At 56.2% G+C, this 136473-nt stretch overlaps 8 protein-coding genes across 17 annotated transcripts; 5 read left to right on the top strand and 3 right to left on the bottom strand.

The window, feature by feature from the left end:
* Nucleotides 1–2999: 2999 nt before the first annotated feature.
* STMN4 (stathmin 4) lies at nucleotides 3000–9264 on the top strand. 4 transcript variants are annotated; one of them, XM_005443526.3, is made up of 6 exons: nucleotides 3000–3119; nucleotides 6233–6290; nucleotides 6734–6829; nucleotides 7529–7734; nucleotides 7918–8109; nucleotides 9060–9264. In XM_005443526.3, exons 2-6 carry the CDS (start codon nucleotides 6278–6280, stop codon nucleotides 9117–9119), a joined length of 567 nt encoding a protein of 188 aa, XP_005443583.1. In that variant the 5' UTR covers nucleotides 3000–3119; nucleotides 6233–6277; the 3' UTR covers nucleotides 9120–9264. The 4 variants fall into 4 exon arrangements, with proteins under 4 accessions (XP_005443583.1, XP_027667412.1, XP_005443582.1 ...); XM_027811611.2 differs by having other exon boundaries at nucleotides 8612–9264; XM_005443525.3 differs by having other exon boundaries at nucleotides 7526–7734.
* A 7754-nt stretch (nucleotides 9265–17018) lies between these two features.
* Nucleotides 17019–33635, bottom strand: LOC102047369 (angiopoietin-related protein 7-like). Its single transcript, XM_027811609.2, has 7 exons — nucleotides 33526–33635; nucleotides 32021–32878; nucleotides 25039–25261; nucleotides 21466–21603; nucleotides 19824–20040; nucleotides 18431–18626; nucleotides 17019–17976 (listed from the first exon to the last, which is right to left on the bottom strand). The coding sequence occupies exons 2-7, from the start codon at nucleotides 32453–32455 to the stop codon at nucleotides 17830–17832; spliced, it is 1356 nt and encodes a 451-aa protein (XP_027667410.2). The 5' UTR covers nucleotides 32456–32878; nucleotides 33526–33635; the 3' UTR covers nucleotides 17019–17829.
* A 13284-nt stretch (nucleotides 33636–46919) lies between these two features.
* Nucleotides 46920–48283, top strand: POMC (proopiomelanocortin). The gene is made up of 2 exons (XM_005443524.4): nucleotides 46920–47048; nucleotides 47651–48283. Exons 1-2 carry the CDS (start codon nucleotides 46920–46922, stop codon nucleotides 48281–48283), a joined length of 762 nt encoding a protein of 253 aa, XP_005443581.1.
* A 1784-nt stretch (nucleotides 48284–50067) lies between these two features.
* Nucleotides 50068–90944, bottom strand: EFR3B (EFR3 homolog B). Of its 5 annotated transcripts, none has more exons than XM_055714712.1 (23): nucleotides 90832–90944; nucleotides 79058–79134; nucleotides 77876–78003; nucleotides 73968–74118; nucleotides 68480–68601; nucleotides 66289–66438; nucleotides 64931–65065; nucleotides 64503–64581; nucleotides 63052–63187; nucleotides 62365–62526; nucleotides 61665–61776; nucleotides 58884–58935; nucleotides 58482–58654; nucleotides 57748–57823; nucleotides 56774–56935; nucleotides 56316–56447; nucleotides 56131–56198; nucleotides 54980–55107; nucleotides 54478–54569; nucleotides 53884–53932; nucleotides 53462–53568; nucleotides 53226–53275; nucleotides 50068–52902 (listed from the first exon to the last, which is right to left on the bottom strand). In XM_055714712.1, the coding sequence occupies exons 1-23, from the start codon at nucleotides 90836–90838 to the stop codon at nucleotides 52797–52799; spliced, it is 2454 nt and encodes an 817-aa protein (XP_055570687.1). In that variant the 5' UTR covers nucleotides 90839–90944; the 3' UTR covers nucleotides 50068–52796. The 5 variants fall into 5 exon arrangements, with proteins under 5 accessions (XP_055570687.1, XP_027667399.1, XP_027667400.1 ...); XM_027811598.2 differs by lacking the exon at nucleotides 90832–90944 and adding an exon at nucleotides 89558–89701; XM_027811599.2 differs by lacking the exon at nucleotides 90832–90944 and adding an exon at nucleotides 89575–89680.
* Nucleotides 90945–99071: 8127 nt separating this feature from the next.
* Nucleotides 99072–108803, top strand: DNAJC27 (DnaJ heat shock protein family (Hsp40) member C27). 3 transcript variants are annotated; one of them, XM_055714640.1, is made up of 9 exons: nucleotides 99072–99282; nucleotides 100772–100828; nucleotides 101062–101144; nucleotides 101676–101745; nucleotides 103489–103653; nucleotides 104112–104234; nucleotides 104794–104954; nucleotides 106310–106438; nucleotides 106544–108803. In XM_055714640.1, the coding sequence occupies exons 1-9, from the start codon at nucleotides 99196–99198 to the stop codon at nucleotides 106599–106601; spliced, it is 933 nt and encodes a 310-aa protein (XP_055570615.1). In that variant the 5' UTR covers nucleotides 99072–99195; the 3' UTR covers nucleotides 106602–108803. The 3 variants fall into 3 exon arrangements, with proteins under 3 accessions (XP_055570615.1, XP_055570614.1, XP_055570616.1); XM_055714639.1 differs by having other exon boundaries at nucleotides 100715–100828; XM_055714641.1 differs by lacking the exon at nucleotides 100772–100828.
* A 2387-nt stretch (nucleotides 108804–111190) lies between these two features.
* On the top strand, nucleotides 111191–125883 carry ADCY3 (adenylate cyclase 3). Its single transcript, XM_055713025.1, has 20 exons — nucleotides 111191–111995; nucleotides 116085–116234; nucleotides 119145–119275; nucleotides 119649–119760; nucleotides 120130–120257; nucleotides 120499–120657; nucleotides 120741–120903; nucleotides 120981–121139; nucleotides 121271–121413; nucleotides 121501–121662; nucleotides 121741–121828; nucleotides 121930–122046; nucleotides 122291–122550; nucleotides 122636–122717; nucleotides 123156–123314; nucleotides 123585–123731; nucleotides 123862–123975; nucleotides 124047–124173; nucleotides 124380–124504; nucleotides 124807–125883. Exons 1-20 carry the CDS (start codon nucleotides 111321–111323, stop codon nucleotides 124987–124989), a joined length of 3384 nt encoding a protein of 1127 aa, XP_055569000.1. The 5' UTR covers nucleotides 111191–111320; the 3' UTR covers nucleotides 124990–125883.
* A 1252-nt stretch (nucleotides 125884–127135) lies between these two features.
* Nucleotides 127136–134604, bottom strand: CENPO (centromere protein O). The gene is made up of 7 exons (XM_055713026.1): nucleotides 134514–134604; nucleotides 133944–134174; nucleotides 132273–132442; nucleotides 131795–131906; nucleotides 130733–130992; nucleotides 129604–129775; nucleotides 127136–127981 (listed from the first exon to the last, which is right to left on the bottom strand). Exons 2-7 carry the CDS (start codon nucleotides 133972–133974, stop codon nucleotides 127881–127883), a joined length of 846 nt encoding a protein of 281 aa, XP_055569001.1. The 5' UTR covers nucleotides 133975–134174; nucleotides 134514–134604; the 3' UTR covers nucleotides 127136–127880.
* On the top strand, nucleotides 134600–135928 carry PTRHD1 (peptidyl-tRNA hydrolase domain containing 1; the record flags this gene model as incomplete). The annotated part of the gene is made up of 2 exons (XM_055714913.1): nucleotides 134600–134911; nucleotides 135574–135928. Coding segments are annotated over 2 exons (483 nt in total), but the record flags the coding sequence as incomplete, so codon positions are not given.
* Between the last annotated feature and the right edge of the window lie 545 nt (nucleotides 135929–136473).

Here is a 136473-nt window from a genome sequence, read left to right as displayed (position 1 = left end):
CTGGGATCCCGGTCCCCATCCATCCCAGTGAGGGGAGGGGTGGGCACCACTGGTTCACTCGTGGACGTGGGGTGCGAGCGGGGCTCCCCGCTACCTGGGAGAGGAATGGGGGGAGGGGGCAACCAACCGGGGGAGGGCTGGGCTCGCTGCAATGAAGCCCCCACCCCCATCAGTACTGATACAACAGCCCCCCACCCCCGCAACATTCCCCCAGTTCTAGGGCCGGGCGATCTTTCGGGGAAGCAAGCGGCTCTCCCATTGGCTGGCAGCCCGGCGATGATGTAATTCCTGCCCAATCCGAGGGAGGACAGCACCTTTTCCCCGCCCCCCGCCCTGGGTACCAGCCGGCGCTGGGAGCGGCGCATGCCGGCGGCGTGGGGGGCAAGCGGGGACCCCCCCCCAAGGGAGGTTTCCCGGGGTGTGCCCAACCCTCGGGCAGCCTGGGGGGTGCAGGGTCGTAGGGATGGACCCTGCACCTAGATGCTCAGCGCTGGGGCAGGCGGGTTGGGGCTGAGCCTGTGCGCCCCGGCGGGGAGGGGCTGGATCTGCTGACTGGTCTGCTGGCTCTTCCCAGGGCCACGAATCCTCGGGGAGGGATCAGACCTCTGGGTCTCCCCGCTGAAGGATCTGCGGATACGGGACCTTTTGGGGTGAGGTGGGAGATGTCCTGGGAGGGGAATCGAGAGGATGCAGAGCTCACCTCCAGTCCTGCAACCCTCCTGAGCGTGGCTGGAGGATGGGAAAGGGCTCAGGGAAAACACCACGGATGCTCTCCCCATCCCTAGCATCTCCCCAGGATGCCTGCTCTTGGCAGATCAGCATCCTGGGATACATGGACCTTCCCGTGCGGTCATCCTCGTGAGAAAGAGCACAGGCTGCAGATGGGTCCCATGTGCTGTGTGGCCACAGCAAAATGTTTTTTGCCCTGTCTCTCCTATCCCCTCACCCCGTGCCCAGGAAGGGTTTGGATGCTGGCAGTAGGATGCCAAGCAAGTTTCCCTAAGCCAGCAGGCTGTAGCCACAGAAGGAAGCCAATCCTTTGCACGGCGCTTCTCCTGTGGCCTTCTGTGGCTGCTGGGGTTCTTTCTTCCCCAGAATCAGCCTGGTTCCACAGCCAACCTCTCCTCCAGCCCCCTCCTGTCATCCCCTATGCTGGAGATGCTCCCATGCCAGGCTGACCCAGGGGAGGGTTTGTTGAGGACAGTGTATGGGAAAAGGATGGTTCATGGCAGCCCACTGTTCCCATCACCCTGGGCAGACCCAGATCTCCTTGGCCTCCTTTTTCAGTGCCTCATGTAGTTGAGAGCAGCCTATGGTGCTGGAGAAAAACAGTTCCCAGTGTGGAAACAGCTGGAAAGCTTTGCAGGGCAGAGGGTGACAGCCCTTAGTGGTGGCCACCAAGTGTCCCCAGAGCCACAGCCTTAGAGAGGGGCTCCAGGAGCTGAAACCAAGCTCTGTCCCCGCAAAATGCTGATTCTGTGGAGCTGGGGGACAAGAAGGCACCTCCGATGTGACCCCTCCCAGGGCCCCCTGCATCTCCCCTGGCTCCAGCAACCGCAGCCAGCTGCGCAGCTGGACTGTGGCCACCAATATGGGGTGGCAGGGAGGGCTTTGTGCCCCAAGCCTGGACCACAGGGAGCTCAAAAGGGCATTTGAGCAGAGCCCCCTGCACCGCCCCACCACACAGCCCGGTGCCAGCCACAGCAGGGACTGTCCCACAGCCATGTGAGTCCCCAACAAGGGCTGTTTGTCCCCCACTTGGCCACTGCATCTTGACTCTTTCCTCCCCTTGGCCCCTCTGGCTCAGGGCTGCGCTCCATCCCTTCTGCAGCTCCTCACACATCCATCCTGTGGGCACCCTGCCCATGGCACCCACACCTGTGCGGGCGCCCGAGCCCCATCAAGGCAGCCAGGCTCCGGCACAGAGCTCACGCATCACCTGGGCATGGCAGGAACCGTTGGGAGAGCAGCAGCAGTATGCTGCTGAGTTTCAGCGGGATGTGTTAGACACTGAATGGCTGAGCTGCGGTGTCACACGTGGGATGTCACCCCTGTTTCCAGCTGGGTCACCCTGTCCTTCCCCATGTCCTGAGGGCATGAGCTTTGCAAAGCCACCTTACACGTGTTTTCCAAGGGGAACCACCCCCCTACACACAGCTGCCCTGATGCTCATTGCATAACAGAGGAGACCGGTGCCTAAATATACCCACACGGTTCCCCGGAGGTTCTGGGCTTGCGATCCCTGTCAGACGCAGCCGTCGCAGGTAAATAGGCCAGGGTGAAGCAGATCTGGGGGAAGGAGACTTGGTTTGTAGGAAGGGCACAGCTCTGCAGAAGTGTCCCAGCTCTGCTGGTGCTCCCTGGCCACCTCCACTCGCCCCAGCAGCCACAAAAATAGTTTTGGGATCTGGGACTCGGCCTCTCTCAGCACCCGTTGCCCAGGCTGTAGGAGGAGCGCAAGGGACCCTCACGTGCCTTTGGGGCTGGGAACGGGTCACGACGGGCTTGTGCCACATCCCGGTGCCAAGGACCCCCCATTGCTTCCCCGCTTGGAGAGGGCACCCCATGGCCCATGCTGGCAGGGGGCAGGGGCAGTGGGGCAGTTTGACCCCACTGGAGATGCCACCAAGTCCCCCTCAAATCCCCCGAGTCCCCTTTTGTGTCACTGTCACCCTCCAGCTTTGCCGGGCTCTAGCAGCCAGCCAAAGCCTCCGCTCCTCCAACCCAGCACCCCCACCACCCTCTAAAAACCCTTTTTCAGCCCAAATCGAGCTCCTTGTCCCCCCCCCAATTCACCTCCTCCCTCCCTTTGCTTTCATCATTTTTCCCCCTTTAACGTTGATTTTCTTTTAACACCCCCACACACCTTTCTTTTTTTTTTTTTTTTTTTTTTTCCCCAGGCCCAGCCCGAAAATAGCTGCTGGGCGTGACGTCACCGGGCTGGTCCCCGGTTCGTACCGGCCCCGGCCAATCAGCGGCGGCGCTGGGGCTGGGCCAATCGCGGGCCGCGGAGGTGATGTCATGGGGCGCTGGGCCCCCGGGGATGCTCCGCGCAGACCCCGCGCCCGCGTTAAATGAGCGCGGAGAGCGCGCGGCGGCAGCGCAGGAGCCGGCGGAGGGTGAGTGTCGTGGGCGGCGAGGGGGGGCGTGATGTGGGAGGGGGTGTTTTTTGGAGAAAGTTTTTGGGGAGGGGTTGAGGATTTTCCCAGGAGGGTCGCCCTGCGGCGACGCAGCTCTTTGTCCCCCTGTTCTCCTCTCTCCCCGGCCGCCCCCGCTCCTTTCGGCGCGGTGGCCCCCGACCCCGACCCGAGCAGGCACGGATCCCCCGCGACGGGGCGTTTTCCATGCGCCTGGGCAGCAGGAATTAGCCAGGGGGGTTGCTCCCCTCCCGCCTGGGAGAGCCTCCCCACGCCTCCTTCTACCTCCCTCGCTCCGCACCGCGGGGGGCCTCATCCTGCCCTGCCACGCGGGGCCGTGGGGCAGCCCACGCCCAGGGTGCGGGGGTGCAGGGATGGGGCTCAGCATCCTCCATCTCGCCTCGCCCCAGCATCCCCAGGCGGGCCCGCACCCTCAGCATTCTCCAGAGCCCGAGAGGGGTGCGTTGCCTCGCCCGAAGCCCCCCCTTCTAAATGTGGGCGCAGGGACGCGGAGCCCCCCCGGAGGGCAGGACGAGGCTGAATTATTGATGGTGGCAGGATGCTGGTGGAGGTGACCTGCTCTCAGCAGGAGCTGAAATATTTATTCCAGGGATGGGGGAAAAGAGAGGGGGGGGGAAGGAAGGCGGCTGCCATCCTGCCTTCCCCCCCGGAGAGGGGGGGAAGAATCCATTGCATCCCTTGCTTCGCAAGCTTCAAGGGAGGGTGTGGGGAGCCCCCTCCATTCCTCCATCTCCTCCCTCTATTGCTGGGTGCTTCTTCCAAGGAAGGGGATGGGAGATGCGGAGATCCACCCTAGGGTCTCCCTCATCTCACCGGATCTACAGTGGAGATCAGGGTGTGAAAGCCGGTTGCAGCCCTTTGGGCTTGGATCGGGCCCCTCCCTGCCACGTGTGCCTCGCTGGGAGTGGGATCATTCCCACAGCCTCCCCACACTGGGGGTTTGAGCGAGGTTTCAGCCTGGGTGTGACAGCAGCAACAGTCCATCCCACACACACACACTCCACTTGCTTTGGGCTGAATGTGCGGGCTGGGGGGCACCGGGGCTGGGAAGCAGAGAGAGAAAGGAGCTCAGCAGGGAGGGGTTTCCCTCTTGGAGGAGCCTCCAAACACCTTGAACAGCATCTTCATGCAGCAAGGAGGTATGGGGCTGGCAACCCACCTCCCCCCCATCCTTGGGGATGGACTCCATCCTCCTCCCTGTTTTGGGTCTGATGGGTGAGCTCTGCATTTTATGCTCCAGCCAGGGCATGAACACCATGCAGGGTCTGGGAGAAGGCTTTCTGTAACATGAAATGTATCCAGGTCCCCCCACAAGCCTAGGGAAAATGAGGATTTGGGGTGGTCATGCTAGGAGCAGGGAGGCACAAGGAAAGCAAATGCTTTTGGCTGCCTGCTTGCATGCAGGCAGCTTCCAGCCAAGCTGTCAGAGCTCCAGGCACAGCCTCATGTTGGCACATGAGCCATCAGAGCATCCCCACCCTGCCTTGGCACTGTGCTTGGCGTGAGCCACCTAGGGCAAAACCCTTCAGCCAGCCGAGGAGGAAAGCCCCTAGTGGGGATACACACCTAGGTAACCCCCACCCCCCCCCCAGCCCTGGCTCTGGGCGTCACCTAAAAGAGGGGAGCATCTCCAGGGAAGGTGTCTCCAGCAGGGTGTCCCCACATTTTGACCTTGTTCCACACCCTGGGCAAGCCCTGGCAGCTATGGGCAGGTTTTTTGCATGATCCCTTGTGTCAGATCCCAGCAGGATGGGGGATGAGGGGCTGGGATTTTTCAGGAGCCCCTGGGTCAAGCTGGGTTGGAGTGTGTTGTGGCTGTGGGAGCTGGCAGTGCCCTGACAGTCCCGAGATGCCCACAGTGAGCATTGCCCCTTTCCTGGGGGGCTGCCAGGATTTAAAAGTCCCTATTTTAAAGAAGGGTTGGGTTTTTTTTTCCTTCTGAGAAACAAAAGCCATAAATAATTCCAAAAACCAAAATCAGCCGTGGCTTTGGCACAGCTGGGAAAGGTATTTCCACTGGGAAGCCCCTCTGATGCCATCAACACCCCATTTGTGTCCCCCAGAAGCCCTGCGAAAGGGGGATAGCCCCAGCTTATGTGAGTATTAATGAGTCTCTGGGTGTTGCCACCCAGTGCCTGATCCTGTGCTCGCTCTGGGGCTCTGCACCCTGGGGATGAGTGGGGGGTCCCAGGGATGCCCCCACAACTGACCCACAGCTATGGAGACTCCAGAGAGGATTGCAGGGGGATGCGGGACAGGGTCCCAGTGTGTCAGCCCTCTGTGTGGGGTCTGGCAAGGCGTGAGCTGAGGACTGGGGCTCTGTAGACACAAGTGCGGGTGCCCACAGGGGTGGGCTTGTGTCACAGCAGAGGCTGTGCAAAGGGGTCACACGTCTGGGGGGGAGTGTGTGTGCATGCCACTCCTGGCACATGTGTGCACACATGTGGCTTGCACAGATGTTGGGCAGTCTGGAGTGGTGGGGGAAGGGCTGTGTGTGCCAGGCCCACCCCATCAGCTGCTGCCACTGTTCCAGCGTGTGCCCATCGCACCTCACCAGCGTGTGCTGATCACACCAGTGTGTGCCCATCACATCGCATCATACCAGTGTTACACCCATCCCAACAGCACGTACCCATCATATCACAACACGTGTCTACCCCTCTCACCTCCTAGGGTGTCCTCATCACACCAGTCTATACTCGTCTCAACAGCATGTACCCATCACATAACACCACACCTGTGTGCCCCTCACACCAGTGTGCCCATCACACCACACCAGTCTGTGCCCACCCCATCACTGTGCCCAACAGCATGTACGCACCACATCACACATCTGTGCCCATCGCACCAGTGTGTCCCTCTCACTGCACCAGTGTGTCCCTCATGCCACACCAGTGTATGCCCATCACACCACTGTGTGCCCACCTCATGCCCCCAGCATGTGTCTACCACAGCATCCCCTGCATGCGTGTGAGGCCATGTGTGGGCAGCTGTCTCACAGGGGCCAGGCAGGGCCAGGCGATGTCCCCAGCCCTGGGACACCCAGCTCTGATCCTGGTTCTTTCCTCCCCCAGGCCCCAGGAACACTCTTGCTGTAGACGCCCAGGAACCTCTACGCCATGACTCTGGCTGGTATGGCACCGTCGTGGGGCCACGTGTGGGAACAGGGGACAGCACGGCTTGCCTGGCTTCACGTACCCAGCCCCAGCATCTACCCCATGCTGCAGCACCCCTAGTTTGAGCGGCACCCCCTCCAAGCCACCACAGGGATGGCTGTGCCCCAAGCATGCTCCCGGCATCCCAGTGGTGACAGCCAAGGGCTCATGAGTATTAACACAGCAGGACTGACATCACCTGTGTGGCCACCAGTAAAGCACCCCACCTCTGCGTGCCTCAGTTTCCCCTTTGCATGTCTTGCTCCCCCCACCCAGATCACCCTGCTTGCAATATCTGTGCAAACTTTGGTGCCAGCCACTGTCGCCATCCCAGCCCTTCCCTGGCACATGGCAGCCACTGCCGCGGAGCCTGGCAAGACCCCCCCCATCTCTGACCCCGATCCCACTGCCTCTTCCCAGCTTACAAAGAGAAGATGAAGGAGCTGCCTCTCGTCTCCCTTTTTTGCTCCTGTTTCCTCTCGGATCCCCTGAACAAGCCAGCGTACACGTATGAAGGTAGGAGCCTGCTGCCCACCCATGGTGGAGGGGTGCATGAATGGGGGGGGGCTGTGGGAGGCTTCAGACCCCCACCTTGGCATGACCGCGGTCACCCTCAAACTAAGAGAGGTGGCTCCACAGTTTGCTGGAAGCAGGGAGCCAGGTTGGGGTCAGGGGGTTTGGGCAGCCCCATAGCCCAGCCCCCCTCCGCCAGGACTCCACAAAGCACCAGGCGTGGGCTCGGTATTTTTAGGCAGACGGTGCCGGGTGAGTCAGGCTGGTTCATGTCAGTGGGTCCAGAGGCAGCAGCCATGATGGAGGGGGATGCCCAGCCTTGGGGGGCTCCTCCTGGCTAGGTGCAAGGGGATCCGCAGTTGGAAAGGGGTTTCATGGTCCCATTCCCAGTCCCCAAAGCAGGGCTGAACTCTTCCCTGTTTGCTTACCTCTCCCTTGGAGGGATGCCCAGCCCCTCAGCTCACCCAGATATTCCCAGCTCAGCCCCCTGGATGGGTGTCTTGGAGTCCCTACCCCAACCCACGATATTTGGGTTGAACCGCAGGGGTGCATTCACAGCACAGGGATTTGGGTGACATACATGGAGGTCAGGGAAGGTGGTGGCCCGTTGGGGAGGCTGCAAGTGTGGGACCCCAGGATGGTTTGCCTGAAGGGGTGGGATGCCCCCGTGCCAGTGGTCAGCCTGTGGCCCTCTCCCAGCAGACACGGTAGACCTCACTTGGTGCGTCATCTCTGACATGGAAGTCATCGAGCTCAACAAGCGTACCTCGGGGCAGTCCTTTGAGGTCATCCTGAAGCCCCCATCGTTTGATGGCATCCCCGAGTTCAACGCCTCCCTGCCCCGGCGGCGTGACCCATCTCTGGAGGAGATCCAGAAGAAGCTGGAGGCAGCAGAGGAGAGGAGGAAGGTAGGTCTGGTGGCTCATGCACGGCAGTGCAGCATGGGGACACGCAACCTCGCACTTGGGGTGCTCACCCAGCAGGGTACTTTCACTTTTGGGGATGTCGCTGAGTTTGGAGAGGGTGGTTTTGGCCAGCGGGGGAAAGGACCCATGGTCCTCACGGCTATCATGTCCGCTTTGCCTGGGCAGTACCAAGAGGCTGAGCTGCTGAAGCATCTGGCAGAGAAGCGGGAGCACGAGCGGGAGGTCATCCAGAAGGCCATCGAGGAGAACAACAACTTCATCAAAATGGCCAAAGAGAAGCTGGCGCAGAAGATGGAGTCCAACAAGGAGAACCGTGAGGCCCATTTAGCGGCCATGCTGGAGCGCTTGCAGGAGAAGGTGAGAGCCCGGTGAGGAGGGAGGGGGGACATGCTGGGGCACCGGTCCAGGAGGGTGTCACAGGACATGTGGGTACCTTGCGTGGCTTTTGGGGTGACGTTACCCCCTGGGGACACCACCAAAGTGGGGGGCCCCTTCTTCCTTCCCACTATGCAGCAATATCCAAACGCAACATCCCACCCGGGGTGGGGATTCCTGCTCAGGGACCCACCGAGCCTGGCATGTCTGTAGGCTCACAAGTGGCCGGCGGGTGGAGAGCTGGGACCCATCTCTTGTTCAGAGACATGCAAAGCCTTTGCTTTCCCCATGTCCCACTGTGATGACCTTGACCCACCACTTGTAATCTTTCCACCTCCTGGGTGGCAGATCTTCCCCATGTCCCTTCCCCAGAGGCTGTGGAGCCATCAGCTCCCCGGCAGAGCTGGAGGGGTCCATGCTGCCGTGCCAGGAGATGCTTCCACCTTGCCAGCCTGTGCAGACCTCTTCTCTCTCCCCGAAGCAGGTCTGTTCCCAACCTCAGCATGGAAGGTCCCACCCTCACCACCTCCAGCTCCCTCCAAAACATGCCTTCTGCAAGGAGCTCGCCCAGTGCCCTTCTCCAAACGCCTCAGCTAGCCTTGGGTCAGAGGCAGAGAGCACAAGATAATGAAGGACAATCCGAGCTAACCCCATCTCCTTGGGGCTCCCGGTCCATCCCGTCTGGTTGACGTCTACCTCCTAGCTAGAGGGCAAGGACAATCTGTCCCTGAGAGCCTCCACAATCCTTAAAACACCCCAGGGGAGGAGAGGATGCTGTTGACCCACCGGTGGTGTCCCTCGGGGGATGAACCTCGCAAACGCCCTCGTGCCTTCGAACCCCTCTGAAGCCGCTGGCCTGCCCGTGGGGACCCCGAAGTCCATCCAGCTAACGCGTGTCCCCCCCCTCCTTCCCTCCTACCCCCCTCCCACAGGACAAACACGCAGAAGAAGTGAGGAAAAACAAGGAGCTCAAGGAAGAAGCCTCCAGGTAAAGAGGCGATGGTTGGACTGACAGCTCCGGGGAGGTGGCAGAGGCTGCCGCAGCGCAAGGTCGGATGATGGAAGGGTGGACGTTCCTCTGCTTTCTTTGTTCGTGAATGTAAAGAGTTGACCAGTGAAGCCATCCTATTCATTTTGGGGAGGGTGGGGAGGGAGGAGAAAGGAGGGAGGGTGGGCGGGAGGGTGCCAGCTTCAGGATGCCCACCTCCTTGGTGGGTCTCGCATGCCACCCGTCAACCAGGTCTGGAGGAGACAGCCGAGGGCTGGCAAAGTGGAGAAGGCGACCCCCCGGGGAAAAGCTGGGGGGGACAGAGTGGGTGGGGAGGGAAGTGAGGGGAAATGTGCATTGTGTGTGACTTTAATTTGGTGCTGGGCAGGCAGGGCGGGCAGGCGGGCATCCCTCTGACTTCTTTCTTCTCCTCCATCCCACCCCACCGATGGGCAGCGGCACCTCTTGGTGTCCCTCCCTCCCTTTTTCCCACCTGGACTCAGGGCTTCTTGCCCAGAGCGGGTGTTATTTCCCCATAGACCTTACAGAACCATTTTGGGGAAGGGGGAGAAGAGATCCCCCCGTTGGAGGTGGTCAGAGAGAGGCTCACTTGCTCCAAATGCTTAATCCGGCTGTAGGAGATGCTGATGATCTTTTTCAAGAGTGAAATCGAAAAGCCCCGTGACTTCCCAAAGATCTTTTTTGGTGTGGTTTTCTTTTTTCTTTTTTCTTTTTTTTTGTTAGAATCTCCTGAGAATTATCTTTGTGGGAACTCTTGGATGAAATCGGCTTTTCTGCCATAGAGCAGCCGAAAAGCCATCGGCTTTTAGAGGTGGCAGCTCAAATGGTTATTTGAAAAGGGAGAATCACCCCCATGGAGAGCAAAAGCAGGAGAGGAAAATGGGGCAGGGCTGTGGAAACTGTGATGGAAGGGACAGGGAAAAACAAGAGGGAAAGAAGAGCTGGGGAAACTGAGGCTGGAGAGCCAGAGGTGGGATGGAGATGCCTCTCTGGAGAGCAGGAGAAGACAATGGCCATAGGGAGCCCCTGGGGATGGTGATGGTACCTCCTGTTGACACCAGGGCAGGGGAAGACCAGTTTGGGACCCCACCAACAGCTGGTGACCAGCCCAGGAGGTGCTTTGTGGGAGCTGCTGTGCTATCTCCTGGGTGAACTGTGCCTCCAGGGAGGGCAAGCGAAATGCAGAGCTTGCAGTGAGATCCTTCAGGGTGGGAGAAGGAGAGTCTGCTTTCTGCCAGGGGGTGGGGTGGTACGTCCCCTCCTCTCCCAGTTGCCAGCAGACAGTGGTCCCAGTGCCGTGATGCCTTGGCACCTCACCAGCCTCCAACCCTGATGCTAACAGAGGGCTTGGTCTCCGCTGTGGCCAGATAGGGCTTTCCAAGCTCTGATTCAGATCTGGAGGCAACCATGTCTCTTTACCTGTGCCACGAGATGCTCACCCGCACCCCAGAGCCCTGGGGGGGACCAGCCCAGGGAGGGGAACACGGGAGAGGGCAGCAGGCAAAGGAGACGGAGTGGGCTGTTCTAGCTGTGGCATGAGCTGTCCTTTTTTTGTATACAATGGTTGTAAATAAACTGCCTTGGCATTTCTTTGGTTTTCTCATTACCTCTGCAGTGTCTTGTGTGTGGTTTGTTGGTTGTTTGGGGTTTTTTTTAGAGGGGAGGCATCCCAGTGCCACTTACACTGGGATGGGGAAAGGGACTGGGGGTAAACGAGGGTTGAAGGCAGCTTGTGCATCAGGGAACGGGTCTGTTTCACCCCCATGCCTCAAACACCCCCAGCCTGGTGGGATTGCATCAGATTTGCACTCCTTTGGCCCTCCAGCACTACTGGCCCCTTGCACCCAGCCAGGCACCCTGGGCTCACCCTGTGCACCCCTGGGGGCATGCAGCAGTGATGCTTTCCCACCCCAAACCTGGAGCAGGGAGCTGGAGCCAAATTTCAGCCATGTGCTGGGAGACGAGGAGCTGGCGAGGAAGCATGGGGGTAGCTGGACATGTGTTGAGGTCTGCGCTGAGGGCAGATGACCCATCAGTCTATCCATGGAGCAGGCAACAGCAAAACGTCAGGTCCTCAGGGCCAGGAGAAGAGCCAGGGGATTTCTTCTCCAGCCCTAAGGAGCAAGTGGCACCAGTTCCTCTCCTGTCTTTGCTCAGTCTGAAAGAGAGGTGATGGCAACAAAATTTAGGACCAGTATCCCAGACAGGCCATGTGTCCATTCCTCCTGGGCCAAAGAGGTCCTCTTTGACCTGATCCTCTCCGATCTGAGATAAGGAGGCCCCCTCTGACCCTGGGAAGCTTTGGAAGATGGGTGTCCAACCAAGAAGTTGGTGGTTCCACAGGTGTGGGATTTGGTGTCAACATTAAGACAAATCCCAGGAGGGGATTCAGACCTCCCTGTGAACACAGCAGCCATGCTTAGGGGTTCCCATCGTGCCCAGGTGTAACAGTGAAGGGGCCATATCAAAAGGGACCATGCAAAACAGGACATGAAATCAGTGTTGAGGTAGTAGAGTCCACCATGGTCATACAAACTGGTGGGACATGAAGTGGCAACCCCCAAATCCAGGTGAGAAAGGACCTGGGGAGAGCAGAAGAGCTTGTTACACCCAAGAAGGGACGAGAAGCCACAGGCTCAAGAAGAAGGTAACATCATACATCTAGTACAGATGATGGCAACAGGAGTCTTGAGCCTGACCATCAACAGACACGTAGGAGCTGGGTAAACCTGCAGCAAATAAAAGACTGGTTCTGTCAGGTATATTGTGTTTGAATAAACAGAATAATGAAATATGTTGTTCTGCCCTAGGGCTCTGTGCTGTAGCCCCACAACAGCACGTGCATCGACATGGGTGTGAAGGGATGCAGGAACCATGACACTATAGAAAGGGGCACCCAATTTGGGCAAAGGATGAACAAAATGCTTTCCTCCAAACAGCTTTAAAACCCACCCAGAAGCTTTGAGGGGGGTAGCAGAGAAATGGGGAGCAGATCCAGGAGAGCACAGCTCTCCCTGGGAACTAGCCAGCCTGGTGGTGAGGGGGAAAATGGGGCACCAGGGGAAGAAGACAATGATGGGGGCAGAGCTGGTGGCACCAACATTATCAGGAGAAGACTGTTTGGAGGAGGCCTTCCAAAGAGGCTCAGGCAAAACATGATGCTGCTAGTGTCAAGGATGCACATCCTAAAAATTCTTGACTCCAGGCACCTGGAGCAGAAATGATGCAAGAAAATACAGCGAGAAACACAAAACTCTGCTGCAGGCAGGAGCTGCACAGGTAACGGGAACCATCCACATGGGAGCAGGAGCCTCACTGTCTGCGGGAGAAGGTCTGGGGCTCGGCCCCCTCGGCACCTCAGGAAGGGACAGCCAGCACAGATGTAGGTGAGCCCAACAAGAATGTAAATAAGGAGCCTTCTGGCAAGGACCCGCTAACTGCTAAAAGAAAACAAACTGCTGAAGCGATATGACTCAAGGATACCAGAGTAAAATGATCATGGTAGTGGGAGATCCCAACCTCCTACTCATGGTGGATCCCCCGCGTTCCGGGAGCATGCGTAGTGAATTTAAAATGAACCGTACCTTTAAAGTGAAGCGAGAAAGCAACTAACAAATAATTAGTTAGTAGGTGTAGACTTCGGGTGGAACTAACTAACTTCACTGTAAAAATACATGTTATGAGTAAAATTAGGTGTGCAAGTTAGGAGGAGCGACCTCCCTCGCACCCGGCACCACAGCAAACATACCTGCTTTGTAACTCCCCTCCAGTTGTAGAGTTTGATGCCGCATGTCAGAAACCCATCCCACCCATAACCACCTGCATCTCAGATCATCCTGCTCCGTGGCCTGGATCCCCATGAACACGGTCAATGCTCCAGCAAGGTTTCACGGACTCATTTTTCTCCCCTTGCTGATGAGGGGGAGAGATAATGATGGCTTAGGCTGGATCTTCTTCCTGCATCCAGCTTTTCGCCCATCACAGAGGTCCACCTCAGACAATCCCCTCACTAAACTGATCAAGTTTTAATCTCTTTTCCAGTGTTTTCAGCACTGTGATTTAGAATAGCTAATGTTTAACTTCCCTCTTCTTCTCCCTCTCTGGCTCTTTTTCTCCATCCCTGCCATGTTTGAAGATCCAGCCCTTTGGCCATGGACCCCTCCCCAAGGATTTTTTGATGACCATCAACCCAGTAGCCCTTTCCTGCATTTTTTCAGTCTCAGTTCAGATATCTTTCCCAGCCATGGGACTGGAGACCTGTGGAGCACGGGCTGGTGGCCCTCACAAACCTTCTTATCCCCAGTAGAGACATTAGGTCCCCGTTATCATGCAGATGGGAATCCTTGCATCGACCTAACATGTCAGGTGGAACCTGTCCTCAGTCCTTCCTCTGTCTTGGGTAACTGTGAGCCAAAACAATGCCAGGTCATGTAGCTGTTCTCCAAGCAAGCCCCTGCTCTGCAGCAGGATTGTTGCATGTCCACATGCGCAGGGCTCTGCAGGGCTGTCTGGTCAGTGCAGCAAGGCACGGGACCTGCAGGGTGTCTGCCTCACAGCTGCGCTCAGTGAGGCTCTGTCAGCACAATTTCCTGCCCCGTATCACTTTAGACAGCGCTATAATGGCATCAGCCAAATTAATGAGGCAGGGGTTAATTTGAGTGTGAAGGGGAGGGGTGGAAGAAGGAGCCAGGCTCATGGTTGGTCGGTTGGTCGGGAGCGCTGTCCTGGGGGGCAGTCAAACACGCTTTCCTCCCCCAGAGCAGGGCTGAGTGTATGGGCTCATTTGATGGGATATATTTAGATTCTTGTTTAGCCACACGGCTGGGTCTTGCCTGAAGCCTGGCACCCAGCAGATGCCTGGACCAGGACCGTCACCTTTGTCCAGGGGAAGTCATCAGGGCTGTCAGACCCTACAAGGGGACAGGCAGGAGATGTATCTCCATGTCCTGCCTGCTACAAGCTACAGGGCATGAGCACCCAGTAATTCAAGCTTGGCCTTTCCTTCCCACCGCAGAGCTGCTTTTGCAGGTGCTGGCCCCACTTCTCCTCCCTGGCAGGAACTCAGAATCCTCTGGCTGGATTTGGGGCTTGTAGTGATGAGACTCAGGCTGCTCTTAGCCTTGCTGGGGTACCAAATACCTTCATCTCACCATGCAGAGCCGTTTGAGATGCTCCCAGAGTTTCCCACCTGGTTCCAAAGGGCCCTGTGGATCCCATGTCACCTCTGCCTCTGATAGCCCATGAGTCTCAAATGTCAGAAGACACCTACATCTGGATGAGGGGTTGGAGCTCAGAGCCTTGCACTTGGGCATCCTGTACCAAACAGTGGAGAGAAGGTGATGGAGAACAGGTCCTTGCCTACATGGTGGAGTCCTGAAGCACCATCTTGCGGGCACAGCCAGGACATACAAGGGGAAAACACAAAGCAAAGGTTTGGTGCCTTCAAGAAACCTCCCAAGGAGACATTTCATGGCACTTGCCAGATTCTCAGGGTTGAGATCTGGACAGACCTTCCACGTGTGATCCCACCTCTCCTATTTGAAAAGCCAGATGCAATCCCAGCCCTAAATCTCAGCCCAAGCAAGATCTGTGCTGTGAGCTGCACCTCCCAAACATCAGAGCTTGCCTAGGTGTCCTTCAGAGCAGACGTGACGGGTGCCACTCAGTTGCTGACCTGCACATGAGGAAACAAGTGCCCATTGCTGCAAAATGACATGTAACAGATCAAAGCACCTACAGAAAGAGCATCCTGGAAGTGCCTCCAGGACGCCAAGTAAAGACATTAATCTTCTTGCCACCAACCCACTGCCGGGCTCTGGGAGCTTTTCCTGATTTCTCCATCATCACTGCTGCGCAGGGACTGTTCTACCATTTGGTGTTCTTCCTCCAGCCCATAGCCTCATGTTGGTTTCTCAGAAATCATAAATTTGGGCAAAGGACCAGCCATTCATTCATGGGAAGCTGGTACTGGTGAGCAAGGGGTGCAACTGGAGCATCGGGCATCATAACTAGCTGGGGCCTCTGCAGGGCATCAGGGGAGTTATTAAAACCATTCAAGGGCAAGTATCATACAATCACAGAATCATTTAGGTTGGAAAAGACTCTAAAATCATCAAGGCCAACCATTAACCCAGCACTAGCAAGCCAACCACTAACCCATGGCCCTAAGTGCCAATACTACACATTTTTTAAATCCCTCCAGGGATGGTGACTCCCCCGCCTCCCTGGGCAGCCTGTCCCAGTGCTGGACACCCTTTCGGTGAAGAAATTTTTCATAATATGCAGTCTAAAAGGATGCTGTATGAACTCCAGACCAGTATGAAAATCACTTTATTCTGCTTGCTCCTCCAGCATGCAGACTATGTGTGCATGAGAAGCTTTTTGGACAAGGTGGAGGAGTCATGGCTGAAGTAGGACAATTTGTCTTAGAGACTGTACAAACCCTGTAACTGTAAGGAAGCTTTGGGGCGCAGAGTCTTGCAAAGCCACATGTACACAGGCAGTATCAGTAATGCCATGGAAGGCCAAGATCGCTTCAGTCGTGACATCAGATATAACAAATTTGAGTATGGATATAGCAAAACTCTGACCAGTAAGCAGGGGGGACGGGGGGAAGTCATTAAGGGCAGACTAGGGTGAGAAAAAGAGGAGCAAAGGTAGAAATAGAAAACCAAAAGAGGAATAAGTTGTGAAGCCAGGTGAGGAACACAGGAGGATGAGATCTTTCAGTGGTTGGAGGATGGATGCCTACAGATGGTGGTAACACTGACCTGGGTACCCAACAGCATGAGATGTCCTTGGACAACTCACTGGACTCTCCATCAGGTCTATGTCCAAAAGACTTAGTGCAAGAGGATAAACAGAGAGACACTTGTGCCCTGGTATGAAGAATCATGTGAAGGGAAGGATGCTAAAACTGTAATTCAGCAGCAGTAGTGTGGCTACATAAGGTTTAAGAATGATACCTTTATCATTGTGTTTAATAATATGCAAAATATGAACGTAGATTAATAATGATAATGTGATCATTGATTAATTAGGTTGTTGCTTATTCAGGTGATTTATCAGTCTCTTAGTAGGGTATTCCTTAACATCATGGCCTTTGGAATACCTGTAATCTAGAAAGGGAAGGCATTATATGAGATGCACATGCCGTGAGGCAAGAAAGCTCTCCTCCCACTGCTGGTAGTGCCCAGATGTTCATGGCAGGTGGTGGTAAACCAGCAGCATAGAGCAGCCCATGGCAGCTCCCAAACACCATCAGATATGTCCCGGGAACACCCCTCAAGGAAAACTACCAAGGCAAACCTAGCAGAGGGAAAGGCAAATAATATTGGATTCTTATCTTGGGGATATTCGTTTGTAGGATGCTTGGCAGGTAACTTCTCCACTCGATTTGCCCATGAAAAATGATGTTCTAGGGAAAATACAGCCCGGAATAGCATAAAAGCTACAGAAACCACCAGAGAGCCAGCAGAGCATTAAGCAGGAGACAAATAGTTGGGAGGAACCGTGCTTTGCCTCCAAGACATCAGCCTTTCCCCTTCACTGAACCTTCTTTGAACTCATCTGTGCACATGAAACAGGAAAAAGGTAATTAATTAAATATCCACCATCAAACACAGGAAGGGCTGAGACCAAGTCCCAGCCTCCATCTCTCGATCCTGCAAGGAGGCAAAGTTGGGAAAAAGGAGGGTGTCTCACTGCAACTATGAATGGAAAATTCAAAGACAGCAACCATGAATTTTCTTAATCCAGGGTAAGGCAGTAAAAAAAGGGCTTAAAATCATGTCTGATCATTCCTGAAGCCCACTTTTAGGGTGGATAGAAAAATCATCCAAAGTTCTTTGCCAGAGAAAGGATGGAAAGGTGAAAACTGAACGGAAAATGGAAAACCTTCCACATTTTTTATTTTAAAATCTTTTCAGTTGGAGCATTATTATCTCGGCTAGCTAATGTCCACGTGTGTAGCATAATCCCTGCCAGAGGAGGCAAGGGCCACTGCAGACCTTCCTCCTTGTTTGCCCATGACACCATCCCTGGGCGATGCACGCTGGCTCTCCTAGCTTTCCTGGGGGCCATCGCAGCACCTTGGAGCCTCCCTAGCACATCCCTGCGGTGGTGGACCTTCAGTACCAAATACACACATGGTGATGTGAACGGAGAACCTCTGCCAAGACCAGGAGATGCTCATCTTATGGCACAAAAAGTCCATCACATCCCATGCGGAAAACTCATACAGGGTTGCTGGTTCTTTGCTTCCCTCTAAAATACTGTTGGGTGGGTAGCCAGAGCACCCAGCACCTCCATTCAACGGAAAGTCCAGCCTCAGTGTGTGGCTGACTCCCATCACCCAGTCAACTGGATTTAGTCTCAAGCCTTGGGAATGCCCAAGCCTGCCAAGGACTGCTGCTACCTGGTGAAACGGCAAGCCACATGCCTGTCTTTGCAAAGCCCTTCTCAGCAATCACATTTTCAAATCTCCACATTTTCAGGAGAGCTTTCACCACCCAAACACTTGTTGAAGGTCTTGACACCTCTTCTGTTGGTTCCATTCTTTCAAAAGCAAACAGGCAGCAACAGGCATGGTGGCTCAGGACCTCCAGCAGCAGTTTTTGCTCACAGCGAACTATTTCCAGCCCTCTGTTCCCAACATTCAATGTAAAGTGAAATGAAGAACATCTCAGGCTCCTTCATGGGGAGAGGTGGGGCCGAAAAGTGCGTGGTCGAATCATCATGACCACTTTCCTCAGGGAGTAGTAGTCTGTGTCCTTCCATGAGTACCACACAATACCATCTGGCCCCAGGACCTTGCGGTTTTTAATGGAGTATCGGCCACCCTGTGATGCAGAGAAAGGATGGTCAGGCATGGGAAATGCATGGAAGGGTCATCTAGATGGGAGCACTGGGGTACTGACTGCTCTGAACCACTGGAGCGTAACACAAAGAGCTTAATGACAATGTGATGAAAAGAGCATGTCAAGCCACACATTTTTCAAATGGTCCCAATGGAGTTGGCATCCATCTGTCTCACACCACACCACCCACACCACGGGTTTCCTCCATGAGGTCTCAAACCCCAGGTTGCAGACATGTCTCAATACTTGTGTCTTGGCCCATGGCACTGAGAAGGCTGGGCTACCTTGGTGCCCAGCACTCATTTTGTTCCCTCCCTGGAGAGCAGAGGCTGCTTAAACCAGGAAGGACTACTGTGATGTGATGTGAGAACCAACAGCCTCCTCCCAGCCCTACACCTCATGTGCTAACATCTGTATCCTCATCCCTCCACCTTACCTTGTAGTAAACACCGTTGAGGTTGGAGAAAAAACACTGGTGGTACCACCAGCCTCCATGAGAAATCTCAGCGCAGATGTTCCCCGAGTCAGGTGTGCTGAAGCTCCTCTTGTTGTGGTACCAGGCAAAGGAATCCTCCACTGTCCCACTGAACCCATCCACGTGCAGGCGGTAATAGTTTGCCTCGTCCTCAATGCTGCAAGCAACAGAAATGGAATTATTTAATGGGGAGTGTTTGAGCCTCCTTTCCAAGCTGGATACTGCATTCCCAGTGTGGACACCCAGCAATCATTGATCTGCTCTGGCCAGCCTCCCTGCTATGATTCACCACCTCTAAAAGCCAAAGATGTATTTTTCCCTTCTGTGGGATGTACATGGTTTTGTCATGACTCAGGGTGCTTGTCACAGGGCTGGACTGGGCAGACCGTGACTCTAAAACCACAGTAAAGAACTGCAGCAGCTGCGGCAAGACAGTCCCCCTAATTATACAGCACTGCCTCCTCTCCACGTAACAAGCATCCTGCTCTTGACCTGAGCAAATTAGTAATCTGCCCCTGGGTTAGCAAAAGCTAAAGGTCACTGCCATTGCACACAACATCTGATGAGAGAAGTTGGGATGACTATTCAGAGCACACATTTGCTGGTGGAGGATGCTCTGTGGCACATTCAGGCAATGGGTGTTTTTTTTCCCCAGCAGTTTCAGCAGTTTTGGGATCTACTCAAAGCCTTCAAACTTCAAGAGTCCATAAAGTGTAGTGCTCCCTTGGACATCCTCCCATGGCAGATTACTCCACAGTCACCCACAAGCATTTCCAGTAGCAACAGGGAAGGTGTTCATCTGGGACAGTCTAGACAGACCTGGTCACCTCTGATTAAGAAAGGATGTGGCTGATATGGTATGTGTAAATAAAACACCAAGGGGCGGGCTACGGACTCTAAAGGACATGTAATATCTGGCCCAGCAAGTAAAAGCCACGTGTAGAGAGGGTGAAACTCCAAACATGACTCTAAACCAGGGAGATGCTGGAGGACCTGCCCAGCAAGACCACAGGATTCAAAACTGTTTTTTTGACATAGAGATCAATTTTGGCAGAAGAAATGCCCCTAAACAGCAGGGGACTGTCCATTGTGTCCTACAGCTCCCTTCCCCTGAGGCTGTGGATGCTGGCTATGGCTAGATGACACTGCACATTTACTAGCCCACACCCAGACTTCAGCTCAGAAAAAAAATTGGTGGACAAATCCAGGTGGGGAAGAAAGGATAGGCAGCCTGGGCCCAATCTGAAAAGCTCTGTAGACATTCTGACCTCAGTGGGGTTCCCATGCCTGAAAGTCTCCAGATATTGAATCAGTTACATCTACGAGAACCAGGGAAGGCCATCCCACTTTCTACCTGAAGACCTGGTAGAAGGCATGCTTGTGCTTGTTGTTCCAGTCCTCCAGGTCGATGCGCAGAGAGTAGTCCCCTTGGTTTGTCATCTTGTGGATGTTCTCATTGCCCAGCCAGAACTCACCATTGAGGTCCCCAAAACCCTCCTTGTATTCATTCCAGGTCCGGTTGAAGTCAACTGAGCCATCCTGACGCCTCTGGATGACTGTCCATCCCCCACCTGCCAGGAGAGAGATAACGTAAAAGGGGAGTCTCCACAGAGCATTGAGGGGGTCCCAGACAGACCCCTTAGTGGTGTCACCTCTGAGGGTCCACCTGCAGCTCAGCAAGGTGTCTCCTTGTCATGTCTCCTCCCATCAAGTGGCAAAATACAGTGTTGGTTACTGCACGGAGATAAAAAGTGATGCCCATCATAGCTCACGGAAAAGGGCTCCCACCTGTCCCATGCTGGTTCATGACGATGTTCCGCTGTTGAGTGTCCCAGATCATAAGGTGGTTTTACATGAGAGGGAGATGGTAGTTTTCAGGAGGAAAATGTTTTGGGACTGGAACAAACTAGGGATCCTGGAGTTTCGAGGTTATTATGTACTGTTCCTGCAGCACCGTGGAGGCACACAATCTCTCCCAGTATTGTCTCACTGACTCCATCTGCTATTCCATCTGTCCAAATCCTTCTCTCCTCGCTCATTTTATTCCAATATTGTAAGCTTCGGGGAGGGGCGGGGGGGGGGTGCAGGGGGGAGACGGGAGACTGGGGCCATCTTTTTATTTGCTGTTTGTACAGCTTGCCACTCTACAGTGTCCAAGATTGTGTTGCTGGTCATGCAGATAATAGTAATGATGTAACAGAGACCACATTGAACAGCCTGTTTCTTGATGGCTATGTGCATCCCAAAGCTGCAATCGCCTGTAGATCCTCCAACAGAGGAGATCCCTACATGTGAGGAGCTGAACCCCTTCCTCCAGCATGGGACGTGTGGATATGACACATCCATTCAGGCTGGAGCAGATCCGTAGGGCAAGGAATTGACAATCCATTACCCCATTTTCTTGACAATTTGCATTATTCTTCCAAAACTCAAGTGTTGCAAACTGATTTTGTTAGTAAGTTTGTGCCTTGGGATGACAGTAGTGCATGCCATACAGATCGTTAGACAGCAAGGGTGTGGGAGGTCACCTGCTCCCTCATTTACACTCCAGAATAACTGTGGGAGAGGATCTACCTACCCCCTCCTCAATTCAGCATGGCTACAATGAGAGGTTGCCCACACATAGCCCTCAGCTACCCAGGGATGCTCCAGATACCCCCCAGTGACCAGCTGCTATGCCAGAAGGGCTTCTTTTTCCCTAAGCCCTTTGTCATATCCACTAGTGTGTTGCAGATATCTTGGATGCATGAGGACATCTCAAAGAGCACTAAACACCTGTATTTAGGCAACTGGATTCTAGCCATAATGTCTGGTTTGAACTATTCACCCAAAGCCCTTCCACAACCAGCAGAGAGGATGATTCCTCTGTCCCTAGATCTGCTCTTGCTGGCTGTAAAGCAGCCTCAGAATAAACCAGATTTAAGAAACAATTCTCAGGTTAGACCATTCCCACCCAAAACTCAGCTGGAAGATGCTGTAGGTGCCTCCCAGAGTACCTTCAGTATCCATCTCACACAGCACTTCAACAGGCATCCCGCTGACCGAGGGCATGATGCTGTAGATCCCAGAGCGCCGGAGCCCGTTGTAGTAAACGGAAGCACAGTCGATGGGGCAGTTCCTGGCGTTTTTCACCTCTGGGCAAGAAAGCAGAGAAACAGCCTTTAGTGCAGAGCATGGAGCAAGGGGCACACAACCCAACCCAGCACGGCTTTCATGCAATCATCATGCAGAGCCAGGCAAATAATCCTGGTTGCAGAGCTTCTTCTGGAGATGAGCACCTCTGCAGCACACCGACTTCACACGTGAGTGCAGTGGCTTATTAGTGATAAGGTTCGTTAGCACAGATCCGCACTTAAGGATGCTGCAGCTGAGAGATGGTCTTCAGTTCAATGGTCTTTTTCGTGGCAACACAGAAATGACATGCATTTCACCAGGCTCAAACTAGATCATATCTCACACCAAAAAGGTCTTAAACATTGATAAAGAACAGGCCGGTTCTCCAGCAATGGTCAGTGTAGGTCATAGGGGAGGGTTTTTCTTCTCCCAAACCGCTGCTGCGGGTTTAATCTTATCAGAAAATGGGATAAAAATGCTTCTGGAGAGCCTAAAGATGTTTTTAATGGGTATATGTCAGGTGGGATTTATTTTGCCTGGTGCCTGCTTCAGGCAGGCAGCCTCAGCTACTCCTTCGAGGTTTCTGCAGAGGGCAGTTCATCCTGGTTTTAGGTGGGAGCGAAGAGCCACTCTCCCTGTCTCCCTCCATCATCTACCAAAGGGGCTCCTCTGATCTGTCTGCCCTGAGCTGCACGGTGATATCTGAGGTGCCCTGGGGCATCCTGGCTGGCTTTCAGCCATCCTGTGCAGCTCCTTGCATGTATCTGCCAGGCTTATGTGGATGCCTCAGATGCTCTGGAGTATTTTGGGTGGCACTAGGTGTCAGCTGAACTGAGATCCTTGTCATACCAGTGGAAAGAGCACGCCGAATTGCTCTCGGTCAACACACTGTTTGCCTCATTATTTTAAATCTCCAGCTCATGTGAGGACATACGCATGTAGACAACCAACGTGAAGCATCCCCAGCTGCGAGCCAAGCCTCCCCAGTGGGATGAATCCCATCTTCAGAAAGGCACAAAGGTAACTCACACAGGCAGCTCCCCTTCCTTTTACACACACAGCTAGACCAGCCTGAAGCACAGCCTGGCCTGAATACCAGACTGGGACACTGGGAGAACCAGGAGCCTGAGGGAGGGAAGAAAGCATGCACGGGAGATGGCCCTTCCGTGAGGCACACAAAGGATAAGACCACGGGACTGGAAGATGAAAACTCCTTACAGATGGGAATGTCATTCCAAGGGGAAATGATGGATAAAGAGCTGGATGGTGTGGTGGCTGGGAAGTCCCCTGCAGGCTGGTGACAGACCAAGGACATCCTTTGAGGCTGATATCAACCGTCAATGCTGCTGCAGGGCAGCATGTGGGAGAAAACAGTTGTGTGCAGCAGGCAGAGGTCAGGGGGAGGCAGCCTGGACCCAGCAAGCATCTGGAACAGTGGGCAGAGCCCAATCCCACCTAAAGACAGTCAGCTAAAAGTACGGCATCAAACGTCTGCACTTGGGCTGGCACGCTCCAGGCTGGAGAAGTCACCATCCTGGTCACATCAAATTACTGAGATTGAACCCCAGCTCTGGTTTGCAGGTGGTGGTCATGGGTGTAGACATGAACTCTGACGTGCTGATTTTGCACGGAGCATTTCTTGCTCAGGGCTCAGAGGCACCTGAAGCAGGTACCGATAGAGCTGCTTATGCTACCTCCACCATGAAGTGGATGGCCAAAAGAGCTTTAAATGAGGGCACTGGCAAAGACTTAGACTAGATCGTTCAGAGGAGAAGTAACATGACTTCTCCTGTGACATGCCCTGATGTCACCAGCTTAAATCAGGTCAAGGTTAGTAGGTGAAAGCCATCAGCAGTTCAATTGTGCATTCCACCTGAGTCATACCATCTAGACTGCTCCTCGGTAGAGAAAATAGACACTGTCTCTACAAGTCCCTCAGTCAGTGTTCACCAAGGGCTGGAAGACTATTCAGAAGTATCGCTTCGTCCTTCTCCAGTGCTCCTCCTGGACATCTGCTGTGGGACACAGGACACGGGGCATGGCAACCAGACTGGCACACACACTGGTCTTCTTGGAGACCACCACCCCCTTGCCACAGACCTGGAGACTCAAACAAGTTGCAAAAGCAACTCAGTTTCCCTTCCAGCACCTTAAGGTTGAGCTTTGAAGATCTTGGCTATGCTGGGCCCCAGTCAAAATGTTTTCATGGCAGTGGCAGAACATTTATTTGGCAGAAAACGGTGGTTTAGTCAAACTGAACCTTGAATTCTTTACTTGAAAGTTCCCATGTTTTCTAAAAACCAAAGAAAAATTTCCAGGGACTAACAGGGAACACAACCAAAAACCTGGCAAAAATCTTAATGCATTTATTAAAAAAAGAGCGTGTGAGAAATAACAGAAAATGGTTGTTTTTCAAAACTGAAGAGTTGCACCAAAGTCCTAATTTCATGATGTGAATTTCTGGGGGACAAAAAAAATATCTAGTTTTTTTGGGATGGAAGAATAGTCCCTGGATCTGGAAGGCAGGCTCCCGCCGCTGACTGCAGGTGGGGTGATGGTGGGAACAATGCCAGCCTGTTTGTCAGAGCTGGTCCCTGTGAGCATTTCACACCATCCATGTAGAGAGAAAGGAGGCACTGGGGGGACAGGACCCTTCCCCTAGGCAGCTCGGAAGCCATTCTCAGAGATGCCCATTGCTCTGAGGAGCCCTCCTGGCTGCCTCAGTGTCCTGGTTTCAGCTGGGATGGAGTTAATTATCTTCTTAGGAGATAGTACAGTGCTGGGTTTTGGCTCTGATGTGAGAACACTGTTGATAACACGCTGATGGTTTTAGTTGCTGCTGGGTGATGTTTATATCAAGTCAAGGACTTTTCAGTTCCTCAGGCCTTGTTAGTGAAAAGGCTGGAGGGGCAGAAGGGATTGGGAGGGGACACGGGCAGGGCAGCTGGCCTGAAGTAGCCACGAGGTATTCCATACCTTGGGACGTCATGCCTGGTATAGATCCCTGGGGGGTTGGCTGGGACCCAGGATCGTGGCTGGGCATCGGTCAGCGGGTGGTGAGCGGTTGCACTGTGCATCACTTGTTTATGATTTCTCCTTTTCCCGTTGGATTTTATTCTCTCCCACCACCCTTTCATTATAACTGTTATTGTCATCATTGTTATTACTGCTCTTTCATTTTTGTTCTGTTTCAGTTATTGAATTGTTCTTATCTCCACCCTTGAGCTTTACATTCCTTTCTGATTCTTCTCCTCATCCCTCTGGGCTAGGGGGGAACTACCAGCCCGGGTGAAATCACAACACTTGGAAAACCAGTTTGAGTGGGATCAGACTCCTGGCAAACGCCAAAGGGATTTAAAGCAGTTTTCCCACAGCCTTTTCCTTCAGCCCCCCTCGAGAGATGATGTAAAAGTGAAGCATCCCTCCCCCCACCAATCCCAGCAGCTCCCCATCACCTGGATGGTGCATCTCCTCCTGCAGCCTCATCTCAGCAGGGCCGAGGCAGGTGGGATTGCGCCAAGCCCAGTCGGTCAGGACGGAGATATTGTTTATCTGGGCCTGCATGTCATAGAGCAGCGTGGCCTGGATGTGCTGCAGGGTGCTGGCCTCGCTGTACCGATGCTCCAGGTCCTGCACCCGTTGAACCAGGCTGTGGTTCTGGCTGGCTGCCTCCTCGTGCTGTGGGAAGGGAGAAAGGTGGGATGGGGGGGATCCCTGGGGACCGGCACGGAGCCAGGGACATGGCCCCAGGACCCCCTAGGGAAGGGCAGGCAGGGGAGAAAGAGGGCAGAGGAACACTTACTGGGTGCACCAACTGGGTGCACCAACAGAGACTGAGGATCTCAAGGATGGTGCCTGCACCCTCACGCTCATCGCCAGTCCCGTACCAGCCCCCAGCCAACACACAAGCCACAGGCAGCTTGATATTCCCAGGCTGTGTGCAGGCAGGGCATGCACAGGCAAACCTAGGGCTGCAGGAGCAGGGCAAGCACGCAGGATTCCTCTCCGAACACCTTTCAGTCTGCAACCTGTTGCAACATGGATGTAGCCACTATGTATTCAGCAATGCCACCACAGCTGGGTTTTCCTTCCAAAAGTTGTCCAATCTCCCCTTGAACCATTTCATATCTTGTAACATCATAAGGGGCTCCACAGCTTATCAGCACATTGCACGGTGAGCCACTGAGGTGCCGGAGCGTGTCCAGAGAAGGGCAGTGATGCTAGGGAAGGGGCTGGGGCACCAGTCTGATGGGGGAGGGGGGAAGGGGGTCAGCCTGGAGAGGAGGGGGCTCAGGGGGGACCTGATCGCTCCCTACAGCTGCCTGGGAGGGGGCTGCAGCCAGGGTGGTCGGTCTCTGCTCCCAGGTCACAAGCGACAGGACAAGGGGGAACGGCCTCAGGTTGCACCAGGGCAGGTTTAGGTTGGAGACTGGGAAACATTTCTTCCCCGAAAGGGTGTCCAGCACTGGGACAGGCTGCCCAGGGAGGGGGGGGGAGGCACGATCCCGGGAGGGATTTAAAAGACGTGTAGATGTGGCGCTTGGGGCCATGGGTTAGTGGTGGGGTTGGTAGTGCTGGGTTAACGGTTGGCAGTGCTGGGTTAACAGTTGGACTTGATGCTCTTAAAATGTTTTTTCCAGCCTAAACAATTCTACGATTCTGTCTCCTGCTCTTTGGGCAGCAGCTGGTGTCCTGTAAACAGCAACGACTGTATTCGTGCTATGCAAGGAGCAGGTGTGATACAGGACACTAGTCCCTTTCATGACACTTTTGCCACTTGTTTTTAGGACAGCCAGTCCCTGATCCTATATAAAATGTGCATTCAAGCTGCCTGGAGATGCCCACAGATCCTACCAGGAGCTGGGCACACTGAGCCTCACCAGCACACATCCAACATGCCCCAGATGCAGTCACCGCTCACCTCTCTTGTTCAGTGCTCCTTGTCCATTAGATGGCAGAGCAGGCCTTGAACAGCACCTCCAAAATCCCACAGCAGCCTGGGAACACCCCTCCCCTCCCCTGGGCAATGCCACAGCTCCACACCGGGCTCCTCAATCCCCCTCCGGGGTCTGGCAATCCCAGACTGCCATCTGCGCCGGAGGGACGCTGGTTCTCCACCAGCACTGCCCTTCCCTGTCCCCTGATGGGGACATCTCTTCCCCTGCCTCCTGCTCAGTGTCACTGCCTCAGGCTCACAAGCCACTCCAAGACCCTCAAAATTTATTTTCTCACCTCCTTGTCCCCGGTGTCAGGGGCAGATCTGGATTTTTAGGTGTCCGTGCAAGTGTGTGGTTTATTACACGCCCCTGGGGACACAGAGGTCTGGCACTTGACTCATCACTACCAGCAAAACTGCTGAGGCTTGGGGATTTCCTTCAGCTGGAAGGGGTTTGCATGCCCAGAGTTTGTTTTCTTCCCTTCCAGCTGCTCCCAGGACCCCACTTGCACCTTGGTCCCCATTCCTGCCAGTACACATCTCAGCTTGCTGTTTCCAGGAGCATCACCACTGCTGGGTTATTGTCCCAATAACTAATGGCAGCTCTATAATATCCTTCCCAATGCTGCTTGAGCATTGCCTGCGTGGTCCTGCTGAAAGCCCATCAAGCCTGACCATATCTCAAAATCCAGAGCAGCTAGACAGGCAGGGGCAGCAAAGTGGGAATTACGACATGTAACAACACGGTGCTTTCCTTCTCAGGACTGCAGTATCTCTGGCCCTACCATATATCAGCCGTTCCCCTGACCTGCTCTGTGAGCTGTGACTGATACAGGCTTCCTCCACCTCCCTTCACCCACACATCAGCTCTCCAAGTAAACGCCATGATGTTTTCACCCAGACAGTCCCCTCCTCCACGGCTGATACCTTTTTGTTTTCCTGCTGCTGATTAAAACCAGCACAGCCAGACCACTGTGACAGTGCCTTGACGCTGCTCCCTTCCCTGCATCCCTCTGCACTGGTGGGACTGGGTCTGTATTTTGCACCGCGGGGTCCTGCTCTGTGCATGCCCCACTTGTGCAAAGTAATAGGGCTGGAAATGCATGGGGGGGCTGGGTGAAGGGGGTCCTTCTTGCTTCCTAAATTGCACTGAAAGGAGGGAAACATGGCAGGGATGGGGTCAACCCATCTGACCTGATTTGGGTGTCCCTGTTAGCTGGAGGGGAGCTGTGACCTGGAAGGGTCTGTTGCTCTCGCCCAGCTCAGAAAGGCATGCTGAGCTCAGAGAGACGTCTCCGCGTGGACAGGCAAGCCCGTGCTGAGCTCCCGGAGAAATACTGACAGCAAACCCCAGGGATACCAACCAGCATCAGCCAGCAGCTGATTTGTAAAGACGGATTAAAGGAGCAACAACTCCTCTGTGGGAAGAATGGAGGCGGAGGAGAGCTGCCCAGGCTGACACAGCAGAGAATTCAGTAAAATCCTGAAAGACACAAGGGGATGCAGGAGAAAAGCAGCTTCCCAAGCTGGGCACAGGCATTTGGAAGTGGCCAGACCAGCACAGGGGGAAAATTCCTTACGGGAGAGTCCCAAAGCCGACAGGGAGTGGAGGTGAGCAGCTTAGCAGCTGTTGCTGTCTCTGCTTTTCTCCCTTCACACAGCATGCAGCTTCGCTTCTTGCTTCCCCCCCCACCTCTGGTGCTTGGAGGGTGACAGGACACACATTGCCATCAGCTAAATTCTCCAGGTTTTTATTTCCTTCTTCTTCTGGGCCTCCCATCTCTTTGGTTTTTTTAGACTCATGAGGAAAAAAAAAGAGCTTGAAAGACATGGCTGGAGGTCTCCAGCCCGCTCCCCTGCAGAAGAGAGGGCCGGTTTCCGAGCTGGATCTGGTTGTTCAGGACCTTTGCCAGTCGAGGCCTGAAACTCTCTGCAAATGATTTCAAAGGATCTCAGAGGATGTCCCCTTTCTGAGTGCAGCAGTATCTCAGTGGCATAAATGTTACCGGCACTGTCCCCTGGATATGAACCACTTGGAGACACCTAGGTAGGACCTGGAACCTGGCTGCTCCAGGACAGCTGGGTGCCCCCTGTGTCCCTCTGCTCTCCTCATAGGGTGAGGAGCCCAGCAGCACCCCACAGCAGGCACATCTCCTTCAGAGCTGCTCACCTGGACTCTCACTGAGGAGAAACAAGCTCTACCAACTCATCGCATCCTCCAGGAGACAACTGAGGGGTCCTAGCAGCATCTATGTCTGCATTCACTGCTCAGATCTCTATGAGATCAGCTGGATCCCATAGAGACCCTTGCATGGCAAGCATCAGAGTCAGGTAGGAGGAATCCCACCCTTTGCCGCTGCTCCAGAAGCATCCCTGTCCACCAGCTTCTCTCCAGCTGCCAGGCACGGGCTGAAGTGCCAGGGTATGATGGGAGAGCATCTGCTATCTTTCCAAGGACAATTCAGCACCAAAAAATGCCAAATAATGGGGAAAGGGAAAATAAACTAAGCAAAACAACACAGAAATTACCACGCAGGCGATAAGGGACACAGTAAGGAAGAGCAGAAGCTTCAGCCAATGCCGGTGGGTCAGGAAGGGACCTGCTGGGACATGGCCTCGAGGAGGGGCCACCTGAACCCTGCAGTTGGCTAAGAAGGGGGAAGCATTTTTATAAGAGGTATTACAGGCTTGTGGGACTGTGCAAAACTAATTATAGGATGTTCAGGGGAAAGTCTAAAGGTGGGGAAAGGAGGATGGATGGGATGGGGACTGGGAGTAGGAAAATTGAGAGGTGGGGGAGTTTGAAAGGGCTGGACATGCATAAAGCAGCTGCCAGCCAGTGCCCTTGTCCATCTGAGCTTGATCACTGCAGGTTTTTTTCCCTTCTCATGCAGCCCTTTCCTTAGCTTATTTTTTTCAATGCAATCTCACTATCTCCTATGTGTGAGTGCTGCAGGGTCTATGTGCCTGCAACTAGAGGAACATGAGCCACGGGGCTCACAGGTCTAGGTCAGGGTGTAGATGCATGTGTACGTCCATGTCCATATATATGTATATGTGTATGTGCATGTGTACAGGTAAGTGCAAGTGCTTGTATGTGGGGTCTAAACACCAGCAGCTGGAAAGACCTGGGAATGTTTGTATTTCCCTAGTAAGTTTAATTGTGTGTATAACTCGCCAGCAAACTTCAGGCTGGACCAGCTGGCAGGCAGGAGACCAGCAGGATGAGGAGGCGCAGGTTCTTAGATGCATGGATGTTAGATGGACTGAGAGCCTGTGCTCCACATCTAGTTCCCTCGCTGGAAAACCAAGCGTCCTGTTCAAGGCCATCAGCTCAGCTCCTTCTACAGCCACCACCAGGCAACCAGCATCTCCAGAGGGAGATTCCCCTTCCTCTTCTTTCTGACTCAACATGCTCAACATGACCCTGCAATGTGTGCTCAGCCCAGAAAGCCAACTCTACCCTGGGCTGCAGCCAGAGCAGCGCGGCCAGCAGGTCAGGGGAGGAGGCTCTGCCCCTCTGCTCCGCTCTGGTGAGACCCCCCTGCAGCGCTGCGTCCGGCTCTGGGGTCCCCAGCACAGGAGAGACACGGAGCTGCTGGAGCGGGGCCAGAGGAGGCCAGGGAGATGCTCAGGGGCTGGAGCAGCTCTGCTGTGGGGACAGGCTGGGAGAGCTGGGGTGGCTCAGCCTGGGGAGGAGAAGGCTGCGGGGAGACCTTAGAGCACCTGCCAGTGCCTAAAGGGGCCGGCAAGAAAGCTGGGGAGGGGCTTTGGGCAAGGGCAGGTGGCGATGGCACACGGGGGAATGGCTTTACATGAGAGAGGGGAGATGGAGATGAGAGATGAGGAAGAAATTCTTCCCTGTGAGGGCGGCGAGGCGCTGGCCCAGGCTGCCCAGAGCAGCTGTGGGTGCCCCATCCCTGGCAGGGCTCAAGGCCAGGCTGGACGGGGCTGGGGGCAGCCTGGGCTGGGGGCAGGGGTCCCTGCCCGTGGTGGGGGGTGGGACTAGATGACCTTTGAAGGTCCCTTCCCACCCAAACCGTTCTGTGATTCTATGACTCTGAAGAGACCCTGCACAAATGCCATAGAGCAAATACCTCGCCTTTAGATGGGTCCTTTCAGAGTCCGGAAATGAAAAATGGATTAAGAGCATGAAGACTGCAGGGAAATATTTAGTGTGTGACTGTCCACCTCCCTCCTGGGCTCCGAGCTGGAGAGGTCAGTGGAAGAGCTGTACCTTCAGGTAGCACAGAAGTGTGTTTTGGGGCCAGTGTAGGGAGCTGGGATCAGGGAAGGACAGATTAAATAGTCTTAAGGGACAAAATGTCACCAGGGCATCCATGTAGGTAGTTGGGAGACCAAAGACCTATTGCACCAGCATGTCCCAGTACAAGTGCAAGGAGAAAATGGGAGAGGAGCAGTAGAAAGCAGGTGAGTGGGGACAGGGGCCAACATGGGAGGAGTAACCTGGGGTGTGGGGCACCGAGTGGGTCTGCTGAGCACGAGCATCCATCCTGACTCACATGTCTCCCTCCCTTCCTCCATCCCACCAGGAACAGCTCGCTTCCTTGGAGGCACCCACAGCACAGACACCTTCCCAACAGCACGGCCACCCAGCACTTATGGCCTTGGGGCTGCCCAAACCAGGCTTTCCAAACAGGGAACCCAAAGGCAAGGATGAAAGGAAGGCAAATAGAGAATAAATCACCCCCAGAGCCCAACTGTATCAGTTCTCATCTCCACCAAGAACAAAGACAAGGGTGCTGTTCACCTGGCAGTCTCAGGGCTCTTGTATCTGACACCAGTACGTTGCTGCTGGTTCTTCTGCACATCTCATCAGCAGCCCAGTGAGACATCTTAGCTGGGACACAACTCGCATGGCCAGCAAAACCACACCATGCTCCCTCCTTTTTCCTGGCTACAACCCTGTGCAAGCACCGACACCGAGGGCCAAGCCAGGTGTTTACCAGGCAAAACCATGGGGCAGTGCCAAACATCTGAGAACTTCAGAAGTGCCAAAGATGGAAAAAATATATTGGCATGAAGCTTCAGGCTGTGGGGCTGGTGAATTGAGCCAGGGTGGAATGGACACCAGAAAGGAGGTGGCAGGAAGGGTGCTATGGGCTGGAGGTCAGGGCTTCTGCTCTGCTGTGGCCATCAGAGATGTGGTCCTTCACCAGCCACCCAAAACTCCAGTGTGGGATCCTGCTGTGGGCAATGGGATGGATCAGCAACGCCTCCTAGGCAGGATGAAAGGTGGAGGAGATAGTACAGATAAAGCACTGAAGGCTTTATGGCTAATGTTAAGAAAGATCAGCCCTGGAAGGCTCCTGAGCCGTCACAGTAGGAGCAGCTGGGGTTTAATGGATATCCTAGCCCATGGACAGAACAACACTGCATGCTTCACTGGATGTCCTCCCCCTGCAAGCTGCTGGGAGCTGGAAGGGACCATGGGGAGGGGGCACCCGTACAGAAGAGATCTGCGAAGAGCGGCCCTTTACCTGGAGCTCAAGGGCTTTGATGTGGTGCCGGTGGTTCCTCAGCTCCTCCTGTAGCTCTGAAATCAGCTCCCGCAGCTCCAGGACCTGCTGCTTGCGCTCCTCATTCTCATGGAGCCAGTAGGACACCTCATCGGTGCAACGGAACATGTCTGGGCATCGCTGCTCGTCCCCCTGTGGCAGCGTGGCCACGATCTTACAGCGGCCGTTGGGCAGCACCTGGTTGCTGTACTCCCCGCACTGGATCAGGCCCGTGCCCTCCTGGGGACCCTCGTGGTCTCTGTAGGCTGCGGGCAGGGATTTCTGCAGCGAGGGGCTGCTCAGCGTGGCCACAAGGATGAGGGAGAGCAAACCTGCCCTGGCAGAGCCAGTGCTGGGGCAGACCTCCATGGGGCCAGGGAGGATGGTCCGTGGGGATAACCCCGTGCCTCTCATCATAAAACACCACTGGGGAGGAAGGTGACAGTCCCCAGGGCTCAACACCAGGTCTTCTCCCCAGAGCTAGTGGGTGAGGCTGCAGCTATACAGGAACAGAGCATTCATAGGGATCCCAGAGCTCCTGGCACGGGGGTCACTGCAGACCAGGGACTTGCCTGTCCCCATAGAGCATCCTCCCTGGTGTCACCTGGTGGCCACCAAGCTGGAATCACCTCCGGTGGGAGCTCCTCTGTTCTCCTGGCCAGGCTCCACTGGCCTTGTGGGCTGCGTTTCCTCTCCTGCAGAGCTGCTGGTTGGCTTGGAGGCTGCTGAGTTCTGGCCAGGGGTGGTCAGCCCCCCGGGCAGAGCTTTCTGCCCATGCAGGACCGTGTGGGGGAAGGAGCTGGCTCCCCTGCATGGGGCATCCTGCTACGTCGTCACTCCCTGCAATGGGAACCAGAGCAAGGAGATGGGTGATGGAGAGGAAGGATTAAACAACGCTTCCCACCTGTAGCAGACTGACTGCCCCCCCCCACCTTCCTTGGCCCACCCCAGCTGTCCCCATGGCCTGGGGATGCAGGGCACAGATTTAGGGCTCTCTCCATGTTCCTCTGTATGGCTTTTCCTTGGCAGATGTAACTATGGAGTTATCAAGTGAACGGTGGCCATCTACGTGGGGAGCGCAGCCCACCAGCCCGCCCTTGGGCAGGGTTAGACCACCAACCCATCTCTGGGGCACTCTGGATGGACCCCGACTGTAGGTTGAGGTCCAGAGAGGCCTAAGGTCCAAGTGGGGATGGAGGGCTAAGGTCCAAGGTGGTCTGGCCACCAACCATGTGAGACAAATATGTGACTTGGTCCCTTTTATCCAGAGGAATCAGGCTCCCCTTGCAGCCAGAGCTGCTGTCTGATCCCTGTCCAACACTGGGGCTCCCAGCCATGGCATCAAACCCTGGGTGTGCTCCCAGGTTTTCTCCCGACCAAAAGCCATCCCTGTCCCACTCTGGTGAGGATGGGGAACTGGGAGGGATGCCACGGCTCCCCAGCATCACCCCGCCTCCCAGCAAGCAGCACCCTAGTTCCTGACGTACCTTCAAAAGTCCTGGCCAGGCTCTCCGGCGGTGAGAGCAGAGAGCAGCGAGCACCAACTGGCCACGGGGAGCAGAGTGTGATTTAGGGGACACTGAATGCTTATTCCCCCTGATCCTATCACTGCACTATAAATAGGGCCAAGAAAGCCACCAGTCTCAGACGACACACGGGAGGGAGGAGCACAGGTCCCAGTGTGACCTTATCAGTTTATGGGGATTAAGTTGGTGCCTTGGCAGGAAGGCATGGCTCCCCCTTACTCAGAACCCCCTGCCCCACTCTGGGGATGAGTTTTGGGGAGAGGGCAAGTTCATCCAGTGTGCAGTGACCTGTTCCATCCCAGCAGTTTCAGGAGGGGAAGCTTCTCAACCTGGCCATGGACAGGGGTTTGGGGCAGGCAACAGCTGTCGTTTGTTTTATTCACTAGCCCAGGGCTTCCTCTGTGCTTTTTCAAGTGAGTAATGCCAACGGCTTGCTTAATTACATATGCTAATCATTCAGCCACAGGAATGCAAGCTGAAACCAGAGACGTCCATATTAGACAAAACCATCAGCTGTTGGGTTTTCTTCCCTTAATGTGAAGAGTTTTCAGAGATGCTGCCAGAATGAGTCCCACAAAGGAGATACTCAAACCAGCTCAGATGGTCTCCAGAAACAGAGGAACTGCCCGGAGAAGAGGAGCTTTGTTAGCAAACATCAGCTCAGGTGGTTTGGAGAGGCATTGGACCTCATAGGTCCTCCAGAAGCTATCCCAGATGGCCACATGAGTGTCCTTTGGAGGACATGTCACCTCCACGGGCAGGACCCTCCTGCATCACTGGTGACCCCCAACAAGCCTGAAAGGAGGCTGTGGGTCCACACGTGATAAGGGAAGGATACAGCTTGCATGACACCTGAGCATCCAGCCTTGTACGGAATCATAAAAACTCTGAATGGTTTGGGAGGGGAAGGGACCTTAAAGACCATCCAGTTCCCACCCCCTGCCACGGGCAGGGACCCCTCCCCCCAGCCCAGGCTGCCCCCAGCCCCGTCCAGCCTGGCCTTGAGCCCTGCCAGGGATGGGGCACCCACAGCTGCTCTGGGCAGCCTGGGCCAGCGCCTCGCCGCCCTCACAGGGAAGAATTTCTTCCTCTTATCTAATCCCCATACCATGGTGGGGCCATGTTCTGCCCTGCCCTCCCCGGAGCCAGATCCATCCCAGCAGATCCAGTGCCTCTTCCCCTGGGAAGGATGAAATCTGAGTTTAGCTCTAGGGTTAAGCAGAAGAACTAAAAGCCCAACCAGATCACCATCCCACAGCCAGCTCCCAACTTTGCTTTCAGCTTGTAAAACTGTTGGGCAAAGGGGTTTTACTGGTTTTCTTTGTCTTTGCAGGGAGTTGGTCAGGGCAGAGCAGGGGGATGTGCTGCCCCTGATTCCTGCCAGGTCAGGACACGGTGCTGTGCCCCTGGGCTGATTCCTGCATCTTCAGCACAGCAGGCATCTCTGTGTCTGTATCCACCACCCAGGCTGTCTTGGAGAAGAGGGGACCCAGCAGCAGCTCTCCTGTGCAAGCAGAGCCTGCCCCAAGCTCATGCACACTAATGAACAGCCCAGGGAGGGAGCAGATCACCCCAGCTCCCCCCAGCCTGGAGAACCTCCTGAGAACACCTTGTTTTGCTGGGGCAGGGACCCAGATTGCTCTAAAAATCACACTTCTGCATGCACGCTGCCTCCAGCCAAGCTGTCCTCTGCTCTTGTTCAAGTGTGGTTGCACGTGGCTTCAGCAGACACTTGTGGGAGAGAAAAATGAGGCTGAAATATCCTCCCTGGAGCTTGCAGAAGCTGGGCCAGTCCAGCAGGCAGTCAGCCTGGACAGTAATGCCGGATAAAACAGCGGGGAGAGGGACCCTGAGATCAGCCTGCAAAGCTCTGCCATGGGGGACAGTGCTGTGTGAGGGGACACCAGGGGCAGAGGATGGGAAAACAGAGCTGGGGGCAAGGGTGAGACAGAAAAGGGTCATTGCAGAGACAGGAGGAGTTGCAGTCCATTTGGATGTGATGGATGTGAAGACCTTTTGGTGCTGAAACTACTCCTTGGGCTGGATCCCACCACTGCACCAGCAAACCCCACTCCACCACCACAAGAGCTGTTCCTCTGGGCAGACACAGACGTTTACCCTCCAGGCTCATCCAGACCCACGCTATGGCCAGTGGAGAGAAAAAGGGTGCGATGGTAGATAACAAAATGATAAGATGAATTGTACCCCACAGATGGCTCTTTATGGGGCAGTACATGGGAGGGGGTGTATCGGGGAAGGGGGGGAAGGGGAAAAATCTTGCTTTTGAATCCTAGCCAAGAGCTCCTCCTGCGCGATTAGCTAAAGACCAGCTTTCTCTTATTGCACACGAGTGGATAGATATTTAACATGCTTGTCCATAATGAAATCCATTATCCTCGTCTTTCGCAGAGGCTCTACAGTCCTGGTTCTCCCTTTTCATGACTGTAGGTGGTGGGGGAGAGGAGGTGGAGGAGGGATGGAGCCAGGTACAGCCAGGCCCTTTGTGTGGCCACTCAGGAGGCACTCTCCCCATAAATGTTTGGGCTCCTAAATGGATCTGACCTCCCCTCCACCAGCCCCTTTCCCTTTCATTTTCTTTTCCTCATTATTCTTGGAAAAAAAAAACCAACAAAACCACAACCCCACAACCCCTGTCCGGATCATTAGCGTCAGAGGCGGAGACAGCCGCTGAGAGCCACATGGAAGAGGCGAACATACATTTCGTTCAATGCCCCTCAAGTGGCGTTTTGCTCAAGGCTACTCCTTCACAAAGGGAGATGTGAAAAATGGTCCCCGCTGGCAGCTTGCCACCAGCTGCCCTGACAGGGCTCGATGCAAAGCTGCCTCTTCAGGGAGACAAAGTGCAGCCATTTCTTCTGCCTTCAATTGATGTCTGAGTTGTTTGGGGAGCATTTAGTGAGGAGGGGAAAGAGGAGGGGGCGGAAATTCAGTGGGAGAGCCTGGGCAATGCTAATAGACATAACAGCTCTGAAAGACCCAAGGTTGAGTGCCTGGTGTTTGGTCTGCCCATCTTTGGCATCCTTCCCTGCTGTCTGGGGGGATATCATCTGTGACCCCTCCAAGCGGTCAGGGATTAATGGAAGCCAACATCAGTTGGCCCGGGTACCCCTCAGCCAACTCTTTTCCAAGTCATAGATTCCAATCACACCCCCTTGCTAGATTTCAAGCATCCCAGTGAGTAGTTGTTGCTGAGCATCCATTTCCCCAACGTGCTGTGGAGAGCAGAACCGTGAAGCCTGTGCCACCTCCATGGTTCCCTGCCATGAGCACGTCTTCTTCTGCTTCCTTCTAAATGCAGGAGCACACATTTCCATGGGCATGCAACTTCTTGTCTTCCCATTGCCTCCCAAATCCCACTCTGTCTGCTCCCCTCCCTAGCTTCTGGAGGTAACAGGGTCCCCACCACAATTATCCAGGTGCTGCAGCCTCTCCTCGAGCCTTCAATGGCTCACATGCCCTCAGTGTGTAAACAAGTCACTGGCTCTTGCATCGTCTCTCTTTGAGGGAGAAATGTCCAAAAAATGCAATCCTTTTTTTCCATTTTCTCATTCCTGCCCAATGGAGTGAAGAGACCTCCCAGGTGTCCCTGGATAGCTCTTCATCCCTGACCTTGCCTTGGCCTCCTGGAGGAAATGACAAACTAACCCAACTCTACCCACCCCACTGATTTAGGACTGCAATGCTCCCACCACTAACACCAATAACCAGTGATTTGCTATAAATAATCAGCAGTAAGAGGCAGTTCAGAGATTCCTGAAGACCAGGGAACCCCAAAATCAGACTAAACTTCAATGCTGCTCCACTGCTCATGGTCATGCTCCACAAATATCAGCAAAAACCATACCCTGAGGTACAGGTACCATGGGTTTCCAAGCCTCACACTCTCCACCATCCCCAAGCCCTGCATGGAAACCCACCCTGGGTAAGCCTTGTCCCGGGTAAGCCCTGCCTGGGGAGGGTAAGGGGGGGCTGGGCACATCAGATGGAGATTTAGTGTCCAGCTGGAGCTGGGAAGCTGCTTGTGGTCAGTAAGGCACCGCAGGTCTCATGGCTGCTTTGGGATCCTGCAGGGATCCGGCTCTGCCTCAGGGGCTTTGCTAAGCGCCTTCACCCTTAATCCTCCCCAAGAGCACCAGCCCTGGGCAGAGGCAGCATCTTGAAGGGGCAAGTGATGCTGTTCACAGCCCTTGGGGCTGCTCCTCTTTTGGCTCCCTGCAGCCTCCCAGATCCCCCTCCCATCCTCTCTTCCCTCCTGCAATTTCAATGTGTCATTTAAAGAGGGTTGAAGTTGCAGAAAGGAGGAAAACAGGACACAGCTGAGTGTCGGTAGGGCTGGGTGCAGTTCTCCTCCCATCGCACCCCGAAACACAAGGTGAGCTCTGGGTTGCAGGAATGAAGTCCCTGCTGGGTTCCTAAACCCTGCCGAAAGCCGGCTCCCCTCCTAAGAAGCTGTAATCCCTCTTAGGGGAGCAGGCAATAATCAGGGATTTGGCTCTGGGTGTGCAAAAGTGTGTGTGCACAGCATGTGCCTGTGTCTGCGCGTGTGTAACTGGCTCAAAAAGCAGAGAAAGGCAGCGCCAAGTAGGACAGAAAATGCTGAACTGGACAGTTTTGGGCTCCTGACCCCACTGCTCCTGTTGGCCCAAGGATGGCTCTGCCTGGGGCTCACCCCCCGGGCCAGGTGCATACCTGTGCCAGGCTGGAGGGGGTGATCCACATCTGGTGCCAGTCCCGGAGGGAGGGCAGGATTTATCCTTAGCACTTTTAGCCAGCTGAAAGTCAGGCAGCCCCTCCCAGCCCATGGTCTGGGCTGGCTCTTCTGTCACCAAAGAAGGAACCACATCCTTGCAGGAGCTGTGTGTCCTTGGGTGGGTGGCGGGGACCCGACGAGCTTCTCTGGGCAGGAGGGCTGCCCCTCTGTGGGGACAGAACACTCCCTGTAGAGGTGCGTGGCTGCGCCCCTACCCTGGCCACAGATATGCAGGACAATTTCCAAACCCAAGAGCTGAAATGAGATTAATTCAGTCTAAAAGCAAGGTGCAATATTTGCTCACCGTTCTTTTTGTTACCAGCAGCTGTAATTGAGTGAGAGGTGCACCTCAGGGAGGGTTTCCCATGCAATGTGCTGCCTCGCCCCCAACAGCCACTTGCATGGCCAGCTGGAGAGGCATTGCTCTCTTCTTGCCCTCCCTGGCTGCTCTGAGCAGTTTCAAAACAGTCTACAACCAAGAGAGCTCAGCCTTTGCAGAGAAAACGGACTTATTCCTACCCAAACCGTAATTCCCTGCTTGGGGTTACAGCCCCAAAGCCCTTGTGACCATCCTGCTGCTCCTACAGCACGCTCGCTCTGGGACATCCATGTCTTTCCTGTACCGAGGATGCTCAGGGGTATCTTTGATTTCCTGCATTTCCAAGAAAAAAGTCAACTGCATTTCCCTCAAAAACTCTTAAGGAAGGAGATATAAATTGCAATGGATGGGGGTCAGGACCCTTAGTTTCTGCATTGTAGCTCTGTGCTTGCAGGAATGCTGAATGGGGGGAACGGATGGCGTTGTGAGCCCTGGTGATGCCCTGGTGATGCCGGGTGATGCCTGATCTGGCACACATGAGAAAACCAGGTGCACTGGAGAAAGGTCACAGGAGTATTTGCCTGTTCACTGCTGTCCAAGGAGGTTGGTGTTGGGGGGAAAACCCAGGGCAAATTAAACCCCTAATATGCTAGGCTCATCTGCCAGAAGATCAGCAACTGCAGCTGACAGCCTTTTCTGAGCCATCTTGGTTGTCACTAGGAAATGCCATCACCTTGATCCCTTGGAGAGATCCAGGAGGAAAGACCGGCATAACAGGAATAAAGCCTCAGCCCTTCAAACAGTTCAGGTCAGGTCAGTTGCGACAGCCGAGATGAGCCTGACTCCAACTGGTCCAACAAAGGCATGGAAAATCAAGCTGCAAACTCCTGTCTTAAATTCTAAAGGGATCAAGACAGAGCTGCAGGACAGGGCTTCCCGGAAAGGATTTGGGCAGTTGGAATGAATTTTCTGGAAAAAATCACGATGAGAGAGGCTAGGAAATTCTGGAGGTGCCAGAACATGTTGACATTTTCCAGCCTATCAATATTTGGGGAAATTCAGCCACAACAGGGGATAAATGTGCTAAAAATGTGCTCAAAGACTGAGGTACAAGCCAACACCTTTCCTAGAGAGAAAAATCTGTGGCCTGAGCTGCAAATTCCAAATGACAAGCTGGCTTTTGAAGGAAACTTTGAGGAAGGAAATTCCCTTACCTGCTTTTCCAGGCTGCCTTGCCACAACATCTTTTGGGGTCATGCACACCGCTTCCCAGGTGCAGGCAACTTTTCTCCCCCTGTTTTTGGCTCTGCTCAAAATGTTACATCTTCACCAAGACCAGACACTGCCTGGCAGCATCCCTAGACATTACATCATGGCCACCCAGACCCTTTTCACTTCAGACAGGCTCCCCAAGGCTCTGGGTCCCCATCATACCCTGCTTGGTGCAAAACTGGTGCCACACACCCTGTCCTGGTGCAAGATGTGCAGCTGGTACCCACCAGAGCATCATTTCTGAGGGACATCAGGGTCATGAAGGAGGATCAGGAGCTGCTAAGCAAGGCAAGCATCCTTTCAAGCACTTGTGCCATTGGAAATGCTGCTCCTGTAATTAAAAGTGAGGCATTTCTTCGCAGAGCAGGGAGATGGGCTGTGCATTTCCCAGCTGAGTGATGCTGTAGGTGCTGAAAGTCGATTGGCTTCAAGGGAACACTGGAAAAGATTGTGAAAAAGAAACCCATGGAGGGTTATTAAACACCACGACCCACAGATTGCTCTGGGCAGGCGCTGCTTATCAGCCTCCCCTCCTAACCAGCACAAGTTGCTGCAGTGAAGATGTGTCCTTCACCACGAATTCAAGAGCAGCAGAAACAAATATCAGGAAAAAGATAACACCAGAAAAAACCTACAAGCATAAATAGCAGTAGTCATCCCAGAAAACACCTACAAGCAAAATTACCAGAGTGACATCATCCAGATCCTCAAACGCTTTTGTCTGTTCCTAGGGAAGTGCCCAGTTTCAGTTCAAAACAGAGAGAATCAGGCACAATTAACAGGTTTTAGCACATAAATAGTGCTGTGGTAAAGGCACTGGCATCAGTAAGTTCAGACAGAGCAGCAATGAGTACCATGAGTTCACATGCCACACAGTCATTTTGTTTTTCCTTTTTTTTGGGCTGATCCTGCTTTTATTAAAGTCAGTAGGAAAATCATTTGACCCCAGCAGACAGGAAAATGACTCCCCTCTCTGCAATAAAACTCATGTGTGCCACATCCCAGCCAAAAAAAAAAAAAGGAATTTTTTTCTACCAGAGGCTACCCTGGGCTGCTCATGCTGAGGAGCTCAGCATCTTCACATGAACTTTAACCTGGTCCCACGTGCCTGCTCCGCTGAGGACAGCGGGGGGACTCCCAGTCCCTAACTTCAGAGCTGTTCTTGCTCCTACAGAGAGGCTACAACCAAGTGTCAGTATTTTCCTCCAAGAGCAAGGTGCACGGCTTGCATTTCACAGCCTGCCGCAGGCACAAGGAAGGCATGAGGGGGCTTGGAAGGTCCCCCTTCATCAAAGCCAGCTGGAAACCAGTGCTCCGGGTGTGCACAGGTGTGATCACCTCCATTTATCCACCCAAAAAGGCTCTAATCCTATGGGTGACCTGCCAGTCTCTGGCTCCAAGGCTCAGATTTACCATCAGTAAGTCTATTCTGTCTTGAAAATCTCCAAGCGGTGGAGATAGATAGTTTTATGGTGGTGATCCAACTGTCTTTTCATCTGGATGTCTCCTAGGTCCCTGCTTGCCATACCCTCCACAAGTCCTTCATGCAACTGCCTTGCGGATCCATCCTCATCCCGTTTCACCAAGCACGAGATGAAGATGGTTCGGATGGAGCAGGCTCCTCAGCACTACGCCCCACTCCACCAGGGCAGGAGCAGAAGTGGGTGTGGAGCCCAGGAAACCTGCTCAAACAGAGAACAGGTCAACTGTCTGCAAAACACCACAGGAAATCTGCCCTGAGATAAAGGGGAGAGGGACTGACTCAGCACCCAATGGAACGTGGCTGTGCTGGGGGGACGTGGGTCCTCGGACAGACCCACGCAGGCATCACAAGATTTTTGCAGGCCCTGTAGCACCTCTCAGCTCCGTGACGCTGGTGTTTGTTTACAGCCCAGCAGGATGGCTGCCCCATGTCCCGTGCCATTTGAGCACAGCCGTGACATTCGCAGCCAGCCCCAGATCTCATTCACACCCAGGTGCAACCTGCTCTCCAAATTAAAACGGAAAAGGCCAGAAATCACGCGGCTAATGAGCCCGTTCACCCATGGATGCCTCACTCCCACGTCCAGCCCTGCCAGGAAAGGGCTGCCTGTCCCGAGCGTGTGGCTCTTAAGGGAACAACGTCATGATGAACCCACCAGATCTCTTTCAAGGCACCCCTAAAGTGAGGTCGTCGGTTTGGGGTGAGGGCAGTTTGCTGGAGCAGAGCCCTGGGGGCATGCCTTGCTGGTGGCCATGCTCAGAGCCAGGCACTGGGAGATGAAAGCACGTGTGCAGTGTAATGATGGTCCTGGATGGTCTTCAGGTCTCCCCTGTTCAGGGAGAAGAAAGAAGAGGTTCCCCCTAATGGGATTTCGTCCCTGCTGGAGAGTCCTTTTCTTGTCGTCTTGGCTTCCCACCACTCCAATTGATCTGCCTGAGAGTCGGCTGCATCCATTAATCATTTACACACTGGAGTCTCTTTGGAAAAAAAATTAAAATAAAATAAGCTCTGTAACAAAATATAATTAGTACCCTACTGTTACACTGGGAAACAGCCCTGTGCTGGGAGGGGGAGCCAGTCACTCCAGCACCCCAGTTGCAGGGGTGGCATTCCTGCATCCTTCCAGAAGTGCTGGGGCACCAACGTCCCTGGAAGATGCCACGCTCCCTGGCACCGGGAGCAGGGAGGCTTAGCTCCGGCAGCGGTCATATCCAGGAGGGAGGACTGAAAGCACCAGCTGAGAGGCCAGTGAGCAGGAGGCATCGGGCACGAGCTGCTGAAGCTGCAGCAGAGGATGCTTCACCTCAGCCCCTCACCTGCAGCCGGTCAGCTCAGTGAGGTTTCCTAAATAGATTTCACATCTTCCTTATAAACATAAACGGCACAGATTGGCTTAATGAAGATGGAAGGGCCTTTAAAGTGGGAATCATAGCTCCAGTCTGGGCCATAAAGTATCTTAGAATAGCTCTCTGTCACGGAAAAATATTGCACATTGGGGAATCCGTCAGGGAGGACGGAGGCAGCTGACGCAGTTGTGGGCGCTGCAAGGAGATGGGGGTGGTTTGGGGATGGAGTTGGGGACGACAGGGGTCTGCAGAAGGTGTGAATCAAACTGAAATGCTACAGAGGCTATTCCTCAAACCGCTGGTCCTTTGCCTCTTTAGTAACCTGCTATGGAGGGTTTCATCCTGTCCCAGCATACCTGGGGGGGAATCTGTTACACCCCAACATCCTTTGTCAAGGAGCTACATAGGTCTGCAGCTGCTGAAGGGCAAACCATCCACTTTTTGTTTATTCCCAGTCCCTTCTCTGGCTTCTGGAAAGAGAGGAGGATCTCCAGAGGAAATGTCTCTGGGATGGAACATCGCCAGCCTGAAGGAGATGTCTGGATCAAGTGGCTCAACCACACTCTGAGTCCCTCCATCCCCAGTGTCCTGCTTATGGGCTGCTCTCCCAGGGCAGTTGCCTTTGGGGTGGCTTTTCCCTACAGAGGACTGTGTTGAGTTAAATAGGAGCAAATCCTTTGCCCACCCAAGGCAAGACCATGTCTGCTGGTCAGACCACAGGCAAACCTCCATGAGTGGCTTTGTTGTGCCCTGCAGTTTGTCTTCTCCTAAGCATTGCAAATCAAAAACTGTGCTTCATACCAGCTGGCAGGAGGAATGCTCACAGCCCATATCTAGCTCTTGCTTGAGTCCAGACCAAACAGAAGACATTGTTCGGTGCCCCAGGAGGATGGTTCAGCCTTGAAGGGCCACCTTGGCATTGCATCCTGGGGATGGAAAACCCTGATGCAGATGTGTTTCTCCACCTGGGTAAGCCCAGAGTTGGAAAACAAAACAAAAAAAGACATTAAAATCTTAAAATCATCCCCTGATCTTGATGCACAGCTGAGGATCAGTGCCATCACCCTGGGATGCTTGTGGAGAGCAGCCAGCAGAGGTGCTGAGCAAGGTCAGCGGCAAATCTGCCTCAAGCTTATGAGACATGGGGTGTAAAAGGCTATGCAAACCTTGATGAACCAGCTCTGAACACTATTCTGCTGCTGTTAAACCTCCCACACAGGGCCTGGCAGGGTTCCGGGATGTGCTTTTACCCCAGATCACCCCAGGGCAAAGCCACAGCCATCCGCAGAGATGGTTTGCACGTCACCACCTTCTTTTGGGTGGAAAGAGAGTTGAGCACTCCAGGCATGAGCCAGCTGACTGGGAGGGCTGGAAACCTGGCACCAGATGAGTTTCCCCATCGCTCCAACCCCCTGGGAGCCCCATCACCCCCAAGCTCCTTCCAGGCTTGTCCCAAGGTGTTACCCTGCACTGAACACATTGTAGAGGACGGAGCATCCCTCTTGCTCACCCATGCAAGGCTTGGCTAAGGTTCATGAAGAGGCCTCCTGGAAGCCACCACTGCTCTGACATACAGAGTAGCCAAGGTTAATCCTATAGGTAGTACAAGTTCTACTGGGCTTTGGGCTGCTGTGCAATATGGGAAGTGTCTGGAGCCGAAGCTGGTCCAGCTTGAGTGGAATGGAGAGGCTGGGGTTTGATGGACACAGAAAGGGAGCGGTGTGCCTGGCCAAGCCACATAACCCTCTCCACGCTCTGGAAAAGCCACCCCCAGGCTGGAAAATGCTCTCTCACTACTTTTGCACCCAAAGCCAGTGGCTGCAGGACTTGCTGGCCCATCAGGCAGCACTGCCTGCTGCCTGCACCCACCCTGCCCAGGCTGAGGAGCCGCTGCTGTCCTGAGAGGTTTGCTTTAAACCAAATCCCTTTTTATCCCATGGAAAGACAACCCCAAATCCTCAGCACCCATCGGAGCACGAAGCCCTCCCACGCCTGAGCCCAGGGAGTGATGGATGCTGCTGTCCGGCATGCCAGTAATAAACAACCCATGCCAAATCCCCCACCGCCTGTGCCTGCCGGTACCTGGTGAAGGACTTTCCATCCAACCCCCCCAGCTCCAAAGCAAATGCAATTAGCAGCATCACCCAGAAAACTTTTCTGGCTGTGTTTCACAGAGAGATGTTAATCCCTCCATCCGCCACGGGGCCGGATCCCAGTGAATGCCTGTCGCTTGCTCATCTTTTGTTCAGTACCTGGAATGGTCCCCCCTCTGCCCCCCCCCTTCCCTCCAGCAGATGCAGCGGATGCGATCATCGTGGGGGGATATAAAAAGCCACCGGGACCAGTGGCCAAGTGGCAGATGCTCTCCTGGAGTGTGCGGGAGAGGGGGACAGAGGGCGTGCGGTGGCAGCGCTCGGGCTCCCACCCCAGCCACAGGTAAGCCCCCCAAACCCAGCCCCCCAGCCCTGTGGGTCTACCCAGTGTGTGTTGGGGGTGCTTGGGGAGAAAGAAAGTTTGGGATTGATGGATGGTGGGGACCAGTCACCGCCGGGGGTGACACGCTGCGATGGATGGCTGCTGGGTAAGGATTTCCCAGCCAGGGAATACGGGCAATAAAACACACCCTTCCCTCCCTGCCCCGGCTTATGGCCCTCTCGCCTCCGTTTATTGCTGGGTTTATTTGCATTATGGCATGTTAATGTGTTACAGAGGTGCTACCCGCTGCCACCCCAGACTCTCAGTGCTGCTGTGTTGGGGAATCCCTGGTGGCAACAATTCAGGAAGGCAGAATTTAGTTTAGATTTGATCTGCCTCGCTGTTTAATTCTGCCTTCCCGAACTGCTATTTGCTGTCATAACTATCAGGGTCTTTTTCTCTCTGCCGAAGAAAGTCCCCCTCCATCCAGGCTTGAGCTGGCAGCTCTGGAAAGGGTCAGCTCTCCCCTCCATCCACACGTTTGGGCCAAAATTGAGGTTTTTGTCCATTTTCTTTCAATGTGGGATGGGTGTTTCCTCCCATAGAGCTCCCGCAGCATGGGGGAAGCTGAGACGTGTGAGTCCACACTGAGTTAAATACAGCTGCTTGGAAAGAGTTGGGGTTTGCAGAGGGAAAGCAACCCGGGCAACCCTTGGGGACCCTAGAACCAGGTCCCATGGGTGTCTGGGAACCGACACCAACCTCATCCTTGGTGGCAGAGCAGCAACAGCCACTTGAGCCCCCAGGTTTCAGCTGGATCCTGGGTTAATTTTGCAGCCCCTGGGGCACACCGCATCCCAAACACCACCAGCACTTGCCATAGCCCTTCCCAAAAGCCAAGCAACAGACTTCAACATTATTTAATTAATTTCAGATTCACATCAAATATTCATGTCTTACTCTTCTAATCCTAATTCAATATTATTTACAGTTGTGTCTCCCACCACGCAGGAGTTTTGCAGCTGCTTGAGGGGCATCGCAGAACAGGTTAGGAGGGAGCACATATTTTTTTTAGAGGACTCAGCTTGCAAAGCCGCAAGTGGTTTGTAAAGGATGAAACCTGAAGACAGCTGCCTGATGCTTTCCCCTTGCAGCATCACTCATATTTATGGGGTTCTTAGGAGACAGCAGCAATCCCCGCTGACCGTGGCTGTCACTTGCAGTAGCAGTGACAAAAGACCTGGGCTCTGGAGAGATGCTTTTTGGTTCAGAAAACAAAAGGAAGGGGGGGGGGGGGGGGGGGTGAACGTTGCCCATTTTTTGGAGTGGCTGAGCCGGGGCAGAGTCATGCGAGTGCAGGCAGGGAGGCAGCTCAGCTTTGGGGGTTTCCATCCCTTTTCCGTGCCTTTCAGCTCCTGGGGTGTAGAGAGGAGCATCCCTTTGCAGCACGCTTGAAGTGGGAGGAAAGCTTTGCAGAACGAGGGATTTGCTGCACTAATGCACCTGCGGGAAGGGGCAGGGCTGGGGAAGGCAGGAGGGGACCCCGCTCCTGCAACCCCAACAGAGACAACTTAGAAAAGGGAAAGGGTAAGACGGACACATCAAAGAAGGCATTAAAGAATCTCCTGAAGGAAAACAACCAGGGTTGATTGTTTGGGTGTTTTTTCCCCCCCATAGTTCCTGCACAGTTTCTGGGCTCGCAGCCCCTTGCATCCCTTGTGTGAGCCCCGTCTCGCGCCCCCGGCCAGGATGCTGAGCGTGCTGTGGAGCAGCCTGCCCGTGGTGCTGGGGCTGCTGCTCTGGCACCCTGCCGGCGCCAGCGGCCCATGCTGGGAGAGCAGCAAATGCCAGGACCTCACCAGTGAGGCTGGCATTGTGGTAAGCCTGGGGATGGGGATTGTCTTCCAGTTGCTTTGGTGTCTGACCAGCCCCCTCTTCCCCACCTGGGATGGGCACAGTGGGCTGGGGAAGGAGATGCTGGGATCAATGTGTGGTGATGCTTTGGATCCAAAGATCCACAGGTTTCGGTGAGCTTGTGCCTGCTGGCTTCATGCTGGCGTGCTACAACAAATTGTTGAGCTTGCAGCATCTCTCCTGCACAGGATGAGCCAGCAGTTTGGGTATCGGCTTTACCCTGCACCCAAAGGTGCTTGTAGAGGGTGGTGGTGATCAGATGGTGCAGCAGCTCACCTTGTGTGGGTGCCAAGTATGCTTGAGGGACCCCGCAGTGGGGCTGTGCCCCCCCACCACTGTTTTCAGCCACCTAGGGCTGGTTTGATGCCTGAGCATGATGCTCCAGCCTCAGCCCTCAAAGGTCCCCACCGAGGGGGTGGCACCCACATCTGGGGCCCTCCGCAGGGCACAGACATGAAACCACGTTGTGAAACATCCCACTGGGTGCAAGCAGCCCCTTGCAACACCCCCACCCAAGGTTGCCCAGCCACATGCTCACCCTTCCTGCATCTTGTGCCCCCGTGCAGGCATGCGCCGCGGTGTGCAGAGCTGACCTGTCAGCCGAGGCGCCGGTCTACCCTGGGAACGGGCACCTCCAGCCCCTCTCCGAGAGCATCCGCAAGTACGTCATGAGCCACTTTCGCTGGAACAAGTTTGGCCGGAGGAACAGCAGCAGCGGGGAGCACAAAAGGGAGGGGGCAGCTGGGGGCAACCCACCACCCGCATCGCTGCCTGCGGGCCCGCCGTCCCGCCATGAGGAAAAGCAGGGAACTGGGCTGGAGCGGGAGGAAGGCAAACGCTCCTACTCCATGGAGCACTTTCGCTGGGGAAAGCCGGTGGGTCGCAAGAGGAGACCCATCAAGGTCTACCCCAATGGGGTGGAGGAAGAATCAGCTGAGAGCTACCCGCTGGAGTTCAGGCGGGATCTGCCGCTTGGCAGCACCAGGCCACCACCCGAGGAGGAAGAGGAGGAGGAGGAGGAAGGCCAGGAGGAGGAGAAGGCGGCCGGTGGCTCCTACCGCATGTGCCATCTTCCCTGGCATGTGCCCTTGAAGGACAAGCGCTATGGGGGCTTCATGACCTCGGAGCACAGCCAGACCCCTCTAGTGACTCTCTTCAAAAATGCCATCATCAAAAGCACCTACAAGAAGGGGCAGTGATGGGGGAGAGCCTGAGGGGCCTCCTGCCCCCGCCGCTACCCCCCTCGTAGCTTTAGTGTCCTGCTGGCATGTGTTTCACTTATAGATCACTCGTTATGTCGTTCTTAATTAGTACTCCAAAGGGGTCTGCTCCTGGATTTCACTGGGTGGGAACAGGTTAGGGATGAAGACATCAACTGCTTCGCTGCACCCACCGGACGTGCACGGGGACAGGGGCTGACGCCCAGTTTGGAGCATGCCAGATGATTTTCATATTTTCACTGAGCTGTACAATACTGTAAATGATAGATTAAAAGGATTCTAAAAAAACCCCAAAACTAATAATGCATTTTTTTGCAAGCTAATGAGGTGTCGGCAATGTCTCCAGGGGTGGCTGGTGTTTGTAAGGGGGCAGAAAAAAATACTTGTGAGGTAAAATCCTACAGCTGGAGGGTAAAGAGACATAGCTGGGACAGTGCTGGGGGTTGGGGTGGGGGAAGAAAGAACAGTTTTGCACCTCCAGCTTGGGAGCTTCACGAGAGCTGGCTGTGGGGCTCCAGCAAGGCTGGGCTCACGGTGTTTTGGCAAGGGCCAACTCCTGCACACCCCAGCAGCGTGTTTTGGTCCCGGAGAGGAGCCCTACACTGACATGACACCAGATGACAGCATTTGCTGGCAGCTTGGGAAAATGCAGCATCCTCTGGGTGCTGCCCCAAGCAGCAAAGGGACCAAGCTAGGCTCCCCCAGCACCCACCACCCAGGCAAACTCGTTCATCCCCTGTTACACGATGGTGCCGAAGAGCCTGGGTACTGGTAAAAGCTTTGTTAATTATAAAGCAACACTGCTATGTCACGTCGTGGGGCGCAGGCTGGGGAGCGTGCCTCGGGTCGGTGTGCTCGGGAAGAGGACAGGTTTAAAACCAGTTTCATGTGGAAGCAAACCTGGACCAACTAACTCCTTATTGCTGTGCAGCCATGCCCATCCCACCTCCTACATCCTTCCCAGGCAGCAAAACCAGCAGCGCTAATATTGCAATGCTGGTCTCACACGCTGGCTTGGTGCTTCCCACCACCACCCGCTCCACCCAAGGATGGAAAGCTTGTGCTGAAGAGCTGCAGATGCCCTCAGTGGGATGAACCCACCATCATCCAGGCCCTCAACAGGAAAAGCTTTGGGGACTGGGATTGTCATACACAGAGTTGTGCATCCTTGTTTACTTGGTATAACATGGTGGAAATATTGGTAAAGGCACAGAGGTCTCGGATTAGTGGTTTTCCCCCCATTCCTTCACTAAGAGATGTCCTCGATCAGTTTAACCCAGTGAGAGCTGCTGGCACAGCCCACGCATGGCTGGAGCACACGTGGCACGGTGTGCACCGTATACATTCCAGCCCCTCAAATAGCTATCCTGGTGTTTTATTTTCCAGTTTGGCTTTGGTGAGTGGGTTTGGGCACATTCCCACACCCTGTGAGCAAAAGGCCAGGACCCTTCCCCATGGTCCCGCAGGACAGGAGAAAAATGGAGGAAATACTGAATTATAAAGGATGATAAAGATGAAGCCCAGTTTGGGTCAGATCCCGGGCACAGAGCTGGGGGAACAAAGCTTGTCCATGGCCAAGGCCATCCTCCTCCTCACCCCATGCCTTCCCTTCTCCAGCCCAGCAGCAACTTGGATTTTTCCTATCCCAGGGGAGCGAGATGGCGCCCAGCTGCCATCAACATGCCAAGACAGCAGAGCCCCTAAGGTGACAACATCAACATTTATTTGAAAAGGGCACTAAGACGGTGCATTTGAAAATATCAACGGCTTCTTGGCCCTTTTAACAACTCGTTCCCCCCCTCCCCCACCCTTGGCTACACACAGAAATGCCACAGTGCTCTGAAATACAGAGATGGAAACGCACACATGCACCTAAACCGACGACTTTATAGAAATATACTTTGTCATCTATACGTACACAAGTATCTAAACTAAACGTGATGTACAAACAGGTCACTTACACCACAGGGGCGGCGGAGGGTGGACATTTTACAGGTGGAGTTTGGGTCCCAAAAATGTGGAGGGGCTGTGGTGAGACATGCTGGGGGATGAAGCCAGCCGGGAGGCGATGGTCCTGGCTACGCTGCACTGTCCCATGGAGCTGAGCAAGGGAAAAGTGTTGGGACTGGAGGCTGCTCCACAGGGATAACCCACAGTCCAGCTCCCCAGAGCAGGGGCCAAGATGTGCCGTGTGGTGTCCCTGTGTGAGCAAACCTTGTGCTCATCTTCCTACCTTTGTGGTTTTGAGAAGTTTTGCAGGTGTTTTTCCCACAGACACGCTATTTGGGGATTAATAGTTTTTCCTACTGTGTTTTGTTAAAAATTTTAGTGCTTTTCATTAGAACAGCCATGGGAGCAAAATGCTCTTCCCGAAGCAGTCGGCTTCACATCCCCACTGCTGACCCCAAAACCTGCCTCAGCCAAAACTCAGGCTTCAGCAGGACCAGGCACAACCCAGGGAGCAAAAAGGGCTCGGGAACAGGGGACGGAGACACACGAGGACCCTGAGGAGCAGCAGCAGCAAGGGGAGAGCCTCAGGCACCAGGCAGGGCTAGCACAGGCAGAGGCACTCTGTGAGCGGGGCAGTGCTGTGATCCACTCAGGGACCAAAATAAACCCTTGTTTTTCCTGTTCTCTTAAGCTAGATCATTTCCTAAACCCGGATTACAGCACAACCACACAAACAAGCAGTGACCTCAGAGCAATCATGAACTGTATCTGCCACTGAGGGGAGAAAAAAAAAAAAAAAAAAAAAAAAAAAAGGGGTGGTGGTGGTAATGTGTAATTACAGCTTAAAATAACTGCCTGAAGATCTGCAGCAAGAATTGGCAGAGAACTGGGCCATGGCTGAAGCGACCCAGCCGAGCCCGTACAAATGCTGAGCGGCTGCGATCACCTGCCGTTCCCTCCACAGCGTGCAGAAGCAGCTCCCACATCTCCAGCTTTAGCCCTTTCTGCGCTCTTCACGTGGCAAAGACAGAAGCAGCACGTCTGGCCAGATGGGAAGGGGCTGCCCGAGCTCACAGGAGACCCCCAGGCTGCTCAGGGGGCGACAGCGGGGAAGCGGCAGGCAGCGCACCCAAAAGTTCACCTTGCCAACAGCGTTAGCGCAGTGGCACTTAAAGGCATTTGGGAGCAAGGCAGACCCTGTGAACATCTGAATACACCCAAGGCATCTTTCCTCTCCATCTCACCTTGACGTTGCAGTTTTGGTTTGCTAGGATGCAGAATTTCCTACGACATGTGTCTAAAGCAAAACTCACTCTAGCCTCACCTGTCTCCAGCCCAAATCCAGTCTTATCCTACTGCACAAGGAACGCAATCCATGGCCTGCCAGGTGCAGGGTCTGCAGGGTGGACCCTCTAAAACACCTCTTATCACCACTATGTCCTGCAGCACTGGGGTTTCTTTGTGATTATGATTAAGGTTTGAGTTTGTCAAAGTGATTCTGCCAAATAAAATAAACAACAATCATTTCTTTCTTTGAGACAGGAACCCCACAACTGTGAAAACCCAACCCAAAACCCATGAAACCAGTGAGTTAATACATTAATATTCCCCAGCATGGTGGTTGCTCGTGCCTTGTGTCACCGCTCCAGGTGCCCCACTGCACGCCCAGGTGTGCTGCCTGCGATCTCAGTTGTGTGAGCAGCCTGCCAGTGACCCGGGCAAGAGGCATGGCTCTTGTGGATTCTGCCAAAAAAAAAAAAAGGGGGGGGGGGGGGGGGTTCTCCCCAAAAAATCATGTTTTCAAGTGACCTGGAACCAGCCAGGCTGCTGTGTGCCCCCACACTGGGATGGGACGATCAGCACTCTCACGCTGCACTGGGCAAAGCCTCCATCCAGGGCGCTGGGGCACCACGAAGCGCCCAGGGAAACTGGCCACGCAACAAGGGGGCTACGGGAAGATGCAAGCTCACAGGCTAGGAGCTGGATGTGGGGACCCTACCCCTCTAGCAACCCGCCTCAAGCACCGGCTCAGGCAGGCTTTGGTTTTGGGGCTGTCCCAGGCTCCAGCACGCCGCACCCCAGACCCCCTCCTGCCTTTTACAGCCTCACACCCTCCAGGCTCCAGCCCTGCCCTTGCCAGGGGCTCTCCACGTGGTGGGGAGGGATTCCCCAGGGAACAGGTCTGCTTTATGCCGGGAAGATGTACATGCCCTACGTGTTGCGCCTGGAGCCAGGGCATCTCCTCTCCCCTTCCCAAAAAATAAAACCAGAGAGGGTCACAGCTAATCCCCACCTCCCCGTGCCAGCTGTGCCCTGAGCCTTCTGCACCACCAAACCGCTGCAAAACATCACTGCGGAGGCAGAGGGTCACAAAATAAAGTACGGGTTTGTGGTGCCAATGAATCTTGGGGTGGCCCCAGTTTCCTTGTCCCCACCCGTCCTGCAGGAGGCTGCTCTCCTCACAGAGTCAGCAGTCTCTCCCCAAGAGGTCCTTTGGTGCGAGCTGTGCAGCGGTGGCTCTACCCTACCAGCACAGCCACATTCAGTACACACACAGGTCCGGGAACTTCATCTCATACACTGGGATGGAGTGGTTTTGGGGCTGGCCATAGGCGGCTGTGATGGTGCCGGAGGGGCTTGGCGGTGGCCTGAAATGCAAGAGATGGAAGGAGGTGGTTTTCAGACAGGTTTGGGGAGGAAGCAAAGCCTGGTGCAGAAAACGTGCATTCCTGCAGCATTGCAGGGTTCCCCAGTGCCCCCATCTGGTGCAAACCAACCAGAGGCTGCTCTCAGCAATCCTTGCCCCCTCTCGCCATCGCAAAGGCCCCCAACCCCAGGCTGGCACCCATCCCCAGCATGAGTCTCTTTGACAGGGGACACACACGGCTCCCATCACCCCAAAGCCAGCACTGGCCTGCTAGTCAGGCCCCCCACGCTTGGCACAGTGTGCTTGGCTGTCGCCCGGACTCACCGTATGGTGATCTCGAAGATCTGGTTGAGCTTGCTCTGCAGCAGCGTCGCCTGTAACACACAAAGGTTGTATCAGTGCGGCTGTACCCAGGGACCACAGCAGGGCAAACGGGACAAACACCCCAGGCACCAGAGCAGGGGAATGACAGCCCGGTAAAATTCAGAGCTGTTCATCACCATCCGCCTCTCCCGAGGAGAGCGGCCACAGGGATCTGAAGTGCCACAGCCCCAACTCACCCGGGCACCACAGTGGGCAGCGATCTCCTCGAATGGGGCTTTCTGGAATTTCTCCACCACTTGCCGCCTCCGTTCCCGCTCCTGCTCCTCCACGGCAACACTGTCTACTGAAGCAGAGGGGAGATGGCTCTCAGCTGCTCCCCACCCGCACAGACCACCACACCCCCACCTCCCCAGCAGACAGCATGGATTTGGGCATCACTAGAAAGCCAAGGAGAGGGTCTCCAGCATCTGGCTTTGGGACCAGCCCCCCACAGGGTCGGGCAGAGCTATGAAGCTGCCCAATCACCCTGTGACCCAGGCGCCATGCTGCCATGGCGAGGTGCTGGGGACTTGTCCATCCGTGGCACGCACAGATGGATGCAGGGGTGACAGCACTCAGACACACACCTCTCCCTACCATGGCCGGCTCCCTCACTTACCTATTGCTTTCTTCAGTGTCTCATATGTGATTTCTTCTGCTGGTGCTCTCTAAAGGAAGGGGAAAAGCAGGTGAGGCTCAATGCACAGCACGGACACTATTCTGGGATCACAGCAACCCAGAACCAGTGTCCCAAGCTGTATTCTTGCACCAAAACATAGTCTGCCCTTAAAGATCAGTGATATCTTTCCTGGCAAATTGCACCTTTAAAATGTGTTTTTTCCAGCTGGACTAGCCAGGTCTTACACCTCACCGAAGGCTCCCATTGCTAAGAAACACGCACCCAGGGAAAATAAAGATTTGCCATCCAAACAGTGGCGGGAGACCCTTCCTGCCGTGTGGCCCTCCTTGCAGGCTGGGACCTGTTTGCACCTGGAGGGGAGCACTGGGGGGAGCTGGGTTTTTTTCTGACCATACTCGCTGCCAGACACACTGGGGCTGAGTTATGGGCCCCTCTGCTTGAAGCCAGAGGAGCAGTTACGCCTGCAGCCAAGCAAAGGACTAGAGAGGGTTTAAAGGCACACTGCCCAGCTACCAAAAGCATGCAGTGCTGAGGGAAGGAGGCAGCCTCTGCACCTCCGGTGTAACACCGTACCTGCTCTCGCTCAGGACTGTTCCTCGACTCCACCTCGACCTGCAGGGAAATGGTTTCGCCAATGCTCTTCCTCTTGGACAGGCGATCTTCATCTGGGAAGGAAGAGAAAGGGCAGAAGGACTAATTGCGGTCAATCTGGGGCCAGTGGGGTGAGCATGGGCAGCCCCCCAGGAACACGTGCTGGTGCCCCATCCCCAGGATAGCAGTCCACCTAAGCCCTTCACCTAAATTCATCCAAACCAGCAGAACCGAGGACTGAGCCAAGCCCAGTGGGCTTCATGGCTCCTTCCATCCACCCAGCCATGCATGTGGCAACCCCGGGAAGTTCCCAGTTAACCGCTTTATGCCTCAGTTTCCCCAAGGCTGCACCTCTGGCAGACAGCAAAAAAACTCGAACAGGCCCATGTGTAGGACAAGAACTTGACACTCCCATAAGTGTGTAGAGCACAGGACCAGTTTCCTCCCCTCCCAGCTGTCCAGAATGCCCCAGGGTGCTGCATACCTGTCAGCTGGGGGATGTAGGGTGTGCTGAGCCGGTCCGAGTTGTAGCCGCTGCCACCCAGCACCTCACTGATCTTGCTCTGCCAGAAGAAGACCTCTGGGCCCAGGCGGTCAAGGCTCTTGCTCAGTCTACGGAGACAGAGAAAAACCAACGGAAATGGCCGCACCTCCCCTGCTCGGAGAACCATGCCAAGAGGGTTTCCAGTCCCTTCAGAGCAGAGAGCTCTCATGGCTTCACTTCGCACCAGCACAGCCAGACACACCATGCTATTCCTGCACACACCAGCACAAAGCCAAAGGCCCAGAAGGGCTCTTGACCCACCACAACGTGTACAGATGTGCTCAGGGAGGACTACCCTGACTTAGGGAATGTCTCAAGAGAGCAGAGGCACCCACTGGAGGCAGTGTCTCCATAAGGGACCCCCACCACCAAATGTGACCCATGCCAAATGTGCCAAGGCTATGCCAGCAGAAATTAGAGAATCACAGAACGGCCTGGGTGGGAAGGGACCTTAAGGACCATCTCATTCCACACACCCTGCCACGGGCAGGGACCCCTCCCCCCCCAGCCCAGGTTGCCCCCAGCCCCGTCCAGCCTGGCCTTGAGCACTGCCAGGGATGGGGCACCCACAGCTGCTCTGGGCAGCCTGGGCCAGCGCCTTGCCGTCCTCACAGGGAAGAATTTCTTCTCATATCTCCATCTCCCCTCTTTCAATTTAAAACCATTGTCCCTTGTCCTGTCACTACAAGCCCTACTAAAAAGGAAGAAACCAGCCAGGCTCGGCCTGGGGATGCTCAGCACGCATCCTTGAGCTGGTGGCATGGCACAGCAGCAGGATGACATACCAGATCTGCACCTATCCTGCTGCCAGAGAAGGGGAGGGATCAGCCTGCAGAGCTGATCCTGGCCTTTGGCTGGCTGTGAGCACAAGCCGTGGCAGCCACCCCCTTCCCTGGCTGTGCAGGATCCTCCCCAGGTTCTGAACAGGCTGAAAACCACTTGATCTCCTTCCCACCGTGCCACCCCCAGATGAGAAAGGAGACAAGCACAGGCAAGTGAAGGGGTGATAAACCCATTGTTGCCCATGATCTTATGGATGCCAATCCCTCAGGAGCAAGTAGCAGGGAAGAAGGTATTTTCCAGGCTCTTACCTGGGTTTCTCCACAAAGACATCTTCAGGGAGCAGATAGGGAGCTTCCTTCTGCCGCATTTGGATGACCTACAGAAGACAAGCAAGGAGCTAAGCTCAAACCCTATGGGTGGCCAGGAGAATGCATGCCAGGATTGCCACCGACAAGGCTCCAAGCCTGTTCCCAGACACTCCCTCGCATCGCACCTCATGGATGTGCTGGCAGAAGGTGGGCACGGTGGTGAGCTGGCTGATGAGGTTCAGGTAAGCTGCACCGAGGGCAAAGAGCGCGCACCGGTTGTATGCTGTCAAGTTATCCTCGTTGATCTGGGCAATCTCCTGCAGCAGAGACACAGCCCAATGAGATAAGGATGGACAAGGCACCAGGGTGGTCCCCATCTACCTCGCGGCATCACCTGCCCTGCAAACATTGCAGCTTTTGGAGCCTGTGTTTGCAGCGTTTCAGAGGCCAGCAAGGGGACTGAGGTCTCTCCCCCGCGTGTTGGTCTCATCCCACTGTGGTGGGAGAAGCTGAAAGCAGGTGAGCCGTTTGCACCCTGCTCCCTCAGAGACCGGCAACTCTAAAGCACACCCCCTCCCAGAGGCTTCTTCCCATCACACCACCGCCTGCCCCACAGCAGCACACCCAGCTCCCCCCTGCCTACCTGCACAGCCAGCACCAGGCGGATGAGGTCCACTACAACCTCCTCATTAGCCAGCTCGATGCTGATGAGCATCAGCATGCTGTAGAGAGCCTCGTAGTGAGCCTGCACGTTGCTTTCCTCCTTGCATATCAGGTAGATGTGCCGGTAGAGCTGCTGGCCATGCTGTGGGGACATGGAAGGATGTGGTCACTTCCTGAGCATCCCCTGTGAGCCACACACAAGAAAAGCAGCAGGGCCCAGCAAAGGAGCCTCCATCCATGCAGGAGGGGGCAGAGCTCCTCCTGTCACCAAGCACACAAAGAAAGCCCCAGGCAGAGGGAGCTGTGACTCTTGACAGGGAAGGGGGCACCAGCAGGTCCAAGAGCAGAGGCCTGCAAACAGCAGTCACAGCACCGAGCCCAGGGAAACGATGCCTCCTGCAGAAGCATTATAGAAATTACGGTTCTGACCACAGTGGAAAAATAAAGCCCTGAGACACACTGCTTGAAAGCAAGGCATGGGACAGAGCAGGGCACATGCTGGCACAAGGGAAACTCAGCTCTGCGACACTTTTTGTTTCGGGGACTGCATTGCTGCTCCCTGGTGTGCACAAGGCAATAAACTGATCCCATCTTGGCCTCAAGTTAGCTCCAGAGGGCTCTGCACCACCCTGGAAGGGTTTTAAGGAGGCAATGGGGGCAGGGGAATAAAAATAAATAAAATCAGGCAACTTCAAAAGCCACTTGACAAGTAGCTTTTGGGATACCACACATCCTGGGGTACTCATTCCTTGGGGCAAATAGCAGATTTAGGAGTCTAGAAAGGTCCATGCATGAAGTGCTGATGGAGATTGAATCCCATTGGCTTTTCCCAGGGACATCCCCAGGTTTAGAGGCATTGTGGTACTCCAAGACCCAGTGTGACTTGGGGAAACAGAGGCACAAGTCCTCACACTGGTCTGCACAAGGATAACTTGACCCAGACCCCGACGCTACCTTCTTCATGAAGACAGTATCTTGGCGCGAGCATTTGTCCACTTTCACCTTCAGGACTGAGATGTCACTAATGGTGCTGCAAGGGAAGGCCAAGAAGAAGGGAAAAACTCAAAGAAGAGGAAGGGAGCCATGATTCCCACACACCTGCACAGCCGCTGGCCAGGAACAAGCCCTCTGGGAGGAACCAAGGGGCAAAGCTAAAGGTGGCTTTTAAAACCCATCCACTTCAGGTATTCAAGAGTACGAAGCCAAATCACGACAGGATTCCAAGGCAGCGGCACTCGGGAACACAACGGTAAGTCAACAAAGAAGCATGCAAGCCAAGCGGATCATCAGGACCACAGCAAAACCCATGGAGATGTTTCCATCTGGGATGACAGTCACTTCTGCAAAGGTAACGCAGCACGGACAACACAAGTGCCCAGCAGGCCTATCCGTGGCAATGCAATGCAGTCAATGAGCCCACTCGAGGCAGTTACTGCTCCCGCACATCCTCCTGGGACCACTGCCTGACCAGTTACGTTCAGCAGCATGGTCCCACATCCCTCTGGGCACAGTCTCTCAGAGAGACACTTCCCCCCAGCTGGCTCTTAGCAGACCACTGATCTGCAACATTAAATCACCCCAGAGCTGGTACCGGATTTATTAATAATCTGGTCAGTGCTCCCAGCCCTGTTGGGGAGCATTCCAGGGTCTGCAGGTCCCAGCCCTGTTGGGGAGCCCCTGGGATGTACCTGATGGTGGAGAATTTCTGCCGGTTCCCGTGGCGATCGATGAAGCTGATGAGAATCTCCAGGACGAAGAGGCGGATCTCAGCATCTTCCATGAGGGCTGCAGAAAGCAGCCTGTCCAGGAAGGCGCTGGGAAGGGCTGTGAGCATGTTACTGCACTGGAAGCCCACAGAGACCTGCAAGCATCAAAGAGAAATGGAGGCAATGTGACAGCGTCACTTGGAGGGGTTGAAACACACCAATAAGAGGGGATGCAAGCAGAGAATGCTAAGCACAGCTTGAACACTTCCTAATCCACCTCAGGGGAGAGAGGATCCATGAGCTCAGCTCTGCCATGCCAGCAGCTGGGACCTCACGGGTCTCGTGGGGGCTGGATGCTCTGCAGGGATGGGGAGACGTTCATACCTGCAGGAGGGACTTCAGGAGCATGATCTGCGTCAGCCGATTCCGGTTCTCTCTGTCACAGAGAGAGGAAGCAAATGGTAAAATCCAAGTGAAAACAAGATAACCCTCCTCCCATACCCAAACAATGGAAAAGCCTCAGAAAAGGCAGGACCAGTTAGTTTCCCAAGAGTCACCACCACAAAGGGCCATGCCGTAAAGGTCTCCAGCAAATGAGCTCCAGATTTAACAGCCAGCAAAAAGGCTGCTAAGCAACTGATGTGTGTCTGGGGTGGGTTGACCCTGGTGGGACACCAGGTGCCCACCAAAGCTGATCCATCACTCCCATCCTCTTCAGCTGAGCTGGGGGTAGAAAATGTAAAGGCAGGCTGGTGGGTTGGGATCAGGGCAGGGAGCGATCCCTCAGCGGGTACCGGCACGGGCAAAGCAGGCTCTGCTGAGGGAAATTAGTTTTATTTATTACCACTTAAATCAGAGTGGGATAATGAGAAACAAACCCAAACCTGAAGACACCTTCCCCCACCCCTCCCTCCTTCCCAGGCTCAATCTCCCCCCCACCCCGATTTCCCTCCCTCCTGCCCTGGGCGCCACAGGGAACCAGGAACAGGGGCTGGGGTCGGTCCCCCACCCGCTGTCCCTGCGGCTCCTGCCCCCCGTGGGGAGGGTCCTCACCCCCTGCCCGGCCCCAGGGGGGTCCCCGCGGGGTCCCCAGCCCTGCCCCCGCCCGGGCTCCTCTCCCCACGGGGCCACGGGCCCTGCCAGGAGCTGGCCCAGCGCCGCTGCCCGCGGGTCACAGCCCCCTGAGAGCAGCCCCTGCCCCGGGGGTCCTGCCCGGGCTGCGGGGGGGAGCTGCCCCCGGGGGCTGCACGGGCTGGGGGCACGGCCTGCCCGGCCGGGGGCTCCCCACAGGCTGGGGGAGCCTCTGCTGTGGCGCCTGGAGCCCCCCGGCCTCCCCCTGCCCTGGCCTGGGGGGCTGCAGGGCCGCGGCTCCCCCCTGTGCTCGCTCCTCTCTCCGGTCCCACCTGCAAAGGGGGTTTTTCCCCTTACCCCAGGGGCGCTCCCACCATCGCTGGTGGGTCAGCCCTTGGCTCCATCTTGGAGCCGGCCGGCATTGGCTCCAGCGGACACGGGGGAAGCTTCCAGCAGCTTCTCACAGAAGCCACCCCTGTACCCCCGGCTGCCAAAATCTGCCGACACGTCCTGCCACAGGCAGCAGAAACAAGGCAGCACCTGCATGTCCAGGCAGGCGCAAGCTGAGCTCAGGATGATGAACCATCCTCTGGATGTCCCCATTCCATGGAGGCTCCCAGTGGACACCAGGCGCTGGCTCTGAACAGGCTCCTCACTTTTAAGCAGCTGAAAATTGGCGAGACTAAGCCCAACGCAGGCTGTCCAGAGAGGTACCCCTGCTCCTTGCTCCTGTCTCACTTCCCATCATGAACCAAATTTCTACCTCAGCAACATGGAAGGGTTTTATGTGGAAAACAGGCAATCTTGAATCCTCTGCTGCCTGCGCTCAGTCTTTCATAGCCCTGCGGGAACACAGGGAGCTCCCAAGGGATTTCCAGGCTGTCCCACCACATGCGGCCTGTGCTGCCCACCCTGGCCAGGGGCTGAGCTACACTGTGAATGGCAGCACCGCGATAAGCTGAGCTGCACCTCCTCTGCAAACTCCTGGTTCACCTACACACCCAGAGCAAGCACCATCCCTCACACAGCGTCAGAGGAGATCTAAAAACTCTGCCGGAGGAAGCTCGTGAGCTGATAAAGGAGCAGTGACAAACAGCCTGGCACAGCCAGGCTGAGAAGTGACAGCCATCCCGAGGCAATGAGCCCCATTCTGCTCCTGCAGCAAGGAAAGCTGCCCTGGTGGAACAGCAGGCAGCCCCAGCGTATCTCCCAGCCTGTGAATCGGGATTGAACGCAGGTATCAGGAACTACCCCCATGTGAGTGAGGAGCAAAGCGTGTCTTCCATCAGCCAGCAAAGCCTCTCCCGTCACAGACAAGTGGGAAGAGCCTGACCGTACTTTGAAGATAAATATAGCATGAAAATCTGTTTGCTCCTTACCTACATGTTTCAGCGCTGATACCCTCGCTCCAAATAGCTCTCATGGTCTGTTCCCACACTTCTTAAGCAATTATGTTTGTTTGGGTGTTTTCCCTTCCTTCTCTTCCTCCACTGCTGGGTATAAATACCACCTCCCGCTCAGCATTAATAAAAGCTCAGAGGCAGCTCAGAGGGGCCATGTGCCAGTGGTGGGAGGCAGCAATGAGCAGCCAGTCCCACAAAGTCAAACATGAACTTCTCAAAAGCCCCCATCAGCCCTCACTCACCAGTGGCCACCTCGCTGCCCTGAGACATCTGAAATCACTCCCCTAAATATTTTTTGTAGTTCCCAGCTAGTTCTGAATGACACACCAGGATCGATCTCCTGACAGCTGGATCTCTCAACAGAGACCCAAAGAAACGCAGAGTTCAACTTCCTCTAAACACCTTTTCCTCTCGATGCTGCAGTATTTCAAGGGGCCCTTGTCAGCACAGTTACAGCAGGCAGCAAAGCATTTTAAAGAAGGATCGCGCGTTGCTCAGCTTCGCTTGGAAGCTCTCAATGCTTGGCCTTCCTGTTAAATGTCCCAGTCTATCCCCAAAGACCACCTGAGAGTGGTTTCAGGAGCTCCCCAGCTCTGTGTTCAAAGCCTTACACCCCCCTGCTCCATGGGACAGCGGCAGGGAGAGCAGGGCAGGGGCGAGAATGAGGAGGGAGGCAGGCATCCGTTCTCACCCAGCTTTGCCAGCCTCGATGGACTGCTGCGAGGAGGGCAGTGGCACCTTGTTCATGATGAAGACCATCACCTCAGACTGCTGGTAGGTGGGCAGTGTGCTGGCAAAGGACCCTGTGGGGACAAGAGCACGATGGCAGTGTGTGAGGCGCAGCCCACCACCCCCAGAAGCATCCCAGTGCTGTGGGATCTGCCTGCCTGCCCTGCTCCAAGCCTGGACCCCTATAGCCAGGCTGGGAAAGGACAAGGCCTGCCTGGATCCAGCACCTGCAGGCAGCTTTTCCTTCAGGGTGATTCAAGATCCATCCAAACGCCTCTCAGATGGAGCAGCCCCAGGCCCAGGCAGGGTGGCGCTGAGAGATGCCAAGCCCTGCCTCTACCCCTTCCTTTTCTGGGGCTGGTACTTCCCCATCCTCAGTGGCTGCAGCAGGTTGATGCCTACCTTCTTTCCGCCCTCTCCTCCCCTTCCTCAGGGTCTCCTACCCGGGGAGAAACACCCAGCTCTGCCACGGATGGCTGAGGTTGCAATGCCACCTGCTGATAACCCGCTGCCACGCTGGCGGTGCACCGCAACAGATAAATCTCATTTCCCATCACTGCTTTTAGGATGAAGATGACTTTGTTTCACCCCGGGTAACGCTGCGGATGCACAAGGCAGGAACCCACCAGCACAGCCCACACCTGCACCATAGGACACCTCACCTATAGTTTTAATGACGGCCTCCTGGAACATCCTCTCCTCGTGCTCCTTGATGATCTTGGTGCTGACACCGGCAGCGCAGTCATAGCTCCCCGTCAGCGCGTAGTCAATGCTGAGCCGCAGCTGCCTCAGCAGGGTGTTAAATACCTCCAGCACCGTGGGGCCTGGGGTGGCAGGAGGGGAGAGACAGTGGAGCACCACCAGGAGGAGAGCAGCACTTTCCCCCGTGGGGATGCAGGCCATAGTTTCCCCCAGGACAGTACAGTTTACGCATCCCATCACACCATAAACAGATTGAAAACCAGTTTGGCCCGACACACAGCGACTTTTAACACCCACCAGCTTCCCCAGTCAAGACAGGAAAGAAATGCCCTTCCACGAGCACCATCACCTCAGCACGTTCACATCAAGCCCCTGAAAATCCCTTGTCACAAAGGCAAAGGCTGGCATTGCATCCAGCCCTCTAGGTTTTGGTTGCTGCATGTGTGCACAGGTGGTGTGCTTGGGAGCACTGAAATGGCACAGAACTGATCCCCAGCATCCCTGGCTGCTCCAGACTGGATCCCTGATCGTCAGCTCACACCTGGGTGCACACCAGAGGCCAGTCCAAACCTCTGGCACCTTTTCACCATTCCCACCACAATAAAAGGGCGAAGAGATGGACAGAGAGGATAAATTTATCTGCTTACCGACAGATCCAGAGGCTGCGATTACCGCTGCCTCTGACAGGACCTCCACGATGCCCGCACGCACAGTGGCCGCACTTTTGCTATTGGCATCCAGGTGCCCCAGGAGCTGCTGGATCACAAGATGGGAGTGCTGCGGCTGTAAAGAGAGCATGAACGTCAGTCAGCGCAGGTGCTGCATGCACAAGGTGACAACCCATTTCTGTAACCTACATGGCCACCAGGGACAAATCCTGCACATGCACCCAGCTGCACCAAGTCCCTGCCCAGCTCTTTCCAAGACAGTTCTGGATGCAAAATGACAGGAGGCACCTGGAAGAAGCCTGTTTTAAATAACTGAGAAGAGCTTGGAGCAATTTGCACGGGAAAAAAAAATCTGAAGAGCTGTACAGACCTAAGGAAATCGTGACAATTGATCCTGGGGATTTCAGGGATAAAGGATCTGATTTTTGCTAGGGTTTCCCAAAGTCGTCTATACTTCAAAAGGGTCCTGCTGTGACCTTACACCTCCAATATACATTAACAGGATTTTATAAAATTTAGTAGCACTGTAAAGGGTTTTAGGCAGTTTACAGGATTAAAATGTGGGGAATTTAAAATTCATTCAAAAAGAAATGAAAGCAGGGGACAGCGATCTGCTTCTCACCCTAAGAGTTCTCCAAGCAGAGAAATGGCTTGGCTGAGTGCAACAGCAAAGCAAACTCCCATGGGGTGAAGTGGGACGGCAGGTCTGGGACAGCCTCAGCACAGTGGGAGAGGGTGGGAAGGCAGCACTCATGCCAGCAGAGCTTCATTGAGATCCACACGGAAAAAGAAAATAAATGGACCTTTACCCCTCACTTTGGGGGTTACCTAAACGACATTTCCAAGGCCCCCAGTGAGAAGGGAAGAGCCTGGCAGGGTCTGTCTCTGAGCACCCCCATGCCTCAGAACAGCGATGCTGGGCTATAGGCAATGCCTGGTTTGCCTGGGGCACGTTTCACCCCAGACAGCTCCTCTCCTTTTCTGCAGGGCTGAGAAGCCTGGGTTGATTCATACAGTGGTGATCTGGAAAGAGGCAGCTCTCCATCAGAGCCCAGCTGCTTCCTTTGGAGCGTTCCACAGCACACTGCTAGCCTGTCCGATTCAGCAGGGCTTTGCTTTCCACTGAGAGGAAGGGAATCGCTCCCAGGACTGAGATATAAGCCCCACCAGCAGCATCCTAAAATACACACAGCCGGGATAACTAACGCCCATCGGCATTTCCCCACATGCCCACGCTGCCGTACACCCGGGCTGTGCTCATCTCCAGCCCGTTTTGGGGCACACTTGGTGGCCAAGCTCACTGCGCCGGCATGCAGCAATGCAGCGGCGGCTCTGGCTCAGCCCAGCCGGGGAGGCAGAGGTGGATGCTCCCAAGCATGCACGTGTGTCCCCAACCAGTGGCACCAGTCAGAGTCCCGCCAGCTCCCCACCTGGATCGAGTACATGATGATCCGGAAGCAGCAAGTGGCAAAGATCTTTGGCTCCCAGAGCGAGTGGTTATCCAGGTGGCTGGGGAAGAGATGGAAACGGAGGGGTAAGTTACTGGCAGTCCCCCAGACCCTGCAGGGGCGAAAGCAGCACCAAGCACCACAGACAGCCAGAAGTAGCGGGGAGAAAACGCTGCAGGAGAGGACTGGGACACAAACTCCTCTCCAGGGTGACTTTTCTCAGCAACAGCTATCTTTCCCATGCCATCTTCCTCACTGCATTGAGAAATGAGAGCCTGAAACCCAATCCCCCTCTCCAGCACTGTGCCAAAGGGAGCCAGGAGCCCATGCCTTCCCCACAGCTCCCTGCATTTGCTGTTTCCCTGCCCCTCAGTTCCCCTTGTGCCAAAAATGAGGGATGCTCGACTTACATGAGGACGGGTTTGATGGCGTTCTTGATGTTGCCGTACGCCGCTCGGCCCAGCAGCTCCCGCAGACACCTCTCCGCTAGCTCTGTAGGACTCTCCTTCTCCTTCTCGGTGGCTTGCAGCGGGGAGGGGGAGCGGCTGCGAAAGCAGAGGAGGGTGATGAGCACGGTGCTGAGAATGGTGCTGAGTGTGTGGCAGCAGTGGGGGAGAAGAGGCACAGAACCCGGCCAGGGAGGGCTGAAACAAAATGGTCATGGCACCTGCCTGCAACCCGTGCTGCATAGGGCCGTGGGCTGCCCCACACGCAGCCCACAGCCACCCCACACCATCCGAATGTCACCCTGCCAGGCAGATGGGGTAGCTCCATCCCAGCAGAGCCCAGCGATAAAGCGCTGCTGGATTTGAGCCAGATCAGAGAGCAGCATGGGTGCATGGATTGCAGAGGAGGGGGGCATGCCAGGATGGCCCTGTGTGCAGCGCCAGGCTGTGCCAGGCAGCAGGGACAGCCCCTGCAACCCTGGGACCAGGAGGACAATCGCGGTGCTCAGTGCTGGAGGCACAACGTCCTCCCAGGGTGGACACAGCTTCCCAGGGCAGGAAGACCAAAGCCGTCACGGCCCAGCACTAGTCACCCTGAACAGACACACCCCAGAGGAGATCCATCCCCTTTTTCCACACTTGGACTCACTTGGCATCACACAAACACCACAAATGTTTTTATCACCTTGACGCTTCAGTTTGCAAGAAAAAGGGAAAAGGCATTTAGCCAGAAGCCAGCTTCCCAGGCTGATATATCTCTCAACCTTCAAAAGGAAAATCTCAGGAGGAATTCATGCCTGCTTCTCTGCTCTGCGCTTCCCAGCTGAACAGCTCCCCTTGGAACACCCAGCTGGTGGCCAGCACGCAGCTGGTGAGGGGTGACACCTAAAGAATGGAGGGGCAGCGAGCAAAGGCATTTTTCAATTCCTCTCGCCTGGCTTTAAAATAACTGCTTCAGGAGCATTTAAGCAGAAATCCCTCACAGAGGCCAGCCCCCCGAGCCTTTGCAAACAGCATGCCTTAACTGCAGGGAGAGCGCAGGGAGCTCTCTGCTCCGCAGGAACCCTGGTGCCCTGTGGTGGCCAGGACAGCAGTAACCTTGAGAGCACCCACCGGGTGACACGCAGAGCTCCTGCCACCTGCGTCATCCTTCAGTGAGGCACTCACAGGGTTTCTCCTCTGGCCGCAGACCACGTTTTTCACGAGCTGCGGGCACAAATCAGCCTGCAATGCCTCTGCCCTGCAAAACCTTGTCAAAAGCAGCCCCGGGGCCTCGAAGGTGCTGGTGGAGCAGGTGGGTCATGGCAGCACCGAGCACCGACCTTTCGGCCTCCTCCACGTGCTGTAAGTTGAAGAGCAGTGAGGGCACAATTTTGTCCATGTGCTGCGGGTCCCAGATGTTGGCTTGGAGCTCGTCGTTCACCGTCTTCCTCACCACTCCCTGCAGGCCTTTAATGCCAGACATCCGGATCCTGGGGGAACAAACGGAGACCAAAATGCTACGTATCTATATAGCATACATTGGTTTACATTTATACGCACAGACATACACGGGTGAAACTACGCAAAAAGTTGGAGAGAAGACAGTGATTTCCGCGCCACTGGAGGGGTTCAGGCAGGCAATGCCCCAGTTCCCCTGGCATACCCCAGGGCAATCCTCCTGCCTCACATCCCCGAGAGATGTGGCTTCCCGCAGCCTGACTGGGACAAGCGGGAAAGGCTCTGAACCAGCTAAATCCATCCTGGCAGCAGCAGCCAGCTCCCATCCACTGTCCTCCCCAGGAGGCCCCTGGGCGAGCAACAGCCACGCGTCTCCGTGGCATGTGCTAGCCAAGATGGAGAGGGGGCACCGGCAAGCCTGACCTCTCCAAAGGATTGCGTTTGGCCCTGGGAAGTCTCCGTTCTCCAGCTGTGGCATGTGTGGAGGGTTTTCCTATTTCCTCCATTCCCAGCAGCTGCAGAGCTGAGCTGCACCCATGGGGATGCTGGATGCTAGGGAAGCCCAGGTGCTTTTTGACACCTATGTCCCTTCTTGGGCCAAAGATCCTGGCTCTGCTCTAGTCAATAAAGTCATCAATGAAAATTTCCCTACACACCAGGATTCCCAGGTCTGAAACCAGCCCCTCAACACCCACTGCTAATGCCAAGAAAGATAGCACGTGCTTATCTGCAGAAATAGATGCATCAAATAACCTGCTCTGAGGTCTCCCTACCACATTTTGCAGATGTAATCAAGGCAATAATCTGACCAAGACACAATCCTTCAGGAGCTTTGAGCAGGACCAAGGGCCCAGGAAAGCAGTGTGCTCCTTTTTAATTACAGGAGCCGCAGAATTTCTCTCTTCCTGTCTCCAATGCAATTTAGCCAGTGTCACTGGTGCCCTGAAGGTCAAGTGAAAATAATTAGCCTTCTGCATTATTTCCTTATTAAGGAAAATAAAACACCCTTGAGTCCACAGTGTGAAAAGGGGACAAGAAGTGGCAAGCCTCAGGGCTTCACCCCTCTGCAAGGCAAGCGGTCACCGGTATAGCAGCTCCAGGAACAGCACCGACACAATGCACTCAGACGCTGCCTGACACCCAGGCTCTCCTCAAAACTTGTCTCTGGCAGCAGTGGCCTCCTGCCCAGAGCTTCCCAGTGAAAGCCACCGGTGCTATGCCACCAGTGCCTCCCAGGGCCATTCCAAGCGCCGGCTCTTTTTAAATACATCACCAACAGGCCTGGCGTCGGCAGCAGTAAACAACATTAATCTGTCTGCTTTAGTCGTAATTAATCCCCCTGGGGTACGTTTCCCATTACAGCAAAACAAGTCAGTCCTCAACGCTGTCTAGAGAGGTAAGTGCCTCTAAACACGGAAAGTAACGGACCACACGGCTGCAGGAGGCACATTTGGAGTGAACGTTCATTCTGCCGAGAGTTGGGGGCCTCTTCCCATCATCATCATCATCCTTCCTTTTGGGGCCAGTATAAATTCCTTACCTCCTGCTCTGAGCTCCGGCAGTGGAGCAAAGACAATAAATGCTTAAAGATGCACCGAGGCAGCCCCACGATGGGCAGACTCCAGGTTTTACCTGCTCGCATTTTGCCCAAAGAAAAGAACTCTGAAGCCCAAGGGCACGTTTGTCCCTTGTCCAGCCACCAGCTGTGGTCAGTGAACACAGCTGCCCTGCTCTCAGGACAGCAAATACCCATCAACTTCTCTCACACACATCTAACTCTGCACACAAATATCCCCCATAGCCACAGAGGCTGGATACGCACTAGACTGTGTTTTCTAGGCTCCTGCTTAATCCTTCCATATAGCCAGCTTGGAAAACAAGGGAGGGCAGAGCACTGAGCGCACTCAGCTCTGGGGAATCACAGCAAAAATCAGTCCGTGCAGCCTGCATCCAACCTGCCCTGGAAAGCAGGCGCTTCCGTAGGAGAAGCAGAGGCTAAGGGCACAGGGAAAGCCCCCCAGGATGAGTTCACAGAGCCAGCAGGGTCAAGGACACCCCTCCAGTGGCACTCACTTGGTCCGGATGTCCAGGTCGTCGTGGCTAGAGTGGCACATCTCACTGAAGCGGGAGACAAAGAAGTCGTAGCTGCGGTGGTAAGATGGGGTGTCCTCTTCTATGTTGGCAAACTTCACAAACTGGGGAGAGAAGAAAGAGGGGGTCAAGCCCAGAGGGCACGGCAAGACAAATATTCTTAAAATTCCTCTCCAAACCAGCAAACACTTGTGAGCTTCGGCAGCATAACACAGGGCTCGTTGCTACAGCAGCTGGGGGGGTGCTCGGGATGCCAAGCCAGGCTGCCCAGCTGCACCCGGGACACGGGGTCGCCGATCAGGTACATGCCACCGCATAGCCCCACTGAGCTCCAGCAGCACCCAGGCCTGCCTCTGGACACTGCAAACATCACCACAAGCCCCCGCAGTCCCTGCAAAGGGCATTTAGAAGTGCAACCCGGCTCTGAGTCGGGGATCCCTCATATGCAGCACACATTAGGAACAAGAGGTAAATTTGCCCCAGCTTCTTGCCATCCTCCCAGATGGCACAAAACCTGGCCAACATCTCCCAAGCACTGCCGCAGGGAAAACAGCCTTGGAAATGCCGGTGGAGAAACCAGCTGCAAGATGCTTATTAACCACATCCCAGATCTCACCCGCAGCCCCTGCCAGCACGAGGTCCCATCACTCCCTCCCAGCGTGGCCAGGCCAACAGGCACGGGGCTTGCCAGAAATGCCACCAATTGAGAGCTGGCTGTTTAGCTTTCAGGGAGAGAGTTAAGGAGGAAGAAAGGATAAACACATCTCCAAGCTTTCCTCTGAATTCTGAAATTTTTTCATGAATAGATGGGAACAAAGGGTCGGGCAGGAAGGGGGACCCTCAACTCACCCACTCATGCTGACAGGGGTAGCTTTAAAAAAGGAAAAATGAATAAAACCTCAATAGCACAAGAGCTGCCACAGAACCCAAAGCGTCAGCTCCTGGCTGGAGCATACAGAACATTCAGCCTGTATCCACCCAACAGCTCCTGGTGCTGCGAAGGGACAAGGTTTATCCTTGGCCTGGGACAAGCACCGTGCGATAAAAGTCCCCATGCTTTATCCTCCCACTCAGTGCAAGGGTGCAAGCAGCAGCTGCCCACCAAGATTTAGGCAGAGAAATCTGCTGGCTGCTTTTGTGCTCCTGTGCTGCACCTGCTTCATCGTGCTGGGAAAGCTGAGGCCATTTGCATGGGCATGCGATGAAGGGAGAGGATGCTCGCTCTCCAAGCTATCCCCCAAACCATCCCAGCTGTTAACTGCTAGCCAGCAACACTGGGAGAGCACCAATGCAGTGCCGATGCTGGTGCAGCCCCAACAGCGTGGCACGAAGCTCTGCAGTTGCACCGAGCAATCCCATGTCACTCAGGCAAGCTGTCCCGGGCAAAGGCATCAGGACCACGGGGCTGTTTTTCCAGCTGGAAGGACCTAGCCTATCTCCAAGGGGCCATCCATCCACCTGGTATTTCTTAGGATGCTCAGCACCCTCTCGAGATGCCATGCTGCACGGAAGCTCCCCTCTTTACCCCAACCCCACCTGCAGGCTTTTCTCACTTTGTGCTTTCTGCATTTGCTGGCACACAGCCCCGCCAGGAGAGCAGCAGGTGAACCAGCCCACCGGTGCCCCTCCACAACTGGCAGAGCCAGGCTGTCTATCGCAGCGCATCACACCAGTACCGATCAGCATGCACCCGCTGCACCGGGCTATTAATAACGTCAGCTACAAAGGCTGGCTCTGCGCAAGCAAAGGAGCTGGCTCAGCCCTGCCAGGAACTGTTTCCAGAGTGCAGGGACAGGCTCCAACTGATAAACTCCTCTTACTCACCAGAAAAAATGCAGGGCTCTTATATAAGAAACCTCTGTACCAGGCAGCTCACAAAGTGGTTTTTTGAAGCTCATGGCAACTCCACGTGCAACCAGAAGCAAGGGCAGGACGCAGAGTGAGCAGCAGCAACAGGGCTCCCGTGGCAGCTCCAAGGGAGCCGTCCCAAGCATCCCACAGCTACAAAGCATTGTGAAATAAAGCAACGAAGCGGTTTCTTGACAGCCAGGATCTGCAGGTATCAAGCCACCGCCACACAGAGGTCGACAGCTCATTCCATGCCATCAGGCAACCAAACAGGACTCCCTCACCAGTGCTCCTTACTCTGGAGCTGCTGAAGCCCCAGGGACTGCCAGCCCGCCCATCCATGCCAGCAGCACCCAACTTCAGCTCCCTGCCCCAGGGCAGCTCCCCAGCCCTCTGCCAGGCACAGTGAGCCCTGCCTGCCTCTGTCCTCAGGGGACAGACCTAAACACGTGACACCACCGTGCCCGGTGACACTGGATGCATCACGGTGCTCACATCTGCCAACAGCTAGAGGCTGCTGCCCTCCCGGCACCCATTTTCAGCCTGCAGCCTCCGGCAGGACCAGAACTTGTAAAAACCAGCCAAGAACAGAGAAAAATCAGCCTTGAAGCCTCTCCTTCCTCCAATCTGCCACTCACTCACGGACTATTGTGTTTTTTCCAAGACTTGGCTGCCCCTACAAGGGTGCTGTACCATGCAGCAATTATGGGGGATGTCCATCCCAGTCCCACTGCCAACCTGTGCCCAGTGGCAAAAAGCAGCACCAGGATACATGGAAATGACCCAGCAAGAGCTGGGTCGGCAGGAAAGGAGGCATCAAACCTTCAAGGAAAGCGACTTATTTTCACTAATGGGCACTGCAATCCAGCCCAAAAGCTGCTTGGCAGCTTCACGCGGTGTTTCCACTGGGAAAACTGTTTAAAACATTGAAATGCAACACTATTTCTGCTGTGGTTTGAAGGGGTGCAGGGCTGGGAAGCTTGGGGTTCCTGTGCTTGAAGCCGACAAGCTCCACCTGAAACACGACTGGGATGACTGGGGAGCAAGCGCAGGGGAAACACAAGGAGCGCAGCTGCCCTGGAGAAGCAAAACAACGGCTGGGAAGGGATAACGCTGCCACCTATAAATACATCAGACATAAATACATCAGAAGAGGAACATCAAGGCGGGGGAAGAGCTGTTTAAATGAAAGATCAATGCTGGTTTGAGGAGAAATAAAACAGGAATGACATCGAGCTGGAAATTAGATGGTTCCTACCCAAAGCAGGGAGGTTGCCCAGCAGCCTCCTAACAAGGATGAGAAACCAAAGTGGATTGAAGCTGCCGCTCCATATGTTCATGCCGGGGACTATAGAACGGGGTTAGAGTGATCACAGGACGCTGGATTTTTGCTGCCACCTCCAGTGCTGCAGCCGTGGAGCCCAATGGGCTGGTCCTCGGGATCAGCCCCTCCACAGCAGGACACCTTGGCTCTGCGCGAGGAGGGAGATGTGTCTCAGGCAAGATTTCACGCCGCGGAGAATGACTCACTTGGAGCAGGTTTCTATAAACAACCTCCTCCCGCCTTTGCCATCAGCTCCATTATTGTGAAGACTGCTTGAGACAGCACCCTCTAATTAAGCACGAGCCTGAGGCACATTCCTCATTAGCAGATATAGGAAGAAGTGTCTCATTATCATTACTCACTTTTCTATAAAAGCACGCAAGTTTTCTGTACTATTTCCCCTCTGAATGCTGCCACACTTGAGAAAGCCAGAAAAAAAAAAAAAAAGCCACTAAACCATCATTCCTGAACTGGACTCCTCATTAAAACACCTGCTCCCAAGGATTCCTGACTGCAGTGACAGCAGCGCTAAGGAAACACCTTATCTCTGGTCCAGGACCATCTCTCCTCTCCACAGGTGCCTGAATATGGGAGGTTTGCTCCACACAGGCAGGAAACATGAGGCAGGGCTCCATCGTCCTTGTCCCAGTGCCTCCCACTTGAGGAAGTCTGCGTTGGGGCCAGTATGCTGAAGCATCTACCATGGCATCACGAGGGCTGTCCCCTCCCCAGCTCCATGCCCCATGCCAGTGGTCCCTCCAATTCAAGTCTCTGCTCGGGCACCAAGGACCTGAGGAGTGGCCATACAGCGGCTGCAAACAGGGGGATGCTGGCTGGCTTGAGCTTTAAACCCTACCTCTAGCGCAGGTCCCTCAGGACCCTGGGACAACCCCCGTGCTTCCCAAAGAGCTCAGGGGCTGGGCAAGGGGACATTGCACGTGTTTGCAGGCAGGGCTGCGCTGCCACAGAGGGTGTTTTCTTAGCAAGAGACCCAACTGCTTGCCACTGGGCTGGATCCAGGTTGCTCCAGCACGTCTCTCAAGAGGTTTGGACACCAAGTGGCACCTCTCCGGTCTCCCACAGGCCACCCTTGTGCAGAGGGACATGGCTGCTGCCTGGAGACCCTGCTCCCATTGCAAAGGGCTTTCCCAAGCAGCCCCTGCAGCACACCCAGAGCTTACAGCAGCATCACTGCACTGATGCTGACAACAATAAGCTGTTGTTGGGAGTGGGTTTCAATCAAGGGATCAATCCTCCCACTTCTCCAAGGGCTGTGGATTAATAGGTTTGCTGATGGGCAGCTCACATCGCTTTCAGCTGGGAGCAATTAGCTGCAAGGAAGAATGGGGTGTGAAAGGTCTCCGCTCACTGCCCATGCCCCAGTGGAGGCATTTACAACCCCACATCTGGGATCGGGCCGGCTCCTGGAGGACAGAAGCGTCACTGGACGCAGTGCTACCCGGCCCAGGTGTCAGCAGAAACATTAATAAAGTCCCTCTACCCATCACAGGTGGCAAAGACCTAAAGCACAGAGCTGAGCTGCCTGTGTGTTTCCCAGGCACTGGAGAGCAGAGTCAGTCCACCCTCCTGCCCACAGGATGCTCAGCTCCATCTAAACCCCCCCTCTTAAAAAGCAGCAAGGACAGATGCTGCTTGTCTGAGCCATGCTACCAGGCACAGGCAGAGCCCTCACAAGCCTGCGTGTTAAGATAAACCTAGTGTTCCCAGTGAAAACCAGCAGAAAGGCCATGCCCAAGCAGCTGCTGCCTGCCAACCAGGATCAGCAGTTTGGATGCTGGGAGGGCGTCACCTTTGTTGATCGGTGATTCTCCTTTCCCCTTGTTTTATGTCTGTGACCGACACATCCCCAGTCCAGCTAAGCCATTTACTGCAAGCAGCAGCTCTGTTTAAGCCAGCCCTTATCTGAGCACAAATAGTTCCCAAAATCCATGGGGATCACCTCCTAAGTTGGTCTATTGTCCGAAACCGCTGACAGCCCCCATGTTCTTGGGCTCGTTTAGAAAAAGCTGAATTCAAGAGCAATGTTCACAGACCAGTCACAGACAGCAAACAGCAGGGACAGCACACAGGCAATGCAGCCAGGGTCTTGGAAACCTCACATGTGGCAGGACACAAGAGACGTGACACCATAAATTCTCCCCTGCAGCCGCTCACTGTCCTTTCCCAACAAGGTCTCCTGCCCTGGCTCTGTGCAGAGACGTGGGGGTGACAGACAGGGTGGAAAGCAGAGGGCAGGATCAGCAGGGAGCTGCCACCTCCCACTGCGCTGCTGCTCACCGAGTTAGTTCCCAGGATCTGCAGGTTGGGCTTCTCCGACTCCAGCAGCTTCGCCACCATTTTCAGGAAGCTCTCCACGAAGAGGTTGATGCTTTGGCAGTGGCAGGCCATCAGGAGCTGGTCCAGGGCCTCCATGGCAATACACACGTACCTAGGAGTGGGCAGAGGGCAAGGTCACTCCCCAACAGCAGCGTGGGCCCGCCACCATCCCCCCCCTCCCCTCTCCCAAACCAGCTGGGTGCCCACCAGCAAAATGCCAACACCCTGCCCTGGCCAACCCAAGAAGAAAAAATGTCACCATTTAAAAATATCCCCAGGGTATTTTGGGGTGTATTTGTTGCTCACAGCATTTATCTTCCTAAGCAAAGACCCAGCTGCCCCTGGACCAAGGCTGCCAGCAACACCTTGCATCTCCCCCCGCGCTGCTTGTGGGCTTCCCTTGCCCTGAACTGGTGTTTGTATTCCGTGAGGGAGCACTGGGCTTGGCACTGGGTGGGCTCAGCGTCACAGGCAACCCTTCCTGCAGACCCAGCTGGTCCTGGCCAGGGAGGAGGAACAGGATGGGAACACAGAATTAGATCGATGTGCTCCAGAAAAGCTGTGCTTAAATGCACAAAGCAACCCTGCAAAGCGTATTCGCATCACCCCAGGAGTTCCCCGGGGTGAGCTGGGTGTCCTGCGGCAGCGTGCAGGCCAGGATGCAGCATTTCCCACACCAGGATTACTTCATCCCCCATCCCTCCGCGGATGAGGCTCAGTCGCTCAGTCTCTCCGTGCTGAAGAGGGACAGGGGATGCCCAGATCCAGATTTCAACACAGTAGCAAGAGGGGATGCACCTGTGATGGGTCCCTGAGCTGCCCAGGGGACCTCCCTGAGCACAGGACATCCCCCCCCCCCACCCCCACCCCCCCACCCCCCCCCCCCCCCGCCCAGGCTGAGCTCACCCACAGACCACCCTATGGCAGCTGGCTTTGCTGCAAGCTGCCACAGCGCATCTTCCAGGCTATACATTAAACCAGTCCTGCGACACTCCTGCCTCTGAGAGGAAACTGGAAAACCTCATGCCCAGTGATGAATCTCCATAGGGTGCCCATTACAGTGGCGGCCAGCTCATCACACTGCAACTGAACAATTTGTCAGGTGTTGCTTCATAGTTTCAGGACAAATTGGGCTGGTTGCTTGAAGCGGCTCTGGCGATCAGCATGAAGCATCTGGCAGCACTTTCTGCATCGACAGCATCTGGTTCGTTATCAGTGCAGGGGCTGGGGCCTCTGGATGGGCTGCTTGTGCAATGACCACACAGACCTCCAGTTGCTGGTTGCCCACTGCATGCACAGAGCCCAGCGGAGAAGCAAACTCCGGCCACTTACCACTCTGAGCAGGCATTTATTCCAGCTGGAAATACCCAAAATAACACAAAAAAAACCCCAAATGGTGATTGCACTGTGTTTCATAGCTCTAGCTCTTCTTGCAGGACCTCTGAGGTATCCGAACACCCGACACAGACCTGGTACCAGGACACTGGGAATAAAACAAACTTTACAGCTCCTACCACCTCCCTTTGACTCCTGCTCTCTGTGTGGCTATGAATCTTTGCACCACAGGAGCTCACATCGAGCCCAGATCTCCTGACACGGCCGAATGTCAGAGGCGGCAAGCCCAGATCTCACGACATCAAGCACAATTTCTCCTTTAACCTCCATTTTTCAAGCCAGCTCCTTGCACGGCTGGATTCGCAGCCTGGGTGGCATGCAGCAGCCACCAGCTTGTGCTGCAAGGGGGAAACCCGAAAGCCCTGAGCCTGGCAGCAGTGAGGTGGGCAGGACTGGGGCAATTAGAGGGGCAGCTTCTGTGCTTTTGCTTTGTGCATTTAAGCACAGCCAGCAGTGAGGTGGGCAGGAGCTGCCCCTCTACTTGCCCCAGCCCTGCCTGCACACAGAAGGGCAGCTGGGGAGGCAACTGCCCTCTCAGGGAAAAGGTGGTGTCTGATAAACCCTGGACTTCCAGGTTGCAGCTGGTGAACCACAGAAAGATCGATCCCTTCTCCTGAGGCCCCCAGAACTGTTGAAATCTGGCTCCAGTCTTGAGTAGATTCTCTGGTGTCTTGTAGCGTGGTTGAGCTCACGCTGCAGCTTTTCCTTCAGGCACCATTACAGCTCTTCCAAATACTGCGAAAATAAGCCACCAACTATTCCTGGATCTGTGAGTCTCCTACCCATCTGTCAAACTGGGTTAAAACTGGCCCAAGGGATAAAAACAGTATGAAGAGACGACTGACGATCAGCATGAAGCATCATGCTCCTTCCTCATAGGAAACAAGGCTGAAAACAACATTCTGTGCCAACTATTACTGCAACAGCATGGCTTCTCTTTTGGGGTCAACTGGACACAGGCCACCGAGAGGGGAAAGGGATGCTTGCAGAATCAGAGTCATCACCTCTGACCTACCCCAACCATCCTCTTCCAGGGGGTGGGTTGCATTGCTGCGAACTCAAACAAGAACACTTTCTCCTTTTAGCAACAAAGTTGACAAAGTGATAACACCCAAGGGGCCTGAAAACAAGGCCACCTTCACCTCACATGCCGGAGAGGCACCCACATGCTCAGCGGCTCTTTCAGAGCCTGGCCACAGTGCCCGCCGCGGGGCGAGCCCTGCTGCTCCAGTTGCAGCGCCCTGCAAACGAAAGGCTGATCCAAACCCATCTCCGGCATTTCAAAGTTAGACTTTGAAAATTAGCTAGTGCTCCAACCCAGTTATGTGCCTATACGCACAGGCGGTGGAGGAGGGAATATATTTCCCCCCCACCCACCGAGGCTTGTCATTAGATGTCAAAAATCTCCGAGAGCTTTTCTTTTCCCAACATAGCAAGCAGAGCCTGTTAACAGCCACTTAAGCGTAGAACATCAGGCAGAGCTTTGAATGTCCTGTCACTCCCGATGACGGGTGATGCAGATGAGGCTTTGAAGGTTTTCCAACTTTAACACTTCTTAGGCAGGCTGCTGGCTTCTCTCCCCCCAGGATAAAAGGCAGGCTGAAGTTCGCACCACGAAGCTGAGCCGTGTCTGTCTGCTGCGGCTTTGTTTGGGAGACAACAAGAAGCAGCCCAGGAGCTATTCCAAAGGGAAGGAGCCCTCCCGTGCTCCCCCAGAGTTTCTAATTAGGGCACTCAGCTATTTCCAGGTGGGCACCACTCTCCTTGCAGTAAACACAAGCGTGTTTACTGTGTGGAAGCGACACAGGGAGGGAAGATGGAGGGGAAGGGGGCCCAGCCAGGACCACGCAGGTAAGCTGGACAGAGCAAACCCAGCAATCCCCATCCAGCTCAATGCATCCCCATCATGTGCTCTCTGGAAAAGCGTCAGTGCTCCTGCTTATGCCACATCACCGTAGCTCAATAGAGATGTGCATTGGGTGCAATGCTCCCAAGCTGAATAACTCCCAGCAAGCTACAGCCAGGGCCACCCTGTTTAGCTGCTTGCCCACACCTAGCCAGACCTCCATCTGGCTCTGGAAGAGCCACTGTGGGCTTTTAAAGGCCAGAAGGGTGCCACAGGCTCCTGATGATGGCCCAGACGGATGATGACAGTTCTGCTGCTGGTGACAAACACCACACAGACTCCTCAAGCAGGGACGACACGATGCCACGGAGATACTATGTGGCTCCCAGCTTGCCTGGTCCCTTTGCAAGGAGTTTGCACATCCCTGCACACTTCCACGTCTCACTTTCTGAGGCAGGACATGCTTGGGTCTCTTTGCAGCATGCTCACAGCTTCAGGACAGCTTGGAGCATGCAGGAGCTGTGTACCTGCAGCTACATCCCACCCCGTGCCTGGACCCCCTCTACTATCTAGCGTCCCATCGTTATTCCAATCACTGGGATGACTGAAACAGTCTCCCAGCCCTTACCCATATCGGTGCCGGCTCACATCTCGGATGAGCCGCTCGGAGAGGTAGGCACCAATGCGATCCAGCTTCTCTGGGGCAGACAGGGCATAAAACGTCAGCTTCTCCATGTTGGTCTTCACCAGCCCATCCTGAACAAGAGCAGCACAGGGCGTCACAGCCTCACACCCAGACCCAGCAAACACCTCTGCAGCAAACCTTGGCAGTAATGCCAGAGGTCTGGGGCACGCCAGTCCCATCCCAGCACTTCCCCACACGTTGTACGCCAGGGAAGCCAAGTGAGGATTGCATTTAGCCTCAGCTGAGGGCTCTCGGAGGCACCACAGCCAGGGGTGACCCCAGTGCAAGCCTCTATCAAGCACCCCACACCGTAAACACAGCAAGAACCATTTGCCAGCACCTAGTAATGCACCAGCACCAAGGGAGACAGGGGCAGACAGGGACATCAACACCTCTAGGCTGCTGAGGCCAAACGAAACAAGCACGCCAAGCTGCCAACCCCAGTCCCCTGCAGTGTGGAAAACTGCAGTGCTTTCCCCTCTCCACGTGGCTCGGCAGCAGCCTCTTGTTCAGCTTCGCTGCCAGCAGCATGACAAAACAAGCATTCACCACCTCCCTGGGTAATCCCAGCCCTGCTACCCCCAGCTGGGAGCCCCTCTTCCGCTGCCTTTTCGTCTCAGCTGTGAAAGGGAGACAAAGAGGCTGGATTTTGGATGCTCCAGACGCAGCTGGCAGGGCATCCCCCATCGCCAGTTCAGCAAGGCAGAAAGCAGGGCACCAGCTTCCCTGCATCATGGAAGCGTAAGCAGTTTTTCAGCTCAAAAGCCTGGCTGAGGCCTCAAGAGACCCCTGCTCTCAGAAGCTGATTCTCTCATCCTGCAAAGAGAAGGACATACGCCTTCAGGTCCAACCCCTACCCTCCCATCCATCCATCCTCAACATCTGCCTGGCACCTCCGGGAAAGGAAGCCTGGCTGGAGGAGCTGCTTCTGTATTTCCACTCCCAAACAGGCTTTAAAGGAAAATCCAGCCCTCCAGGCACAGCTTTTTGGAGTCAAAGCATCGCCTGCCTCCCGGGAGCTGTTTCTGGGCAGGTCACAGCGCGTCCCTGAAACCCAGGGACCAGAGCTTTGGTGCATGACACACCACACCAAAGCTTCGGCGTGCGAAGCGGAGCCTCGTTTACCTCTGGGTCCTCAGGGAAGATGTTGTCGACAAGTCTTTTGTAGCGAGGACGCAGAGCACCGCAGCAGCCGCACACACCTGGAAGAGAGGAGACAGAGTTGGTCAGTAGGGATGAAACCCTCAGTTCTCGGGCAAACCCTCGCGTGGAGGTGCCTTTAGTGGAAAACATATCCTTGGATTCAGTGGGGAGGCCCAGGAAGAGGACAGGGCACCCAGCTGATGACATCCCAGAGTTTTGCAGCCAAAAAAAAACAAGGGGAGAAAACTGCAGCTGAGAGGCAGGGAATTGGCTAGTGACCAGCATCATTTGACACAGGACTGCAGGGTTATCTGCTTTTTTCACCCAAGAAAACATCCCCCAGAGAACAAGATGTCCAAAGTTCCCCTAAATCTGTGCTTCTCTGTCTCGCAAGTTCCCCTCTCGCAGGCCCTCAGATTGAGAGCTCTTTTGTCCAACTCAAGGACACACTACTCACACCCTGCCTCACGCTCCCCACGGAGCCAGCAGCGATAAAGAGAGCACAGGCTGCTGGGGACAGCAAGAAAGAAAACAGAGAGAGAGCATCTTATGAAGGCTATGAAAGGAAAACAAGTTTTCCTGTTTGCAGCTCCAAAGCTGAGCTGTTGAGAAACAACAAGCACCTTCGATGCCCCTTTGGGCAGCCTGACCACAGCCTTTCTCCCCCGAGGGGATCACCAAGCGACCTGTGTTTCTCAGGTCACCACAACCATACCCAGCCCCTCTTTTTGAGGGGCTTCAGACAGAGCAGCAGAACATCCCCGATGATGCACCAGCCGTGCCCTGCGCAGCCTCTCCGAGAGCCAAACCCTCTCGCAGCAGCAAGTCCACAGCCCAGCAAAGAGCGGGCACTGGCTGCATCCCAGCTCGGAGCGAAGCGATTAGCCCTAGATGCTAAATATCCTAAACGGGGCTGCGATCCCCTGCTCTGCTTTTGGGGAGCTGCCGAGGGAGGAATGGATCATTTGCAACCTGGATATTTCTCCCTGTGCTACATCCTGATTCTCAGGGCCATGGCACACCCTCCGCAGCAGCCAGGGATCCCCCGTCTTCAGCCTGGGGACAGCCGGTGGTCCAGGTGGGTTCTCAAGCATCTGTTGTGCTCCCACACCATGCCCCAAGCATGGGGACAGCTGCAGCACCAGAGAGTTCAGCATCCGCGGGCACCTCCACCATGATACATCACCCTGCATAAAGCTGTGCCAGTGCTGCCCTGCCCACCAGCCGCTGATGAATATCTGTAGACTTTGTTTATTTAAAAAAAGGGGGGGGGGGGGCGGGGAGATTGCTCGACATGCTACCCTTCCCAGCACCGCTCCAAGGGCTTTGCACACCAGCATCCCCTTGCTCCGTTCGGCACAATGCATTTTTTCCCCGGGGCCCAGCGTTCCTCGGATGCTGCACCCCACAGAGGAGGCTGGTGTCAGCCACCCCAAAGCACCAGCCTTTGTGAGCCCAGGGAAGCGTGAGTAATTTGGGGCTGGTTTTTGGCAACCACTGCCTAGAAGCAGAAGCCGGGGGGACAAAGGCTGCGCCGGTGGGAGCCGGCGACCGCTCCTGCTGGAACGCATGAGCTCACGCCTGCTCGCGCCAGCTCCCGGCGCTGGCACCGCTCGCTTCCTGCAATGTGCTCGCTTGCTTCCCGAGCACATCGCCTCCGACGGCGGGTGTTCACGGGGAGGGGGAGGCAGCCTGCACCTCCCCTGAAAGCTGCTGCTTGCTTTGGGGTCCCCTTTGGGGCCCAGTGCTCCCAGCAACGCTGCAGCGGCAAAGAGCTCCTTCCACCTCTTGTGCTCTCCCTGCCAACCCCTCCACACCTCCCCGCTTTCCAATATTCTGTTTCTAAGTCTGGTATCTGCTGTTCTCCCTCCTCCCTCGTCAGCTGCCCTCAATCGATTTCGCTTTTTCCAAAGTACCTTTAATCTGGCCTCTTAATAAATTCTCATTTGCCATTCACACAAACAAGCATCTGATGATCTCCTGAATCCTCTTAATAAATTCCTCTCGCCCAGGACAGCCTAGCCAACGTGACTTATCTCACCTTGCTGGGCCATGCATCCCTGCCAGTGTCCCAGCACAGGTACGAGCTCTCCCCGCAAAACAGCTGGAGAGTTTCCCCGTAAGCGATCCTATTAGCCAAGAAGCCAGGTCCCCTCCACTCCTACAGCCTTCTCGACAATTATCTCACCTCCAGAAATGTGACTTTAGAGTATTTTCAGGATTAATGCACATTCCTGTCTCTGGAAGAGGAGCAAAGAGCTCAGCCACGTTGCCAATCCACCACCCTCATCCTGATGAATGAAGCTGAAGAGCAGACACAGCACAGATCCCATCAATAATAATTACAGAATTAAATATAATGCCTTCCCTCTCACCTAGCATGACTTCTTCCAAGAGTAGAAGATTTTTAAGGCTTCACCTAAAGAAAGCAGCAGCAGGAGAGAGACGAAGACCTGAAGCACCTGCCAGGAGAGGGGACCCGGGTGCCCCATCTGTCCCACGTGCCAGGACGGTGAACATGGTCCAGACAGGGAAAGCAGGAACATTGCTCAGCCCAAAGTACATCAGGTCACCAGTGGGTAGGACCCCACCATGGCCCAGCAGAAGGACAGGGCTTCCTACAACGCAGCGCCCCTGGGTGAAACTTCTGATGCCTGGTACGAGGGCTGAGCTCCCCGCAGCCAGGCACAGAAGGGGTCTCTCTGCTTGCATGAAACCAAGAGAAACTTTCCTGCCCCAAACCACTGCCCAGCCCAGACCTACACAGGCACAGACAAGGAGACCATAAAACCTTAAAAAAGCCCAGTAAAAATGACACAGATCTTGAGGAAAGAGGAAGATTTTCCCTTGTTTTATTTCCCTGCCCCGAGGGCTCTCCCAAGAGCCACAAATCCAAGTCTGGTCCTGATGCCAGGGCTGAAATCAGCCTCATGCTTGGTCTATATGGGACCCCCCTGACCCTCACAGCACCAAACCCCAACGCTGGGGCTAGCAACATCCCCCCCAGCCAGGCTAACCAACAAGGGTCTCAGACATTTCTTCTTCCAGGCACCAGTTTCCTTTAGCACCCACCACACCGACCCCATGCACCTTGTACCCTCACACCGGCACCGCAGCCACAGCTCCAGCCGGAGCAAGGTGCCCACCAGCAGCATCCCCCCCATGAGGACAAAACCTCGCAGCTACAATGCATTCCTCCAGCCCAGGCTTGCACGAGGTATTTAGAAACACAGAACGATGACACCTGAAGGTCACCAGCAACCCCAGCGGCTTTGCCCTCCCAGAAGATCCAACCCAGCAGCCTGGGGAAAAGCCAAGGTACCTGCTCCAGCCACGTGCAGCATCTCCCAGTCGCTGGCAGGGCCGGCGGCACAGAGCCGCAGCGCGGAGCCGAGAGCCCAGGTGGTCAAAGCCATCGCGTCCCAAGCAAACCGGGGGACTTGGGGTGCCGGGGATCGTTCTTCTCCCCGCCGAGCGGCGGCTGAGGCCGGCCCAGCGGCAGCATCGCTGCAGGGGATGTTCAGCCAAGCGGGAGCAGCCGTTTAAATAAATAAGGGAGCTTTCAGCACGGCTGCTGAGTCACCGAGGCGGCTCCGATGGCAGCTGGGAATGGCACCGGCTTTGCTCCGCCGGCGTCTGCACCGGTATGCGGGGGCGGCCGGCAAGCTGGGCATTTGGGAGGGCCCCGAGCGGGTGGATGGACAGGGGTGGCTCTTCCAGGTCCCTTGAGCCCAAAGCTCTCCCGTTCGGCACATGGCTCACCATTCATTTGTGGGCAGCCCTAACGAGGGGGGAGGCTCGGCGAGTCGGAGCTGACCCCGAAGCAGCACCCAGGGATGCAACAGACACGCAAGCAGGGACCTGCACGGTGCGTCGTGCTCTCCTCCTGCCGGCAGCCCACCGCTGTGGGAACCAAGGACGTGGATTTTCTTAAAGATCAGGTAAATCGAGGCATGGAGGAATGTGAGCTGACCCTCTCCCTATGGAGGGAATAAGTTGGGAAAGGCAGGAGCAGCACCGGCTCGCACAGCTACCTGTGATATACGAGTGTCACCTTTGTCTTGCTCTCACCTGGGGCACCTTAGTGGCATTTATTGGGCTCTTTACCACCACTCTCAGCCACAGCAGGTCACATCTGCGCTCTCATGGGGGGGGGGGGGGGGGGGAGGGCAAAAAAGGGCCTTTCGCTTTGCTAGCTCTGCTCCAAGAAAGTCTATCTAATTGGGGGTAATTACAGTCTTTCAGTCCCAGCAACTCTAGCTTGCCAGCAGCTACCATAACCCCCACTTAGCTGCTCTGACAGTGGCATGAGCCCCGAGGACCTCGGATAAACTCGTTGCATGTGTTTCCAGGAGTGGAGTTCACTGGTACCAGCTGTAACTGGGGTTTTTAGGATCGAGCATGGCCAGCTGAGAACAGGACACTGGCCCAGCTCACCTCCCGAAACAACCACGCACTCTCCCAGCAGTGCTCTGACCATAAGGCTTTCCTCGTTAATCCCCTACCCTCTCCCCATTTTAATGGCATCCTGGAAATACGCATGGCTGGGAAACCTTATGGCCATATTATTTGAGGCCTGGAATTTACTTAATAAGGGCACTCCAGCTGATCGCAAATAAATCTTAATTAAATCACACAAAATCCCTCATTAAACCTAATATCTCATGAAGGTCGCTCCCTTAACCCCAGGCAAAACCACCGGCCTGAAGGCAGGGGTTGTACTGCCAGCCCAGCACTGTCTTCCTCCGAGCCCCACACCGAACCAGAGACCTTTCCCTAATCTGCTTACCAAAATCTCATTTATGCAGCCGACGTGACAGTCTCCATCATACCCATCCTCTGACTCCCTCAGCACTTTAGCACCCAGCAGGTGAGCCTGCCCAGGGAATATGGTGAAATCTTCCTGTTACATGCTAGAAATGTCACCGAGCAATATTCAAGTTGGTCCAGAGACTCATTAGCTCTGTTTTCCATCCACCCTGTGGTGGACAGAGGGATGGAGCGAGAAGCCCCAGCCCATGGGAAGGGAGAAAAAAAAATATCAGGGAAGGCAAGAAACCAAGTGATGCTGGCAGACAGAAGGGACAGACAGTGCTGCAGGCACTGAAAGAGATGTAGGGCACCACTTGCACACCCTCTCCTCCCCAGGAGCCGTCCCCAGGGGAAAGCTCAAAGCCATGAGCAGGCATGGCTGTGAGCTTCCCCAAGGTAAAGCTTTGCTCAGGTGCTCCTTCGAGTTTCTGCAACCAATTTAATAGCCAGCAAAATCTACAGTAAAAATCCAGCTCCAGCGCCAGCCAGCCTCCATTTGCCTCTGCACCCCTACGGCACCAGGGCAGATCCCAGTGTAAATCAGCACGACCCCACAGGCCTGCAGAGCTGTAAAGCAAGCCAGTAAATCTCTTTCTAATCGCGTTTAAAAGAGCCAAATGCAATGGGCACCAATTAAAACCACGGCCCAATGCCCCCCTCACAGCATGCCATGCCGGGAACAGGGCGAGGACCAGAAGGTGCCCCGTGCCCTGGCAGGGAGAGGCAACAGCAGCCCCCAGGCCAGGAGAGGATCTGGATAGAGCAGTTCAGATCAGCCTGGTGCGAAGAAGAGTTGTTGGAAAAGACCGGCCCTGGAAAGATGGGGGACCCTGGGTGGCTGCATTAGACTCCCACCATCTTCCGTACGGGAGGAAGTAGTGGGGAGATGGCCAAATCCAGCTCCCCCCCCCCCCCAGCTCCATACTTCAGAGCAATATCCTGATGTTAATTAATAGTTCCTGACCTTCCTCAACAGTTCAGGCTGCACGGCTGCGGCTTGCTCCCTTCCACACTTGTTAATCGCCACTCATCCAAGTGTCCTTCGGTAAGAGTCACCATCTGCAAAGGGATGCTTCTAAAAGCTGACAACTCATCTGTGAGCAGAGACGCTTTTGAGGATGTTGCAGAAGACCCAGACCGCCAAGGGCAGCACAAGGCAGCACTGGTCACAGGGAGCTGAGTCTCTTAACGCCGGCACGAAGGGACAGCAAAATATTTCGAGGCACTGACAGCAAAGGAAGAGCAGAGATGCCTGGGACTGGCGAGCCAAGGCTGTTGCTGCCAGGATGTATTTCTCATGTCGCTGAGTGGGATGGACAGGAGCATGCCAGGGAGGGAAATGCTCTCCCAGACGTCGCCTGCAGCCCGCTCGGAGCCATCGGCGCAAAGCCTTTTAGCTCAGCAATTAAATTCGCAGCTTCCCCCTGGCATTCCTCCACGTGCTGCTCTCGCCTCGCTCCCACTGACGCAGCCAGGGCTTGCCGGGGCAGGCACTGGGGCGGGGGGCACGAAGCAGCTCCATGCAGAGCCCCAGCACACAGCTTTGTGCCAGGACCCGTGCAGTGACCCCCCAGATGGGAGCTGCTCCAGAGGCCAAATCCACACCGGTACCAGCATGTCTGAATCCCACCTGGATTTGCCAAAACATGCTACTTCCCATCTCCCCCCCTGCTTCCAAATCCTGACAGCACAAGGCACGCAGGCATCAAATGCAGCTCTAACAACTCCGTGGTGAGTGGCAGGACATCAATCAGCCTCCCTGCGAGCTTACACCAGCAGTGGATCTGGCCCTCCATTATTTACACTTCACTGCTCAGCTGAGCCTGCCTCTCCGACACCGCAGCGCACGTGGAAAGCTTTAATAGCAGCCAGATTAATTAATATTTCACAGCAGTGATTAGATTCGGGCATCAAGACCACACCAGCCCCTTTGCATGGGAAACCACCCATTAAGGGCAAAGCTGTGCGCCAGTAGGCTTGCATTATGTACCTGGTGTGCCGGCAGTGCCAGTTTGAGGGGAGAAGAAAGGAAGTTAAGCACCTTAATGGATGCCTGGTTTCATTATACAACACACGGCAGAGCAATTGCTAGGGGGGAAGAAAAAGCTTAAACAGCAGGAAATTCACTCAAACTCTGGCCCCGAGGCAGCTCCTCGATGATGTTCACCAGTTGTCGCATGGATGTGGTGTGTCTGGTCCAGACCATGTAGGTAGAGAAGCTCCAGTGGAGAATGAGAGTCCACCCAGCATCAGGGCCAGCCTCCAAAAACTGCTTAATTAAGAGCTAGGTTCATTTTGCAAGACCTGGCATTGCACAGAGCCAGATTCAACAGAACGGCCAAGGACATGGGAAGGCTTCAAGTCTGAAAGGTTTTAGAGAAAAAAACCCCATGCAACCTCCCTGTCCTGTTTTGCATGTTCAACAATAACAAAAACCCCCAACACAATAAGGATCTTTTGAGATGCTGACCACACATTTCTGTGGTTTCCTATTTCCCCAAGATACGCTACATCAAAGCTCACAGCCAGATTCAGGTTTTGGCAGAAAACTTGACTGAAGACCCTCATTTACTGAGATACAGAAACGTGATGGGACCAGCCACGGCTATGCTTTCTCTCCAGCCTTTCTGGCTTGTTTGCAGCTCCTCCGAGGGCGAGCAATTCCAGCTGCCAAGGCAGAGCAACCTGTGACAGAGCTACAGTGCCTGCAAAGGGATCAGCCTAGAGCGGAGCATCTCTGCAAGTGCATTCTCTTATGCAATTACTGATTGCGCAAGCAATTACCAGAGCCTTTACGTGGTCGGGCTTGATGAGCTTCGAGGGGAGAAATGCCAGCTCTTGGCCTGGCACAATCCCCTTTAGCATTTGCTCCAGGCAGAAGAGTCCTCATCTTCACTGCAGGGGTCAAATCCTGCCTGGACACAGCAATGTCGCCTGGAAGCACACCAGGAAAAAAGCCCTGGACTTGGCCACAGCCATCGAGGTTTAACACAAACCCATATGAGAGCTGTGGCAGGGTGGATCAGGAAAGTCCCCTGCACTGCTGGGACCACAAATAGCCCCTTTTCCTCTATAAGCACTGAATTAATTTGCAGATCGTTTTAGTTAAAAAGCAATATAAAAAAATGCAAAAAAAAAAGAAAAAAAAAAAAAAGGCTTAATTGCATTTCACATTCCCCTGCTGAGCCATCCAGTCCCACCGAGCACTATTTATTTAGTGCAAAACCCATCCGCTTGTGCGGCTGCTGGCTGTGACTCAGTGGCACGCTGGCAGCCCCAGACGGCTTGCAGGGGCCTTGCTGGCGCCCACCACCGACAACGCCTCCTCCCTGGGTAGCCGAAAAACCTCATTTTCCCTACTCCAGCTGCTGTTGAAAAAAAAATTTTAAAAAAACTTAAAAAAAAAAAAAGGGGAACCTTCTCTATTTCCAGCTCCGCTGTCGTGGGAGGAGACAGCTCGTGCTGGCGAGCAGAAAGCAAAGTGAGGGAGTGTAAAGGAAACAAACCGCAGCGAGCGGTGGCCGGGCTGGACGGTTGCGATGTGGCTCGCAAAGGCTTGCCACGGCCGCTCCGACACACACTGCCATCCCAGCAGCTGCCAAAAGTATGGGGGAGGCCTGCAGATAAGCCTTACTGGGAACCCCCCATGGAAACGTGAACCCCATCCCGTCTCCACAGTTCCCGTGCTCCCCTCCATGCTCTCCCTACAGCCAGCTTTCAGCCCAACGAACTCACACGGATTTCTGAATTAAAGCCCACGCTCCTGGAGATGGCAGTGAAGCGGGATGGTTGCTGGCAGCTGGGTACACAAAGCACTGGGCTTCTCCCCCAGCCAGGGCCACCGCACAGCCCCCCATAGGGCAACCGGGCTGTCCTGCCAGCTGAACAGCAGCACCTCAGCTCCGGTGGTGCGCAATCTCCCGTTGGAGCAGCTAAGCCTCAAGCCTGACTGAGGACAGAGAGGTCCCACCGGGCATCAGGGACACCAGCCTGAAGGCTCGGCTCACAAACCCGCCGTTTGCACAACTCCAGCCACCCCAGGCCAGGTGACAGCACAGCTGGGGGCAAAGCTTGCCTCCCCCATTTTCACCGGTGACTGCAAAAGGAAACCGAACCCGGGCTGCAAAGGGGCGCAGACCCCCAGCAGCCCCGCTCCACGCACACGGCCACCGCCACGGCACCACACCACCAGCCACGGGGGCCAGGTACAGCCATGCCAAGCACGACACTCTTGGCTCACACACGGGCACCAGCTCAGCACAAGGTGCCAGCACTGCAGGATTAGAGGGGATGCAGAGGGCAGGAGGGTGGCCTGTGCCCCCTATGTTGCCCCTCTGACCACCTCCCAGGGAGGCAGCAGGTCCTGCACCGCTTCATGCTTTCCATGGAGAAAAAAACATCCCCAGTCACCCGTCCCAGTTCCCCCAGGCCAAGAGACAGTTAAAAGAGAGATTAAAAAGATACCAATAATCCTGTGCATTCCTAATGCACCTTTCATCCAAAGTATCCCACAGAGCTTTCCAGCTCCTGGATGCTTTCCAGGACCACGAGCCGCAGCAATGCCTGGCCGTGAGTGCTACCGGAGAAGGGACTGTCCCGGCTTTTGTCCTCAAAGTCACATTCAGGTCCCCAGAGATGCTCTTCCCTTCCCCTCCCCAAGGAAACACCGGGTATTTCAGACCAGCGGCTCCCCCAGGATGCTAGCAGAGGTGTACCCTGTGGGTAAGAGGAGCCGTGGCCCAGTGCGGCATTGCCATTCCCGGTGGGCAGGACAGGCTGGCCACTGAGCCAGGATCTCAGGGGACAACCAGAGCATGTCAAACCCCTCGAGCCAGATCATAAAACCGACACCAGGGGGGCTGGTGGGGCTTTAGGGACCCACGACTCAGGTCTCCCCCAGGTCTGCAGCGGGGCTGGGGTCCCCTGCAGCTCCGCGGAGAGCATGATCACCTGCTCCAGGCTGCTGCAAATGGCTCGGATGATAACGGCTCCATGCAAATTCATGTTTGCCAGCAGCACAAATCACCAAAAGAAACCCCCCCTCAAAGATCAGCCCAAGCCCCAGGGTGGATGCACAAGCCCTGAGCGAGGCAGGGAGCTCAGATGGAAAGAGGACCAGCAGGAGCATTTGGGTATCAGGGCCAGTTGTCCTGCAACAAGAGGATCACCGCCATCCCATGCCAAAGAGAGGTCCCATAGTCGGAGCAGGTGAGGGAACCCCAGCGTGGTGGGGGGCTGCAGAGGGGCCACATCCCCGGGGCACTGCAGCAGCTGTCACCAAAGAGGGAAGCATCCCCCTCGTTTTGCGGGTGGAAAAATACCAGCTGGGAGACCTGAATGACTCAACCGAGGCCACAGAGGAGTCAGCACCGTGACGAGGAGAGGAAAGAAACGGAACCCATGCATCCTGCCTCAGCGCCCCCCCCCGCCCCGGCCCCACTAAGTAGAAACCCACACCCCAAGCCCACCACTTCTGCTCCTTTCCCCACCGGAGGCAGGTGCTGCATCCCAACACATCATCCCAGCGCACCTCAGGACCTCCCATCTGTGTTAACCCCACTGAGCTCCAAAGCACCCCAGCACCCATGGCGGGGGTAAGGAAGGGGAGAGAAGGAGTGTCAGCACCCTTCCCACCCATCTCCCTCCTGCCACATCCCACCACACACTCACCCCTGGCACTGCAGTACCTCGCAGAAAGGGGGCTCGGCCCCCCACACCAAAGTGACCCCACAGCCCTTGGGGTGCGCTGCGAGCCCCCAAGGCAGGACACTGGTCAGGGGCTCTCTCCTCTGTAGCGCTCGCCCTGCACTGACAGCCTGGGGAAGGATGCTTGGGTACCAAGGATTTAAGAGCCACCCGGCCACCCCCTGGCCCTTCCCAAAAGCTCCCAGCAGCTTAGCGCAGCCACTGCCCGGGGCGGGGGGGCGGCCAGCTGCTCTGCCAGCTGCTCCCCATTACGCACTCGGCATCACCCCACCACGCTGCCTGGCTGGGGACACGCGACCCCATATGCCCGCCCTGCACAGGAGTGACACCAGTGACAGCATGGGGGTCAAACGGCAGGGGGGGGGAGGATGGCATCCCCAAACACCTCAAGCTTCAGGGGCCTATATGGGATTAGGGTCTGCCCTATGCCAGGGACCAGGCAGCTCCCCAGGTGGCTGGTCATGTATAGGACCCCTGATTCTGGGGTGGGGGTGACACTCCCCCCGCCCCCCAAGTAGCCAGGTGGAGCTGAAACACCCTATATAGCACCCAAGTCTTTCCGAGATGCCCCAGCAGCATGGGGGTCACTGGTCCCATAGAGAAGCACGGTCCTCCCAGTCCCGGGGAGCAGGTGACTCCAGGAACATGGGTTGGGGTGGGTAGGGGGTGGTGATTAATGAACTGTAGTCCCCCAGGATGGGGGCAATACCCCAGTGATAGAGGGGGCATTTGCAGCCTTTTCTGGGACCACAGCGTGTGTCCCAGCCCCAAAGGGGTGACTCCCTCCAGAAACTGGGGGACGCACAGCCCTGTAAAAGACCAAGTGCCCCTCCCCAAAACCCAAAGAGGGGCCACCCCCCAGTAACTAGGGAGATGCACACCTCTGCAGTGGACCAAGGTCCCCCCAGTAACTTAGGGGTTGCAAAAGATCAATGTGCCCTCAACCCCCGAGGGGGGCTACCCCCAGTAAGCGGGGGCCGCACAACTCCGTACAGGACAGAGGCTCCACCCCCCACCCCCAAAGAGGGGTCACCCGCCAGGAACGGGGGGCGCACAACCCTGTAAAGCACGAGGCCCCCCAGCCCTGGAGGGGTGAGCCCTTGGCCGGGCCCCGGGGGACGCACCGCGGGGCGGGGACGAAGCCCAAGTCCCCGGGAAGCGCGGGAGGGGGGGGAGGGGGGTCGCGCACAGCCCCGGCCCGGCCCCGGCCCCGCTCCCGGCCCGCCGCGGGCACTCACCGTACATGGCCGCCGCCGCTGGCCCGGCCCGGCCCGGCTCGGCGCGGCTGCAGGCGGCGATGCCCGGCCCGGTTCTGCCCCACCGCGCGGCGCCGGCCGGGGGCGGCACCGGGGGGGCGGCACCTGGGGGGAGGTACCGCGGCGGCTCCTCCCGCCGGCACGGCCGCAGCGCCCGACCCGCTCCGCCCGGCGCGGCACGGCCCGGCAGCGCCCCCCGCCCCCGTCCCGGTGCCACCCCGCCGGGCATCCCGGTGCCACCCCGCCCCCATCCCGGTGCCACCCCGCCGGGCATCCCGGTGCCTCCCCGCCCCCATCCCGGTGCCACCCCGCCCCCATCCCGGTGCCACCCCGCCGGGAATCCCGGTGCCACCCCGCCGGGCATCCCTGTGCCGTGCCCCCGCAGCAGCACACCCCGCCGGGCACCCCGGCCCACGCGGCGCCCCCCGCGTCCCCCCCCCCCGCCCCGCGGCGCGCCCCAAACCCGGCACGGGGCAGAACCTGCACGTCGGTGCCCCCTGTAACCGGTCCACCCCGAGCATCCTTCCTCCCCGGTACACCCAGCGCTCTCCCCCCGTGGGAGGGGATGCAGCGTGCGCCCCCCTGCCCGAAGCCAGCCCCACAGAGCCTGTGCCCACCCGAGCTGCAACCTCCAGCAGCGCCGGGGCTTTGCCCTGCACCGCCAGCCTGGTGACAGCCCCACCAGGCTGCCCAAAGGGTGGCAGGCTGTGCTGCTGCGAGGGCACGGCACAGGGAATGCGGGAAGATCCAGGTCAGCTCAGCTGCTTCTAGAAAGTTCTGGAGAGTGAGACTAGGGGGCTCAGACTGCCCTGGGGAGACAGGGATGCAGCCCCCAGTCTTTGGGCTCCACTCGAGGATGAGCCGGAGGAGGGTGGCATGAAAGCAGGGCCAGGACATGGGGAGGTGTCAGGGCACGGAGGCCAGAAGGGCATGAAGAAGGGTATGGCATGGTATGGTACAGCACAGCACAGCGTGGCACTGCACCGCGCAGGACAGTACGGCACAGCTTGGTTCGGTGCAGCACAGCCTGGCACAGGGCATTTGGCATGGTTTGGCATGGCCAGCACTGCACAGCGTGGCACTGCAGAGTACTACACAGCAATGACCTTTTCTCCTTTACATTTACCTTTTTCCCACCATTTGGACCCATTCCACCTCTTTTCCCAGCTGGCCAGGCTGACACTAGGGGCCTTTGCGCTGGAGCCCCTCATGCCCTGGGGCCCCACACATGTCCCATAGCCACCGCATCCCATGCACGGCAAAACCAACCCAGCCACAAAGCCAAAGCCCTCCCTGTGCCAGACCCTGTCACAAGCATGAGTGACACAGCAAAGCAAAGATGCTGCCTTGGGCCTTGGCTGGGGACAAGGACAAGGCTGGAAGTGACAGGGCACCTTGGCTGGTGAGGTGCTGGCACCAGACTGTCACAGATCTCCCCTTCCCCAAGCTTTTTGCTGCATCTCTTCCCACATGGCAAAGTCCCTGGGTTGGATCATTTAATTAGGCAATAGCTGGTGCCACACAATCTTCCTCACAGGAAAATTATGTTTTAATTAAAACATTTTGGGAGTTAATCTGTGTTGCAGATTCCCCAGGTGGTGGAGCAGCCACATGAAGATCCGTGTCCCCAGGGGACTGGAGGACTTTCACAGGGGGACATGGCAGCAGTCACAAGTTGAGGGATGAAGCTCCTGAGTGTCCCTGGCCAGGCCCTGCCCCCAAAACAGTCATAAAGTCCTTTTTATTGTAAATTAAAAGCCTCAGAGTAAAACCTGATGATAAGAACCTGAAGCAGATGTAGCAAGCCCCCCAGCCCAGGAGCCCTCGTCCCTTTGCTCACAGGGATCTGCAAGGCCATCGGCTCACCACAAAGGGACACCGTGGTCATTGGGACGGTACTATGGTGCAGCCAAGGAAACAAGTCCTCCACAGCCACTTTGGGGACCTGGGGACAGCACCCACGCAGATGCCAGTACCAACCCACACCACCATCAACAAGCCCTGAGACCCCCCCAGACTATACGCAAAACACATAGTGCTGGTTTGAACCCCAAAAGTTGTTGCCACTGGAAAAGCCTGGCATAATCTCTGCCCTCAAAGAGTATGGGTGGACATGGGCATCCAAGGAGGCCAGCGGCACCCTGGCTGGTGTCAGCGATGGCGTGGCCAGCAGGGCCGGGGCAGGGACCGTCCCCCTGCGCTGGGCACCGGTGCGGCCGCCCCTCGAGCCCTGGGGTCCGTTCTGGCCCCTCACTCCCAGACAGAGCTTGGGGGGCCGGAGCGTGTCCAGAGCCGGGCAGGGGGCTGGGGCAGGGGCTGGGGCACCAGTCTGATGGGGGGGCTGGGGGGTCAGCCTGGAGAGGAGGGGGCTCGGGGGGGACCCGATCGCTCCCTACAGCTGCCTGGGAGGGGGCTGCAGCCAGGGGGGTCGGTCTCTGCTCCCAGGTCACAAGCGACAGGACAAGGGGGAACGGCCTCAGGCTGCACCAGGGCAGGTTTAGGTTGGAGACTGGGAAACATTTCTTCCCCGAAAGGGTGTCCAGCACTGGGACAGGCTGCCCAGGGAGGGGGGGGGGGGCACCGTCTCTGGAGGGATTTAAAAGACGTGTAGATGTGGCGCTCGGGGACATGGGTTAGTGGTGGGCTTGGCAGTGCTGGGTTAACAGTTGGACTTGATAATCTTAATGGTCTTTCCAGCCTAAATAAGTCCGTGATTCTATCCCTGCCTTAGGCCAGGATGGATCCATGGAAGCTGGGGCAGGGGTCCAGGCCACCTCCAGCATGTGGCTCCTCCTGATTCATGGTGCAAGACAAGGGTGGAGATGAGGTAAACCCTGCCCACCACCAGTGCTGCTCCTCAGCCCCTACCTGTCACCACCCCAAGGGACACCCCAACATGCTCTAGGCTTGCCCAGAGGGATCCAAGCACGTCTCTGCTGTGGCACAGCACAGTGCCCCTCGCCGCTCCAGCAGGCAAGGGGAGATGCCAAATCACCTGGGGCCTGGGATGCTTTTGGGACACATGGCTGCATTCCTGCTTAGGACTCAGAAACGCTGTGCAGAGCTCAGCATGTCAGGCAGTGTGGGCATATGGGGCATTAAGAAGGACTGCTGTGCCCCGAGCACCAGGATCCCTCTCCAGGATGGCTCAGAGGGAGTTGGCTGGTGGGTGCTAAGGGAAGACAGCGACCTGGTGGCAGCTAGGGCTGTGACAGTCATGCCGGGAGGATGGCAAGGAGCTGCTCACCTTGGGCACCTCCTTTGTCAGACACGTCCATCCCAGGTCCATCTGCTGCCTCTCCTTCCTTGCATCCCCCTGCTCTCCCGCAGCTGTTTCCATGGCCACGGAGCTGCTGCAGCAACGGCAGCAGGGTCTCCCGCATGAGTGTGCATCCCTTCCCGGCCATGGAGCCGGGACACAGCCAGGCCCAGGGGTCAGCCACCTGTAGCTGCTCCCACACACTTGTGCTCAGCCTTGGGGTGTTTGCACCAGCTCACATGCACCCATGTCCGTACTGGTGCCAACACTCCCCATGTTGCTTGCATGATGCCCGGGGACGGGGTCTTCCTGTGCCCTGACGGCTCTTGCAGGCAATGTGCCACCTCTCACACGTCTCTGCGTTACTTGTCGCATGAGGATCCATTTCTTGCACATGTGTGGCACTGGAGGGAGAAGGACTGGGAGAAGGGACGCTGTCACGGCACAGGGCAATGCTGCCCGCGGACGAATCACTTGCAGTGGACAGAGAATCTCTGCTGAAAAGCCAGGCACTGCCCTCCCTCCCGCTGGAAGGGGTGCACCTGTGGGCATCTCTGCTGCGAACACTGGTGTTTCCAGGAGCTCCGGAAGGTGCTGCGGGCAAATCAACAGGGCACCTGAGCCTGAGCCAGATCTCCTTGATGCTCTGGGCTGACATGGGGCTAGCTCCCTGCCCCATCTCCCCAGCTTTTGCAGTGCTGCAGAGAAGCTCCCTGCAGACCTTCAGGGAGACCCTGCACTTGTGCTGGGGGCTGTGAGGGCTACAGGACTGTCCCAACACTTCCTGGGGCCCAGACATCCACAGATGAGCACGGTGGTCCTTCTGCCCCGACGCAAAGTCCAAGGACCCTGCACCACCTCTCCTCCCACACCACCACCACAGCATGCCACCACCCTGGCTCAGGGATCGGGAAACTGAGTCACGCTTTGCCTCTCCTGCCCAAACACCACTGGTTCTTTCCCCAAGCCCAGTGGTGCTATGCACGCCACAGGAGCACTCCAGGGGACACGTGCAAGGTTGTCACCACCACAGATTTACGTGCACACCTCATGCACAGCTGCTCCAGACCATCAAACACAGCAGGGTGACAGTGGCAGGGCCAGTTCAGTCACGGAGGTGAAAAATGCAGCTTCTGCCAGCCAGAAACGTTGGTTACACCTGCACAAGCAACCCAAGCTCAGCACAGACACACTGACACAGGCAACCCAAGGAGCACCTCGTCCGGGTGTTGGTCTAATGGAGATGGTGTTGCCTGCATCCCTGCAAAGAGCCTTGGTCTCCCTGTCCAACCTACTGCTATTCCCCCAGGCTACAGACATCTCCAAAGGACCGTACCCATCTTATAGACCCAGTTTTCTTGGAAAAATGCAGTTCTGGCCAACAAGCCAGTCACAGTGACCACCTTACTGCGACAGCTTCACATCTCCTTACAGAGTCAGCAGGGAATGAAAGGCTGGTGATCAGGAGACACCAAAGCGTGTATCCCTGAGCCAGGACTGGGGTCTGCGTGTGAAGGAAATCCCTTTAGAGCCTCCGATATGTGCCCTAATTCCTCAAGGGATCCTATCATTTCATAACGCACCCAATAAACTTGCTGGGACAGCACTTGTGTGTGGCAGGAATGGTTGTGTACACTCACAATCTTCATATTCTTTTGTGGATATTGACACTACATATACTTTATCTACATTAGTTTATCTGTCTATCTGTAACTGTACCTTAGCTGGATGTGATTTTAAGTATACTGCCCCAATTATTGCTTGTCAACTATACCCTCCCACCTCTCATCTCTGATGGAAGAGTTTTTGCAGCATGTGGCCTTACATTGACTACCGAAGCAGGGGAGGGAGCAGGCACAATAAACATTAATACCTGTCCACCACAGGTCACACAAATCCTGGAATGTGCTCAAAAAAACCAGTTACATGTAGCTGGTGGGAATGCCCTTTAGGGTTGTCTCCCACCCTTATGGGAATATCCAATGTCTTTCTTCATCCTCCCGTTGTTATCCTTATTTTGAGCCATTTCTTACTTGTTTTAGTCACCTCGTTACGTATCAGCACTTGGTTTTCAGCCTGCACTATTCTGATGGTTTCTCAGCGCACCACCATCTTGACTCAGTGTAGCCCTTAATCACTCCGTGGCCAAACTCCCCTCCGTGCCTGACACCCCCAAGGGCAGAAGGGGGAGGCATCAACATGAGTCTTGGCCTAATACCACCACGACAAGGTGGTCACTCTTTCCCCCACCAAACAAGGGGTGATGTGCAAGGCTAGCGTTGCCTCACACATTATTTCCAGGCCCCAGAACCGGCGCAGGAAGGGAGCAGAGGTGAGATGTGGTGGTGGGTTAACAAGCCCAAACAGTGCTTCTGCAACACAAAATTAAAAAGAACAGTTCCATCAGGGAATTTGGGATTGCCCAAGCCGGGTCGGTTGGTCCAAGTTGCTCGTCCAGAGATGAAGCCATGCCCTGCTCCGTGCCTGCCTGATATCCACAGTCGTGTAAGTCTCCGCACACCCGGATATTAAGTCTAGCCCCGTATTAGTGAATTATTGGATTTGCTGTCATTATAACCTGGATAATTGCACTACTGATCTGTATTTATTACTGTACTGTTTCTTAGAAATAAATTGTTTGCCCCTAAAGCTGCTGATCTGGTGTCTGTTACCACGACCCAAACCTGTAAGTCAGCAGGTCTGCTGTAAGCCCTTACGATGCCCAGACTTGGTGAGGAGGTTGGCACGGAGCTAAGCTACCTCCCCTTGTCCTCCCAGGGCTCTTTTCCTCCCAGCCCAGAGAAAACCCCACGGAGGGCTTTCTAGCTGGTAGCAAAACAAAGAGAGGGGGAAAATTACCTTCTTTCTTTTTCCTGTTTTCCAAATAAACTAAAGGACACACTTGGCCCAGGATGAACTGTGCAAAGAAAACCCCAAGCTCATCTCTCCCCTGCTGCTGGGATGGGGGCAGGGCAGTGCTTGCCTCCTGCATGGAAGTGGGAATTCTAAGCCCATTCCTATGATGCTGCTGGGCAGATAGGGTCTCTGATGGCTTGGGAGAGGGGACAGTGCCACAGGCCAAGGCGAGGAGCTGCCCATAGATGTCCTCACCAGCATCTCAAGGAGGAAGGGCTGAGTTCACCAAATCAGTTGCCAGATGGACTTGTAAGAAACAATAACAACCATCTGACCAGGAATGTCTGTACGTGGATGCATAGGATCAATGGAGAGTTAAAGAAATCAGCTTAAATTGGCACAGAGACATGTGCCTGGTTTCATCAAGCCACCAGACAGTGGGAAGATGAAGAACAAGCTGAAGATAACAAAGAAGAACAAAGGTAAAGATAAAGTGACATGAAGATGAAGAACAGAGCTGGGGTCATAAAACACCCAGAGATGGATAATGGCAGGGGCTCTTTTGGCGAAGATTTATGAGACCAGATAATGAGGCAGAAGATCCCAAACAGCCCATAACAGACCTGTCAAAAAGCAGCTTCTTGTTGCCAGTCAGGAGGAAGCCAGAAGAGGTGTTGAGGTATTGATAGCCAGCATTCCTAGCCCTTAGCACGTGCTAGTGACCCCCTCCTCAACACCCACTTCTGCTGCCCTCGCTTCCAGTGAGGCCTCTCGCCAGCCAGGCACATGCTCCCAGCAGGACATGGCTGGGGGTGTCACAGGATCCCTAAGCTTAGACCATCTCAGCTGAGAAAACCTGCTCCCATGTCCATCTCTAGCTTGACAGCAAAGTCTGCAGAGAGCTGAGAGATGCCCAAGCCACGTGGGCCCTGCCCGAGGATCTCCGTGCCAAGGGGCAGCTGCGATCCCCCTGGGAAGATGGCCTCAAAACTCCCAGCCCTGTGTCCCCTTCTGGGACCTTGTCTTTGAGGCACAACACAAAGGTTCTCCTTCCTGGCAGGATCTCCCTGGGCTGCAAGGAGCAGATAAGGATGTTATTTGCCATGAGGGTCCCGGTGCATGGCCCTGCTCCGTGGTGAGCCCCTCTACCCTTGTCCTAGGGTGCCATGGGGTCACTGCCAGCTCTCATGTCACCTAAGGCTGCCTGCCTCGTGAACCTATTTCACGAGGGGGTCATCCTCGAGGAAGGCACATTTTCCCCTCCCCAAAACTGATTCAACACCAACCCAAACAGCTCCTAACCGAGGCTGAACCAGGATTTTCCATCCCAGCCTGCACAGGAAGCTTGTGAGCTGCACCCCGGCCAGCCTCCCCAGCCTGGCCCGTTCTCAGTCCTACAGGGACCCAGGCTGGGGGGACAGCCCTGTGGCAAGTCCCAGGGAACAGGCGGTGTAACTGCTCCATCTGGGGCTCCCCGGGGTCACCCCCTGCCCCGCCAGCTCAGCACACAAGGACAGCAGGACGGCCTGGGCCCGGCGGGACAATGCTGCGTGGTGCTGCTTTTGAGCCCCTGGAGATGGGGCACAGGCCAGGGCCCGTCCTACTGAAAAAAGAGGTGGAGGGCAGGCCTCGTGCAGGGCTGCTGCCCTCCCTGGGCCACCAGTCTGTCCCTTCCTACAGCACCTCACTGCCAACCCCCAGGGTGGGCAGGACGGGCAGGGCAGGGCAGGGCGGGACAGGGCTGGGTTTTGCAGGCAGGACAGGACAGGGGGAGAGCAGGAGGGGCAGGACAGGCAGGACAGGGGCAGGGCAGGACAGGGGCAGGGGCAGGACGGGGCAGGCAGGGCAGGAGCAAGGCAGGCAGGACAGGAGCAGGACGGGAGCAGGACCAGGGCAGGGGCAGGGACAGGACGGGGCACGGCAGGACCGGGCAGGGCAGGCAGTGCGGGCAGGCAGGGCAGGGCGGGCAGTGCGGGCAGGCAGGGCAGGGCAGGCAGCGCCCCGGCCCCCACCGCACCGCTCTGCCGCCCCCTGCGGGGCGTTGACGGCTCCTGCCAGAGCGGCGCGCGCCAACCTCCTCGCCAAATCTCGCGAGAACGTCGGTGGGCGGAAGTCTCGCGCGAGCTGAGGCGCGGGGCGGTGGGGCGGCCCTGGGGCCGCCGCGCTCCTACCCTGGTTCAGCCGCCTCAGCTCGGCGCGGGTCGGCCCGCACCGCCCCAGCCCGCACCGCCATGGAGGCGAATCCGCAGAAGCGGAAGGAGACGCGCAAGTCGCTGCGGGTTAAAGTCATCTCCATGGGCAACGCGGAGGTGGGCAAGGTGAGGCGGTGCGATTGGCGGGCGGGCGGTGGCGGGCAGGCCAGCTATCCAATAGGCAGCCGGGTGCAAACAGGCGGCTGCGCTGCTCGTAAGGGTGCGGATTGGTGGCTGTGCCTGTCTCTGTAGCCAATCGGGAGCAGGCCGCTCCGTGCTTTGCGAGGTGGGAGGGTGGGACGAGCGGAGGATTGACAGCTGGGGCGGGGCCGCGCGCCGTAACGCCGAGTCTTATTGGCTGCGGGACGAGGGGCGGGGCTGCACGCCTTCGCGCGCAGCTGGTGGTGGGTGTCATGGCGGTGTCTGCGGTCCCTGTTGTCAGTGGCCTCCTCCGTGCCCTGGGCCTCTGCTTACCCGCCCCTCTCGGGGCAGGCCCAGTGCGGGGCTCATCGTGCCGCGCCGGCACGGCACGGCACGGGCGGGCGGTGGGCAGGGCGCGGCCCCCGGTCTTGCTCGGGGCCTGCCCCGTGGGCCCAGTGGGCCGCAGAGCGTTTCCCCTCTGTGTGAGGTGGGTCCCTCCGTGATCTGGCTGCCAAGGAACAGCCGTTCCCCTGGACGCTTCCCTGGGAGGGAGCCTTCGTGACCGTGCTCCAGCTGCAGATACCACAGTGCAGCACCTGAGGGCAGAAAGCATGGATCCAGCCCTTAGTGCCTTCTTCCAGGGCATGCGGAGGTTGCCAGACCCCCTCCCCTGTTTGGCTTTAATCAGGGGTTCACCCAGGACCCCCCTTCCTCCTTCTGTGGTGACCCCAGACTCTTCTCTGGGGTGTTACTTCTCCCAGACAGGTTCTGTTCTGAAGCGCTGCCTTTTTTTATTTGCTGAGTCAATGTAGTTGTACTATGCTGCTGGCACAAAGCCTCCCTTGGGGCAGACAAATGCCTCACTGGTGGCAAGAAAAGCCAGAAGGATCTTGCCGGACAGAGTGGGCAAAGGGGTGGCAAGTGACATTTATCCTTACGATATTTATGTCTTGATGGATGATAGCAGCTACCTCCTCTCCCTAAACAGTATCTATGCCAGTCAGGGGCAGAATGGAGGCTGGAGGGACCTAGTGTGAGGCTGAATGTGCTTCTCATGCTGCCTGCTTGGGCTGCCGGAGTGTTCTTCATGGCTTTTGGGGAGCTGACTGCCCCCAGGCAGTGAACACCCAGCTACTCCAGGGTGGATGTTTTCTGTAGGGGAGCCATAGAATCACAGAATGGTTTGGGTGGGAAGGGACCTTAAAGATCACCTAGTTCCAGCCCTCTGCCACTGGCAGGGACACCTTCCATTAGACTAGGCTGCTCCAAGCCCATCCAGCCTGGCCTTGAACACTGCCAAGGATGGGGCACCCACAGCTGCTCTGGGCAGCCTGTGCCGGTGCCCCACCGCCCTCACAGTAAACAATTTTTTTCACTACATGCCCTTGCCCAAAGCCCCTCCCTAGCTTTCTTGTAGGCCCCTCTAGGTACTGGAAGGTGCTTTAAGGTCTCCCCAGAACCTTCTCTTCTCCAGGCTGAACAAACCAGAATGTGGATAAATCAGTTTCTTGGCACTCCGATCTCCAAACAGGTAAGGAATAAATGACACCCAGCGGCTTTTCCTGCGTTTTGCAGAAAGAAAACTGTTCCTGGTAAAGATTTGTCCTTTGGTTGTGGGTTAATTAGCTAGTTTAGGGACTTCCTGCAGAGTTGATGTCTCTGAAGCCATCCAGGTGGCTGGGGGCTGTCAGCGAATTTCTTATTAATGTGAATATTGCGGTGTATGGTGCCATCCTGCTGAGACCCCCTTTCCCTTTCTCCCAGAGCTGCATTATAAAGCGTTACTGTGAGAAGAGGTTTGTTCCAAAATACCTGGCGACTATTGGTATCGACTACGGTGTCACAAAGTAAGTACCTTCACGGTGAGGATCTGCAAGTGCTGGGAGAGTGCGATGAACTGTGCTGTCACAGATGGCAGGCGTGGGTCTGCCAGGGCCTGGGTGAGCTGTCTGCTGTGGGAGCTGCTGACCAGTGGGGAGACAGCAGTGGGGCTGTCTCATCTCCTGCAGCTCCTGAGTGGCCACACTGCCTTGAGCCAGGTGTACTTGGCTCTGCCAAGACTGCTTAGTTTCCATAGCATAATCTGCATTTCTGCTTTAATAATAAGATAATCTGCCTAATGAGTCTTCTCTGCTAGCATAGCTCCCCATTACCATGTTGTATCCAGAGCTGGTGGTCTCTTCCTTGTTTGCCTGGCTCAAGGGGCAGTTTTCTGGCCATTAAACCCAGGTGCTTGGAACTTACTGAGGTTTCTGCCTCTGGTCACCCAGCTCTTTCTCTGCAGAGGGCTGGCAGAGATAAGGGGTGTTCCTGTGGGGACGCAGCCTGCACAAGGGCTGAGGGGGAGCCTTCTCAAGCATTTCATACCTCTCTTTCAGAGTGCAGGTCAGAGACCGAGAGATTAAGGTGAACATCTTTGACATGGCAGGACACCCGTTCTTCTACGAGGTAAGGCAGACCTGGCTCCAGGCAGCACACCAACTGACCTGTCTCAGAACTGTTTGGCACCCATCAGCTTTCCTCAGATCTGCCTGAAATTGGGTTTGGGGGTGGGAAACTTGAAAATACATTTCTTCACTGTAGTACAACCCCTTCTTTCTTGCTACGGATACCTAATGCAGACCAGCACTGGAAACCCCTGCTGCCTCTCTGTGAGCAGTGACTCCGTGCTGCTAGGGGTTACTGAATCCAGGAGCCTGAAAGAGATGAGGCTGCTGCAGGTCCGTGCTTTGAGATCCAACCGGTAGTGAGGCTGAGTGTGTATCCCTGGTAGGCACACACAGGCCCACCTATACAAGACATACATACATCTAAACATGGCTGGCTGTACAAATCGACACAGGAACAGCCAGCACTGGCACAAACAGCACCAGTGGCCTCATCCTGGCCTGGTGTCTTCTCTGGCTGATCAGAAATAACTGTCCTGTGTCTGGCCTTAGACACTCTTCCAGCAGCTGTCCTGGGGATCCGCGGTCTCCCCAGTTGCTGGCCCTGGGCATACAAGCCCTGGAGGCTACATCCTCCGTTATGCACACCCACATGCACGGACAGATGTCCTGCAGGTTCCTCCAGTAGCTGGGCTGAGACATGCAGTGGCTGGCCTTGGATCCTCAGTCTGTCCCACTGCCTCACACACAGGGAAACACACACATGCAAATGGGTCTCTTGGTTGACTCCCAGAGCTTCTAGTCTCCTCGGGAGTCAGTCTGACACCTTGTCTGCCCTTGAGCCTCTGCTTTTTTGTGCGTGTGAAGATGAATCTTTTATGGGCAAATTGCTCTCCTGTGATGGACCTGGGGACAGTGTGGTCAGGGTGTTACATGGGTTCCCCTGTCTATCCTGTTTCAAAGAATCACAGCATGGTCAGGGTTGGCAGGGACCTCTGGAGCCCACCCAGCCCACCCCCTGCTCAAGCAGGCTCTCCTACAGCAGCCGCACAGGATCACATCCAGGCCCATTCTGAATGTCCCCAGAGAAGGAGACTGCACAGCCTCTCTGGGCAGCCTGTCCCCGTGCTCCGGCACCCTCAAGGGAAAGAAGTTTTTCCTGCTCTCCCCACGGAGCTCCCTGTGCTGCAGTTTGTGCCCGCTGCCCCTTGTCCTGTCGCTGGGCACCGCTGACAAGAGCCTGGCCCCGGCCCCCTGACACTGGCCCTTAAGGTACCTGTGTGCATCGCTCAGGTCCCCTCTCAGCCTTCTCCTGCCCAGGCTGAACAGCCCCAGCTCCCGCAGCCTTTCCTCACCAGGGAGATGCTCCAGCCCCTCATCAGCTTGGTCACCTCTGCTGGCCCCTCTCAGTATTTCCCTGTCTCTCTGGAACTGGGGAGCCCAGCACTGGACCCAGCACTCCAGGTGCAGCCTCACCGGGGCAGAGCAGAGTGGAAGGACAACCTCCTTCAACTTGCTGCCCACGCTTCTCTTCATGCACCCCAGGATCCCACCGGCTGCCTTGGCCACAAGGACACACTGCTGGCTCATGGGCAGTTTGCTGCCCACCAGAACTCCCAGGTCCTTCGAGTCATCTTTTTCCTGTGATCCAGGTCTTTTTCTGTGATATTCTGTTTGTGTGGAGATGAGATTTTTACCACAGAACCAGATAGGTGCCAAGTTAATGGTGATACCCAGATCTGCCAGGCTGTGTGCTCTCAGCCTGGCTGTCGCTGGTGCCAGTGCCCTACCTTTGTCCCCACAGGTGAGGAACGAGTTTTACAAGGACACACAGGGGGTCATCCTGGTCTACGACGTTGGACAAAAGGAGTCTTTCGATGCACTGGATGCATGGCTGGCTGAGATGAAGCAGGAGCTGGGCCCCCATGGCAACATGGAGAACGTTGTCTTCGTTGTCTGTGCGAACAAGGTGGGCTGTAGGGGTGAGCCAGGCTGCGGCGTGGCCCTGATCTCTGGCCCTCAGGGCTCACTGTGTTCCCAGCTTGAGCCCAAGCTTTTAAGCTCCAGCTGCAACAAGGAAAATGTTATTGGTTGTAGGGAAGACTTTCTAAGAGTCAGATCTGTGTGTGGGAAGCACTGGAGACCACATTTCAATGGGTTTTTGAGAATGTGGTGGCCACACATGAGGAAGGGATCAAGTAGATGTTGCACTGTCTCTGGACTAGGTAAAATCTCAAAGGCCTTTTCACTTGAATTTTCTGTGCTTTCTTTCCACGTTGCCTCCATTCCTTCAGGATAAGCAAAAAGCCTCTCCAGCCAGACAGAACCTTTACCCACTGTTAGACGATCGACCTTGAAGCTGTGTTCCTCCAGCTGCTGCTGCAGACCCTGGCTGGGCTCTGATCTCTGCCTTTTCTCCTGGTCTAGATTGACTGCACCAAGCACCGCAGCGTAGATGAAAGTGAGGGGCGGCTCTGGGCAGAGAGCCGGGGCTTTCTTTACTTTGAGACATCAGCACAAACGGGAGAAGGAATCAACGAGATGTTTCAGGTAAGGTGTAATGAAGGTGATGAGGGCACAGACACCACACTGAGCCAGGATTTGTTGGCAGGATATCCCCTGAACTGCCTGGATCCCACAAAACCTTGTTGGGAACTCTGCCCCAGAGGTGTCTTCCCAGTGAAATGTCGCCCTGAGAAAGCCGTACCTGTTTAGCTCAGGATCACTATTAGTCCTTCCAGTCCTGAGCTGGCCCTAGCATTGTGTTGCTCAGAGCTGATGATCCCCCAGGCTGCTGGAAACATAAAGCAGGGATGCCCATGTCACCTGTTCAGGTCTAGCACTGAGCTGAACTGAGTTTGAGGTGAATGCACAGCCTGGCCTCCTCAATCTGTCCCATGGCCCTTGCAAGGACTGGATTGCCCCCACACTAGGGTATGTCAGTGCCCCATGGCCCAGGCAGTGGGCAGTGAACATTCAGCAGTTGTGCAAATGCTCCCCCATGCTTTGGAGCATGAGCCCGCAGCCAGCAAGGGCACTGGGGTCTCCTATGCAATGCCACCACCTCTGGGGACTGTTCCTTCCTGCTAACTCCTTCCCGTGTCCTCAGACTTTCTACTCTGCCATCATTGACCTGTGTGACAACGGTGGGAAACGCCCTCCTTCCAGCATGGGAGTTGGCTTCACCAAAGAGCAGGCAGATGCCATTCGCAGGATCCGCAACAGCAAGGACAGCTGGGACATGCTAGGGGTCAAACCCGGAGCCACAAGGTGAGGGAGACTTCAGCATGTGCCTGGCTGTCTGTCATCTGTCTGACCTGGCAGGCTAGTTGGATCTGTGATCATTTAGTGACCTGCCTGCTGCTAAGCTCACCTCGGTTTATATAGCATCTGGGCATAAGCATCTAGTCACAAAATTGCGGCAATGCAGAAGAAACCCTTGGTCCTGAGCACCAAATTTGCCCTTTTAGCAGACGAGCCAGGCTGGAGGCAAGGGGGGAATGATGAATGCAAGAACTTCAGCCCTGCTGGCTGCCTGGCCTTACACCCTGCCTCCAGGCTGAGCCGTCTCTGGCCAGACGTGTTTGGAGCAGCTCCAGCTTTCCTTTCCTTGCTCACCACATCTAGAGAAGCTTTAAGGCAGCTGTGAGGCTGCTGCCCACATTAGCAAAAAGGGATTTATGTTACAGTTCTTCCACCTGGAAACTACTCCCACAAGACAAGCTTTCTCTTTGTTTTCCTCAGAGGACCTCTAGCCAGGTGGAATTGGTCATTGCCTATGTAAGAGGTTGGATATTGAATCTCCCGGTTCTGCTGTATGACTTGGGCAGCTAAAACAAGCTCCCAGAGCAATCCCTTACTTTATTCTCTCTGAAGTGCGAGGACCACCCTTGTGTACTCCTTGCGGAGGGGCTGGAAAGTAGATTTTATCGTTAGATTATGTCATTCGGGACTCGTACATCCTCCCGTTGGCTCTCGGAAATGTAGGTGTTGAGCCTAACCCCTCCTGCAGCCCCCTCTCATCCACAGGGAGAGAGCAGCAGCTCTGCAGGGCAGTTTGTGCTGGCAATCACAGCGCAGATGGAAGAGACAGAGTCGCCTCCGTGAAGAGGTGCCCCTATCTCTCCATGGCCTGCAGCTGGAGCCGAGATGTCTGCCTTGGACCAGACACCCCAGGCTTAAAGGGCTGAAGTGATGTGCAATGCCTTCACCGGAGTGCGTAGGCGGTTTGATGCGAAGCTGAGTCAGGGTGCGTGTGCCCCCACGCTGTCTCCCAGCTTTCTGCTCTTGTGGTGCCAGAGACTCAGCACACCATGGCACGTGTCACAGGCACGTGTCTGGCATGATGGGAGCATTTGTGCTGGCGCAGTCCCATGGTAGAGAGGTTATATCTGCCCCAGGAGAGGGGTTCTCCCCCTTTTCTGCTCGTGCAACACCAAGAAGTGCCCTGTGTGCTTTTCTGCAGCTCTTTCTCTGTAGCACCACCTCCAAAGCTTGGAGGTCCTTAATGCAAGAAACAGAAGGGTTCAAAAGTGTCTGCACAGGGCTGTTGAGCATAGTGGGAGCTCAGCTGGGCCAGGCTGTGTGTCTTATGGGTCCCTTCACTCTTGTCGTGTGTCTCCTAGGGATGAAGTGAACAAAGCCTATCGGAAGCTGGCTGTGCTGCTCCACCCCGATAAGTGTGTGGCTCCTGGCAGCGAGGACGCCTTCAAAGCAGTGGTGAACGCCCGGACCGTGCTTCTCAAAAACATAAAGTAGGGAATAGAACCACTCAGAGCTGAAAACCTTCCCCTCTGAGCTAGCTCCCAGGCAGCTGTACGGCTGTGGGGCACCTCTTTCCTCCTCACATTTACCGCTAGCGTGGGCACAGATGCTTCCAGCACCAGCCGTGGGAACAGGACTGCAGTGCACTTGTGATGTGCTGGAAAGGGAACTGAGTGCTGAGGAGGAGAGAGGGACCCCAGAGCCCTCCCTGCATCCATGGCCCCAGGTCGTGGTTGGTGGTAAGTGCTGAAAGCAGTGAAGTCCCCACCTTCCCAGCTGTGTTACACCTCCTGGGAGTTTACCAGCTGTGGAGGGGTTTGGATGTGGCTCTAACCTGTGGGTGCAGCGAGGGCAGAGCAAGCTCTGACCCGAAAACTTCTGTGCCTGAAAACGTTGGTGTCATGAGTGGAGGATGCCCAGGAGGGCAGTGAGTTGCTAGTCCTGGGTTATCCTAGAGCGGCCTCTGCAAGGCTGCCCATGTGGGAAGCCACGGAGGCACTGCCGAGCACTGGAGCGGTTCAGCGTGCCGAGCAAAGCCGGCTCCTTCCAGCTGACACCCAACGATGCTGCTTTTGGCAGTGGGGAGGGCAGGTTGCTTGAGGAAACTTCTCTGGTACTGCAGGGAGAACCCAGCTCCAAGAGCGTCCTTTTCCCCTTCCTCCTCAACCTGTTGTGGTGCCAGTAATGGTCCCTTTGGCAGGACTAGGGCTCTCCCCCAGGCACTCGCCCCATTATCACAGCCCAGTCTCCTGCCACCACCTCCTTCCATCTCGCTGAGCTCAGCTCGTTGGGAAAAGCCCTTAGGGCTGCAGTCCCTCAGGCTGCGTGCTCCTTCTCTCCCGGCCCTCTGCTCACACCACGCTGGCAAGCTCTGGGTAGGTGCCGCTGTGCCCCTTGGGGGACTGTCCTCAGGCGTGGGTGGCCCTGGCTGTTTGCAGGCCAGAGGAGGGTGCTGACCCAAGGAGGAGGCAGTTCAGCCTGCAACATGGGTGCCTGTCAGCTCTGCCTTCCTGCCTTCGGCCAATCTCGTCTCCTGAGCTTCAGCCACACCACAGAGCTCCATAGGTGCCTGCGATCTGTCTGCTCGCTTGGCCCCACAGCGCGCTCTGGTTAGGTGAGCGGTGGAAGGGGCATGTTCTCCCCCAACCCTCTCTCACAGCAGCAGCGATTGCCCTGCTTTGCTAGTTATTATGGGTTGCTGATCAGCAGGTGGGTGCAGGTTGCTCCCTCCTGGTCACAGCTGCTCTGCCCTTCGAAGAGTCTTGTTGATTTAGAGGGGAGCGTTGCTGGTCACCCCAGCAGGTGCTTGCAGAGGCTTGAGATCTGGCTGTTGTGATCCTGAGGGGGCTTGGAGCTGTGGTGGTCTGCTAGGCTCTTAGGGTAGACCAAGCAGGAGGTTCCTTGGGCCCCCGTGGTTTTGTCAGGACCCAGTTTTACTTCCTTGCTGCTGTATGACTTGGGCAGGGAAGGTCAGGACACTAAGGTACGGAATGGAAGCCACTGAGTGTGTGCACAGGCATCCTTACCCCACCCCACAGGTACCCTGTTTGAAAGTGTTTTCTCCTGTGTTCAGTGCAATATTTTTTTTTTTTTCCTCTTCAAGGCAGCTTTTCTGTGTTTCCCTTTCAAAATACATCATAAATCAACAGTAGATCCTCCCCCTTTTTGGCAGCAAGCATTAAGGGACTTTAAAGCCAGTGTTGTTTTGCTCTTGCTCTGTTTTTTGGTGCTGGGTTACTGGGAAGAAGAAATAAGCTATCCTGCTGGGAAGCACTTTTTACTCCTCTGGTGTAGAAATAACCAAGGGGAGATGTTGCTACAAAAGGTTAATGTTTAAAATATTTTTCCTCTCCTAGATATACAAAAAGGTGGGCTGGGGGAGGTCAGCAGGGCAGGCGTTGGAGCTGTGGCGAGGTACGCTGATGGGGTCTTATTTTGCACGTTTTATAACGCTGTGGAGTTCACTGGAAACCTCCCCTCTTGTCTAGTGGAGGAAACTACTTAATTCTGGCCTCAAACCTGTTGCTCTGTATTTTTTTTCCATTGAGGAGGGTAAGTAATCCTGTTGCTGAATGGTGCACTTCACTTTGAGGGTGAGATCCTAGTGGCTGGAGTAACCGAAAGGCTTCCTCGGTTCCTGCTGCTCAGGGGCTCTCCAGGTCTGTTGTGCCACGCGTGGTCCCTCCTGTTTGCTCCTCAGGTGACAGGCCACAGGTCTTGGGGTTTCTCCTGTCTGTTTACAGAGCGGACTGGATGTTCAGAGATGATCACACGCGCATGACACGTCTAGTGATTCTGGTGACCTTCTGAGTTCTGTTATTTTTATAAATTAAATCCCCCTTTGGAACAAAGGAAGCCCTGTGAGCTGTCCTGCTGTGGCGACTGCCTGCTGTTAATGTTTAATTGCCCTTTGACTCATTTCTCTCCTCCCCAGCTGGGTATGGCCGAGGCTGGTGATGAAGAGCTGCCCTCGAGGGTGATGATGGAGGTTGTGAATCAACTCCGCGGGAGTGGGCACTGGGTAAGGGACCCCAGGAGTCCCACAGGGATGTGATGTGGGCTGCACCCAGCCACTGTAAGGCCTGGCTCTAGTCAGGGGACCCAGAGGCAGAGGGGTAGCTCCGTCCTTGCTCCGTGCACACAGACCTCCACACCAGCGGCCCTGGTAGGGTGCTTCCTCCGTGCCGTCTGTCAGGACCGTAAGCTCCAGATGCCTCCAGCAAGGCTGCGCCACCCAGGCTCTGTCTCTGGCCTAGGAGTCCCACATCCTCCAGCCTCGTACAAAGAGCAAGTCCTGCTGCTGAAGTGTCCCTCCTCAATGAAAGTACTGGGATCCTGATCCCAAACAAAGGGGCTTTCCTGTTCAGCATCCAGAAATGCAACCAGGAGCCACCTCTGAAGACCCGTGGAAGGGCAGGCCTCCCTCCACGTGCCCAGGGGCAGTGCCTGCCTGCGCTTTGCCTGCTGCCCAGCACGTGCTGAGGGGAACGTGAGGATTTCTGGCCTGGCCCTGTGCCTGACAGCCACGGTCTGCTCCTGGCTGCTGCTCCAGGCTGGCACACCCTGTGACGTGCCAGGCAGGGCCGGGGGGGACACATCCTTCCCTGAGATTCACAAACCGCTGCTGGCCTTCAGTTTCGTTGGCCTTGGGACCAGTTAACCTTCCTCGCCAGGGCTCCCTGCCCGTGGCCAACCTGGGATGGGTTGGCCTGGGGTCCCCCATGTCCCAGGATGGACGGCCAGGGCTCTGTCCCTGTCCCTTGCTGGCAGAGGCACGCACAAGCCTGGGCAGCCCAAGCCCTTGCCCACACTGCCTGCCTGTGCTGCTCTTGCGCTGCGGCAGTTGGGAGCGCTGCCAAGCATGCCCCAAACCTCGGGGGACCTGTGGCTTTGGCGTTCTCCTTTTGGTATTAATTACTGCACAGAAGCAATTACTTCCCCGTCAAGGAGGCCGAGAGGGGCTCTCATTAGAGCGGTGGGGCGAGGGTGCTTGGCAGCACCGTGCCCCCGGCGTGGGGGGGGTCGGTGGGGCCTGAGGGGTGCGGTGGGGCTGAGCATGGTTCTCCCAGGTATCAGCGTGAGCTCGTGGTGGGGCAGGGGGGGCTGGTTCAGGGTTGTCTCATCAGCTCGGAACTGCAGGTGGTTTTCTAGGTGCGGGGGTGCAAGGGGGGGGGGGGAGCAGGTGGCAGCTGAAAGACGGGGAAAAGGAGGGGGAACCTTCTGAGGGGGTGCCAGCAGGGAGTGGGCCGCTCGGGGGGGGGGTGTGAGTTGGGCAGCGCTGGCGGAGGTGTCCCCCGGTTTCCTTGGGGCAGCTGGCTGTGACCCCAGGGAGGGCCATGGGGCCGGCGGAGTGGGGCGAAGGGCAGCCCGGCGGGTTACGGGTGCGGAGGGAGCGTGGCCCGGCGCCCCGCACCTCCCGGGGCCGGGGTCCCTGGCACCCGGGGTCAGCCAGGCGGGTCCCCACGGGGTGCGGGTGCGGGGGTCCGCGGGCTGCCGGAGGAGGGTGATGAGGAGGGTGGGGCGGGCAGCGGGAAAGCGGCAGCCGGGGCCGAGGGTGGCCGCGATGGGGACGAAACCCACCCGGCAACCGGCCGCCGCCCCGGGCCGCCCCGCAGCCGGCGCCGCGGGGGTTACGGGAGGCGGGGAGCGGCGGGGCCCGCCCCGGCCCCGCGGAGGCCCGGCCCGCTCATCCCCCGCCCCCAGCCGCGGCCATGCCCCGGCGGCCGGAGCCGCCGCCTCCGCCGCTTCGCCCCCGGCCCCGCGGAGACGGAGGGGGCGGCGGGGCCGGGCGGCGTCGGGCGTAGGGCGCGGGGGCGGCGGAGCCGCCGGAGGATGCTGCCGGCGGCCGGGCGAGGCGAAGCGAATCGCTGCCTGCGGCGGGGCCGCACCTGCGCTCCCCGGGCTGCGGCGGGCGGTGGGCTCCGGGGCCGGCCCCCCGGCCCTTCGGCAGCCGTCCCCGCGGAGCGGAGCGCCTGGGAGAGGGGGGCGAGGACGGCGGGAGCGGCGGGGATCGGCCCCCGGCGCGGCTGCCCTCGAAGGAAGAGCAGGGAGGCATCGCGACATCTTTCCGCTCCGCGTCGCTTCGGTTGCAACCTGGCAGTGCGCAGGGGCCGGGGAGGGAGCTGGAAGGCGGGCGGGCGCTCGCCTCTCGCCCCCCCCAGCCCCCCCGGCCGCTATTTATAGTCGTTACCCCCCCTTCCCCTCCTTCGGCGGCTCCGCGGGTCCGGGGGTGACGGCGGCGGGGGAAGGGGAGCGGCCCGGCGGCTCCGTGGCCGGCGAGGCGGGGATGCTGCGGGCGATGCCCCGGTGAGCATCGCGGGGCGCAGGGGAGCGCGGTGTCGCTGCGGGGCCGGAGCCGGGGAAGGCACCGCCATGCCCAGGAACAGGGCTTTTTCCGAGCCCGAGTGCTCGGCCGAGTACTCGGCAGACTACTCGGTGAGCCTGCCGTCGGACCCCGAGCGCGGCGTGGGTCGCACCCACGAGGTGACGGTGCGCAGCTCGGGACCCTGCCTCTGCCTGCCCCGCTTCATGCGCCTCACCTTCGCTCCCGAGTCCCTGGAGAACCTCTACCAGACTTACTTCCGCCGCCAACGCCACGAGACCCTCCTGGTGCTGGTGGTCTTTGCCGCCCTCTTCGACTGCTACGTCCTCGTCATGTGCGCCGTGGTCTACACCGCCGACAAGCTGGCCCCGCTGCTGGCGGCAGCGGCCGGGCTGGTTGCCCATGTGCTGCTCTTCATCCTTTGCAAGTACAGGCTGCTTCCCGAGCGGGTGGCCCGCAGGTTCCTGCCCTACATCCTCTGGGTCCTCATCTTGGCCCAGATCTTCTGCTACCTGGGTCTCAACTTCTCCCGCTCGCCCGAGGCCAGCGACACGGTGGGCTGGCAGGCTTTCTTCGTCTTCTCCTTCTTCATCACTTTGCCGCTGCGCTTGGCGCCCATCGTGCTCATCACCGCCATCTCCTGCGGCATCCACACGCTGGTGCTCGGTGTCACCATCGCCCAGCAGCGGCAGGATGCCCTGGACGAGGGGACGCTGCTGAGACAGGTACGGGGCCGGCGGGGGGATGTGGGGTCCCTGGGGGTGGTGACGTGTGAAGGGAAAATCATCCCCATGTGGTGTTTCCATGAGTTACCGTGTGGTCCATCCCTGTCCTTATGTTCTGACGCTAAAGCCGGGGTTGATCCAGACCCTGTGAGCTGATTGTAGTGTTTGCTGGGAGCAGGGGGCTCCCCAAAACATACTTGGGGATCAGTCTCCATGGGAGTGGGGTGCTGGAGTGTGCAGGAGCACCCGCCCAAGCTGGGTGCCACAGACCTGGCCCTGCAGGCCTGGATCCATCCCCAGGGGCCACCCGGGGTATGTGGACACGTGGGCTGCGGTTGGGCTGCTGGGGAAACTGAGGCAGGGTGGACCGTGTGCTCCTCCATCCACCCTGCCTGGTGGCCTTGCTTGTACCACTTTCCCTTTGAATTTCAAAAATGGCTAAAAATGGCCCCAAATGGCTATTTTTAGCTGAAATGTGGCAGGAGCCCAGCTTCTGGGCTTGCAAACAGCCACTGGAGCTTTCCCAGGAGGAAGTTGGGCGGCAGCTTGGTCCCGGCTTGGTCCCTGGGCAATGCCCATCACCCAGCCTCGTGCCTGGGGATGCTTTGGGGTGATTTTCTGCCCCAGCAAACCTGGAAAAAATGGTGTCCCCTAGCCCAAACGTGGCGCTAAGGCTGGGCCATTGGTTCACGCACACAGCAAAGGAGGGGACGTGAGGGTCAGACAGGGAGAGAGCGGTCCCCAGCCCATTGGATCCTTAATATTTCCTGGGAAACACCCAAGTGGAGCAGCTAGACACTGGTTTTATTCCCTAAATTAGTGGGTTTCATGTCTTGGCTGAATCCCTTTCCTCCCACTGTTTTCTCTACTGGCTGGCCACGGACCCAATGACCTGGGGAGCCTTTCCATAGCCAGGGTGGGGGGCAGGGCGGGGGGACAGCCAGAGCTGAGAACTTGTGTGCTGGTGGCTGTTGACGGCAGCAGGGAAAATCCCGCTGGAAACATCCACTCTGCCCCATAATGATGTGGGCTCTGTGGGAGGATGCTACAGGAATTTGGGATGCTCTGGGTCAGGTCCTGGGAGAGCTCCAGCTGCTCCCAGCCTAAATAGGAAGGGAAAAGGAGGGTATTTACTCACTTTTTGAGAGGTTTTGGAAGTAATGAGCCTGTGGTCACACTGGGAATTTGCAAAATGGAGCCTGTTCTCCAAAAAGCCTGAAGATCCTGTTTTCACCCTGTCTCTGGAGTGCGTGGTCTGGGGCTCGTCCCCTGGCTTGGGACATCTCCTGGTATCACACAGGGTTTTGCAAAGAAAAACACTTTTTGGGCACAGTTTATGGAGCCTGCCAGGCTGGGCGCTGGGGTGGCGGCATGGGTGCCCTCCCAGTGGTGCCCGGCCAGAGGCACTGTACCCACAGGAGAAACCCCAGTGCAGCAGCGGCTTTCCCAGGTTTTGCTCCTTTTCTGGGATACGAGCATGGCACGTGGCAGATCCAAAGGCAAGGAAACCTCTCACTGCCACTAGCCCCGGGATGCGGGAGGCAAGGGGACATGCAGGCATCCCCTTGGCCAGCAGCAGGCATGCGCCGCCTCTGTGTTAATCATTGCCGTGGCACGGAGAGTCCAGGGCTGGTAAAACCTTGGCAACGCGGCATGCCTCAGCCTCTGCCTGCTGCAAAAGGAGGAACATTATGTCCAGAAATAAACATCATATGCTTTATTATTATAGCCGGTGGTGCAGCTCCTGGAGGGAATGGCTATTAATAGGATGAACTGGAGGATGTCGCTTGAGCGGGGCTGGCACAGCTCGGGGGGGTTCATGAGAGATGCCGGCAGTTTCTGCCCGGCTGCCGACCACCGAGGAGAAGCCCAAAGGCTGAATTGTGGCAGGGAGCTGGAATTTGGCACCGTTTGAGGCTGTACCTGCCATGGTTGCGCATAAACCAGCTGTGAAGCATCCCCAGGCTCAGGCCATGACCCAGCCCTGGACTGGATGGTCCTGGTACATCCTACCGGCACCTTTCCTGCGGGATGCAGATGGGGCTGGATGGGGAAGGAGGGATAAGGCTTGTTCCGCTGGTGGTGCACGCTCCTGCACATATCTTGCTCCATCTGCCCCCAGATTACCAAGTGCAAATAATAACCAGTGACTGTGCCAGCAGTGGGGCCTCCTCCATGTCAGGGCTTTCCCGGCAGTAGCTGGGGTCCTGGGAGGTGTTTTGCAGCTCAGGGCACAGGGACACATGCTGAGGGAGGTTTTTGGGGCTGAGCATCCATTGCATGGCTGCAGGATGCAGCTGGACAATGCTCAGTGTGGGACGTGGCTGTGCCATCTGGTGCCAGGTGAGCTGGTCCCCAGGATTTCCAGTGGTCCCTGTGTGCCGAGCTGTCCCAAGCCATTGAACCCCAGTAGAATGGCCCGTTGTCATGACAACTTGAGAGGCTGGGTAAAAATAGCAAGTGGCTGCTTGTTTTGGGGGTTTCTTCTCAGTGTCCACCTCCAGGCGGCTCCTTGCTCACCGTCTGCTGTGCCGTGGGTCCAGGGGCTCCCCAGGGCTCCCCAGCTGTGATGGTGGGACCTGGGGCAGGATCCAGCCCTGGGGCAACAGCTGAGGGTCCCAGGCGCTCTCCCCTGTTCCTTATGCTCTTTCCCCCTGAAAAAACAAGTTTCCTTGCTGCAAATCATTTTGTCAGCCCTGGCCCAGTGCTGTGCCAGCACCCAGACCCCCAGTGCCAGAGCCCAGTGCCAGAGCCCTTACATATTGCTGCACGTGGCCGGTTTCCCCACTGTCTCAGTTTCCCCCTGCGTGGAAGGGGTTGGCAGCTCCTCCCTATCTCCATAGGATGAGACCGGACTGCTCAGGGCTTGATGCTGTCAAGTGACAAAACCTCTGAGGACAGGCACCCCCCGGGACCGGGGTCATATTAGGGCTTTCCTCTGACCGAGCTGGGGTATGGGCTATGGGGACCAGGGGCGGGACAGTCAGTACAGGGGAGCTGGGAATCAGAAGGATGCTGAGCATGGGGGCATATCCCTCCTGGAGATGAGCTGGGGAACAGCTCCGTGCTCTTCCCGCTGCCTCCTCTGCACCGGCTGTGATGGAGCCCATGGCCTGCAGGGTAGAAGGACGTCTCCATGTCCCCATTGCCCTTTCGGCATAGCTGGAGCCTGTTATCACATCCTCCCTGTCGCTCTTCCCCTTTCTAGACTAAACAAACCAAATTCTTCCAACTTTTCCTCATCAGTCATATTTTCCACCAAGGGCTCTTTGCTTCCATCTGCAAATCTGCTCTGTCCCCTCCCGGGCTGCAGGGACACAGGGTCCAGCCCACGGAGCTGGGGTCTAGCCTGTGGAATGGGACAGGCTTCTGCCCGTGGGGACAGGGTCCAGCCCAGGGATGGGATGGATCCAGCCTTTGGGATGAGGCAGCGAGCCTCTGTGCCATGTGCCTTTGAAACCTTAAAGAGGACGGGTGGGTTGTCACAGCCAGCAGCACCCTGGGGCATCCATCTCCCGTGCTTATGTCTTTGGCTGTTGAGAGGGTCGTAGAGGGGCAGGAGCATATGTAAATGTACAATTTTAGAGTTTGGCCATGTTTTTGTTAGCTTTTCCTGCACAAAGGGGTGCAATTCCTGTGGCAGAAGTGGGGGGAGTGGCTGGTACGTGAGCCACCAAGAGCTGCTGGCCTTCAGCAGCTCTTTCCTCCAGGGCTGCTCCCAGCCCCTGCCGAGCTGCTGCCTTTTTCCAAAACATCTCTGCAAGCTTTAACGAAGCAGAGTCAGCCCGCGGGAGCCACGGGGTCTCCCGGGATGCTCAGGGTGTGATCCCCAGCCAGACCCCTCCTGCAGAGCCACGGTGACAGTCCCCATGAGTCCCCCCAGCAGTTAACGGTGGCTGTGGCTTGGTGGTTTATCTCCAGGGTGTATTTTATGTCCTCCTCCAGCACTTGAGTACTTTTTTCCACTCTCACTGATCAGGCTCTGCTGCCCAAACAGGGATTTGTGGTGGCACCAGTGCTGTCCCCGAGGCACACATGGGCTTTCCCGTGGCTTCGCTCACCCCTGTCTCCTGTTCTCTGTCCCCAAAGATCCTGTCCAATGTTGCCATCTACCTTTGTGCCATCACGGTGGGCACCATGTCCTACTACATGGCTGACCGCAAGCACCGCAAAGCCTTCCTTGAAGCACGCCAGTCCCTTGAGGTCAAGCTCAACCTGGAGGAGCAGAGCCAGCAGCAGGTAGGAGCCATGGCTGGGCAAGGGGGCAGCATGGGGACAGTGCAGGGGGTGGCAATGGGGACAGAAGGACCCCAGGTGGGAAATATGTTTGTAGTTTTGCACCATGTGCCCAGTTTGGGGACTCCCCATGTGACTGTCCTCTTCCAGGACCTCCCAGCTCCTGCCAAGGCCACCAGCAGCTGTCCCCATCCCTGAGCATAGCCGTGCAGCAGATCCCCTTCCCCAGGCACAGCCACACAGCAGGTCCCTGTCCCCAGGCACAGCCATGTGGCAGGTCCCCTTTCCCTAGACATGGCCATGCAGCATGTCCCTGTCACCAGACATGGCCGTGTGGCAGGTCCCTGTCCACAGACATGGCCATGCAGCATGTCCCTGTCCCCAGGCACGGCCATGTGGCAGGTCCCCTTTCCCTAGACATGGCCATGCAGCATGTCCCTGTCACCAGACATGGCCGTGTGGCAGGTCCCTGTCCACAGACATGGCCATGCAGCATGTCCCTGTCTCCAGGCACGGCCATGTGGCAGGTCCCGTTCCCTAGACACGGCCACGTGGCATGTCCCTGTCCCCAGGCATGGCCACGCAGCAGGTCCCTGTCCCCAGGCATGGCTACACAGCAGGTCCCTATCAGGCCCTGGCCATTCCCTGGACCAGTCCTGCCACAGACCATGGCAGGGAAGGGAGAGCTGGCAGCAAGCAAGCACAGCCAGCCGCTCTCTGCTCTCCCCACGAGCGATGCCCGCTGTGGCAGACCCCCACGTGCTGGTACCATGCCGTGGTGGCCTGGCAAGAGGAGTGGTCAGGGGGAAGCGGCATCGTGGTGCCAGCCGGCTGTGTCCAAGCCCTGGTGTCTCCAGCCGCCATCCGGTGACCAGCTGGGCTAATTTTAGTGCCTTATCTGGGCCTCCCTCCTCATCTTCCATCTCTTATCTGGTTGATCTGCTGCCAGCAATTTGCTCCCAATGGCAACAAGAGACATGTGGCAGGGCCAGGCCAGCACCACCAGTGTCGTCTTTGCTGCAAACCCTAGGTGGATGCTCTGATGTCTAATACGGGGTTAGGTCCACAGAGGGGTTTGGGTGATGAGGGCAAATCCTGGGGCTGGGGGATGCCCCAAGTGAGGACACCCTCGAGGTCCCAGCTTGTGGGTTCAGAGGGGTGGAGGAAAGGACATGAGGATTATTATCACATGAGCTCTTTCCTTAGGGAATTGAGCTAAAAATAGCCCATGATCTTACAGGAAAGGCTGCTAGCGTGAGGCCAAGTGATGCGGGGCAGGGGGGCCATGGGGCAGGGGGGCCATGGGGCAGGGAGTGATGCTGGCGGCCGGATCCATCCCCTCTCCCCTGCAGGCCATTAGTGGGGGCTGAACCAGCAGCCCCACGGGCAGAGGGATAACGGGAGCTGAGGAGAGCCGGGAGCTCCTGCACGCCTCCCCACCGGCAGCCTCCAGGGATGGCGATGGGACAGGGACACAGTGCCGTTCCTCCAGCAACAGCACCACTGCAGCTGCGCACAGAACCCCTGCTCCGTCCCAGGGGAAAACCCGCTTCATTAACTGAGTTACTTACCTTTAGTGCAAATCCTCACACAGCAGGGCCAATCTATCCCTTCTCTGGCACCAGGGCTGCAGGGCCATGGGGACAGCAATGGGTGTGATGTCCCCAAGTGGGCTTGATCCTGCTGGGGGACCTTGGTTGAGTTCCACACGTAGATGTGGGATACCCACCATGCTTTTAAATGGATAAATCCTCCCTGGTGTGCTTTAACCCAGGTCCATGCACCCAGCACCAACCCACCCCCGGGGGCAGGACACCCTGGAGCAGTTCACAGGGACCTTGGGGGACTTCGGTGCAGACATTCCCAGCACCGTGTCCCAGTTTTTTTTGGGCCGATAAAAGCTTGGCCAACCCAATGCATTTTGATTCTCAAGCTCCCAGCGAGGGCTGGGCCCTGTATCGTGTCTGCAGAAGGGATCTGGCCTGCACATGCAAATTTTGCAGCTCATCAGCCGCTGTCAAATAAGTGTGTGGGACTGTCCCTCCTCACGGCTCCAGGGACAGGGAAGCTTTAGGGCACTGCAGCCACCCTGCCACACTCCCATCCTCCCCTGGCTGGGATTTATTCCTGCTTGCAGAAATCTTGATGAGAACCTGTAAAATAGGGAGGAAAATGGTAAAAGCAGTGGTTGGCATCCCTGGCAGAGCATTGCCGAGGGGGATATGCCACTCATGGGTGCATCTCCTCTACCTGTGGGTGCAAGTTTGGAGTCGGGGTGATGGCTCCCAGCTCCCTGGGGTGCCCTGGGACACCCCACTCCAAGCTCATTCTCCTTGCCTGGAGGAAAGCTCCTGTTCCACCGTGGCTTGATCCACTCTCTCCCTCTCCACATGTGGCTGAGAGGTTGGGCTAAGGATCTGGCTGGGCCCTGGGATCCTCCGGGGATGGCTGGGTCCAGCAGGAGGGCCCAAGAACTTGGAAATGTCACTTTGCTGCTCTGTGTCCTCATGGAGAGGGGAGTGTTTAGACCATAGGGCACGCACCATGCATTTGCACCATGTATTTAGACTGTGCATTTGCACCATGTATTTCTACCATGTGTTTCTACTGTGCCTTTGCACCATGCGTTTAGACAGTGCATTTGCACCATCCGTTTGCATTGTGCATTTAGACCATGCATTTGCAGCATGTATTCACCCCGTGCATTTGCACCATGCATTTAGACAGTGCATTTGCACCATCCGTTTGCATCGTGCATTTGCAGCATGGATTCACCTCATGCATTTGCAGCATGCATTTAGATTGTATCTTGCGCCATGGATTTGCAGTATGGGTTTGCACCATGGGTTGCTGCACTTGGCATAGGTTGGACATTGTGTCGTGACAAACTCTCTTCCCTGCCCCATCCCCCAGGAGCGGCTGATGCTCTCCATCCTGCCCAAGCACGTGGCCGATGAGATGCTGAAGGACATGAAGAAGGACCCGAGCCAGAAGGAGATGCAGCAGTTCAACACCATGTACATGTACCGCCATGAGAACGTCAGGTAGGACTGTCCCTTCACTGTGTGACCCCCGTGCCATCCTCATGGGAAAAACACTTCAGGGTTTTTGGTTTTTTGTTTTTGTGTGTTGTTTTGGTTTTTTTTCCAAAAATATCTATTTTGCAGTCCTGGCTGAAAAAGGGAGAGGTTGGGGTGGTTTACAGTTAAAGTAAAGGGTGAGAGGGGATGGCTACCAGCCAGACTGTGGCCTGGGGCCCCTTTTTGCTCCAGCCATGGTTTGCAGAGCATCGTCTTCAGCCATGTCACAAAACAGCCTTTTCTTTGGTGCAGGTGCCCCAGCGAAAGGGGAGAGTGGGGAAGGGGGTTCCAGGGTGGGGGGTGCCGGGGCTGAGCCGCTCACTGTTGCTCCCTGCAGCATCCTCTTCGCAGACATTGTGGGCTTCACCCAGCTGTCCTCGTCCTGCAGCGCCCAGGAGCTGGTGAAGCTCCTCAATGAGCTCTTCGCCCGCTTCGACAAGCTGGCAGCCGTGAGTCCTCCTCGGGCTGGCATGTAATGAGTGGGGCAGGTCTCAGCCACCCCCCACCCTGGCCCCAGCCCAAAGCTGCATCCCAGGATGGGGATGAGGAGGTTAAAGTATTACTCCTCTGGGATGCTGGAGGCGCCCTGCCCTGTGTTGCAAAAATAGGGCTGGTGCAGCCAGGCTCCTGGCCGAGCCCTCGGGGGAGGCTGGGTGGGAATGGAAAATCCGATTATTTGTGTCTCTGCTGGGCGCGGGAGACCTCTGCGTGGGTCAAGGTCAGCCTGGGAGAGAGGGATGGAGGTGGCAAGGGGGCTGGAGGGGGGGGGCATCCCAGCTGATGGGGGTGGGGCTGACAGCGTGCCCCCCTGTCCCCAGAAATACCACCAGCTGCGCATCAAGATCCTTGGTGACTGCTACTACTGCATCTGCGGGCTGCCCGAGTACCGGGAGGACCACGCCGTCTGCTCCATCATGATGGGGCTGGCCATGGTGGAGGCCATTTCGTAAGGGCTTTGTCCTCGGGAGTGGGGCCGTTCACTCCCAGGGAGGGGTGCCAGGGTGGGCAAGGGGGTCCTGGTGGGCTGGGGTGCAGCCTGGGGGCTTTCAGGTGTCCAGCCTCTGCGAAATGCGTTAAAAGACAGAGGAGTGCCGTTTAATGATGGGGGAACGGGCTGTGGGGTGGAGTGGGGGTGGGTTGGGAGGGGGTCACCCCCATATCATCCTTGTCTTCTCCCCCCACCCCAGCTACGTGCGGGAGAAGACCAAGACGGCGGTGGACATGCGGGTGGGGGTGCACAGTGGGACAGTGCTGGGGGGGGTGCTGGGCCAGAAGCGCTGGCAGTATGACGTGTGGTCCACCGACGTTACCGTGGCCAACAAGATGGAGGCAGGCGGCATCCCTGGGTGAGCATCTCCAGGGGGGAAGGTGGGGGATGGGCGTGGCGTGCCCTGCACTCAGGGGTGACACTGGTGCCCGGTGCCGGCAGGCGGGTGCACATCTCGCAGAGCACTATGGATTGCCTGAAGGGTGAGTTCGAGGTGGAGCCGGGTGAAGGTGGCTCACGCTGCGAGTACCTGAAGGAGAAGGGCATCATCACCTACCTCGTCGTGGTCCCCAAGCAGCCCCTGCGCAACGGCATCAATGGGGTGGTGAGTGGTGGCACCGGTGCCGTGGCAAGCTGGAGTGGGGGGACACCGCACCGCCACCCACCACCTTCGCCTTGCAGAAGCTGTCGCTGACCTCATCCCACGGTGGCTCCCCGCCGCTGGTCAACACCAAGGAGCGCAACGGCAGCCTCAGCCTGGCCTGCGCCAGCCCCGAGGAGCCTGAGGAGCCCGACACCAGGGTGAGGGGCACCCTGGAGAGCGGGGAGGAGGATGGAGAGGTACAGCCCATGGGAAGCATTCCCTTTCCAGCAGCTCACCTGCCTTTGGCTGCTGATAGCCACGCTGGAGTGGCTGAACATCCCACCGGTGCCAGCATGGTCGTGCTGATGCCTGGGCTGTGCCGGGGCAGGCCGTGAACCCCTCCTTCCCCAACCCTCGGCGGCGGCTGCGATTGCGGGACCTGGCCGAGCGCGTGATCGATGCCTCGCAGAACGAGCAGGAGCTCAACAAGCTGCTCAATGAAGCCTTGCTGGAGCGCGAGTCCGTGCAGGCGTGAGTCACCCCAACTGGCAGCACGTCCTGGCGTGGCTGGGTGAGTCCTCGGGGCCACCAGGCACTGATGGGCAATGCTGCCAGCAGGCTGAAGGGGAAGAGCACCTTCCGACTCTCCATGCGCTTCATTGACCCCGAGATGGAGACGCGCTACTCGGTGGAGAAGGAGAAGCAGAGCGGAGCCGCCTTCAGCTGCTCCTGCGTTGTCCTCTTCTTCACTGCTTTGGTAGAGGTCTTCATTGACCCCTGGTATGTCAGGGAGGTGGTGGGGATGGGTGGCCCAGCCGCGTAGCCTTCAAACCCATTCCCTTTTGGCTCTTTTGGCAGGTTGGTGGCCAACTACGTGACTTTCATAGTCGGGGAGATCCTCCTGCTCATCCTCACCCTCTGCTCGTTGGCTGCCATCTTGCCCCGGGTGAGACAGGATGGGCTCACCACTCATCGTGATGGGACACCATGATGCCCCATCACCGTGTCCTACCTGGGCGAACCCCCCCCACCTTGCTCTCCCTGCAGGTTTTCCCTAAAAAGCTCGTGGCCTTCTCCACCTGGATTGACAGGACCCGCTGGGCACGCAACACCTGGGCCATGGCCGCCATCATCATCGTCACCATGGCTGACATAGTGGACATGGTGAGCCACCAGCCTGGGTGCCAGTGGGGCTGAGCCTGCTCCAACCCCCATCCAAGCAGCCCATAACTCTGCACAGCTGATCGTTAAAGCAATTAGCAGAGCTGCACTGTAGTGGGGGAAATTTAGGCTGGCTGGCCTTCTCCTGCTCTGCAAAGCACCCTGCCCCTTTGGGTGGCCATGCAGCCCCTGGAAAGGTGCACCCTGTCCCCACATCCCCCTCCTCACCCTGCCCTCGTGCCCCCAGCTCAGCTGCTGGCAGGACCATGGCGGGACAGGCAACGGGACGGTGGGGCCACTGCGGCCAGGCGGCTGTGGGGAGCAACCCAAGTACTACAGCTACATTGCCCTGCTGGCCTTGGTGGCCACCATCATGCTGGTGCAGGTCAGCCACATGGTCAAGCTGACCCTCATGGTGCTGATCACTGGGGCCACCGGCGCTGTCAACATCTACGCCTGGGAGCACATCTTTGACCAGTATGACCGCCACCGTGGTCAGCAAAGCACGTAAGGGGTGGCAGAGGGGTGGGCACCTTCTGGGGGCCACAGCCGTGCCCACCATCCACCCATGCCTTGCTGCCTGTGCCGGCAGGTCCTTGCTGGTCCCCTCCAAATACTCCATGACAGCGATGATCTTCATCGTGATGCTCAGCTTCTACTACTTCTCTCGTCATGTGAGTGACTCCCCCCACCCCCACACTGGGAAGCTCCCCTACCCTCTGCGTCTTCACCCCACCCCCTGCCCTTATTTTTTGCAAGCTCCAAGGCAGAAGGATTTGTCCCCAGCTGTGAACAGCATCTCTGGCTCTTCTCCAAAGCAGCCTACCCAAGGGCTCTCCAGGCTCACATCAGTGGAGAGACCACCTCCATCTCGCCCCCATGGTCAGGGGTGGGCAGCAATGTGGTGGCCTACAGTCCATACCAGCCCTGTGAGGGTCCCGTTTGCACCTCAGAGCAGGTCTCATGTCCCCAGTTAGGGCTTCACCTTGTCCCAGAGCCTTCTTCCAGGCTGTCCCCAGCCCCCCAGCAGCCAGGATGCTCCCAGTGCTGGAGGGGACCCATTGGTGAGTGGGAACGGGGGGTGTAGCCTTATCCCCCCTGTCCCCCTACAGGTGGAGAAGCTGGCCAGGACCCTTTTCCTCTGGAAGATTGATGTCCATGACCAGAAGGAGCGGGTCTATGAGATGCGGCGCTGGAATGAGGCTCTTGTCACCAACATGCTGCCTGAGCACGTGGCCCGGCACTTCCTGGGCTCCAAGAAGCGGGACGAGGTGAGGGGCACCCGGGGTGGGTGTATTTGCCCCCCTTGTTGGGGGATGGGCGGCAGGCTCCAGCCCTGAAGGCTTTGCCATGGGCTGTGGCTGAGTATCTTTGGTTGGATGAAGGTGATGTCTTGGCTGTGCAAGGCGTGGTTGCGGAGCACCCTCATTTTTTCACGCGTGCCGAGGGAAGATGGCTTCACGGGAGGGTTTGGGTTTGCTGGAGGTGTTGGTGTCATGCGTGGGCACATCCCTGGCTCACAGCCACCGTCCCACCCCCAGGAGCTGTACAGCCAGTCCTATGATGAGATTGGTGTCATGTTTGCCTCCCTCCCCAACTTTGCCGACTTCTACACGGAGGAGAGCATCAACAACGGGGGCATTGAGTGCCTGCGCTTCCTCAACGAGATAATCTCCGACTTCGACGCGGTGAGTCTGTACAGAGCTGGCCATGTGGGTGGTGTGGGGCTTGGCCAGACCTTCCCTTCCTGCCCCATCTCGGGGCAGACGACCTGCCGTGGCCCCAGGGGTACCTGAGGGCCTTGTCTCCATGGCTCAGCTCCTGGACGAACCCCAGTTCCGCTGCATCACCAAAATCAAGACCATCGGCAGCACCTACATGGCGGCTTCTGGAGTGACCCCTGATGCCAACGCCAACGGCTACACCACCAAGGTGAGGGGTCCCTGCGGTGGGGGGACAGTGGGCAAAGGGGTGGGCAGGCCTGACCTGTGCTGCCTTTGCAGAAGGAGACCCTCTCGGATAAGGAGCGCTGGCAGCACTTGGCCGACCTGGCCGACTTTGCCTTAGCCATGAAGGTGACACTGATGAACATCAACTACCAGTCCTTCAACAACTTCATGCTCCGCATAGGCAAGTCTGGGAGCATGGGGCAGGGTCTGCCTCAGCGCCCCCTGCCCCCCCTTCCCTGCAAGCAGTGGGACGCTGGGCAGCAGCTGTAGTTCGGGAGCTGACGGCAGCAGAGCTGGTGGGGGGAACCTCATTGCCCTCCTGCAGACCAGGGTGTCCTGTCCATGTCACCAGCCATGGAGGTGACGTCTACTCCCTGTCTTGCACAGGCATGAACAAGGGGGCCGTGCTGGCAGGTGTCATTGGTGCCCGCAAGCCACACTACGACATCTGGGGCAACACGGTCAACGTGGCCAGCAGGATGGAGTCCACCGGCGTGATGGGGAACATACAGGTGGGGTGACAAGGGGGGGACAAATGAGCAACCCGGGGGGGAGCTGCAGCCCTCAAAATGCCCCACACTTTGGGTGGGAGGGAGAAAGCGCTGCCGGGAGCATCTGGAAGGGTTGGGGCTGGCTGTGGGGCTCCTCTGAGCTACGTATGGGCTAAGGTGATGCTCAGAGGGCAACCTGAGACCATGGGGTGGGACTGGTGGGTAGACCTGTTGTCTGAGCCACACATGAGGGTCCCTGCTCCCCATGTCATGTGCCAGGCAAGGACCCCCCAGCGTCCCACCACATTCGCTTGTCCCCGCAGGTGGTGGAGGAGACCCACCTCATCCTGAAGGAGTACGGCTTCCGCTTTGTTCGCCGGGGAGCCATCTACGTCAAAGGCAAAGGGGAGCTGCTCACCTTCTTCCTCAAGGGCCGGGAGAAGCAGGGCTCCTTTGTCAATGGCTCCTCCGTCACCCTGCCCCACCAGGTGGTGGACAGCTCCTGAGGGTCCCTGGCCACCCACCACCACAGCCACCGCCTCCCGGCGCCGAGCAGGGCGGCTCAGGGAGGACCTGGCACCCGCCACCGGGGACGTCCATCCCACCCAACCTTGAGAAACCAACCCCTTCGCACAACCGTTTCCGAGCCCCCGCCGGAGGTCTCGGGGGGGCTTTGCTCCATCGCGCCTGTGGCTGAGCAGGAGGGAGACACGGGGCCGCCCCGGGGGCTCCTCTGGCTGGTCATGCTTGCGTGCAAGCGCACGTGGGCTGGCAGCCCCTGGTGGGCACGGGGCTGGGGCCACGCAGTTGCCTTTCCTCGGGCATCCCGGGCGTCACCCGGCAGGCGGGGGGACGGCAGTGATGTTAAAGTAGCATCGTGGGCCCTGGCTGCCACGGCTGGGCATGAGGAGATCCAAACTCAGGGCCGGATGGGAAGACGCCGCGTCTCTTCCATGTGCTGGGAGCGGTAGCTACAAACCAGGAGCATCCGGGGTTTGCTGTTAGTTCGTACCAAGTCCATCCTCGTCACAAACCACCGTAGTTAGAAGACTGGGGAGATGGAGAGCACAGGGCCGCCTTGGACTCGGGGAAGAAGAAAAAGGAACCAATATTGTGTATTTCAGATATATAAATATATATAAGAGTACAGATTGACATTTATATTTTTAACTGTCCCCGTTCCCTCCCCGCAGTGGGGCTCACGCTCGCCTGGACGCTGTCCTGCACACACTGCGGTGGGCTGCTGCCACTTTTGCTGTCGCTTGATGGAAGAGAGGACCAGGGAACGGCAGAGGAGGGGACCGGAGCGTTAAACCCGATGCTGCCAGGGCTGGGGGCAGATGGGGAGCGCAGAGCGTAATTGCCGCTAGTTTCTTGAATAGAAGCAGTTGAATTTCAAAGACCGATTCTGCGCCTGCTTTGTTCTGGGGTTTTGGATATGGCGAGAAGGGCTCGATCGATTGCCTTGGCAAAGGGATGCTGGTTTTGGAGGGAACCTGAAACAGGAGGCTGGTGCTGGGGCTGAGCACCTCCCGCCAGCAGCATGTGCTGCTGGCCCTTGCTGGCTCTGGCAGCAGAGTACCTAACACTGGGAACGGTGACACGAACGAGACGGGAGTTTAATCCCCACCTCAGCAGGCTCAAGGAAACAAAATGCACATCCACAGCCCGCGCTGTGCTGTCCCTGTGCTCACAGGGCCTGGCTGCGGGTGCAAGCAGCACCCAAGGGGACCTGGAGCGATGCAGAGAGGGGAAGAAACCCTGACTCAGCCCTCCGAGTACCCCAGGATACAGGCCCCGGGGTGCAGTGGGTCTTATGGCCCAGACCCACCTCCCTCTATCCCACACCAACAGGGGACCGTGACCAAGAGCTGGGTTAAGCCTGGCTTTGCCACAGCTGCTTCAGTGACAAGCTGCGGCACCTCACCCTCGCAGCTGAAGTATTTGGTTCCCACAGATCTCCCAAAACATGCGGCCCGGGCCCTCACCCCACTGCCAGGTCAGGGCTCTGCCTCCCCTCAGCAGGACAGTGCACAAGGTTAGGGCAGGGGCTGGCACCCCAGCCTGGCCTCTGCAAACTCACAGCTGCCCCCCGGCACGGGTGAGACACCAAGCAGCGCTCTTCCTGCTTTCCATTACTTTTCATAGAAATGACAACCACAGAACTAAAAGTGATGTGGGGTAACAAAAATGCTTTCTGATGATGCACAGCTGGCAGCAGGAGCAGATACTCAGAAGCCCAAACCCCTCCAAACACGAGTAAGCGAGCAAATGCTCACCCCACGAGCTGTCAGCTCTCCTAAAGCAGCTCGAGCTGCAAGCTGTCAGCCTTGCGAGCCTTCCTCTACGGACGTCAGCAGCGGGACTCACTGCCTGGAGCTACGACACTCAAAACTAAACAAATTGTTCAGTTCAATCTGGACCAGGAGCTGTAATGATGACAGAAAGAATAAAAAAAAAAAAAAAAAAAAGACAAAGGGCTTTCCCTGTGCCTTATCACACGTGGGACTGGAATAAAAGTGAGACAGGAGAAAATACTGTCATTTAAACCACATTATATATATATCTGTCATTTAAATGCCATTCTATTCTACTAAACCACATTATAAAGCTAAAGGAAATCAAAAGATTTTTCTTTTTTTAACACCACAGTTTGAGTAATGTAGAACTTTTATTAATAAGCTGCTAAAGTACTGTTACAAAACAAGTTTTCAAAGATCTGATCCAGAGTTGAAGCACAACAACAGGACACCAGCAAATCTGCCCCACGCCTAAAGGGAAGGAAAGAGCACGTGTAAAGGCACCGCTGGTGTGAAATTTTCCGGGAAGTTCAGCGCTCCTGCTCGTGGGGTGGTTAACAGCTTGCATGAGGGCACGGGTTTAGCTGGCACTAACGTAAACCTCACCTCCGTCCCTCAACCCCTTGCAGCTTCTAACATGAAATCCTTGCCTGGCTCTAGTAAGCAGGGCACAGCTCACCCCACTTGCTCCCTGCTTTTGAGGTGTGTTGGATAAGCACATGGTGCTGACCCCCAGGGCATGGCCACTGAAAAAATGACCTTGAAGTTTTCGTGTCGTTTCTGATTCCAACTGTGAGAGGCTTCCTGCAACCGTGGAGTTCTGCCGCACCAACCGCAGAGATCAGCGCTCAAACAAGCAAGCAGCACAGTGCCGAGGAAAGGTTACCTGTGACAACAGGCACGCGGAAGCTGCAGGGAAACGTTGCTCTCGAGGTTCAAGCTGGCCCAATCGCTCCTTGGGGTTTCCAGCAGCATCGCTGCGGTCCACAGAAAACGTTTGCATTTCGTGATCACTCCCCACAGGCAGGGGAGCTCAGGGAGCTGCGTTACTGAGGAAAGCCGGGGTGGCTCACGGTGAGTGCTCCATCCACCCTTTCTCACGCGCTGCCGAAGGAGCGGAAGGCTTTGTGCAGGGCCACACGGCGAAACAGGCCCGAGTGAGCTGCTGCCATCTCTGCTACAGATGCGGGAGTGTCCGCTGGCAGACAGAAGCAGATGGATCAGTGGGGAAAGGAACACCACGTTGCCAGCATAAAACTATTTGTTTCTCATTCCTCCCTTGTCCCTAGGGAGTCTTTCCCTCTCCCTCGCTATATAGTTTTTCTTCTCATAACCCCTTGCTCTCCTCCCTAACCCTTGGCGTCCTGCAGCTCCCTCATGGGATTTGATGGCTGCAGAAAGAACAAGTGCCTTAAGAAAACACACTGCTGACAGGCAAGGACAGTTATGTGGCAGCCTCACCCAGCCCCAGCTCCTCTCTTAGCACAGAATTTGTGAGCTAAGGCAGAACGTCACCTACAAAGGGATGGCTACTGCAAGGAAAGGAGAGGGGGAACTGTTGATCCAGTACACGATGACTCCTCCAGCCTCACCAACGATCTGGCAGGAGCAGGCCTGAGACTGTGCCTGATGGCAGAGAGCAGATTATCAATCCCAGCTGCTCCATTCAGAGCTCCATCTAGCTGCATGTTGGTCCACACGCTCCACAGCCCAGCCAGCCAAAAGCAGGACACGGCGTGGCTGGAAAACACAGGCAGACAGATGGGCAAATGATCCCTCAGCCCCGTTTGGGATCTGTAATAACCGGTCAGAAAATAGCGTGGATCTGTGATAAAGCCGTGCCACGGTGTTAGGGTTGCACAAGACACTCACTGTTGCAGTCAGTCTTTCCCGTACTAGGAGGAGGTGGCATTGCTGATACAGAGGAGGGGGAGTAGGTGGCATCAGGGAAAGATTTTGCAGGCAGAGATCTTTGTTATGAGTATTTTGCAGCATCCCTGATCCTTTCTAAGGGACAATAAATCTCGCTCCTGCCTCTGTTCTCCCTGCCATTGCACTGCAATACATGCCAGCACACCTAGGAGGGCAGCAGGGGCAATTAGGGCCTGCCTGGCCACACGAGACAGCCCAACACCAGGCCTCAATTAGTCATTTATCTTAATGCACTGAGAGAGAGAAATTCCTGATGCTGAAAAAATCCTGCCTTATTTGCCTACAACTAGACCCCACCCTAGGGAAAGATCACAAGGCTGGCTGCCAGGTTTTCAAGGATCAGAAATGAGTCCAAGGCCATAAGTCAACTGGAACAAACAGTCACTGTGATGGAGACTGACAGCTTCCCAGTTTCTGGCTGCACTTGCTCACCAGGCTCTCCCACGTGTGCACAGTGCACTAGCACAGGCTGAGCTCTAGCTGTGAAACTTGTGAAAACAGCATCCTGATCCTGCTGGGACCGTACCAGAGTCTGCACTCCCAGTAATTGCAAACCGCAAACAAGCGTCCCGTCCATCTGAAATGATCCAAGCTTGCACTCACACCTTACCTTTCTCAGCCCCATCCTCCCTCCCTCCCCACAGCCATCCCATCTTGCCAGTATTGCAAGAGATCTGTGCTCTTGTGCTAGGGATGAGTTACAACTGCTTCAAGACCCAACACCAGTTGCACACAACCCCTTCTGTAATCTGTTCTCCTTCAGCAATTTGACAGCTTACTGCCTTTTGTCCCCAAACTGAACCAGGGAAAAAAACCCATCCATGTGCAGAACCACAGTATGGTCTGCCCAGCCCACGTCCCCAGAGAGACTCCGCACCATCAACTTACATGCGCAGGAAACGACTGCTTCAGTGGGGAGGCTGCAACAGAGATCTCCATAAAGCAGCCTCACCTTGAACAGAAAGGTCTTGCTTTTCCTTGACACGTTGTAATTAAAGACCAGCAAGTCACACAAGGAGTTCCTCTGCAACTTTCCTTCTATCTGGTCCGAAAAGTGTTTCTGAAGGGACAAAGACAACTTCTGAAACACAAAGCTAGGAAGGGAGCCCATCAGCGCAGGGCTGGGAGCTCATCAAGTGCACCCTCTATACCAGCCGGGCATACCCAAATCATAGAATTGCCAGAGTTGGAAGGGATCTCTGGAGATCCCCTAGCCCACCCCCTGCTCAAGCAGGCTCTCCTACAGCAGCTGCACAGGATCGTGTCCAGGTGGGCTCTGGACGTCCCCAGAGAAGGAGACTGCACAGCCTCTCTGGGCAGCCTGTCCCCGTGCTCCGGCACCCTCAAGGGAAAGAAGTTTTTCCTGCTCTCCCCACGGAGCTCCCTGTGCTGCAGTTTGTGCCCGTTGCCCCTTGTCCTGTCGCTGGGCACCGCTGACAAGAGCCCGGCCCCGGCCCCCTGACACTGGCCCTTAAGGTACCTGTGTGCATCGCTCAGGTCCTCCCTCAGCCTTCTCCTGCCCAGGCTGAACAGCCCCAGCTCCCGCAGCCTTTCCTCACCAGGGAGATGCTCCAGCCCCTCATCAGCTTGGTCACCTCCGCTGGCCCCTCCCCAGCAGCTCCCAGTCTCTCTGGAACTGGGGAGCCCAGCACTGGACACATACTGTACACTGAGCAACCTTGCACAGGAAGGACTTAAAACAAGTGCCATGCGCACCCTAAAGCCACACCCTCCGGTGGCTTTTTAGAGATGACAGCTATTTCAGCTTAGGGAGCTCTGGAATTTGACAGTAAACTTTAAATGAGCCACAATACAATATCCAAGTACCTGACAATCGATGGAACAGGCAACCAAGTTTATAGTCACATGATAGTTTGTGAAGTTCTGAAAACCAGAACCATGAGCACTCAACAAAAAGAAAACTGCAAAGATTCCCCCCAGCACTTCAGAGACTTGTAACACTTGGTACACCAAAGGAAAAAAGAAGGGTGAACAAAATTGCTGCGGCCACTGGTACCTGTAACTGGTCTGCCTGGTACCTCCTCTGAACGTAAGCATTCAGGTGGTCAGACAGGACAGACAAGAAGCGCCTGATGTCCGTCTGCAAGTACTTCTTGGCTATCTCCTCCAGGGGGATGAAGATGGGGACAGAGTGGCGGTAAATCTGCACTTCTGGCTCGGTGAGCAGGTCCAGGTAGTAAGAATCCAAGTAGGTGCCCTCGTAAGCCGTGCTGATGCAGAAACACACTCCCTTCTTGGTCAGCTTCCCGCTGATCCCTTGGGTCCAGAGAGAGAGGGTTTACTGAACGCTACTCTAACTCACCACTGCAGCTTGGCTGGGGCAACAGAGATGGTAAGAGGGGCTCTGTCCTCCTCCTAGGCTAGCTGAGGGAGCTCCCTAGGAGGCCGAATGACTTGCAAGAGTTTAGAAACATAAAAACAGGGCAACTTTTTATTAAGGGACCTCTAATGAATTCAGCAAGCTTAACGGTAGCTTAGATTCCCAATAACTGAGTTATGCTGCTGATTTCAAACACAGTCCTGGCTCCAACGTGACAGGGACAAATGGGGCACCCTGGGTGGAGGAAGGCAGTGCTTCACTGCCCCAAGCAGCACGGTGGGAGTGCTCATGGCAGGGCTCAGCCCGCTTGCATCAAGCCGGACTCACATCCTCACACTTTCCAGAACGCAAAGGTGGCTGTCATTGGAAACAATTTTTTTTTTTTTTAAAAAAAAGCTCAGAAGCAGAAGAAAAGAGGGTGCTGACCTCACAAGCTTGCTTGGAAGACTCAGACCACTGGATATTGAACTGCCTAATTCCCAAAGATTTCATTCCTAAGGTAGTTTTCAAAAATCCAGACAGTCTAAATAAAGTAAATAAGAGTTCCTGCAACATCCCAGAGGCCTCCTGCAAAAGGCAGGGAATTACAAAGTTACGGCTCTTCCAGCATTTCAATGGCTTCAAGCACAACAGCAGCAGTGTTAACACGGAAGTTACACTTCACATCAGGTTCATTTACCGGAATTTAGCACCCCAGAAATGCAGCCATTGGCAGAACACAAAATTTTGAGACATTACCTGTGAGGTAAAAGAGCCGCAGCATGGCCTTAAGGCTTTTTATCTTCCACTCCAAAACAGCCTGAGCACTGGGCTGTGCCGGAGGCAGCGTGACTCCTTCTTTCCCAAGTTGCTACAAAAGCCAGAAGAGAAGAGGTCAAAAATCGCTGACACAAGTGTGTCACCTGCAGGGAACACAGTCAGGATACAGAGAAATAATAACCTGGCTCTGAGAAAAGCGAGATGGCATTTCAAGCAGAAAAGGGGAGAAAAACTTGACAAAATAGTTCAGAAATGGCCACACAACTTCCAGCCAAGCAGATCCAGCAGTTCTAGACTATATGGTACTGAAAAGAGGGGACACCAGGACTGTATGCCCTGGGGAAAATAAAAAAAATAACAGTTGGCTCTATATGAATAACCTCAGTAAATCCACCCTCTGAGAGCAGCAGCACACCAGAGCCCTCTGCCAAATCTCTGCAGTAAGCCTTTTTCTCACCCCCTTTTGCTGCAGATCCACCTTAGCCTGCAGCTCATCCCTCCGGAGTCTCAGCTCCTGAACTGTTGCTTTCAGCCTGGCCAGCTTCTCTTCTTGCTGCTCCATTTCCTCCTGCTTCACAGCTGCCTCATGAGACTGCACCTCCAGCATTTCCAGGTGAGCAAACACTCCTGCGAGGAAAAGCATGACATGCTGTGATGGGTGTGCGTGGCCAGGTTTTGGTAGGGAAAGTGGCTACAGAGGTGGCTTCTGTGAACAGCTGCTAGAAGCTTCCCCCATGTCCAGTGGAACCAATGCCGGCCAGCTCCAAGATGGACCCACTGCTGGCCAAGTCCACCAGCGATAGTGGCAGTGCCTCTGGGATAACATATTAAGAAGGAAAAAAAAAAAAAGAAAATACCTGCACCAAGAAGAGAGCAGTGAGACTATGTGAGAGGAACAGCTCTGCAGACACCCAGGTCAGTGCAGAGGGAGGGGAGGAGGCGCTCCAGGTGCCAGAGCACAGATTCCCCTCAGCTCATGGAGGCCCACAGTGGAGCAGATCTCCACCTGCAGCCCGGGAAGGACCCCAAGCCAAAGCAGGGGGATGCCTGAAGGAGGCTGTGACCCTGTGGGAAGCCCACACCGGAGCAGGTTTGCTGGCAGGACTTGTGGACCCATGGAGAAAAGAGCCCACACTGAAACAGGTTTGTTTTGCTGCCAGGACTTGGGACCCCCGTGGGGGACCCATGCTGGAGCAGTGTATCAAGAACTGCAGCCTACTCACCTTGGAGAAGTTCACGGAGAACTGTCTCCTGTGGGAGGGACCCCACACTTGGAGCCGGGGAAGAGTGTGAAGAGGAAGTAGTGGCAGAGACAGTGTGTGATGAACTGACTGTAACCCCTATTCCCTGTCCCCTGCCTGCTCGGGGGGAAGAGGGAGAGAAATCAAGAATTAAGCCCTGGAAGAAGGAGGGGTGGGGGAAGGTGTTTTTTTCTGATTTGAATGGTAATAAACTAATTTTCCCTAAGTTCAACCTGTTTTTCCCATGACAGTAATTGCTGAGTGATCTCCCTGTCCTCATCTTGATCTACAAAAGCTTTTCGTTATATTTTCTCTCCCCTATCTGGTTGAGGAGGGGAGTGATAGAGTCGTTTTGGTGGGCACCTGGCATTCAGCCAGCGTCAAACCACCACACACGCTCAAAAATCCAAGCTGTGATTATTGGTGGTCTGCACTGCAGCAACAGAAACAAAGTAGGTCCAGTGCAGATACATAACAAAAACACTTGCAATAACTTTGCAAAGGGGCAGAAGACAGGCAAAGATCCAGGAAAGAGGCTTTTGGGAATTTTAAACGTGAGGCTGAGGGCCAGCAAGAACCTAAACACTGGGGTGTCCCATAGCAGCTAGCTAAGCTCCTGAAAAGCAGAATAAGCTAGCAAATACTCCAGTCCTGATGTCCCTGATCCCAGGAGATCTGCAATTCCCCATTCCACCTTTAACCCAGTCCACAGATCAGGGAAACAAAGCCCCCATACCCTATATCAGCTGAGAGCTACTCAAGATACAACTCAGCAACTGAAGCAACCAGGGGGTCGCCTCTGGCCCCAGGTACTTCAGGGCTCGCTCCGACAGGAAGGCCACACTTGGCACTTGGATGTCCCGCACCCTGCGCCCCAGGTAACTCACCGCTTGGTGCACAAGCTTTCCCCCCCTCCATCTTCCCTCGCCGCTCTCCTGTAAGCGAGGCAGCAGGTTCCTCGGCCAGGCTGCGTCCCTGGGCAAGCAGTGATGTGGAGGTAGCAAGAGCTTTTCCTCAGGGATCTTCCTCCTGCCGCCACAACGGGACTCAGAGAAGCACCAAGGGCAGGTCTGGCACCCGGGCCGGCCCCACGCGGGGACAATCCCACGGGCCGATGGCTGAAAAGACACGTTATAACTCGCCATTTTCCTACAAGCCACAGTTTCACGCCGGCCCCACAAGGAACCCCCCCGGGAGCGCAGGAACGGACAGGATTCAGCTCCCCCCGCCAGCAGGGCGCCCCGGGGAGCCGCCACAGCCAAGGGGACAGGGAGGAACCCCCGCACGGAGGGGTGGGTTAGGCCGCGGCCGCGGCCCCGGCCGAGGGGGACGGGGACAAGCGAGGCGCCAGGCAGCCGGGGCTCCGCACCAAGGGGGCTGAGGGGGCCGCGCCGGGGCGACTGCAGGGGATCGGGCAGACCCCGCGGGCCCGGGTCCCCAACAGCTCCCGCACCCACCTCAGACAACCGCGGCTCAAACTGCGCGCCTGAGCGCCGCCGGAAGGACGTCACCTCCCTGACGCCATTTCCCTCCGTTTGCCGTACAACAAAATGGCGGCGACACTGCCTCCGCCCCGCTCCCGCCAGGCACCGCGCGGCCGCGCCTCCCGGCAGGCTGTGCGGCGCCGTACGGCGGCATGGCGGCGCCTGGAGCAGCAGCGGCGGCGGCGGCGGCGCTGGTGCAATACGTGGTGCTGCGCGGGGACCTAGGCCGGCCGCCGCGGTCGTGGCCGCTGGGCGCGGTAGTAGCGCAGGGCTGCCACGCCGCCCTGGCCGCCGCGCATGCGCACCGGCAGCACCCCGACACCCGCGCCTACCTGGAGTTGGGCGACGCCATGCGCACGGTGGTGCTGGAGGTGCGCGGGGCAGGCCGGGAGCCGCGGGGCAGGCCGGGAGCGTTCGCCTCGGCGGGGCGGGTGGCGGCCATGTTGGGGCGGGGTTGTGATGGGCGGTGGGGGCGGTGTTGGCTCTGTGGAGGCACCCCCGGCGCCGGCCGGGCCTGGCAGGGGGTGGGAGGCTGGCCGGGACCCGTCCTCCCCCGGGGCCGGCCGGTCCTCCCGCCTCACCGTCCCGCGGCCGCCGTTACTCCCGGTGAGCCCCCGTGACCGCAGCAGCGGCTTCGTGAGGGGAAGTTCAGGACGGTGATGGGGGCAGCCCCTTGTGTAGACGTGGGGCTGGGCAGGGCTGTTTGCCTTAGCACGCCGAGCCAGGCCAGCTTTCCAGAGGGGGAAAAAAAAAAAAAAAAAGCGCACTTTTGAAGGTTTACACCTGTGCTGGCTCACAGCCCCTAGCTGCTACCCCAAGTGCCTGCAGAGGCTGGCGGTGCACCCAGGGCCTGCAGGAACAAAATGCCTTTTGGGGTTGCCCATCCTTACACCTGTGCAGGCAGCTGGCTGCCTCCGTGTCCTGGCCACTGTCCCCAGGGTGAGCTGTCTTTCTTTGTCTCATCCCCACAGTTCTTGCAAGTATCCGGCACCGCTTCCCACCCCAGCTCTCACAGCAGACTGTCTTTCCCCAGGCTCCAGATGAGGCTGCCCTGACGGCGCTGGCAGAGACCCTGAAGCAGCACGACATAGACCACGAAGTGTGGACCGAGCAGCCTGAGAACGTGGCCACCTGCCTGGCGCTCCGGCCCTACCCAAAGGACCAAGTACAGCAGCACCTGAAGAAATTCAAATTGCTAAAGTGACCAGGAATAGGCACCGGCAGCTCTCCTGGGCCAGAGCTGAGCTTGACGCTGGGAGGAGAGCTGCTGCGTCTCGGCAGTGCTGTGCTAGTGCCCAGCAGCAGGTAGTCGTCTTGTGTGATGATAGTAGTTATACGGTGTGAAATGGCTCTTCGGTGGGGAGGATTAAATGTTATTCTGTGCGGACTGTGCCAGTGTTATCTTAACTGATTTCTGCGTGCAGTCAGCGTGCTTGCTTGCACATCTTCCCCTACCAGCACAGGCAAACTTTTAGATTCTGCCACATTTGAAAATGTCTCTGCTGCTTTTTAGGGGTGAGTTTTCCCTTGAGCAGCCCTTTGAGCTTCCCATCCGTCTGTCTGTCCATCCCAATGGCTGCTGCCCCTGTGCCCGAGCTCCACAAGCGCGGCCTGGCTGCAGGCACGGCCGTCTGGCTGGCTCTGGTTCGCCCTGTGAATTCGGCGCTGGTTCCGCTGCCGGCATGGCTGCGCTCCGGCGCCTCTCCCACCTCTGCCTCTTGCGCCCTGGCTGCGGAGCCACGCCGGATCGCTTTTTCCTCCTGCACCTGCGAGGCCGGTTTGTCCGTGATCTTATTCGCACCGAGCTGCGCGATGAAACCCAGCGGGAGCCGCACGAACGGCAGATGGCAGCGTTGCCCGGTGAGCGGGGACTCGCTGCAGCCCTCGGCCTGCAGCCTTCTGCCTCCTTTACAGTAAAAATATTTGAAATGAG

Source organism: Falco cherrug, chromosome 6 (genome assembly GCF_023634085.1).
Source record: "Falco cherrug isolate bFalChe1 chromosome 6, bFalChe1.pri, whole genome shotgun sequence".
In the NCBI taxonomy this organism is placed as follows: Eukaryota; Metazoa; Chordata; class Aves; order Falconiformes; family Falconidae; genus Falco; species Falco cherrug.
The sequence above is the reverse complement of the archived record's forward strand: the minus strand, read 5'-3'. Positions and strand labels throughout refer to the sequence as shown.

Coding starts and splice junctions, on each gene's coding strand:
- STMN4 (XM_014283484.3), top strand. Junction 6,830..7,525: donor GCCAGCGTACACGTATGAAG/GTAGGAGCCTGC, acceptor GCCCTCTCCCAG/CAGACACGGTAGACCTCACT. Junction 7,735..7,917: donor CAGCAGAGGAGAGGAGGAAG/GTAGGTCTGGTG, acceptor TTGCCTGGGCAG/TACCAAGAGGCTGAGCTGCT.
- LOC102047369 (XM_027811609.2), bottom strand. CDS start 32,455: ATGATGAGAGGCACGGGGTTATCCCCACGGACCATCCTCCCTGGCCCC. Junction 25,262..32,020: donor TCAAAGCCCTTGAGCTCCAG/GTAAAGGGCCGC, acceptor CCCTTCCCACAG/CACGAGGAGGCAGCCAGCCA. Junction 17,977..18,430: donor TCAACGGTGTTTACTACAAG/GTAAGGTGGAGG, acceptor TCTGCATCACAG/GGTGGCCGATACTCCATTAA.
- POMC (XM_005443524.4), top strand. CDS start 46,920: ATGCTGAGCGTGCTGTGGAGCAGCCTGCCCGTGGTGCTGGGGCTGCTG. Junction 47,049..47,650: donor CCAGTGAGGCTGGCATTGTG/GTAAGCCTGGGG, acceptor GCCCCCGTGCAG/GCATGCGCCGCGGTGTGCAG.
- EFR3B (XM_005443523.3), bottom strand. CDS start 82,491: ATGGCTTTGACCACCTGGGCTCTCGGCTCCGCGCTGCGGCTCTGTGCC. Junction 53,276..53,461: donor CTGCCCACTGTGGTGCCCGG/GTGAGTTGGGGC, acceptor TGTGTGTTACAG/GCGACGCTGCTGCAGAGCAA. Junction 52,903..53,225: donor ATCTTCGAGATCACCATACG/GTGAGTCCGGGC, acceptor CTTGCATTTCAG/GCCACCGCCAAGCCCCTCCG.
- DNAJC27 (XM_055714639.1), top strand. CDS start 99,196: ATGGAGGCGAATCCGCAGAAGCGGAAGGAGACGCGCAAGTCGCTGCGG. Junction 100,829..101,061: donor GCACTCCGATCTCCAAACAG/GTAAGGAATAAA, acceptor CCTTTCTCCCAG/AGCTGCATTATAAAGCGTTA. Junction 101,145..101,675: donor ATCGACTACGGTGTCACAAA/GTAAGTACCTTC, acceptor CCTCTCTTTCAG/AGTGCAGGTCAGAGACCGAG.
- ADCY3 (XM_055713025.1), top strand. CDS start 111,321: ATGCCCAGGAACAGGGCTTTTTCCGAGCCCGAGTGCTCGGCCGAGTAC. Junction 121,140..121,270: donor GCGGGGAGGAGGATGGAGAG/GTACAGCCCATG, acceptor GTGCCGGGGCAG/GCCGTGAACCCCTCCTTCCC. Junction 121,663..121,740: donor GAGGTCTTCATTGACCCCTG/GTATGTCAGGGA, acceptor CTCTTTTGGCAG/GTTGGTGGCCAACTACGTGA.
- CENPO (XM_055713026.1), bottom strand. CDS start 133,974: ATGGAGGGGGGGAAAGCTTGTGCACCAAGCG. Junction 131,907..132,272: donor TGGATCTGCAGCAAAAGGGG/GTGAGAAAAAGG, acceptor TGGCTTTTGTAG/CAACTTGGGAAAGAAGGAGT. Junction 127,982..129,603: donor AGCAGTCGTTTCCTGCGCAT/GTAAGTTGATGG, acceptor TCTGTCTGCCAG/CGGACACTCCCGCATCTGTA.